Source organism: Apium graveolens, chromosome 6 (genome assembly GCF_009905375.1).
Source record: "Apium graveolens cultivar Ventura chromosome 6, ASM990537v1, whole genome shotgun sequence".
Classification (NCBI taxonomy): domain Eukaryota; kingdom Viridiplantae; phylum Streptophyta; class Magnoliopsida; order Apiales; family Apiaceae; genus Apium; species Apium graveolens.
Window position 1 is genome coordinate 74,837,950 of NC_133652.1, and position 144,179 is coordinate 74,982,128.

Here is a 144,179-nt window from a genome sequence, read left to right on the forward strand (position 1 = left end):
TTTAGTTAAAACGATTTCCAAAGATCGTATTCCTTCAACGATATTTTATTGTTCGAATAATGAATATTATTTTAATTATTCATTTATTATAGGAGAAGTATTCTCCAACGATTATTTATTTCAAACCCAATTTATCATTTAAGATTACTTTAAATTACTTAAACATAAATTTTTTGAGGAATATTATTTCAAATATTCTTTTAAAGTATAATTATTCAAGGTTTAATTATTTAACGATTAATATTTAATTATTAATTATTTTTAAATAATTTATTATGATTTAAAGATCATAAAACCTGATTTAAAATACTTTCTGATTTTTGGAAAATCATTTCAATAATTTCAGATGGTCGGAGAATATTATCTTGACTTATTATAAATATTTTGAATATAGTTTCAAAAGAAACTCCCCCTTATTTACTTATCTGTTGACAACGGTCAACTCACATCCTTAGTACTTCTTCCGAAAACTCTTGGGAAGTACATATATATATATATGAGGTAAAGTTGTGCCTATCAACAAGCAAAACGCTTGGGGAACTTTGATATAGTTCGATGATTCCAAGTATATGACAGGATTCTTAAAAGGACAAGGAGGGGTAGAGATCCAGTACTTCGTGGACTGGGGGGAATGCCATATTTATTTTCCATATGAAAAGGTACCATGTGTACTGAAGGACATACGAAGTATGCAAAATATACCCGGGTGGAATGGGGAAGCATATAAAGCCCGAATGCGGCTTGGATGACAACCAGGATGTTAGGAAGGCGTCCCTCTACATGTATAAAAGGTTACTGTTACAGTTATACGACTGATCATCGTATCTCGGGGGCTCCAGTGAATGTCCTATTCTTTCAATTGGAATTGTGATGCAATACTGTAACCCAAGCCTAGGTGCTGGGGTTTACCATTAAGGTATTCGCAGGATAATAAGTCCACAAAAGAATTATTTTCGAAAGAAGGTGTGTATCACCGAGAAAAACTATTTTTGAATAAAAATATTTATCGTATATGGAATTATACTTGAATTTCTCATACAGTCTTTTCATACTGTACATTATTATGGCTGAGCATTATTGCTCACTCTTGCTTTCTTTTAAATGTCACAACTCAACAGATAACCAGTATGCCAGTGTGGGACATAGTCGCTTACAGTCATGGGGAGAATCCCTGGAAGCTTTGTCTCAGGTGGGCCAGAGTATCAGATAGGTATAAGATATCAGTCGTAATTATTGTAACTTCATGTAGAGGTAATGAATAATTATTTGAGATCATGTAAAGTACATTTGAGTTTTAATAACAAATGAAACTTGTTGTACATCATTTCTAAGGCTATAACTTGTGAGTGTGTGAGATTGGGGGTCTGTGATATGGAATTATTGGATTATTAAGCTAATGCAGGTTACACATGATTGAAGGATTGCGTGACGACCCAGATTCCTGACCCCGGATTTGGGGGCATTACAAGATATAACTACAAACCAGTAAGTATTATTACAACCCAAAATATAATATTAAATTACATAATCAATTCCGACTTGGAACCGATAGATAACCTATTGTATCCTGATAAACTTTCCACTACAGCGCTTGCTCACACATCCTGTACTACCTGCTCTGGCATCTGGAAGCCTACGACACGGTAGGGGACACCAGGTACGCTCTTACGAGCAGCGTGCCTAAGTTTGGCCATCCTCTTGCTTAACTGCTATGGTTAGAATAAAGCAAAATATATGAGCACAAAAAGCTCATCAAGTAACTATATGATAGTTCTATGATGAAATAATATCAAATATCCAAAATAACTTTTAAGGATTTCTACTTGAAATCTCTAGGTAGCAGATTTCCATCTTTGGGTGAACAAAGGTATCGAGAAAGGGGTTTTGGGCTTTCAAGGTTCAAGGGTTATGATAGAGTGAAATCCGACATTCATCACAAATCAATAGCAGCATCTCAATGGATCTTTATTGTGCAAGACATGCCTATACTTTAACAAGTCTAAGTCAAATTGACAACCCTAAGTAAGTTGTATTGTAATCTTAATTTGTATTTTGTACTTGTAATATTTAAAGTCTGTAAAAATGTCAAAGAAGCAGACTAGAGTCTTTTTCTGTAAACAGTGTCAAGCCTAAGAATTCTATCTGGAAGAAGATCAAGAAGATCATGCCTCAGAAGAATTATGAAGAAGCTTGGAGTTGAATAAATATGTTTTGAGAAAAATATTCTAAGTCAAGATCTCTACAAGTCACAGATTTAGTGTTATAGAGAAGTCATTCGAGGACTCCAGAATGACTTATAGAGAACTCAGGAAAGCTACTAGAGAACTCAGAGATAGCGACAAGCCAAATTGAAGACATGAAGATTGGAGATATCGACAAGTCATTTCTTCACTAGGGAACTCAGTTATCAACAAGTCAACATTCATTAGAGAAATCTGAGTTATCGATAAGTCAAATTCCACTAGAGAACTCAGAGATATCGATAAACCAAAATTCACTAGAGAACTCTGAGTTATCGACAAGTCAAATTTGACTAGAGAACTCTGAGTTATCGACAAGTCAATAAGCCACTAGAGAACTCAGAGATATCAATAAGTCAAGTGAAGATATGAAGACTAGAGATCTCGACAAGCCAAATTCTCTTATAGAGAACTCAGAGACCTCTACAAGTCAAATTAACTATGGAGTACTAGAGATCTCGATAAGCCAATATACTTATCGAGATATCAAGTTCTCTATAAACCAAACTGGAGATCTCGAGGTAAAATCTCAAAGTATAAAATTGCAGACCAGTTCAATATCAAAGATTAACAATCAACAAACAATCCAACTAGCTAGATTGACAAGTCTACAAAAAGCAGCTTGAAGAGTGTGCAAGGTTAATGGTGAAGAATAACTGACAAAGGAAGATCAAAGTTAACACAGTATGCAAAGATATGCTAAGCAAGAAATGGAAGATATACTTTTTCTAAAATGGAATGATTAGTGACAGTTTACTAAAGTTAATAGCATGTCTTATTATAGACTGTGTAAACCAGTAGTTAACTGAGATATAAAGTTAACACTGGTCCTTTGTTAGTAGTAACAATTTTAGATCAGAAACTCTTTTATTCTCTCAAGAACGAAGCTAAGCTCTTTATCAACAAAGAGCCTTGTAGCAAAACATTCTTAATTTTAATATAAAATTAAGCGAGTTTTGAAAGATCTGTGTTCTTTATTATTGCATGTTTAATTTGTGCATTAACACATTTCACTACAAGATTTGATTTACTTTGTTCACAATCAAAATAGTTCAAGAAAAGCTTAAAAACACCCCTCCCCCTTGTGTGTAATTCATTACCTAACAAGTGGTATGAGAGCAAAATCTAAAAGTAAACAGATTCAAGATCTTGGAGGAATGAATACATAGAAAATCAGTAGCATCAAAATCCCTACATTTGATAAAGCCAACTACACTCTATGGAAGAAGAAAATGTTGATGTTTATCAGGATGGCTAATCCACTCTACATTAAGATTTTCAAAAATGGGCCCTTCACTCCTTTGGTTAGAGTTGAGGAATCTACAGATGGCGACATGGTTATCCCAGCTCATTATCCTCCAAAAGATCCTTCTGAGTACACTGAGCCTGAGAAAGAAAAGGTTTCACTGGATACTGGCTTGCAGCTGATATTGATAGAATCACTTGACAATGTAATGTACAACAACATTGTCAATTATGACATTGCCAAACAGATATGGGAAAATATTGAAATACTCTATGAAGGAACTGAGGAAGTTAGGTCAAATTAAAGAAGGATACTGATTTCACAGTATGAGGGTTTCATGGCTAAGCCAAAAGAAAGCATCACTGATGTGTTTGAAAGGTTTAACAAGCTGATAAATGACTTGTAGCTGGATGACAAATACTATGAAGCTGAAGAAGTGAACTTAAAATTTTTGCTTACACTCCCTGACCATTTGGAACAGAAAATTTCAGCAATCAGAGAAGGGAGACACATGAGCAGAATAACACTGGAAGTTCTATATGGAATTTTAAAAACATATGAACTAGAAATGATTCAAAAAAAATCATTGAGAACTGGTCAAGGGCATATTGTGGATGGCTCAAGTGCTCTAATTGTCAATGAAGTCCAGACCTCTAATGATGAGTTAAAATTCCAAACTCCAGTTGCTTCAAGAAGTGAGCAAAGAAATAATGATTCACATGAACAAGTCATTCTGGAATTGGGAGAAGATGAGTTCTACACCCTAGATGAACTTGATGAACTTGATCAGTCAATGGATTATCTGGAAAGAAAGTTCTATAATATTAGAGTGAAGAATCCAAGATTCTTCAAGGGTAAAGGACAATCATTCAACAAAGACAGCAGTTGGAAAGGAAAAGGGAAGTACACATCTGATAGCAAAAATTGCTACAAAACTGGATATGTTGACAGATCAAAGATAAGGTGCTTCAACTGTGATGAATTAGACCATTTTTCTACAGAATGTAGGAAACTCAAGAAAGCAAAGAAAGATAAAGCTTATCTTGAACTGGAAGTAAAGTATGAAGCTCTTCTGAAGAAACAACAAAGCAAAGCTTATATTGCAGAGGGAAAGAGTTTGGATGATTCTGAAAATGATGAAGATGAAGAATTTGGAAATTATGCACTTATGGCCTTAGAGCAAGGAGAATCATCATCATCTAAAACACTGGTACCAACTCTTACCATAATTGATTTAAATGTGAGTCAATATAAGGAAATTTTAGAGAAGATGAGCACAAAAATGTTTCACATTCACACGAGTATGGTTGTTGCTAATGAAGAAGTTAGCAGACTAACAAAGATAAATGAAAAACTTGAGAGTGAGAAACAAGAATTTGAACTGTTGTTGGTGGAGCTTGATGTTGTAAGACAAGAGAATGCATATCTAAAGAACAAGCTCAAGTGTGCACGTGAAATTGAAGCAGTGCTAAGGGAGAAGCTGGAAAAGAATGAGGTGAAGTTGAAGTCCTTCAGAAATGCATCTGAGTTGGTTGGATAATACCATAAAAAAACCAAGCCATGTTCAAATATTTCTATTGGTCTTGATTATGATGCCTTGAATAGCAAGAAGAAAGAGATAGGTGACAAAGGAAAAGCAACAAAAAATGCAAATGTACCTGCTATGCTGAAAAAGGTTGTATCACCTATGTTCAATGTATGTGAAGTTAACTTCAGTGAAGAACAGTTGATTATCAAGCAAGAAATTGCTGATGAGGATAAATAAAAGAAAAAATGCAGAAGCAACTCAATCTTCCAAAACTGAAGTGAAGCTCATAGGTAAACAAAGTCCCAAGACACCTGTCAAAGAAACCAAGACTGAAGATGCAAGAAAGAAGAAGAAAAATAGAAATGGGAAAATTGGGATAAACAAAAGCAACAATTTTGCTTATGTTGCAGATGCTCCAAGAAAGAAATGTGAAAAATATGGCTCTGTGGATCACCTAACTCACCTTTGTAAAAAGGCAGTTAACAAGCCAACTGAAGGAGCCTGAAAATATAATGAAGCAGATGCAAATGATCCCTACTCATTCTGTGACAAGTTTGATTTCATCCCTTGCAACTTGAAAGTGATGAAGAGTTGCCAAAACTGAGAGTAGACCTCAAAGAAACAAAAATTGGGTCTACAACAGAAAGGGAAAATGCAAAGCAGTCAATGAATTCTATTTTATCTGAAACTAATCATTCTACTTCTGCAAAATCAATTAACAAGAAGAAAGTACCCGACACTGCTTGGGTTGCTAAACACACTGAAAACTCATTGTGTGCAGGGAAAAATGAAGAAAGTCATATGGATCATAGACAGTGGATGTTCCAGGCATATGACTGGAGATAAGGCCCTAATATCACAGCTTGAGGAGAAGGCTGGCATTTTGGTGACCTTTGGAGACAACAACAAAGGATTCACAATGGGATATGGCAAGATTGTTTCTGGAAATATTGTCATTGATGATGTAGCACTTGTAGCTGTTCTTGAAGTGAATCTTCTCAGTGTTAGCCAGTTTGTAGACAAAGGCTTTAAAGTTTTATTCAACAAAAAAGAATGCACTTTTATCAGCAAGAAAACTGGTGAAGTAGCTCTGAAAGAAGCAAGGAAAGGAAGCTTATTTGTTGCAGACTTGCACTCAACAAATAAGGATGGAATTTGTTGCTTCTACACCAAGGCATCAGAAGAACAAAGCAAGTTTTGGCATAAAAAGTTGTCTCACCTAAATTTCAAGGCAATCAACACCTTGGTCAAAAAGGAGTTGGTAAGAGACATGCCTAAACTGGAGTTTGCTCATGTTGAAGTCTGTGAAGCTTGTCAGAAAGGAAAAATGAAAAGATCAAGTCACAAGTCAAAAACTGTGAATTCTATAAGTGCACCATTGTAGTTTATTCACATGGACCTATTTGGGCCAGTAAAATTTTATTTATTTCAAGAAAAAAATATGCACTTGTGATGTGGAGGATTTCTCAAGATACACTTGGGTAGAGTTCATGCACTCTAAAGATGAAACTCCACACATCATAATTGAGCACATCAAGAAGATAGAAAAATAGGCTGAAAATCACAATTATGTAAAGAGATTGAGAAGTGATAATGGAACAGAATTCAGAAATGCAACATTGAGTGAATTCTGCAAAAGAAAAGGCATTGTTCAAGAATTCCCAGCTACTAGAACACCTCAACAAAATGGAGTAATTGAAAGAAAGAGTAGAACATTAGTTGAAGCTGCTAAGAAAATGCTGCAAGATGCCAAGCTGCCAACAAGTTTTTGGGAAGAGGCTGTTAACACTACATGCTATACTCAAAACTGATATCTCATTAACAAGGCTCATGGCAAGTCACCTTACTCAATCATGTCTAAGAGAAAGCCTACTTTAAAGCATCTTCATGTGTTTAGAAGCAAGTGTTACATTTTGAAAGACAACTCTGAATATGTGGGAAAATTTGACTCAAAGGTTTTTGAAATAATTTTTCTGGGATATTCATTGGAGAGAATAGCCTACAAGATTTATGTAATTGATCAAAAGAAGATTATGGAAAGCACATATGTGACTTTTGATGATGACAAGTGTCCAGGCTTGGAATGTCTTGATGATAATGAAGCTAAAGCCCTTGCATTTGAAAACCTCAAAATTGATAGTGATTATGATGGAGAAGATGAAGTTGATGCACAACAGATGATAAATGAAGAGACTATTGAACAAGAAAATCATGGGAATGGAAGCTCATTTCACACACCTGAATTTGATAGCACAAACTCAGGGGGAGTAAGAGAAGAATGATCTACCAGTCATACCAATTATGAAGAAAATGATGAAGGCACAAGTCAACAAACTCATACTAAGAAGTGGGATAGGAGTCACATTAGAGAAGCAATTATTGGTGATCCTACTGCTGGTGTGAGAACTAGAAGCCCAACTACTAATGAGTGCCTACATGCATGCTTTCTGTCTCAAGTAGAGCCTAAGAAAACTGAAGAAGCTTTAATGGATCTTGATTGGATATCTGCAATACAAGAGGAGCTTAATCAGTTTGAAAGGAACAAAGTTTGGGAGTTGGTTCCTGCACCAAAGAACAGAAGCATTATTGGAACAAAATGGGTGTTCAGAAACAAGATGGATGAAAATGGTATATTTACCAGAAATAAAGCAAGGTTGGTTGCAAAAGGATACTCACAAGAAGAAGGAATTGATTAGGATGAAACTTTTGCTCCAGTTGCAAGACTTGAATCAATAAGGATTTTTCTAGCATTTGCTGCACATTCAAATTTTAAAGTGTATCAAATGGATGTCAAGAGTGCCTTCTTAAATGGTGAGCTAGAAGAAGAGGTTTATGTGCAACAGCCACATAGCTTTGAAGATCCATAATTTCCAGATTTTGTGTACAAGCTACTCAGGGCTCTTTATGGACTAAAACAGGCACCTAGAGCTTGGTGTGATACACTGTCAGATTTCTTACTTAAACATGGTTTTACTAGAGGTACTATAGACAAGACTCTCTTCTACAAGAAACATGATGAAGATATGATCCTAGTTCAGATCTATATGGATGATATCATCTTTGGTTCTATAAATGAGAAGCTTTTCCAAAGATTCTCCAAGCTTGTGTAAAGTGAATATGAAATGAGTATGATGAGGGAACTGAGTTACTTTCTTGGACTCCAAGTTAGTCAAAGAAGTGATGGGATCTTCATCAGCCAAACTAAATATGTCAAGGATTTATTGAAAAAGTTTGGCATGGTTGATTGTTCACTTGCATCTACACCTATGTCTACTACAACAAAGTTGGATGAAGACAGAAAGGGCAAAAGTGTAGATATTTCAAGCTATAGAGGGATGATCGGATCATTGATTTACTTAACTGCAAGTAGACCAGATATCATGTTTGTAACATATAAATGTGCAAGATTTCAAGCCAATTCAAAAGAATCACATTTGATGGCTGTCAAGAAGATTTTCAGATACTTGAAGGAACTCCAAACTTGGGATTATAGTATCCTAAGGGAACTGGTTTTGAAGTTGTTGGTTACACAGATGTAGATTTTGCTGTATGCAGGGTTGACAGAAAGTGTACTAGTGGAAGCTGACAATTTCTTGGTCAAAGACTTGTGTCCTGGTATAGCAAGAAACAACAATATATATCAACTTCTACATCAGAGGCTGAATACATAGTTGCAGGAAGTTGTTGTGCTCAAGTGCTTTGGATTAGAAATCAGCTAATAGATTATGGCATAGTGTTACACAAAATACCTATCATGTGTGACAATACTAGTGCTATATTTATAGTGGCTAATTCAGTTAATCATTCTAGAACAAAGCACATTGATGTAAGGTACCATTTTATTAGAGAACATGCTACAAATGGTACCATTGAGCTCATTTGTGTTCCAACAGAAAATAATTACCTGACATTTTTACTAAACCTTTGGATGAAGCAACTTTCACTAGACTTGTGGGTGATATTGGAAATCTTAATTCTTCATCCTAAGGCAATAACTCAGCTAATGTTATGTAGCAGATTAATTTCTAATAAATCAACTTTTATTTGATTTAATTGGAAATTAACTGAAATATGAATTATAAATATTCCAGAAATCTGTGCATACTTATTTTTCAAAACAAAATCTAATATGGAATTTTTTCAAAATTCTAAGTGAACTGCTAAACTGTTAATTTACATCCTTAATATGTAAAATTAACACAAGGCAGACTCAAACTGATCAAAAGTATATAGAGAATTGAGTTCTCGATAAGTCTAACTGACTTAACGACAAGTCATTTTAAGACTTCTCGGGTGAGTTCTCGATAAGTCAATTCACTGACTTCTCGAGTGACTTCTCGATAAGCTTAATTATGACTTATCGATAAGTCCCTGTAGAGTTCTCTAATAGTGTTAATTCACAGAGTTCTCTATTAGTATAATTTCTAGACTTATCAATAACTCAAAACTGGAATAATTTAATTTAATAAATTATTTTGGTAAAATACTTTTGGTAAATTTATTTTGATTTATTCAAATAAAGTTGGAATTAATTCAGTCCATTTCTGGACAAACTGGGTATTTATTTGACATCTCGATAAGTCAATTTTTAGTTCTCTATAAGAGTAATTTTAAATGACTTCTCGATATGTAATTTCATTTCTTAAACTGACTTCTCAATAGACTAATTACAAACGTCTACTTTTGAGTTCTCGACAAGTCATTTGCTTTTACTATAAATACTCGGACATCTCGATACATATACATACTTACAACTTTCGAGATCTCAAGTGACCTAGCTTTTCAATCCAAAATCGATTTCTCTCTCGTTTTCACTCCTTTCTCACCAATTTCTTCTACCCACTAAACTTCATACTCATATCAATGGCAGCCAACAATATTGTACCCTTCATCCCCAAGGAGACTAACTTTCTTGCATTTCTGGATGCAAACCAAGCACTTGAGATTTTCCAATGCTTTGTTAAGTTTCTTTCTGAGACCTACTTTGTAGGTGCTCTTACTGCTAATCTTGTGTTGTATTTGGATGTGTTAGGGGATTTATGGAACAAAATAATAATAACGACAGTTGTGCATGAGAATCAAGCTGCAACCATTGTGATAAACTGCACAATCAAGGGACAACAGGTGAAAATTCTTGAGGATGATGTCAATAAGGCTTTGGGCATTCCTACTGACAAACTGGTGGAGGCTCCAACTCAGGATGAGCTGTATGAATTCTTGGACTTCATCAATTGTTCTGAGAAGATCAATCTTGCCAGCATGAACAAGAAACATCTAAGGAGGCAATGGTCAATTCTGTTTGACTCTGTGATAAGGGCATTCACCTGCAGGAAGTCATTGTTTGACAACATATCCAGTGTTGTCCAGAAGCTGGTTTACTCAATGTCCACCAACAAATAAATTAATGTAGGATACTATATACTGGAGGAATTGAGCATCAGGCTAACAATGCAATTGGAATCAAGAGGTAAGGAAATTTTTCTACCTAGATTTATTATGTCAGCTTTAAACTATAAAGTTAATGACATACATATGTTAGAAGGAGTAAACAGGTCATTAATTGGCAACTGTAAGCAAGTATCTAAAATTCTATTTGGATCACTTCTTACTAAGAATAAGGTTCCACTAAGTCTTAAGTTAACATATTTCATTATTGAAAGATTTAAGACTTACCCTTATTCTATGCCAGACATGAGAACTAATGCAAGTCAACTTAGTGCAACAATGGTTCCTGAGCCTGTGGTAGCACAAACACAGGCACACCCACAGAACCTACCCATGTTGAGCCTGTTCCTTCAAAACCATTAGTAGTTAGGAAACCAACCACCTCTTCTTCTCAAAAGGATAAGGTGAGTAAAAGGAAGAGAAAGGAGGTAACCTTAATAGTTATAACTGAGAGTGGTGAGGATCAAACAGAAACTGAGTCACCCTTGGTCAAGAGATTAAAGAAGAATAAAGAATCCGAGCTGACCACTCAAACCACCTATGTATCCTCCCAAAAGGATACAGTTGTAATAATGAGGACTAAACAGACTCTAGATATATCCTCTCAACAGGGTGTGTCTATTGAAAAGAGCCTTCACCCCAATGCACCTTGTACAAAGTCTGCACAGCCTGCACCTGAAGAAATTCAAGTGTATGGTAGGAAAAATAAGATGGCACACATAGTGAGGGCACATCTTTTGAAGCTCCCTCATTCATTCAGGGGGAGCTGCCAACACACTCACATCCGAGCCACAATCTCTAATCTCTCAAATTTATTCCCTACCTACAGCAATTGAATCCAATTCTCAAGTGCAAGCTAAATCAAGTGACTTGGTTCAAGAAACCTTGTTCACCACCCAGACACTACATTCAGATGGTGAGAGGCTACTAGCTGGGGTAAACCTTGATGACACCATCAAAAACATGGGGGATTCATCAGGTTTTTATTGAAGATCCCATGGATATTACAAATGCACCTTCATGTGCAAATCAGTCTTCACAGACTGTAAGGTTTGAGGGTAGTACTCCTGAGGGGGAGCTATTCAAATCCTCTCTAATTAAATTGGAGGTTCCTCATGTAGGGACAACTCCCCCCAAAACCCTAGCAGAAATTGCATTAGCAGTTGATGCTAGGAGTACAATTTCCAATGATCCTGCTATGGGGGAGGCAAGTTTATCACATTCAAGTGACAGTGCTCTATAAGAAGCACAAGGGTTTGAGACTGGTGCACATGACAGTAACCCAGTCAAATACCCTCCAATTTAATTGTAAGTTCCTACTTCATGTAAAGAACAACAACTTGTCGAAACCACAGAGCAATCTGTGAGTAAAACTGTGACTTCAGTCACAGGTGGTTCTGATCTTTCACAACAACCATCAACCTCACAATCTCCACAACCACATCTTATCTCTAACTGGCTCCAACAAGATGCATCTCAATCAAATCTTGAAGAGTTCAAGGTGGATCAGCTTGAAGGCCTAGCACAAATCTCTCAACAATTGCTGACTTCTGACATGTCTAACCAGGACTATTAAACAATTATGATCTCCTATCAATCAGATGTCCAAGCACAACAAAATAAAATTGTTAATGAAGCTGAACAGGATGGAAACTGTGATGCTTGGCTGATTAAGGACTATAATCTGGAGATGGAGGATGTTTTAGCTAGGTTCAGGGAAGATTATTAGACAATTCTGGGCAGCAATTCTAAGGCACTGACACCTGGTGACGTCTATGATGCAGTCAATGAAGTTTCAAAGGCTCAATTCAAATCTTTCCATCTCTTTGGAAAGGCACTAGAACTGAGATTGACTGGTTATGAAGACATGATCAGAAAGCTGGTGAAGGATAAAATGGATGAGATTATACCATCTCAAGTACATATCACCTCCAAGTTCAAGCATTTTGCTGATCAAATGTCAAGGATGGATCTTACTACCATTGAAAAGGAAGTCAAAAATCTCAAACAATCCTTCATCTCTCTTCATACAGTACTCCAACAGCAAATCACTCATTCAAATGACACAAAAGTCAAGCTGAAACAACTTCATCAAAGTAGATATGAGCCTTCAGCCTTGTTCATGGATGTCATCAAACAGGTTGTGGAAGCAACCTTTGGCTCCCCAAGTTCTCATCCACCTGCATCTACTTCAACAAATATTCAAATTTAAGCACTTCAACAACAAGTCTCCACTCTGTAAACCTCTAATGACAATCTCACAGCTCAGGTGCAAATTCTCACCACTCTAGCGCAGAGTCAACAGGCTAACATTAAACTTTGGTGGACTCTCACAAGCACCTTCAATTGCAAAACTTTGTTGCCTTGGGCGCCATTATGGGATAGCTAAACATTCCATTACCTGCACTGCCTGAATCTGTGAGGCCAGAACTGCCAACTCCCCTAATCATGCCTGTCACTAAGACTAAGGGGGAGATAGAAGCTAGGATTCAACAATCCAAGGATGCTGGCAAGTCAAAAGAAGTCATCTCTATAACTCAGCATGGTCAAAGCTTTCCAACAGTTTAAATCACTCATGATGTTGGAAAAGAAAGACTCTTGAAAGCTGTAGTAGGATCTTGTCAAGATAGTGAATTTAATGAACTTCTGACAGTTTTGAGAGTGTCTCTTCACAACAATTATGTTACATACAAGAGAGCTTTGGCCAACAATATAAACTTTCTCAGAGTGGTGCTAGTCAAGGTTGACAACTTTCTAGAAAAGAGAATAGTGGCAAATGTAAATGATTATGGACTGGACAGATGTCTTCAGGTGTCTCTCACCAATCTTCAAAAACTGAGAGCATCTGAAATGGATGTAATGATTGACAAAGTACACAGAGTTATTCCAGAGGATACCCGGTTGCTAAAGGAACTCATAAATGCTCAGATAGCTGCTTTCCCTGAAGCCTATCTTCATCCAAGCAGGGAGATTGCCTATATATGCCCACAAACTAGAAAGTGTAGACATTTCACAGTTCCTAAACACTGTGTGAGGAATAACTTGAGATTGATCATGACCCTTGAAACTGATCTAAAGACCAAAATCAACAAAAAGCCTAAAGATGAGGAAATGATCAGGATCTTGGGTCGATATCTATAAAATGTTGAAACTATGTTGCCCAACACAGACTACAATTTGAAGGAAGACAAGGATGATGATGAGCAGAAGGATGACAATCAAAAACCTATTGGCTCAAATCCAAGTCAATCCAGTAGGGCAACTGAAAGCAAGGGTGATGAGAAGAAGAATGATGAGAAGAAGAGAGGAAGTGAGAGGAGAAGTAAAAAGAATTATGATGGCTCAGAACCACAGCAAACCCTAAAAATCCAAACACAACTAGCTCAACCTTCAAGATCAACTATCTCAAACATCAAACCACCTCAAACCTCAAAGCCCAAATTTCTATACAGACAAAATGCTAATTCTTTTCTAAAAATTCTAATCACCACAAGCCAAACATCTCTTAAGAAAATCTCAACCTTACCTTATGTCAAACCATCACAAAAAACTCATTTCAAATCTGTTGGGAGAAAACCTAAGAAATCTAAGCCTGCTGAAAAAGTTGAGATTACTGAAAAGGCCATCTGGAATTGCTTCAAGCAAAATAATTTTCTACCCTTAAATTGGTGTTGCTCAGATGAAGACTATTTTCAATAACTGGATGAGGAAATAGTTAGAGTCGGGGTTGTCACTCTAAAGGAAGTAAGAATCTACTTTCAAGATGGATCCTTCACTTTTCTAGGAAGCAATTTGATGGACACTCTCTCCCCAATGGAAATCAAGAGAGTGATAAGTTTGTTGAAGGACATTGATACTGCTACAAGAGCATAGAGATCAGTTCTAGCTGAATGGTTGATTGCAAGGGAAGATAGAAGAACAGAGAGTTAAGCAGAATATGAGGAGAAAAGGAGGAAATATGATGAGGAAATTGAAATGTATATCAAAAGATCTAAAGAACTCAAAGCTAACGGGATGAGCAGAATCTCCAAAGATGGAAGATTTCTAAATATAAAAGCTGGCTCATTTTCAAGATTCAGTATTGAAATGTTATATGGTTATCCAAAGCATGACAGACTTGAACTAATAGAAGCTCTAACTGGGACTCCAATCATAGAGGAACTAGAAATTATTGTGCATCTAAAGGACCTCTTAAGAGAAGAATCAAAAGTTCCAGTCTTTGTCTGATGCTTGTAAATTCTCAAATTCAATATTTTCCAATGGACAATTGTTGTAATTGTGTCAATTTTTATATTAGTCTTATTTTCCTTTTTTAAACTTGGGGTTAATCTTGTTAACATGAATGAATTTATGTTAAGCAATCTTCTCACAAATTGGGGGAGATTGTTGTGCAAGACATGCCTGTATTTTAACAAGACTAAGTCAAATTGACAACCCAAAGTAAGTTGTATTATAATATTAATTTGTATTTTGCACTTGTAATATTTAAAGTCTGTAAAAATATCAAAGGAGTAGACTGGAGTCTTTTTCTGTAAATAGTGTCAAGCCTAAGAATTCTATCTGGAAGAAGATCAAGAAGATCATGCCTCGGAAGAATTATGAAGAAGCTTGGAGTTGAATAAATTTATTTTGAGAAAAATATTCTAAGTCAAGATCTCTACAAGTCACAGATTTAGCGTTATAGAGAAGTCATTTGAGAACTCCAAAATGACTTATAGAGAACTCAGGAAAGCTACTATAGAACTCAGAGATATCGACAAGCCAAATTGAAGACATGAAGATTGGAGATATCGACAAGTCATTTCTTCACTAGAGAACTCAGAGTTATCGACAAGTCAATATTCATTAGAGAACTCTGAGTTATCGATGAGTCAAATTCCACTAGAGAACTCAGAGATATCGATAATCCAAAATTCATTAGTGAACTTTGAGTTATCGATAAGTTAAATTTGACTAGAGAACTCTGAGTTATCGACAAGTCAATAAGCCACTAGAGAACTCAAAGATATCAATAAGTCAAGTGAAAATATGAAGACTAGAGATCTCGACAAGCCAAATTCTCTTATAGAGAACTCATAGACCTCTACAAGTCAAATTAACTATGGAGTACTAGAGATCTTGATAAGCCAATATACTTATCGAGATGTCAAGTTCTCTATAAACCAAACTGGAGATCTCGAGATATAATCTCAAAGTACAAAATTGCAGACCAGTTTAATATCCAAGATTAAAAATCAACAAACAATCCAACCAGCTGGATTAACAAGTCTGTTGGGAATATGTTGTGAACTTGATGATTACATTAACAAAACACCTTAGTAGATTCAACTTAGTGAAAAATGTAGCACTCGATGGATAACCAAATATAGTCCCGACGGATGACTCAATATAGTCCCGACAGATGATGATTTGACATCCATCGAGTGAGTAGCTTATGTAATAATAAGTCATGTAGCATATTTCTGCAAACACCTTTGTATAGATTCTGTAGTAGCATAAAAGTCATGTTGACTTTAATTAGTATGCAGAATAGGTTGATTAATTGTAAATATAAGATTTCTTGTAATTCTGTATAAATGAAATAAAGTCAAGTGTCAAATAGCTACCCGACGGATGATCAACAAAGTTACCCGATGGATTATCAACAAGGCTACCCGACGGATGATAATCATGTACCCGACGGATGATCATTTCAAACATCTGTTGACAATGACAACACAGTCACATGTGTCGAGTGTTTGCAAAAGGAATGTGGCATCCTACTCAACTGGGTTTTTGAGAACAAAGAAGCATTACCATTTTCATGCTATTATGAAGATATTCAAAGATATTGGAATAGAGTAGTGAAGCAGCATGGTACTAGACTTGATAGGTTTTGTTTTATTATCTTGTTTTCTTACTATGTAATCTTGGTGATATATAAACCAAGAGTGGCAAGTAGAACAATAAGAAGACTAAGCAAATACATTCTCAGAGAAATAATTGTAAGCTGAATCCTGTAGCATTTCTCTGTAAGTTTAGTTATTCATATTTGTAAGCAGATGTGAGCTATTCAAGCTTCACAGGGTTCTCTTGATATATATATATATATGGTGGATACATTCAAATCCACCAGAAAGTTTTTAAAGACTTGTGTTTTTAATTACTTGTGTTTTGATTTATCTAACTCTTTATTCCGCACTTTGTAATTCGAACACTTATATATTATTAAGTTAGAACCATTTTTCTGTGATCTCAAAAAGTATCCAAAATTACATTCAACCCCCCCCCTTCTATAATTCTTGCTGTATTAGTAGGGACTAACAATTGGTATCAGAGCAAGCTCTTGAAGCACAAAGAGTTTAAAGATCACAACAAACAGCAAGATGAACAAGAAGGATGTTGGAGTCAAGATTCTTTTTCTGGACAAAGATAATTACCATCATTGGAAGGTAAAGATACATATTCACTTACTTTCTCAAGATGAGGCCTATGTGGATTGTATAGAGAGAGGTCCTCACGTACCAATGAGAGGTACACCTGGAAATGAGCCAGCAGTTCCCAAGCCAAGGCATGAATGGTCAGATCCTGATATTGAACAAGTCAGGAAAGACAAGAAGGCCATGAATATTTTATTCAATGGAGTTGATGGTGACATGTTTGACAACATCATCAATTGGAAGGCAGCCAAGGAGGTTTGGGACACCATTCAAATAATCTGTGATGGCACTGAACAAGTTAGAGAAAACAAGACGCAGTTACTGATTCAGAAATATGAGCATTTCCACTATGAAGAAGGTGGAACTCTCACTGATATCTTTAGTAGATTTTAAAAGCTACTAAATGCTCTGAAGCTACATGTAAGAGTCTACCAAACCAAAGACTCGAACCTCAAATTCCTTAGATAAAAGAATGGAAACCAATGACAGTCTCCTTGAGAAATTCACAAGAATACAAGAAGTTTACACTAGAGAGACTGTATGGCATTCTAAAGACTTATGAGCTTGAAATAGAGCAATATGAAAGAATGGAGAAAGGGAGAAAGAAAGGAGGGTCCATTGCACTGGTTTCTAAGTTAGAGAAAGAGAAGAAGATGAAGATAGAAGTTGTTGAGTCTACTTCAAAGGTCTGTGAAAACAAGGGCAAGGGGCTGGTAGCAGAAAATGAATATTCTTTGAGCCAAGATGATATGGATGATATTGATGAACATCTTGCATTTCTTTCCAGAAGATTTGACAAGCTCAAGTTCAAGAAGAACTTTGGAGCAGCTAAGCCAAATAGAAACATGGTGGATAAATCAAAATTCAAATGTTTCAAATGTGGCTTGGCAGGGCACTTTGCCAGTGAGTGTAGAAAGTCAGATTCCAGCAAGAAAAAGTTTGATCATGTGGATTATAAATAGAAGTATTTTGAGTTGCTCAAACAAAAGGAAAGGGATTTTATTACACAAGAAAGTGATTGGGCAGAAGATGGTCTGGATGAGGATGAAGATATCAGCTATGTCAATCTAGCCCTAATGGCCAAGTCTGATGAAACAGAGACAAGTTCTTCAAGTAATCAGGTAATCACCACTAACCTTGCACATTTATCTAAAGCTGACTGTAATGATACAATAAATGACATGTCTACAGAATTATATCATTTGCGTGTTACACTTAAGTCCCTCACTAAGGAAAATGCTAAAACAAAGAAAACAATATGTTTTTAAGTGAGAGAAATAATGTGCTAGAGTCTTAGTTTATTGAATTTGAAAAATTGAGAATAGAATGCAAGATTGCCAAGGAGGAATTAACCGAGTCCTTGAAGAAAGAAAATTTTTTGAAGAAGCAGCTTGATCGTGAACAGGAGGTGATTAAGGCATGGAAATCATCTAGAGATGTCCATGCTCAAATCATCAAAGTTCAAGGTATTGGGTCTTTCTGTGATGCAGCCTGGAAAAAGAGTAAAGAGAAGCTAGAATCCAATTTAGTTAAAGGATTGCTAATAGATGTAGACTCGACGGATGATGAGAGTCATCCGTCGGATAATCAAAAAGGTTATCCGTCGAGTGACATAAATCCTCATCCGTCGGCTGTGAGCAAACCTGTGAGTAAAGCCAAACTTGCCAAGTTAAATGAAAAATATGGATCAGTTTCTAAAAACTTTATTTTAGGAGAATCTAGTCAAGTGAAGAAGGAGAAGAAAGTGAATATTTGTCATCTGTCCATCAAGCAATTGAATGACAGACTAGAAAAGATTGAGGTTAAAACAGAGGCTAAAAAGAAAAACAATAGAAATGGGAAAGTAGGGATTAACAAACATAACAACTACAAACCTGATAAGTATGCTCCTATAAAAAATATGTGTTAAATATGGTAGTGTCAATCACCTGTCTGTTAATTGCAAACTTGCCATGCCCACTTCCATGAATGTACCACCTTCTTTTCCCAATATGAGTGCTATGCCTTTTATGCCTTTGAATGCTATGACTACACAGAATATGAATGCACAATTTGCTAATATGCTATTTGCACCTAATCCTTTTTATGTTGCATTTAATATGCCTCAAATGCCAGTTAGCATGCCCTACTGGAATAACATGTTTTCAAATAGCATGCCATTCCCTGTTAATCAAAATGTGCATGATAATTCTGTTTTAATGAATGGTTTCAAAGGTCCAACTCAGATGACTAAGGATGAATCTGATATCCCCAAGTCAAATGAGATCAAACCTAAGAAACAAAAGAAAAAAGCTAACAAGGCAGGACCCAAGGAAACTTGGGTACCAAAATCAACTTGATTTGATTTTAATGTGTGCAGGGAAATAGAAAGAATATGTGGTACTTGGATAGTGGTTGTTCAAGACACATGACTGGAGATTCTACCCTGTTCACAGAGTTCAAAGAAAGAGGTGGCCCAAGTATTACTTTTGGAGATGAAAATAAGGGTTATACTGTGGGATATGGCTTGATTTCAAAATACAATGTCATCATTGAGGAGGTTGCCTTAGTGGATGGTCTCAAGCATAATTTGTTGATTATCAGCCAGCTTTGTGATAAAGGCAATTCAGTAACCTTCACTACAGAAGCATGTGTTGTGACAAACAAGAGGAGCAACAAAGTGGTTCTCACTGGAGTGAGAAAAGGAAATGTGTACCTAGCTGACTTCAACTCATTAAATGCAGAATCTGTTACTTATCTTCTCAGTAAAGCAAGTCAAGATGAAAGTTGGTTATGGCACAAGAAGCTATCCCATCTAAACTTCAAGACCATGAATGAGCTTGTAAAGAAAGAATTGGTTAGAGGTATTCCTCAAGCGGAGTTTTCTAAGGATGGACTGTGTGATGCTTGCCAAAAGGGAAAACAAATCAAAGCATCATTCAGAAAGAAGCTTGATTCAACAATTGAAGAACCTTTGCAACTGCTACACATGGATTTATTTGGACCAATCAATGTGTTGTCCATCTCAAGGAAAAGATTTTGCCTAGTAATTGTAGATGATTTCTCAAAGTTCTCTTGGACATATTTCCTAAAGTCTAAAGATGAGGCTAGTAAACTCATCATCAATCACATAAGGCAAGTCAACAATCATCTTGATTTCAAAATAAGAAGAATCAGGAGTGACAATGGAACTGAGTTCAAGAATTCTGTTATGAGAGTATTTAATGAAGAGAATGGGATTTTGCATGAGTTTTCAGCAGCAAGAACTCCACAACAAAATGGAGTAGTAGAAAGAAAGAACATATCACTTATTGAAGCTGCAAGGACAATGCTTGAAGAATCAAAGTTACCAACATATTTCTGGGCTGAAGCTATAAATATTGCATGCTACACTCAGAATATTTCTTTGGTTAATCAGGCAAAATGTATGACTCCCTACCAATTGTTCAAGAACAAAAAGCCAACTCTAAATTTTTTTCATGTCTTTGGCTGCAAATGTTATATCTTGAGAAATCAAACTGATCAAAATAGGAAGTTTGATGCTAAAGCAGATGAAGGAATCTTTGTTGGATCTGATGTTGGTAAAGCATACAGAGTCTACAATTTGAGAACCAACATTGTTATGGAATCAATACATGTTGTGTTTGATGATAAAAAGATTGAAGGACTACAAGATGGAGATTACCATGAGAGCCTCAAGTTTAACAATGTAGAGATGGTTAGTGATGACAGTGATGATGTAAGTGATCAAGAAACTCCAACTAAGGAAAGTGCAAACAAATCTACTACCAATGAAGCTAATAACTCAACATCCATCGAGTTACAAAATGCTTCATCTGTCGATAGACAATCTACATCATCCATCGAGAGACAATCAGCTTCATCCATCGGAACTCAAAATTCACTATCTGTCGGGTCATCAAAAGAAGCTGAAAGTCAAAATAGATCACTTGCAGAAAGTTCCCCTCTCTCAAATCATAGATTCACAAACTCAGGGGGAGTTGTTAATAATCAAAACCCAATCTCACATCAAGACAACAATGAGGCATCTTCATCTAGAGCTAATCTACCTCAACAAAGAAAATGGACAAAGGATCACCCATTTGAGCTCATCATTGGTGATGTATCTTCTAGAGTTCAAATAAGGAGAGCAACTCAAGTAGAATGTCTATATAGCAGTTTCCTATCTAGGGAAGAACCTAAGAAGGTAGAAGAAGCTTTGTTGGATCCTGATTGGATTTTAGCTATGCAGGAGGAGCTAAACCAATTTGAAAGGAACAATGTATGGAAGCTGGTACCCAAGCCTAAAGGAAAGAATCTAATAGACACCAAATGGGTATTCAGAAACAAGATGGATGAAAATGGCGTAGTAGTTAGGAACAAAGCTAGATTGGTTGCTAAGGGATATTGCCAACAAGAAGGAATAGATTTTGATGAAACCTTTGCTCCTGTTGCAAGACTTGAAGCCATCAGAATCTTCTTAGCCTATGCAGCCCATGCCAATTTTAAGGTCTATCAAATGGATGTCAAGAGTTCCTTTCTAAATGGAGATTTGTAGGAGGAAGTCTATGCTAGTCAGCCTCCTGGTTTTGAAGATCCAAATCTACCTGATCATGTATACTATCTTTTGAAAGCACTCTATGGATTGAAGCAAGCACCTAGAGCCTGGTATGACACTTTGTCAAAGTTTCTTTTAGAGAATCACTTCACTAGAGGTACTGCAGAGAAAACTTTATTCTTTAGAAATGTTAATGGTTCTAGCATACTTGTTCAAATATATGTAGATGACATTATTTTTGGCTCTACAGATGAAAAACTTTGCAAAAAGTTTGCCAAATTGATGCAAAGTAAGTATGAAATGAGCATGATGGGAGAATTAACTTACTTTCTTGGTTTGCAAGTTAAACAAGTCAGTGATGGAATATTCATTAGTCAAACTAAATACATTTATGATCTTTTAAAGAAGTTTAAACTAAAGGATTGCACATCTGCAAAAACTCTCATGGCCACTGCAACTAAACTTGAATTAAACACTACTGAAAAATCGGTGGATATTTCAAGCTATAGAGGCATGGTTGGCTCACTTCTATACTTAATAACTGGTAGGCCAGATATAATGTTTGCTACATGTCTTTGTGCTAGATTTTAGGCTGATCCTAGAGAATCTCACTTATTTTCTATTAAGAGAATTTTCATATATCTCAAAGGTACACCAAAACTTGGCATTTGGTACCCTAGAGATTCTGGTTTTGATCTAACTGGTTATTCAGATGCAGATTATGCAGGTTACAGAATTGATAGAAAAATTACAACAGGATCCTGTCAATTTCTAGGAAACAAGCTTGTGTCATGGTTCAGTAAAAAGCAAAATTCAGTTTCTACTTCTACAGCAGAAGCTGAATATATTGTCGTTGGCAGTTGCTGTGTACAGATTTTATGGATGAAAAACCAATTGCTAGACTATGGTCTGCAAGTGGAAAGAATTCCCATTTTTTGTGATAACACAAGTGCAATTGCCATCACTAAGAATCCAGTACAGCATTCAAAAACAAAGCACATAGACATCAAGTACCACTTCATAAGGGAACATGTAATGAATGGTACTGTGGAACTACATTTTGTTCCAAATGAAAAACAACTTGCAGATATATTCACCAAGCCACTGGATGAATCCACCTTTTCAAGGTTGGTAAGTGAGTTAGATATGCTTAATTACTCTTGAATCTTTTCAGATATTTTGCAAGTTGTAATGCAGCCAGAAATTTAATTGATTTTTTAATCTTGGATGTAATTTTGGCTAAGTCAAAATTTACATCCCGATGGATGATCATTATCCATCGAGTTCGATCATCCGTTGATATACAATATGTCAATAAAATCAATTATTTTTCTGGAATATTTTATATCTCGATGGATAACTGATTTATCCTCATCCGTCAAATTGTCTCATTCTTAGCCGTTGATTTTCTAGAACATTATCCATCGAGTATACGTACAGTTTGTAAGCATAATACGATGGATAGTGACATTGTTAAAGCATGCTTTAAAATTCCTGATAATATTGTCACTACTCCACACACAGAAACTGATATTGTTAACATGTTAAACTCCATGGGTTATGCACTCACCATCTCTAAATTAAGTGAAATTAGGAGATTGGGTCTTAGGAAAGAATGGAGTTATCTGTATGATGTAGTTATTAAAGTATTTTCTGGTAAAATTAGCAACTTTGATTCTGTTAATATCTCCATGCTCAACATGCTTTATATGCTAGTAATTGATAAATACTTCAATTTTAGTGATCTTGTCTTGTTTGAGTTGGGGTTTAAGTTAGGGGAGCTTAACAAGAGGGGTAAGAATGTTTATTATGCTAGATTTCTAATGATGCTTGCTAACCACCTCTCTGAGGATATTGTGCTTGAGAACCCAACCAACAAGTTAGATTGTTGGGTTCAAGAAAGGAGAATTATTGCAGATCTCAATAGAGCAGATCACCACAAAGAGGTGCCACTCTTCTACTTTCCTATAATGAAGGCACCTCAGGTAAGTGAGGTAATTTCAACTGTCTGTACTCTTCCAACCTCAACCATTTATTTTCCTTCCAGTGTAGCAGTAGCATCTCTGTCAATGACCAGATAGATGCCTACCCAAGCTACCAAAACCAAAGTTTCAAAACCAAAGACAAAGAAAGCCCCCTCTGGTGTCTCTCAAAAGATGCCAGTTGTAAAATCCACTAAACACAAAGAGGGGAGTGTGAAGGTGGGAAAGACAGGTGAGGGAAAGGGTGAAAATCAAATAAGCCTTAAGGACAAGGATGGTAAACATAGTGTAAGTAAACCAAGCCACACCACAGTTTCCCAACAAACTGTGGTTGTTAATAAGGATAAAAGCTCAATTCTAGTTTCATCCTCCCAAAATGATGTAACTATTGAAACAAGCTCTCAACCAGGAGCACAGAACAAAAGGGGTATGGACACAAGTTCACCACAAACCTACACAAGAAAGAAGAAATCTAAAACCCTTGGGGATGTACAGGGTACACATACAGTGCAAACTGGAGTAAAAGACCCAGTCACTGCACCATCTCAAAGTCAAATTGATGTGGCTCCAACAAATGTGGAGTCACAGCCAAAATCTGTACAAATTGAAACACCTCAAACACCAAATTCTCCCATACAATCTTTGGATGTTGACATGATTCAAATATCACAACCATATTCTCCATCTTTAACTCTGTTGGAGAAGCCAAAAATCCATGCAAGTGAGCATCATCTTCTAGATGATTTATTGGCTCACTTGCCATTTTTTTCTGAGACTGTTGAGACATCTATGCCAAAATTTTCATCAATCTGCACAGAGTCCACAATAGTTTCCACTCCAAACTCATTCATTTCTACTCACTCGATGGATATTATTCATCCGTCGAGTAGTGATTGTATCCCGACAGATGTGCCGAACAGCAGTCATCCGTCGGATAGTCAAATTACTATCCCGATGGATATCTCTCATCCGTCGGGTGTCTCTGCACAACTCCAAAGTTCAACTATAGTCACAAGTGCATATGACTTAGTAATTGTGCAATCACTATTAGGATTGAGGGAAGGTAGTGGCATGAGTGAGAGTCCGGGTTGCTCCCAGAAAAAAGGAGAGAAAAAGAGTGATCAAATGCAGTCCATTTCTTCAGGATTGGCAAAAGTGAGTGTGAGGAGTCCCACCTTAGATGGTGAAGGTGAGGGTGTGAGGGTGGAAAGCCAAGGTGAGACCTTGATGCAAGAAAAGAGAGATAATGAGAGAAATGCAGGTACTGGAGATATAAGGGTGGATGTCATTGTAAGTGAGTTAATGAATGTCCAGGATATAGACAGGGAGGGACTATCTCAGCAAATTCAAGTTGTTTTAGATTCCACCTCCTTAGATGCTGAGATATTTACTCACCCTGTTCTAGCCTATTAACTTCTAGCTGGACAGGGCAATGACAATGCGGAAAGGATGCTAAATTTGGTGCATACCACAAGTCCATGCAAAGAGCTAAGGATGCCATCACAGCTTTGCCTTCAACAGCTGGTGATGTTGATTATGAGACTGGTGGTTCAGAAGAATTCTTTGGAGGTGAGGGTGGAGATAGTGAAGAAGAGCCATTGGACATAGGGGGAGAAGTAGGCCCTAGTTCAAGATCAGGCATGTCATCTTGGGCATTTTCAAAGCAATGTGATGAACACCACTTCAAGATAACCCTGATTCAACTTATAAATCAGACAAATTCTGCTCTTCAAACCACCACAAATGCCAGCACCAAAAAGCTCCTTCAAGCACATCTTGCTTCTCTGTAACTACAACAAATCCAAGGTCTTCAACATGCTCAAGATGTCAACACTATCAAAGGTGATATTGATCAGATGAAAAAGGACATTTCTGAAAGGATGGACTCTAAACTTCCAGAAGCTACAATGCTTGACATTAAGAGACAACTCAGGAAAAATTCTGATCTTGCCACAAAGATAGATGCCTTGGATACAAGAATGACAGCAATGGAAGCATCTCTTACAGCAATCCATCTACACCAAGCTCAACAAACAGACTTGCTTCAGAAACTGGTGGCTGCACAGACCTCCTCCTCTACTCAGCTTGATGATAACAAAAAGGGGGGAGACAGAGAGCTTTAGGAGTGAGGGGGAGCAAAAAGTACTCAATATTCAAGTGAGTAAAGCAATTGTGCCAACAATTGCTTTCACAAAGCCATCAGCCAAAGATAACATTGATCTAATTAATGAATCAACAGCCACTTTGAGAGCAGCTGAGAAGAAGCAGTTTAGTACAATAAACTGGGAGAAAATTGATGAGGATATTCAAAAGAAATTTGGTCTAGCTAAGAAGCCAGAAAAATCAGCCATTCATCACTCTCAAGTCAGGCAAATTTCTGTGAATGAAATGAGCATGAACTATCTGGAAAGAGGCCAGACATCCTGCATCAAGTCTCTAAAGGCAGATCTAATCATGAAGCCAAAGGTGAACTACCCAAAATCTTCATTAAAGAACCCTTTGGACACAGTGTATGAGACACCAAAGCCTGATGAGAAGAAACTGTTGTCAAGATCTATTGCATTCTACAAGGATCCAATTGATTCAACATTGAAAAGGAGAATTGCGAAGATTTTCAGAAATGGTAAAGATATTTGTGTGGTGGCTGGACACCCCCAATTTATTGAAGCAAAAAGGGAAGAAAAGGCAAGATTGAAGCAAGAAAAGAAGCAAGCTACTCTAGATGCTAAAAAGCTCAAACAAAAGAAGGAGCAAGCTGCTATCTTTGCCAAGTTACAAGCTGTGAAACCCATACAACAAATTTCTGCACAACCATCTATAATTGTTGAATCTCAAGATCAAGTAGTGCAAAATGAACCCCCACAGACAAAGAAGCCAAGGTACAAGCAAAGAATCAAGAGAAAATTGGATTTCAGCGATGAGGAGATGGAAGGATACTTTCCCAAAGAGCCTACCTCTACAACAACTCAAACATCCATGCACTATGTGGCATATGGAGAATTCAAGATAGATCCATCCAAGAATTTCCATGGTGAACCTATCATTCCAAAGGATGAGCCAATAGACTGGGATGGTCTACCAATTCTTGAACTCAATCTACCTCATTTCATGAAGCCAAAGAAGACAAAGACCAGAGCACTCAAGAAAGTGAAGCCCTCAACTCTCAGATCCAAGTCCCTAACCAAAGCTCAAACAAAAGTTAATAAGGGAGAAATCATGTACATTTGTTACATCAAGGAATTATCTGATCTAAACCTCTATCTGGATGAACTGGAAGAAGTTAGAGGGATTCATGCTTACAGGAATCTACCTGAAAGGTTAGTATTCAAGTACAAGGGAGGAAAAGAGATACCATGGCCACTTCACAGGATTCTTCAAGAGAGTCAATATGTACTGATAAAATTTTATTCATCCTTCAAAAAGAACTTTGGATTCAATGTGACAGCTAGAAGATTAGTTCTAAAGAAGATTGAAGAACTAAGGAGTATTAGAGCCAAAGATGCACTCCCAGAGACTTTAACCATTCCTTACACAGGGAGTAGAGTGCATCTAAGGCCCTACTGGCTAATGGAATTCATGGATGATAAGGGAGTTGGAAGATTCTTCAGATTAGAAGACTAGTTGAGCATCTCTAGCATTGAGACTCTTCTGAAAATGCAAGGAATGCTAGATCTTTCAGAATCTGATGAACTTGAATTCCACAGACAGCTCCAAAATCAGATAGAAGAAAACAACAGGAGGCTTGGGAAGAAATCCAGACAATCAAGGAAATAGATCAATTTGCTCAGACTAGAGAAGCATCTTGAAAATGATTGTGAGCAAATCTTTGTACACTTTATCTTGTAATTTTTTCAGTAACTGATGCGGCACTTTTTAGTTTTATCTACTACTGTTAAATCTGTATTTTTTTGTGTGTTTTGTTATCATCAAGTTTCTCTTAATTTATGGCTACAATTCTAGTAGACATAAATTGGGGGAGATTGTTGGGAATATGTCGTGAACTTGATGATTACATTAACAAAATACCTTAGTAGATTCAACTTAGTGAAAAATGTAGCACTCGACGGATAACCAAATATAGTCCCAACGGATGACTCAATATAGTCCTGACGGATGATGATTTGACATCCATCGAGTGAGTAGCTTATGTAACAATAAGTCATGTAGCATATTTCTGCAAACATCTTTGTATAGATTCTGTAGTAGCATAAAAGTCATGTTGACTTTAATTAGATATGTAGAATAGGTTGATTAATTATAAATATAAGATGTCTTGTAATTCTGCATAAATGAAATGAAGTTAAGTGTCAAATAGCTACCCGACGGATGATCAACAAAGCTACCCGACGTGTAAGAACCCTGATTTTTGTAATATTTTAAAACTTCTGTGAATAGTAACTTGAGATGATTAAGTAATACGTATGCGGATCATCATAAAATGAATAGTGGAATTTTGAGAATCCGAGATCATATTCTTGTTTATCAAGGAAAATAAGTGAATGTAAAAGCCGACGGAATTCGAAGATTCACGATTATACTACGTGTTTTCGTATCTGTAAAGAATGGCGTAGAACCGAGAATACTACGTGAAATAAATAATATATCAAGGTGTTTCTATGATCAAGAGAAGGAATGGAATTGGTTATAGGATTATAAGCGATAAAAGAAATCGCTACGAAATAAGTCGTTATAAGTGGAAACTATCGGAATGGAACGACGATTGCGTTTACGATAAATAAATGAATGAGAAATTAAATCCCATGCAAGTTGGCCATGCATAACCAAGTCCTAACTAGTAGTTAGGAGTGTAACTAGATGATTAGAAGTTAACTAGAATAGTTAGTGGAATAGTGTTGAATAGTGATGGGAGACAAACAAGTACACAAGCCATGCTTCTCCCTTTTCTCACTTCACCACACAATCAAACCAACCCATAACTTTGCCAAATTATTGTCAAATCTGCTGTATATATCCCATAGATTCATTATACACTCCCACACTTTAGCCACAAAAGAAAACAACCCCTTTTCCCTCACTTAAAACTCTCCCATTTTTCATTCCAGCAGTTCGAGTTTTCTGAGCAAGGGAGAAAGAAAAATTTATAACTCCAAATATACTCATTCAAATATCATTAAATTTTTACCATAGCTTCTCTATATCATGGGTAAGCTTCGTACCAAATTTCAGCCTCAAATTATTGTTTTTCCATTTTATAAAAATGTTTGAATGAGGTGCTGAAAGGTAACTCCGAAATTCTAACTTGTTTCTTGGTTTTGTTTCTTAAGGATCTAGCCCTTATAAGTGTTTTCTAAGAAAAAAAAGCCTCAATAATACTAGAACTAACATTCCTAGTATCCAAGAAGGTATAACTTTCAACCCTTTAAGATTTTATGGTTGGATTTAAGAGTTATGTTTGTTGTAGTGTTAAGATCCAAAGGATTGTGTTTGTTTGAGTTTGTATTGATTATGTTCTTGCTAAAGGCTTGAGATGTTGAGTTGTAATCCATGTATGTGGTACTAGATAGAGCATATAAGGTGTATGTGGGTGGATCTTGAGAAGTACTTGTGTTTATGATGGTTATAGGTAGTGATTGTGTTAAGATCAAGTAGTAGAAATTGAGTTTGGACATTCTTGCACTTGATCTGTTTTCTGCAGGCAATTCGGCCATGAAAATGGTTAAATTTTGAAAACCACTGGCCATTAATAGATAGATATTGTTTTGTAGTTTCTATACATGTGTAGATCATCATGAGGAGATTTACGGTTTAGGAGTTATGGTCGTTTTAGTGTAAAACATTTTTGCGATTAGCCAACTGCACTTAAGTCCACTTGCATGGTGATTTTGAAGGACTTAAATTAATTTCGAGATTCTGCAAAAATTATGAAAAATGGATAGTACAGTATAGAAGACTGTCCAAATAGAATTTTGAGAAAATATTAATTTTTTGATTTTCTAAAAATGTTTTGATAAAGTGAGCGCAAGCGAGAAACGCATAAAAACCTAGTTTTGATGCGCGTTTTCTCACGTTCGAGCTTAAAACTCGAAATGGACTTTCTAAAGCGAACGATCGATTTCAAAACTTGACCATGTTATAAAGTGAGAATATAAGTGTTGAGAATGTGACGATCGGAGATTCGTTATACTTGAGTAGTTGCGAAAGTTGCTTAATAAAAGCGAGACGTTAATCGCGTACTAACTTAGACCGGTGGTTCTTGTTTATAGATCGCCAACCAAACACCAGAGACCATACCACTTCGATTACTCGAGGCAAGTTTTTGAAACCCTATCTCATACTATCCATGCTATATATATACTGTTGTGATATTGATGCCATGATTTACAGTTCAAATATATATGTTTGTCTATGATATCAATGCATACGAATTATGCGATTATTTACGAAAACAAATTTCGTTTTACACGAGTATGAGAAAGTGAAACGTATTTCAAATATAATATATGATAATGGGAGTCGGAGATATTTTAATAATGATTTAATTCCGGAGAGAGCCGGACGCGAAAGATTTCTATTTCGATAAACAAAGTACGTTCGCGTAATATATATATCAAGCGAACGATTGAGATTTTGACTTAAACTTCAAGAAATATTGGTTTATTCATTTAAGAGACACCCTTACTTGATTGATTATTTTATAAAGCGATACTTAAGGGATTATTAAATATCCAGAAAGTATTTAAAAATATACCGAATAGTTTATAAATCATTTCACGTTATTTAATAAAGATTTAACTATTCAAAGAGCAATTATAGGATACCAAATCCTGTTTTGATTATTTGATTAAGGTGTCTCCATTCGTTTGATCTTATTCAGAAATATTTTGTATTTAAGGTTTTTTATTAATTCATTGAACCTTAATTAGAAATACTTTGTACTTAAGATTTTATCAATTCATTGAACCTTATACAGAGATGTTTTATTTATAAGATTTTATCAATTCATTGAATCCCTCTTAAATTATTATGAGACCTTAGATATTTAATATCTCCGGACTTCTAAAAAAAACTTATTTAAAAATAGACATAGTTCCTAAGGATACTTTCTAAATTATTCAAAATTTCTCGGAAGAGATCAATCATCTGAAACTTATCAAAACCTTAGGGAACTTAGTCTAGAAGCATGAAGGTTTTGTTTCCTCGCTCAATGAAAAACAAGTGAACAATATATGTAAAACTCTACTACGGTTAAGGGTCGAAAACGATTTTAAATTCAAAACTCCGACAACTCCCAAGGATCAATTGTAATAAAAGTGACGTATAAATTACCTTGTTTGAAGGTCAACTAAGAACGATCTATTCCTTCGATAAAGGATTTTATGTAAATGATATAATTGTTTTGGGGCTGGAATGTGGCCTACCCGGCACGGAGAGGTATCGGGTAGTGACCAAGCGCGGAGTGGCGCAGTATACAGTTATATGGTCTCTGTGACCATTGACTTTCAGACTTGCACGGAAATGGGCAATCATCGTGTAATGTCTTGATAAGCCCAAAGGCGGCTAGGTTTGTATTCCTTCTACTAGTAGAGAAAATTTCGTATTCGGCTGATCACCGATACGTGGTTTATTCCAGTATAGTCCCTTTCTTCCATTTTGGAAAAACTGTTGTGAAATATACAACAGAGAGCCGATAAGGCTGAGTTTTAAATAAGGATGTTGATGATTATATATCAAATCCATTTGAGAAATCTGCCAATAAGGCTGACTTTTAAATTAGGATGTTGATGAATATATATCACACCCATTTGAGAATCTTTGTTCGAGTAACATCTTGAGATTTTGAAATAAAATGAGTACGAGTATAAAATGATTTTGAGAAAGAGATGAATACAAGTATCCATTGGATATTGTGGCGCCCTCCAAACCCGGGTCAGAAGTTTGGGGTCCACAACACATATACAATATATAAACCTAAATAAGAAATATTGTTGCAATGACCCTGCTTTGCATAACCACGGATCGCAACAGGTTAAAGTATGAAAACAAGCCACAACCTTAACTTTTATTACAACGTACCAAAATCTCAACTAATTTAACTTACAATTGATAATAAAATCATTCTTACGATCTGACTATCTCTATACCGCATGAAGCTCCTGCTAGCTCGATTCAACTCAACTGGAACCTTAGCCCGCACTTTGGACTGAGGAACTTCACTATCATCCATATTCTTTTCAACTGTAAAATATATAAAAGAATCGCAAGGGTGGGCTAACTAACTCAGCAAGTCATAATAGGGATACTGAGGTTAAGCAATAATCAAATGAGTTGATTCAGAGGAATCAAGTTTCTTTTTAACTAATCATTAGAATTGGATATTCATTTTAAGTTTTAAAACCAAGGTTAGGCTGCTGATCAGTCATGCACTAACCCCGAGCAAAGCACACAGCACTGCTCTAATTACTGGATCCAAGGCACATATTGGCCTAACTTGACCATTAGTATGGTCTGACCATGAATCTGGTCCACATATATAAAAACTATCCAATCCTAAAGCAGTTCAATATGATAAACAATATAATTCGATAACACAAGATCATAATCAATGATGATCAAACATTTGAATAAAATGTAAGGAAACTCATGGATATCACAAGGGTATATCAGGGTATGTAAAAGAAACTGCTTTCAATCTGTAAAAGAATCAGGTATTAGACAAATAATGATTTTTCGAGGTATAGTTCTTTGATGTTATAAAGAATGGCTGGAGTATAAAAGTTTCTGTGTTTTTGAAAAATTTTCTTCCAGTGTTTGGTGTTTGGTAATTATATCTTGGAAGAGTAGTATTATATTTGTGTGATTTGGTATCTTGAGGATCAACAAAGGGTGGTTCACAAAGAATAAGGCTTACGGCTCAAGATCAAGAAAAATCAGGGTTCCAAGGGTAAATAGTCTAATGCACTTGCAATATAAACAGGAGTTATTTTGTATAATAATGACATGTTATGAAACAGTTCGAAAATATTTGCAATGTATTTTGGAGAAAAGTTCAGAAATACTTGCCTTACAAGGCTTTACAACTATTACTGATCAACTCTGAGCCGACTTTGCCGCTCAGGCTTTAACGTCCAACCACTAAACCACATTAAATTCAACTTCGACACTCAGGTTTTCTGTTGTAACTCTATTGAGCTCGTCGACTGATCACTACATTGTCTTTAGTCCATCGTCCACTTCCAGGTTCCCGACTATAACCTACAGGGTCGAAATATCCTACATTAGACGTCTTGGTATGCTTGACATATCCTCGATACCAATTTTACCTAACAATATTCAAACCCGACTCGTAATTATGAATATTATAATAACACACACCACAAGTAGGGTTCACCATCTCGAAAATCGGTTCGGTGTTCGTTTTTGGAAAATACATATATTTTCTTTATTATACGAAATTAGGGTTATCGATTTGGCAAAATATTTCATCACATCGTACAACCAAGTTCGCATAAAACATAAACATATATATGTATATATATTGTCTCTCGACGTCCCGATATTCATCGGATACGTTCCCATATTTACGTAATTAAGTTTTCCTGAAAATCGGGCAGCGTCTCCTTTGTTTAGCGGACTACCCGTCGATACATCAATCGACGTCAAACCAACAACAATCAAATCCAAACAAACTACAATCCAATTTTTCACACTTCTACCACCATTCCCATATGAAACTAATTACACGACTCATTTTATTTATTTTATAAAAGTTAGGACTCAGAATAAATTCATCACCGTCCACCGTCGACTCGTCAGGGCTCATCGTCAACGGCGGTAAAATTCGCGGGTACCCGGTTAATTCGGGTTTCCGACACAAATTTTACCGATTAATTAACTGAATTAATTGCACTACATAACAATCGATTTCCTCAAAATTTTCAGAAATAATAATAAAATACAGTCGGTCGAATTAAACACACGCAAGCGCGTGTGCTTCACCAAATGGAACAGGTAGCAAGAAAAACCCAACGGAGATAAGCACGCAACAGATATGCATACAAGCAGAGCCAAGTAGCAGATTATACGCACAGAACACGCCTCCGGTCACCTAGTCGGAAAATAAACCGGCGGCAACCGGAAACTAACACGGACAGGCAACAAAACACTATTGGAAACACATATATACTCCACATATATGAGTATATATATACGTTACACAGTAAAACACAGTCGAACCCGGAAGCTGTGGCCGGAAACTTCGACGGCGGCCGGAACTTACCCGCCACCAAGCCGAACACGAAAGAGAAACAATAGAGCATAGAGATAATCCCCTTTTTGACTAGATTAGAACCCCCATATACACAAACAGCCCGATCGAAACAAGCATAAGCCAAAGTAAAAGAAATCGGGAAGAAAGCAGTCGAGGGGAAGAAGACAGGTGGGGGGGGGGGTTTTGTTAATTAATATTTTTTTTTCTCCCTTTTCAGCTTGAAACATGTAGCTAAAACCGTGCTGAAAAACTGACACGTATGTGTTCAGGATAATTACGAAGACTTAAAGGCATGTTTTACTCCGAAATTCGAAATTATCGAATCGAGGTGCTCATAAAACAATCTCCAAAATTTACGAAAATAGTCTTGAAATATCATAAATATCCCGAAATTTATAAAAACATAATTTTCAAAATTTTAAAACAATTATTGAAATGTGATTTATACCCGCTTTAATCCATAAAAGGAAACAGCGCGCGGGTAAAACTAATCTCGAAAATTTCCAAAATAATTTTAAAATTCTCGAAATATTCCAAACTTAAATAAATATGAGTTTCATAATTTTTGAAGAATTCTAGAATTAAATATAGATTTTACAAATAAAAGCAATTAGAAAATCATTTAAGGATAAATAATTAATAAAATATTGATTTCTCAATTTTATAAAATCCTAAAAATAATTATTATAATTATAAAACCATAAAAACAATTTTAGAGACACTTCAAATATTTATACAAATGAATTTGCATTAAATTCACTTTTAAAAGTGAAACAATTCAATATGATCCCATAATTAATCGCGCGGACAACCTGGTACACTATAAATAACATATGAATAATAATCAAACAGCACATAGCGGTCAAAACCAACACGTATATTTTATTTATTAATTTCCATAATAATCACATATTTAAATAATTTGAAAATACACGGGTCGTTATATCCTTCCCCCCTTAAAAAGATTTTGTCCTCAGAATCTGGTCTAGTTACACAAGTGAGGATATTTGTCAAGCATATCTGACTCTAGTTTCCAAGTAGACTCTTCTACTCAAGGATTTCAAACGTACTTACTATAGATATACACTCATTTTCAATGACTTGCCTTTAACGATCAAGAATTTAGATCGATCACTATATACAAAACAAACTTGGACAAGAGCCCATTGGCTCCTAATCACTCACTTAATTCAAATCAGATACTTAACGCTTTAACATTAACAGGCTAAACACACTATATGTGCACACTGTTGTGATGGTAACGTCAACTCATGAATAACTTTATCTATATTTATCAATACTTTGAATGGTTCACTAATTTTAGGACTTGACATGTCCCTTCTACTTAGACTTATGCAGTCTCTTTCAAGATGAAACTGGTATTAACACTACTGGTCCTATTTCTATACTCATATTCTCTCTCGATACAATTTCGCCTTCTTTCTTTGTCTACTCCAAGCTGCTTCAATCAATATCACTACGCTCTTGGTGTGCCGATTTAACTTAGAATTTGATAGCTTTCTTTCTCCCACTTTATTTTAATAGAAATGGGGACCTACACTTGCGTTTATATGAAGTTTGGTAAAGTGGCATTCAAAAGCTGACATCACTGATAAATGGTCATTCCAATGTTTCCTTAAAACTAAACCTCTCAACATATCTTACAGTTCCTGAACCACTTCCGTACTTTGACTCTTCATTTAAGGATGATAGGCGGTGCTCGTTTTCAACTTGGTTTCCAAACATTTAAACATTTCTTACTCCTTTTCATTAGTTAAGGCTGAAAAGTAATCTCATATATTCACGTATTATCATCTTTAAGTATTTAAACTTCAGATTCCACTTTTTCCAATTCGTCTATTAACTCCTCGATGGTCTTAATTACATCCAATCCTTTCTGTCAGCATAATGCATCTGCTACCATATGACTTTGCTTAGGTAGTTGTTAATGGATTAATTCAGAATCTTTTGTTAACCTTGGTCAAAATTTTATTCTTGAAAACTCAACGTATAGTTGCCTTCCTTCTGATCTTTGGAGAAAAATCCTTGGGCATCCCACGCAGACTTTTTTTTATTCCTTGAGTAGTTAAGGATGTTATCAATAAATACAGTTTGCTCATCTAAGTACTCCTTATACACTATGATCCTTAATTTCTTATAATTACCTGATACACTTGTTATTTCACATAATATCATCCGAGCTTGCAATACCCTTAACTCACTTTAATCATAATCTCTTATATGTTCTCAGGTCGGATCTTAAGTTAATCCTCGAGAACTAACACACTTCTTAGATTAGGTCTCATAGGTAATCAATCTTTATAGGGGTAACTTATTCTTATTTGTTGTTTTATTGAACTCCTGCTAACCAGTACATAATCTCATAATTTCATTCCTTTTATCTAACAACACCACTGATACATTTCACGATTCGCTTCTTGTAAAACTACTCCTTGATCTGCCTTGTTCACTAGGCCTCCGATACTTCACCTTAATTCTTTGACATGTTCAACACTTCCCAATCTATTTTGAAATTCCCTTCTTATATCTGGTTATCACTATTTTTCTTTAAATTTCTATATATCTTGGCATTTCTTCAATAGATTAAATACTCGATATTGTGAATTCCCTATGGGATCTCATTTCTTAATTCTTCTGCTTGTAGCATCCAAGTGCTGGAAGAAAACCGGGGAATATCGTGATCGTTTTCTGGGCGCATAAATTTCCTCTTACTAACTGTTAACACCGTGATCCATTATCTTCTCTTGACATCTTATCTTTCCCTTCACAACTTCAACTGAAAGGTCATACTATCCATCCTTGTTCCTTTTCGATTATGAACTTTAGCTTTCCATTCCAACCTCCAGAATTCTATAGTTAATTCTTCTGGTGCAGTCTCTATGTTTGTTCTCTCCTTTTTGCTTATCGTTTGCCACTATATTCGCTTTTCACCGTGAATACTTCAAACTCTTATGGTCTGTATAGATCTTACACATTTTTCCATACATATCATATTTTCCAATCTTTCAAAACAAATATTATTACTGTTAGTCCCAATTACGAATAGGATACTTCTGCTCATAAGGTTTCGGTTGTCTAGGTGTGTATACAATAACTTTATTATGCTGCATCAATACACATCCTACTCCCTTATGAGAAGCATCACTATAACTACCAAATCTCCTTGATACTTTCAAAATGATAAAGCATATGCTGAAACCATTCTTTCACTTAACTCCGTAAAACTTTCTTTACCCTTCTCTACTTCATATAAACTTCTTGCTTCTCCTGGTTAGCTTCATCCAAGATATGGCAACTTCCAAGAAATCTTGCACAAATTTTCGATAGTAACCGGCTTATGATAACACTTCTTACTTTTGTTGGTGTTTGTGGTTTCTTTTCATTCATAGTAACTTTAATTTCTACTAAATCCCTTTTGATTTTTTTTTCCACATTGACTATTTATGCTAAAAACTATACTTCATACAACTTCTTTCTTCTCTAACTTTCCAATCATCATTAAATGCTTTGCATGATCCTTCGTTGACTTTGAGTATCACAACTATAGCTTACTCGGATATTCCTTAAAGGTGTCGTCCATCCCGTTCAAATATTACTAGTATATTGGTTAATCCAATTGACGATACGAGAACATTACTTAGTTCTGAAAATTATCTTTGATATATCCATAGGTTTATTCTATAGTTGGTAAAATACCAAGTCTTAAATCAATCTCATAAAAGTACTTTGCTTCTTTTGTTTGATCAAACAAATCATTGGGTCGAGGTAACAGATACTTGCTTTTGATAGTAAACTTGTTGAGCTCTCGCTGGTTGACGCATAATCACATACTTCCATTTTTCTTATTAACATTTAATATCGGTGCACCTTATGGGGTACACCAGGTCTAATCGCTTCTTGTTCTAGCATTTCTTGCATTTACTTTGCTAACTCCTTCACTTTAACTGGCGCCATTTTGTGCGGGGCCTTGGACACTGGCTTCATTTCAGGTGCTAAGTCAGTCACGAACTCAATCTCTATATCCGAAGGAAATTTTGATAACTCATCCAAAAATATATCTTGAAACTCCTTAATTACTATAAAATCTTCAAACTTTGTTTGCTTCCGACTTTTATGTATTCCATAATCACCATAATGCTCATATCTTGATCACCGTAATCATTATTAACACATTCGTTACCTTCTTTCATCTTCTGAACCTCCTCACCTTCTCATTTGGTGTCCTCAGAATTATCTTTTCATCACGACGGTCTATCTGAACATCACGCTTTAATAGTTAATCCATTCCTTAGGATAATGTCAAATCCTCTTATCTTCCATGATATCAATTCTTCACAACTGATTTCCAAGAAATCTTAATTCCACTATTTATACTCACTTATTTAACAATTACACGTTCTTAACTTGTTAGTCCTTTAATCACAATCTTATCAATTCAACAAGGTAATTTATCTTATCAACAAAACCTTGGGAGCTAAACAATCAAGTTGCTCTCACATCTTTCAGTATTTTAACGTATAAAGTATCCACAATAATCATTTACATCACCACATCTGTATTCTGAATAACATATTTCACAGGAGAATCGCAATTTCTCATTCTCGAAGACGTATTCCTTATTGGAGTAGATACCTTTGACTCTTAGTTCATCCCTGACTGGGCTAGTGGTTTGCAATTTTCGTCATATGCCTTTGTTTGCTTTCCATGCGTAAAATGTAGATAGAACTGCGTTTGCTTATTTCAGGATATGTTGATTTCTGTTTGAAAACTTCTTGCAAAGAACGACAATACCGCAAAATGACTAAAAGGGTTCAAAGTCCAACAAAATTTAGGATTGAAAAGAAAGAAGAAACAAGGATTTGAATATGAATGAGACAACCACATTAGTACTTAAGATGGCCAGTCTTTCATACCATATGGCATACAGCACATGATTAGGTGGCGTCCCACCCGACCCTTCGTCATTCTGACAAAGTGTCTCACCATAACACTGTTTGTCCCAATCAGAAAGCAAAACTTGAGGGAAGCAAATAAATTTGAAAGGAATGGAATATCCTCTTTTTCGATATCATAGAAAAGAGCTCATTGGAGAAAAGAAGTTCATACATTTTTAGGAATTGAGAAGGAATATACGCTGTAATATTGAAAACTAGAACGATACCATTGGTCACCATCCACATTTCACTTATATTCACCTTTCGAGCTTGTTCAATCACATTCCCATTGCATCATATAACAACTTTAGAGGGTACACTGAAATGCTTTTGCAAATTAAGCATTATGGTAGATTCCTACTTGTCATGTCTTGCGTCTTTAATATCGCACCCACACGGATAATACTTTAACAATTCGATCATAATGGCATTCCTTACCAGGTAACTTCGAGATTCCTCTTTTAATTTAGAATAACCACGTACCATTTGACATAACGATCCTTTTGTTAATAATATTCTACTTTTAGAGAGGTCTGGAAATCTTCCCAATCTTCTTCGATCATGCTCCGGCTTCTGTTAAATAGATGAATTCTTTGAACTCTGATAGTCCTAGTAATTGAGTGTATAGTTACTCCATACACTGATTCTGATGTAAATTTTATCAAACAATACTTGCACTTTACTGTTAGGAACAATCAACTCCTTCATAATCATAGGTTACTTCGTTCTCGAAATTAGCAATACTAAGTCGGAAATAAGTATCCTTCCAGGCAATCCAGGTCTTCTAACAAACAAGAAACTCAAGTAGTAACTTTACAACCAAGGTTTAAAACTTATTTTATTTAGAAAAAAAAAACTTTTAGAAGTTTTGTAAGGAAAATCTTTTTCGAAAACTTGTTAAAAATTTTGAAAATCACAAATCCGGTTGTCCTTACTACATGAGGTAGTTGTTGTCCTTCCGACCTATAACAAGGTACCAATTTAATGGACTGATCATATAAAGGTCCATTCGCTTCAATCTACTTTTTTTTTTATCAATGAAACTTCAATTGTTGTCGCACATTATCTTATTCGTAGTTTCACATCAAGGCTCCCATACTGGTGATACTCCCGACATTATCATTGCAGTAGTTAAGTAGAACAGACTATCCAATAGTCCACAAGTCTATTTCATAGAATAAAGTTTACCCGTATCACATCACATCACTACTTTACATATCGCATTTATCATAGCACCATCATTTAATTCCACCAAAATTCCAGATTTATACCTTTCTCTCTAACTCTTTCGAAATTCATCTAATTCATCCCATAATTATTCACGGGTGACTTAGTCACTAATGACTTCTTTTAACCCGATAACAGCTATCCTCTAAAACACTTAAATCTCCTCTCTAAACTTCGTCTAACCTTTATTTATATCTCAAGTGCTCACCATTTACTGTAACTCTCGAATCCATCCTCGTAGTTACAATCGCTTCATAGGACAATTTCTAAACTGGGGGTATAGAACAGGATGTAGGGTAAACTGAAGAGATATACTCACAACCAAATGTCCAGTAAAACAAAATTAAACAGATGGAGGTTCTTGAGTAGGTAGTCTCGTATCAAAAGGTAGTAGAATAGCATAGAATAGCTTAAAGAGGTGCAACTGTCACAACCGAAGGTAGTACAATTAATGCTGGCAGAGGAACAAGGTGCAATCCAATATGAGAGAAGATGACGATCCTCGAACGAAAAGCTCCAAACGATCAAATGACACTGGGAAATCAAGATCCGTCATTGCCGTTGTCTGGAAATCACGTCGCAGGCTGAGAATCCCGAATTGCAACAGGAACCGTGCCGGAGACCTACTATGTAATCGTACTCATCCTTACGACGTCTTAGCTTTCTATATCCTAATCCTAATCATAACCCTCTACCCAATCCCGACAATCTAGGCTTGTTTCAGTGACTTTTAACCTGTAGCTCTGATACCAACCTGTGGCGCCCTCCAAACACAGGTCAGAAGTTTGGGGTCCACAACACATATACAATATATAAACCTGAATAAAAAATATTGTTGCAATGACCCTGCTTTGCATAACCACGGATCGCAACAGGTTAAAGTATGAAAATAAGCCACAACCTTAACTTTTATTACAACGTACCAAAATCCCAACTAATTTAACTTACAATTGATAATAAAATCATTCTTACGATCTAACTATCTCTATACCGCATGAAGCTTCTGCTAGCTCGATTCAACTCAACTGGAACTTTAGCCCGCACTTTGGACTGAGGAACTTCACTATCATCCATATTCTTTTCAACTGTAAAATATATAAAAGAATTGCAAGGGTGAGCTAACTAGCTCAGCAAGTCATAATAGGGATACTGAGGTTAAGCAATAATCAAATGAGATGATTCAGAGGAATCAAGTTTCTTTTTAACTAATCATTAGAATTGGATATTCATTTTAAGTTTTAAAACCAAGGTTAGGCTGCTGATCAGTCACGCACAAACCCCGAGCAAAGCACACAACACTGCTCTAATTACTGGATCCAAGGCACACATTGGCTTAACTTGACCATTAGTATGGTCTGACCACGAATCTGGTCCACATATATAAAAACTATCCAATCCTAAAGCAGTTCAATATGATAAACAATATAATTCGATAACACAAGATCATAATCAATGATGATTAAACATTTGAATAAAATATAAGGAAACTCATGGATATCACAAGGGTATATCAGGGTATGTAAAAGAAACTGCTTTCAATCTGTAAAAGAATTAGGTATTAGACAAATAATGATTTTTCGAGGTATAGTTCTTTGATGCTATAAAGAATGGCTGGAGTATAAAAGTTTCTGTGTTTTTGAACAATTTTCTTCCAGTGTTTGGTGTTTGGTAATTATATCTTGGAAGAGTAGTATTATATTTGTGTGATTTGGTATCTTGAGGATCAACAAAGGGTGGTTCACAAAGAATAAGGCTTACGGCTCAAGATCAAGAAAAATCAGGGTTCCAAGGGTAAATAGTCTAATGCACTTGCAATATAAACATGAGTTATTTTGTATAATAACGATATATTATGAAACAGTTCGAAAATATTTTCAATGTATTTTGGAGAAAATTTCAGAAATACTTGCCTTACAAGGCTTTACAACTATTACTGATCAACTCTGAGCCGACTTTGCCGCTCAGGCTTTAACGCCAACCACTAGACCGCATTAAATTTGACTTTGACACTCAGGTTTTCTGTTAAAACTCTATTGAGCTCGTCGACTGATCACTACATTGTCTTTAGTCCATCGTCCACTTCCAAGTTCCCGACTATAACCTACAGGGTCGAAATATCCTATATTGGACGTCTAGGTATGCTTGACATATCCTCGATACCAATTTTACCTAACAATATTCAAACCCGACTCGTAATTATGAATATTATAACAACACACACCACAAGTAGGGTTCACCATCTCAAAAATCGGTTTGGTGTTCATTTTTGGAAAATACATATACTCTTTATTATACGAAATTAGGGTTATCGATTTGGCAAAATATTTCATCACCGTCCACCGTCGACTCGCCAGGGCTCATCGTCAACGGCGGTAAAATTCGTGGGTACCCAGTTAATTTGGGTTTCCGACACAAATTCTACCGATTAATTAACTGAATTAATTGCACTACATAACAATCGATTTCCTCAAAATTTTCAGAAATAATAATAAAATACAGTCGGTCGAATTAAACACACGCAAGCACGTGTGCTTCACCAAATGGAACAGGCAGCAAGAAAAACCCAACGGAGATAAGCACGCAACAGATATGCATACAAGCACAGCCAAGTACCAGATTATACGCACAGAACACGCCTCCGGTCACCTAGCCGGAAAATAAACCGGCGGCAACCGGAAACTAACACGGACAAGCAATAAAACACTATTGGAAACACATATATACTCCACATATATGAGTATATATATACGTTACACAGTAAAACACAGTCGAACCCGGAAGCTGTGGCCGAAAACTTCGACGGCGGCCGGAACTTACCCGCCACCAAGCCGAACATGAAAGAGAAACAATAGAGCATAGAGATAATCCCCTTTTTGACTAGATTAGAACCCCCATATACACAAAAGAGCCCGATCGAAACAAGCATGAGCCAAAGTAAAAGAAATCGGGAAGAAAGCAGTCGAGGGGAAGAAGACAGGTGGGGGGGTTTGTTAATTAATATATATTTTTTTCTCCCTTTTCAGCTTGAAACACGTAGCTACAACCGTGCTGAAAAACTGACACGTATGTGTTCAGGATAATTACGAAGACTTAAACGCATGTTTTACTCCAAAATTCGAAATTATCGAATCAAGGTGCTCATAAAACAATCTCCAAAATTTACGAAAATAGCCTTGAAATATCATAAATATCCGGAAGTTTATAAAAACATAATTTTCAAAATTTTAAAACAATTATTGAAATGCGATTTATACCCGCTTTAATCCATAAAACAAAACAGCGCGCGGGTAAAACTAATCTCGAAAATTTCCAAAATAATTTTAAAATTCTCGAAATATTCCAAACTAAAATAAATATGAGTTTCATAATTTTTGAAGAATTCTAGAATTAAATATGGATTTTACAAATAAAAGTAATTAGAAAATTATTTAAGGATAAATAATTAATAAAATATTGATTTCTCAATTTTATAAAATCCTAAGAATAATTATTATAATTATAAAACCATAAAAATAATTTTAGAGACACTTCAAATATTTATACAAATGAATTTGCATTAAATCCACTTTTAAAAGTGAAACAATTCAATATGATCCCATAATTTATCGCGCAGACAACCTCGTACACTATAAATCACATATGGATAATAATCAAACAACACATAGCGGTCAAAACCAACACGCATATTTTATTTATTAATTTCCATAATAATCACATATTTAAATAATTTGAAAATACACGGGTCGTTATAGATATACTATTGTAGTTGTTTTTGAGAATATTATAAATTTGATAAGCATATAAACTTTCAAAACCCTTTGGAGATACAAAGTATAATTATTGGTTTTATTTATCCTTACATACTTAATTATGGGGATATATACCTTGCTGAGCTATAATCCTCACTCTTGCTTTTATATATCATATCACAATAGACTACCAGCATGGATCAGACCAGGACTGCTGTCCGTAGGCGGGTAAGGAACGCTCGTGAGTTTTATAGCCTTTTGTGCGCCAGCCCCGTCAGGTAGATAAGTGGAGATGATTTATTTGATACTGTTTCCAAGTATATAACCTGTGTGTGTGTGAGTTTGAATAAAAGGTTGAGTAATATTGTGAAAAGAGAATTATTTAATTAATAAGTGATCATAACGACCCGAATTCACGACCTTGGATTTGGGGGTGTTACACGACGGATGATCAACAAGGCTACCCGACGGATGATAATCATGTACCCGACGGATGATCAATTCAAACATCTGTTGACAGTGACAAAACAGTCACATGCGTCGAGTGTTTGCAAAAGGAATGCGGTAGCCTACTCAGCTAGGTTTTTGAGAACAAAGAAGCATTACCATTTACATGCTATTATGAAGATATTCAAAGATATTGGAATAGAGTAGTGAAGCAGCATGGTATTAGACTTGATAGGTTTTATTATATTATCTTGTCTTATTACTATGTAATCTTGGTGATATATAAACCAAGAGTAGCAAGTAGAACAACAAGAAGACTAAGCAAATACATTCTCAGAGAAACAATTGTAAGCTGAATCCTGTTGCATTTCTCTGTAAGTTTAGTTGTTCATATTTGTAAGCAGTTGTGAGCTATTTAAGCTTCACAGGGTTCTCTTGATATATATATATATATATATATATATATATCTGGTGGATACATTCAAATCCACGAGAAAGTTTTTAAAGACTTGTGTTTTTAATTACTTGTGTTTTGATTTATCTAACTCTTTATTCCGCACTTTGCAAATCAAACACTTATATATTATTAAGTTAGAACCATTTTTCTGTAATCTCAAAAAGTAGCCAGAATTATATTCAACCCCCCTTCTGTAATTCTTGTTGTATTATTAGGGACTAACAAAGTCTACAAAAAGCAGCTTGAAGAGTGTGCAAGATCAATGGTGAAGATTAACTGACAAAAGAAGATCAAAGTTTACACAGTATGCAAAGATATGCTAAGCCAGAAATGGAAGATATACTTTTCCTAAAATGGAATGATTAGTGACAGTTTACTAAAGTTAATAGCATGTCTTATTATACACTGTGTAAACCAGTAGTTAACTGAAATATAAAGTTAACATTGGTCCTTTGTTAGTAGTAACAATTTTAGATCAGGAACTCTTGTATTCTCTCAAGAAAGAAGCTACGTTCTTTATCAACAAAGAGCCTAGAAATTTTGTAGCAAAATATTCTTAATTTTAATATAAAATTTATTAAGTTTTGAAAGATCTGTGTTCTTTATTATTGCATATTTAATTTGTTCATTAACACATTTCACTACAAGATTTGATTTACTTTGTTCACAATCAAAATAGTTCAAGAAAACCTTAAAAACACTAAAACACATTCACCCCCCCCCCTCTGTGTGTATCATTACCTAAAAATGTTTCAAGTGGAAAGCAAGAATCTATTTAACTCCGGGAATCAATTTAATGATTAATAACAATATCAGAGATAAGAATCAGGGTTCTCAAAGCTATATGCTAACCAATAACACAATTAACTCATTTCGATTTATTTTTAATCATTTCATCTTCAAGGAAGCATTTGCTAAGGAAATGTATTCAATTACTCTTTATAAAGTGATAGGGTACCCTTGATTGGACTACTTTAACTTTCATAAATAATATGTACCTAGGCATAATTTCAGCCTTAAATTGGACTAGCCCCGCTAGCCTCTTATATGACTGGACTAGTCCCAGTAGTCTCTTATGTCTCAATCCAATCCATCAGGAATTCATTTGGAAAACCTTGTGTTGGAAAATAAAGGTTTGACTAAGTTAATTTTATCATTACCAAGGATATGAAATCATTTGGACTCTTTCAAGTCGAAAATCATTCTTAAGTTCAACTCAAGAATTCAAAGACAGTGGATGAATCAGAGGTAGGCAAAGATCAATACTAAGGATCTTGATTAAATGATAAACAAGGTATACAAATTAGGGAATTAAAACAGTTCTAAGGATCATTACATAATAAGGTATACAAAGGAATGAAGGATTTGGGTTAATTGAAATATTATGCAAGGGAGTTCATAAAGGTTCTTATAGGATTTAGAGAATTCAAGGTATCAATAGGAGACAACAAGTAATCAGGATATGAATCAACAGGGTTACTATAAAGTTTTGAACAATAACCATATCAAATCATTACAAGAACAATATCTGAGTGGTTCAAGGAATCAATGACAGGTTATCAAAGGTGTTAATAAAAGATCATTACTCTATCATGGCATCATCAATATCCTCTATATAATCAATTTATACAAGTAGGTAGAGTTACTTGCTTGAAATTGCTTTCCTTCTTTACGGGGTTTGAGCTACTACCACCTAGAATACCTTTCCCTTTCCTAGCCTGAATGCTTTCACGATCCGGATCTACAATCCAAAAATTAAAACCTAATTAGATTCCCACTAGACGTTCCCGAAATGTTTAATAATTACCCCAATTCACTCTAACTCTTAACTTATCTTTACGAGTATAATCACAAAATACACTCACATAACACATAAAACAATATACTTTATGTTAGATATATTTGAGATGTCATGTCTAATATGATTCATGTTTAGTTTTCAGATCTTAACAAACAGGTCATATCAGGACTTACTGAAATCAGGACTTACTGGAAGTCAGAACTTAATATCAGAACTTAAGGTCATATCAGAACTTAAGTGCGGGAGGACTTACAGTTAAGGAAGGAAGTTGATTTACAATAGAAGATCGTGACTTAAACGAAAGAAGATATGCATGGAAAGAGTTAGAAGATTGGAAGACTTGTAGAAGATATCTGATTGATATATTTTAGGAGACAGAATTATATTCCATATCAATTAGAAGTTATCTTGTAACTGTGTACTATATAAACACAGACTTTGGGTTTACACTATATGTATTATCATTATCGAGAAGATTATACATTGTAACCTAGCAGCTCTTAGTGATATTTGTTCATCACTGAGAGAGAACAGTTTCATTGTAATAGAGTTTATCTTATTGAATATATCTGTTTACTGTTACTTATGTTCGAAATCGATTTCATTGTAGTAACACTGTATTTAACCCCCTTCTACAGTGTTGTGTGACCTAACAAGTGGTATCAGAGCTTTTATATTAACACACATACAGTATAGATCCAAACAATCATGTCTGAAGAAGCACAAATTCTAACCAAGCCCACCAAAACTGAAGAAACTCAAAAGACTCAAACCCACAGTCGATATGAGACTATTAGGGTTCCCATACTAAGACCTTCTGAGTATCCCATATGGAAAGTGAAGATGGCTATGTTTCTGGAAGCTACAGATCCAGAATACCTTGATAGAATTAATGAAGGACCACATAAGCCTACCAAGCTCTCTGTTGTAGTTGCTGATCAACCAGCAAAGACCATACCAAAGGAGAAAGGTGAGTACACAGCTGAAGACATCTCATCTATTGCCAAGGATACAAAGGTAAGGCATTTGCTGCATAGTGCCATTGATAATGTCATGTCAAATAGGGTAATACATTGCAAGACTACAAAGAAGATATGGGAAGCTCTGGAGACAAGATGTCAGGGAACTGATGCAATCAAGAAGAATATGAGGACTATACTCACTCAAGAGTATGAGGACTTTGACTCAAAAGCTGATGAGTCTTTAACTGACTTATATGACAGGTTTGTAGAACTCCTGAATGATCTGTCACTGGTGGACAAGGAATATGATCTTGAAGCTTCAAATCTAAAATTCCTTTTAATTCTTCCTAAAAATTGGGATTTGAAGTCTACTACCATAATAGACAACTATGACCTTACTGAAACTACTCTTGATGAAATTTATGGTATGCTCAAGACTTATGAACTTGAGATGGATCAAAGGAGCAAGAGGCATGGAAGAAAGTCAAGGAAAGTTACTCTTAAGGCTGAGGAGGAATCTCCAAAAGTTGTTGCCTCAAAGAGGGGCAAAGGAAAGGCTCTCATCATAAAGTCTGATTCAGAGTCATCATATTCTGATGATGATGATTCAGAAACTGAAAACTTATCTGAAATGGATGTTGATGAAGAGATGAAGAGATGATGAAATTGTGTGCTCTTATGGTAAAGGGTATCACAAAGATAGCCTACAGGAAATTCAGAAAGGGAAAGAAGTTTTCCAGGAAAGGTATAAGTTCTGATAAGAAAGGGTTCAGAAAGTCTGAAGGCAAGGGAGGAAAGTCTGACAGAGGAGACAACTCAATTGTCAAATGCTACAACTTTGGTGAAAGAGGCCACATATCTCCTGACTGCAAGAAAATAAAAAGTGACAAAGGCAAGGCACTTGTCACAAAGAAGAAAAGCTGGACAGACACTTCAGATTCTGAATATGAGGTGAACTATGCCTTGATGACAAATGCTGATAACAGCCCCGAAACTGCTGAATTGAAGGTACCTCAAACAACTTATGCTTTTCATACTGATGATATTAATGAGTTGAGATTATATCTTAAAACCATTTGTATTAGTTATAGAGATCAGACTTTAACATGTGAAAGATTAACATCTGAAAATTCTGCTTATAAAAAGAGAAATAATTATTTAGAAAAGGAGTTAGTTGTTCTTCATCAAACTAAGAAAGAAAAAGATGATGCTTTATATGTTAGAGATGAAGTGTTAAAACTGAATGAATCTCTAAAAGCTGACTTAGAAAAAGAAAGAGAAATTATCAGAACTTGGACTAACTCTGGCAGATCAACTCAAAATTTATTAAGTAGTGGAAACTGGAAAGAGGGCTTAGGTTATGGAGATGATAAAAGTGAAAAAGGAACTGAACAAATTAAGTCAATTGTTGTTAAACAGACTGCTAAGCCTAAGATAAATCATGTTAAGTTTGTAGCTAAAACTGTAAAGTCTGATTCTGAAAAGATGAAAGAGTCTGTAACAGAAGTTAAGGATAAGTCAACTTCTGACAAATTAGGACAAGGCAAACCAGCTGAAGTCAACATAGGCTTAATGATAAAGAAGCAGTTTAAGCATAAGCTGAAAGAGATTAGGAATGTCAACAAGGTAAAGGAAGCTAGGAAAAATAGGAATAGAAAGGAAGGTATGAATAAAAGCAATAATTATATGCATGTTTCTAATGCTCCTAGAAAGAAATGATATAACTGTGGTAACACTAACCATCTTTCTTCTTTTTGCAGGAAGAATAAGAATATAAACTCCTTACCTCCTAGATCAGGAGTTAAGAGTCAGTATGTTAGGTTTAAGCCACAAAATCCTTGTTTTCATTGTGGTAGTTTATGGCATTCCATTTATACTGGTAAGGAATATCGTAGTCTGTACTATGATTATTATCAAATAAAACCTTCATTGAAGAAAGTTACTTTAATTCCTTCTAGTGTAAAGTCTGATACAAAGTCTGATATAAGTTCTGATAAACAGCAATTTAGCATAAACTCTGAAATTAAATCCGCTGCAAATGCTAACAAACTTAAAAAGGCCAAAGGATCCAAGCAAGTTTGGGTTCTTAAAACTAACCATTAGTGGTCTTTGTGATTGCAGGGCAACAGGAAAAACATCCTAGTTTTGGACAGTGGATGTTCAGGACATATGACCTACTGCATGTTGATCTATTTGGTCCAGTCAATATCATGTCTATTGCAAAGAAGAAATATGTTATGGTTACAGTGGATGAGTTCACAAGGTACACTTGGGTGTATTTCTTGCACAAGAAGAATGAAAATGCATCTACTCTAACTGATCATGTCAAACAGTTGGATAAGTTGGTCAAAGATTCTGTTAAAATTTTAAGAGGTGATAATGGCACTGAGTTCAAGAATTCAATCACGGAAGAGTTCTACAAAGAGCATGGAATCAAACAGGAAAATTCCTGTTTGATATCCACTTTCCTCAAAAGAAAGAAAGAACAGAACTCTCATTGAAGCTGCACGAACTATGCTTGATGAAGCAAAGCTACCAACCTACTTTTGGGCTGAAGCTATGCAGACAGCTTGTTTTACACAGAATGCAACACTCATAAACAAGCATGGAAAAACACCATATGAGATGGTGAAGAAAAAAAGCCAAATCTGAAATACTTTCATGTATTTGGTTGTAAGTGTTTTGTACTTAAGACTCATCCAGAATAGCTGTCCAAATTTGTTCTAAAAGCTGATGAAGGAATTTTTGTTGGATATCCACTTTCCTCAAAAGCCTTCAGAGTCTACAATTTAAGAACAAGGGTGTTATTCCCAGTGGACTAACAATGAGATTTACAGAAGGGGGGTTGAATGTAAATCTCAAAACTATTTCAAGTTTTGAGCAGTTTCTAAGGCTAAGTGTTTTAGTGAGCAAATGTGTGTGAATTGCTTGAAGCTAATACAGACAGATATATATTCAAACATAAATGTAAAGAACACAAAGAACTTAAAAACTTTTCTGGTGGATTTGTTGTTCCACCAGAGATGTGTTATTTCAGAAAATCTGTGATTCAAAAATTAAATCACAGCTGCGTCCTAGTACAAACTAGATGATTTTCTCTCTGGATTTTTCTAAACAGCTCTGGAAAATTCACTATCTAATTACTAGCTTCTACTTGGTTTATATATCACCAAGTTTACAAGTGAAGACAAAACTGTAAAATACAATTAAAAGATTTTTCACTTATTTCTTCTTCATTTCTATATCCAATGCAATTTAGGTTTAGCTGTGAATCTTTGAATACTTCCTTGTTTGCACCAGAATGGAAATGCTGCATTTTCTTGATTCCTCCTAGAGGCTGCCACATTCCAGTTTGTCTCTGTCAACCCATGTGCCTCTGTCAGCTTATGAATTGTCACTATCAACTGCTATTGAACTAAGCATCCGTTGAAGCTTTCATCCGTTGATGACTTTATCCGTTGAAGCTTTATCCATTGATGCATTAGCAGTTGAAGCTTTATCTGTTGAGGCACTCATCCGTTGATGGATGTTATCCGTTGAAGCTTTAGAGACATCTGTTGAAGCTTTGTTTCTCATCCGTTGAAGGCCTTTAATATCAGTTGATACTACTTCACTTATACAAAATTACAAGGCATGAAATATTTACAATTAGCCTTCCTATTTGCATATCCACTAGTAGTCAACATGACTGATAATTTCCCACAACATCTAAGAATTACAACTTAAATACAGAGAATGAAATGTGCTACTATACTAAACTTATTTCTAAGTAAAGCTACTCCCTCAACGGATAGCCAAAATGGTCTTATCTGTTGAGGCTACTAACACTAGATTTCTACTTAAGTGTTTTGTTTAACTTATCATCAAACTAATACACATATTCCTAAAAATATCCCCCTATTTATGTCTACCAGAACTGTAGGCATAAATTTGGGTGTAACTTGATGATAACAAAACACTTATCAAACATATGAACTGAAATAAAGTAGAAATTCAAAAGTGCTGCAAAAGTGTGCATACTGAGATAAAATTGAAGAATTACATTATTTCCAAGGGTGCTCCTTTAGCCTGAGTAGATTAATTTCTTTTCCTTTGATCCCTTGATTTCTTCCCTAGCCTCATGTCATTCTCCTCTATTTGGAGTTGGAGTTGTCTGTAGAATTCAGCTTCATCTTCTTCATTGATGTCCAACTTAGATTGCATATCCTTGAGAGTTTCATTACTGGCAATCTTGAGTTGATCTTCAAGTCTGAAAAATCTTCTGACTCCTTTATTGTCTCTGAACTCCACCAACCAATGAGGTGATTTATGAACTGTAATTCCTCTCTCTGGGATGAGTAATGTTCTAGGCAAGGCATTGGGCTCCCACCAAGTTTTCCTTATGCTGGCAATCTTCTTGAGAATCTCATTTTTGGCAGTCCTGGTAAAGCCAGAATCCCTTTTTATAGCTGAGTAGACTCTAACCAAGGTAGAATAGCCTTCATTCAGAATTCTGTAAAGAGGCCAAGTCCTTTCCCCTTTTCCTTTATATTTGAACACTAGTCTTTCTGGAAGCTGTCTGTAGGCATCTATTCCCCTTACTTCCTCCAGCTCATCCAGATAGAGTTCAATGTCTGTAAATTCCTTTATGTCACAAATGTGAACATAATATCCTTTGAGGCTTGTGGCTTAGGCTTAGGCTTCTGAGTGAATTTGATTGAGGTTAGAGGAGGTGTTGATTTGATTTTTCTTTTCTGTTTCTTTGATGGTGGAGAAGTGGTTAAGAAAGTAGGCAATTTGAGGTGTCCCAATCAATTGGTTCCTCCTTAGGAGTGATTGTTTCACCATGGATGTTTATGAAGGGATCAGGCACAATGGGTTCAGGAATAGAAGGTAGTGGTTTGGATTTTGATTGGGTTTCTTCAATTTCATCTACAGTCTTCCTTTTTGCATTGGCCTTCTTTCTGTTCCCTTTCTGCCATTCCTTTCTTTCCTTACTTCTTTCTTCCACATCATCACTAAGCATTTTCCCATACCTACATCTTCATCCTTGTCTTCAATTTCTTCCTTTTCTTCAGCTTGACTTGACTTTAGCTGTTTTTCAAGCTTTACTTGTGCTCTTTTGTCAGCCTTTAGCTTTTTAGCTTCTTCCTTCAACCTTCTGGCTTCTTCCCTCTTGGCTATTGAGAATTTGGGATGTCCTTGTATCACACATATACTCTTTCCCTCTCTAAAGATAATAGTCATGTTCATTCTTTCAACCACATCATTGGTCTCCTTGTGCTTCATGATATTACCACCCAAAACCTTGTCTTCATCAGGCTTTGGAAGAGGAAAATCCACTCCTTTCAACTGAGCAAGGCTTAGAGGGTTCTTTGTAGAGTCCTTATTGGATCTGTTGTTGGGCTTGAGAACCATAGGTTTCAGATTCTTGGAAGAAGTCTCTCCAACCTTATTCCTCCTTTCTGGCTTGAGCTCCATAATGATTGGCTCCACCTTTGTGCTATGCTTCACAGATTGTGATTTTGAAGTTGTAGAACCAAAAATTTGTTGCATCCTTTCATCAATTTTTCTCCTTTGCTCTTTGACTTTCATCTCAGCTGCTGCTATCTGGATTAGATCAATTCCATCAAGCTTTCCTTTGATTTGAAGTGTTGGAGAAGTGGTGATGGCGGGAACTAGCACTTTAGATATTTGAACTTTTATTGATGGCTCTCCTTCCCCTTCCCCTTTATTCTCCCCCTCTTTGTTATCATCAAGGATAGGGGTCAAGCCTTGTGCTTTTGCCAGCTGCAATAGTAGATTTGTCTGAGATTATTGATTTTGAAGAATGGTGACCACAGACTCTTCAATGACTTGAACTCTGTTTTCCAACTTGGCCAGCCTCTTGTTAGCATCAGATTCTCTCCTCAATCTCAGCAACAAATCTTGCATTGTACCATAAGGCATGACTGAATCCAACTTCTCAGAATTGTAGGATTTCAGATCAGCAATATCCTTTTTGAGTTCATCCACACTCAAATTCTGTCTGATGTGCTCCAACTACAAGAGATACAGAGAGTCTAGATGAGCTTGAAGAATAGCCTTGGTACCAGCATCTGTAGTCTCCTGAAGGGCCTTTTGAATAGTCATAACTTGCTTGACCAAAGCTACACCAAACTGTCCTGGTGTAGATTTCTTTGTCCATGACCATTCAGGTAAATCTGGAACAGAACTTGGGCCTGCATCTCCCCCTAAGTTCATGCTCCCATCCAAAGAAATAGAGTCATCATCATTAGAATTTACTTCAAATTCTTCAGATGGCTCACCAGCTTGAGAAGGCATCCTATTGACAGCAGCTTTATCTCTTTGAAGAGATTCTGAAGTGTGCACTATGTTCAAAGTCTGCTCTGCCTCCACATTGCCCTGAGCAGCCAACAGTTGATAGGCTGAAACAGGATGAGTAAAAGTGTCAGCATCCAAGGAAATGTTATCAATTTCAGCTTTGTAATGTTGCTGAAATTGTCTTTCCTTTTCAGCATCATCCACAATCATTGACTCACTAGCAATGGCTGGATCCACCCTTATAGCTTCTGTACCTGCTTTTCTCTCATTTTCTCTATATTCTTGTATTAGGGGCTCCCCCTTGGCTCACACACACCCTCACACCCTCACCCTCACCTACTAAGGTGGCACTCCCCTCACTCACTCAAATTATCACTCCCTTCCCTCAATCCTAGAAGTGATTGTACAGTAACCATGTCTTCTACACTTGGAATTGATTCAGTTATATGTGTAGAGACCATCAACGGATAGGGAGTATCCGTTGAAGTGGAAACTGATGATATCAACGGATAACTGCTGTTAAACTTATCCGTCGAAGAACAACCACTTGTCAACGGATGAGAGATATCCGTTGAAGAAGGAAAAGATGTAGATTTTGAAAGTGACATAATTGTTGAATCTGTGTGAATTGATTTTAAGTGAGGTGACACAGATTCTTCAACTAAGTCTGAAAGAATTGGTTGATGATCCAACAAATCATCTAAAAGATGATGATCACCAGGATTTGAGTGGGGCTCCTCCCTCAGTTTTAAAGAGGGAGAATCAGGAATTGATGTGAATATCATATCCACATCCAAAGATGGTGATGGAGAATTTGGTGATTGATATGTGTCTATTATGAGAGAATGGGGCTGTGACTCCACATTTGCTGGAGCTACATCAAGCTGAATTTGAGAAGGCAAAGATACAGGTGGATGTATATGTGCAGTGTGTGCCCCCTGTGTTGGAACTAGGGTTTTAGCCTTCTTTCTTCTTGAAAAGGCTTTTGATAGGTGAATGTGTGGCTTCAGTGTCCCTCCCTCTTTTGTTCTGTGTCCCTGGTTGGGGACTATTTTCAATAGCTGCATCCTTTTGGGAGGATGCAACTAGGGATGTGTTTAACTCCTTTTGAACCACCACAGTCTTTTGAGAAACTGTGGCTTGGCTGGCTAGGGTACCACTCACCTCTCCCACCTTATCCTGGGGGTTTCTTGATGTTCACCCCTCCCCTAACCATTCACACCCTGTTCACTCCCTTCAGGGTTTATGGTAGTTGTTACAACTGTTTTTTTTTGAGAAACAACAGAGGTGGTTTTCTTTGACTTGTGTTTTGGAATTTTAGGTTTGGTGGCTTTGGTAGGAATCTGTTGGGACAAAGACACAAATTCCATTGCCACACTAGAAGGCAAAGAAACAATGGGGTTGGAAGAGATAGGAGTTACAGAAGTATTTACCTCACTTACCTGAGGTGCATTCATTATTGGTAAATATACCAATGGCACCTGGCTGTTGAGGTTAATTCTCAAAAGGTCTGCAAGGACCCTTTTCTCTTGTGCCCAACATTTGAGTTTATTGCTCTCATTAGTTATGACCAAACCTTCAGCAACATGGTTAGCCAATAACATAAAGAATCTAGCATAGTAGATGTTATGAGGTCTATTAGCTTTGTTACCTAAACTGGAACCTAATTCTAGCATGACATAGTTGCTAAAATTAAAGTACCTATCAGAAACTAGCATATAGAGCATATTAACAAGAGATGAAGTTATGGCATCAAAATTGCTAATCTTCCCAGAGAAAACCTTGATAAAGGCATCTCCAAGAAAACTCCATTCTTTCCTAAGGCCCTTCCTTCTAATGCTCCCTAAACTAGCAGAATCAAAAGAATAGCCTATGGAATCTAACATAGCAGATACATCATTATCAGTGTGTGGTGTCATGGCATTATTCTCATGTAGCTTAAAGAAAGACTGTATATCATCACAGTTAATACAGTAATCCTTACCTTTGAGAGAGAAAGCAATGGTCATATCTATGGAATTGAACTCTGCAGTTGTCCAAATCTCCTCAATTACCTCACAATAGATAGTTGGGGCTTCCAGCATTGCATAGCTTAGTTTGCAGTTCTTGATGAAGTCCATCATCTTGTGATAATCTGAGTGGGCTTCATTCTTTTCCACCAAAGCTACGAAATTATTCTTTTCATAAACAAAGCTAGACTGAGACATAATCTTGACTACTGGTGCCATTGTTTTGAGTAGAGGTTGCAGAGAAAAGATTGAGAGCTTTGGGAGAGAAAGAGAGTAAAAATTACAAGAAAGCGTAAAGTGAAAATAAGAATTCAATGGGCTTTTATACTTTCTTGAATTAAAACATAAATAAAATGATTAAATGATACTTTTAAGTAAATTACAGCTATTTGAGAACAAAGAAAACTGTAAAAATTCTGAAAACTGCCTTTAATACAAATACATACAACTGTGTATATATGTATCAACGGTTAAGTAAACGAATCAACGGCTGTGACTCACTTAAAGTAACTGATGTGACACTTCAACGGATGAGGTAAATAGTTATCCGTTGAAGATTAACACTGTTTTTATCCGTTGAAGAATAAAATTACTAGAAATGTATTTGTCTTTCAACGAATAATGAACATCCGTTGATAGAACAATTTTGGCTTTCAACAGATAGGGAATATCCATTGATAGAATAAACTTTACTTAAAGCCAAATTTGTTCTTGCCACAAATTCATTTCAGGATTCAAAGCAGATTATAATGAGGACATGAATTTATAAATAATTAAGCATACCTAGCTCACTTACTAATCTTGTAAATGTTGATTCATCAAGTGGCTTGGTAAATATGTCTGCAATCTGCTTTTCACTTGGAACAAAATGAAGTTCCACTGTACCTTTCATCACATGTTCCCTTATAAAGTGGTACTTGATGTCAATGTGCTTGGTTCTTGAGTGCTGCACTGGATTTTCAGTAATGGTAATGGCACTTGTGTTGTCACAGAATATAGGAATTTTGTCAACAGTTAGTCCATAGTCAAATAGTTGATTCCTCATCCACAGTATCTGTGCACAGCAACTACCAGCAGCAATGTACTCAGCTTCAGCTGTTGATGTTGAAACAGAATTTTGCTTCTTGTTGAACCATGACACAAGCTTATTCCCTAGAAATTGACAGGTGCCAGTTGTGCTTTTCCTGTCTATTTTGCAACCTGCATAATCTGCATCTGAGTAGCCAATTAGATCAAAACCAGACTCTCTAGGGTACCAAATTCCTAGATTTGGAGTCCCTTTGAGATATCTGAAAATCCTTTTAATAGCCACTAAGTGAGACTCTTTAGGGTCAGCTTAAAATCTAGCACAGAGACATGTAGAAAACATTATATCAGGTCTACTAGCAGTTAAATATAAAAGTGAGCCAACCATGCCTCTATAACTTGAAATGTCTACAGACTTTTCATCCTTGTTTAATTGAAGCATAGTGGCAGTGGCCATGGGAGTTTTTGCAGATGAACAATCCATTAAGTCAAACTTCTTTAAAAGATCATAAATATATTTAGTTTTACTAATGAAAATTCCACCACTAACTTGTTTAACTTATAAACCAAGAAAATAAGTTAGCTCTCCCATCATGCTCATTTCATATTTACTTTGCATTAACTTAGCAAACTTTTTACAAAGCTTATCATCTGTAGAACCAAATATAATATCATCTACATAAATTTGAACAAGTATTGTAGAGCCATTAACATTTCTAAAGAAAAGAGTTTTGTCAACAGTACCTCTGGTGAAGTGATTATCTAGAAGAAATTTTGACAAAGTCTCATACCAGGCTCTAGGTGCTTGCTTTAGTCCATAGAGTGCTTTCAACAGATAATACACATAGTCTGGAAAATTTGGATCTTCAAATCCTGGAGGTCTTACATAAACTTCTTCCTCCAATTCCTCATTCAAAAATGCACTCTTGACATCCATTTGATAGACCTTGAAATTGGCATGGGCTGCATAGGCTAGAAAGATTCTGATGGCTTCAAGTGTGGCAACTGGAGCAAATGTCTCATCAAAATTTATTCCCTCTTGTTGAGAATAGCCTTTAGCAACCAATCTGGCTTTATTCCTTAAGACAATGCCATTTTCATCCATCTTATTTCTGAATACCCATTTTGTGTCAATAGAACTCTTGTTCTTTGGCTTGGGTACCAGCTTCCATACTTTGTTCTTTTCAAATTGGTTTAGCTCCACTTGCATTGCTAAAATCTAATCTGGATCCAATAGAGCTTCTTTCACTCTCTTACGTTCCTCATGTGATAGAAAGCTACTATACAGACATTTATCTTGAGTAGCCCTTCTAGTTTGCACTTTAGATGTAGCATCACCAATGATCAGTTCAAAAGGGTGATTCTTGGTCCATTTCCTTTGAGGTGGTAGATTAGCTCTAGATGAGGTTGCCTCAGTATTGTCATGATGTGAGATAGAATGTTGATTGGTTGAAACTCCTCTTGAGTTGCTGATCCTTTGAAAGGAATTGGGAGTTCTATCAACTGATGAAGTGAAATGATTATCCGTTGACAGACTGTGATCAACGGATGCTTCATTATGAACTTCAATGGATGATGCACTTTGTCTTTCAACGGATGATGCATTGTTTCTATCAACGGAAGCTGAATTATGACTTTCAACGGATGCAGCATTCGGTGCATTATCCAAAGGCAGATTTTGAATTCTTTTTGAGGTGCCTTCTCCATCATTCTCATCTTCACTATCATCATAATATATTTCAATGTTGTCAAATTTGAGTCCTTCATGATGTCCCTCATCTGTTAGTCCATCAATCTTTTTATCATCAAACACAACATGCACATATTCCATGACAATGTTGGTTCTTAGATTTAGACTCTATATGATTTTCCAGCAGAATAACCAACAAATATTCCTTCATCAGCCTTTGCATCAAACTTCCCTTTGTGATCAGGTTGATTCCTTAGAATGTAGCATTTGCAACCAAATACATGCAGAAAGTTTAAAGTTGGTTTTCTTCTCTTGAACAATTGATAGGGAGTCATGCCTTTTGCATGATTAATTAGAGAAATATTCTGAGTGTAAAATGCACAGTTAACAGCCTCAGCCCAAAAGTATGTTGGGAGTTTTGACTCTTCAAGCATTGTTCTTGTAGCTTCAATTAGTGATATGTTCTTCCTTTCCACCACACCATTTTGTTGTGGAGTCCTTGGAGCTGAGAACTCTTACATGATCCCATTTTCTTCACAGAACAACTTCATGGTTGTATTCTTGAACTCAGTTCTATTGTCACTCCTGATATTCCTTACTTTGAAATCTGGATGATTGTTGACTTGCTTGATATGATTGATAATGATTTCACTAGCTTCATCCTTTGATCCAAGGAAATAAGCCCACGAAAACTTTGAGAAATCATCTACAATCACTAGGCAATATCTTTTCCTTGAAGTTGACAATACATTGACTGGTCCAAAAAGATCCATGTGTAGCAGTTGTAATGGTTCATCAATTGCTGATTCAAGCTTCTTACTGAATGATGCTTTCTTTTGCTTTCCTTTCTGACAAGCATCACACAGTCCATCCCTTGTGAATTCCACTAGAGGGATTCCTCTAACTAAGTCCTTTTTGACTAGATCATTCATTGTCTTGAAATTCAAATGGGACAGCTTCTTGTGCCATAGCCAACTTTCATCTGGACTTGCTTTGCTGAGAAGACAAGTAATTGATTCTGAATCTGTAGAGTTGAAGTCAGCTAAGTACACATTCCCTTTTCTAACTCCAGTTAGAACCACTTTGTTGTCCTTCTTACTTGTGACAACACAGGCTTCAGAATTGAAGGAAACAGTATTCCCTCTGTCACATAGTTGACTGATGCTCAATAGATTGTGTTTGAGACCATCAACTAATGCAACTTCATCAATGATGACATTTTCTTTTGAAATCAAGCCATATCCCATAGTGAACCCTTTGTTGTCATCTCCAAAGGTTATGCTAGGGCCAGCTCTCTCCTTGAACTCTGTGAGCAGGGAGAAATCTCCTCTCATGTGTCTTGAACAGCTACTGCCAAGTACCATAGATTCCTTCTTTTTCCCTGCACACAACAAAATCAATCAAGTTGATTTTGGTACCCAAGTTTCCTTGGGTCCAGCCTTGTTAGTCTTTTTCCTAGACTTCATTCCTCCTGTATCTTTTGACTTAGGTAACTTTGGGTCAACCTTGATCTCAGATGTAGTTGGTTGAAGTGTAGGGTTAGTCACAGAATCATTTAGCACATTTGGTTGAATTTGATAAGGCATGGATTGTGCAAACATATTATTCCACATAGGCATGTTGTATGGCATCTGAGGCATACTAAATGCAGTAAAATAAGGATTATTAACATATGGCATGTTTGCAAAATGTGCATGAGGATTCTGATGAGACATAACAGGCATAGCATGCAGAGGTGACATAGACATGTTAGGCATGGAGGGAGTTAAAGGCATGGGAGCATTCTTAACAGATTTGCAGTTATCAGATAGATGATTAACACTTTTACAATGCACACAGCTTTTTCTAGGAGCATACTTATCAGGTGTGTAATTGTTGTGTTTGTTAATCCCTACCTTCCCATTTCTATTAGATTTTCTTTTAGTTTCCTTTTTATCCTCAACCAACTTAAGCCTATTTTTCAACTGATCTAAAGTCATGTGTCCTATATTCACCTTACTGGCATCTTTGGATGTGCTAGCTCCTTCTTTGACAAAGTTCTTGAAAGTTGAACCAACCTTCTTATTGAGATTTTTCTTTTTAGAATCACTTGCCTGTTTTAATTGATGAGCCTTCAACGGATGCTCTTTTTCTTCCTTCAGCGGATAACTTTCATCATCCGTTGATTCCACATCCGTTGACAATCCATCAATTACTTCTAACTCCTTTTTATTTTTCTTCCAGGCATTCTCACAGAATGATTCAATTCCCTGAACCTTGACAATCTGAGCACTAACATCCCTAGATGTTTTCCAGGCCTTGATTACCTCTTGCTCACTTTCTAACTGTTTAGAAAGAATTCTACTTTCTTAACAGCTTCTTCTAGTTCACTCTCAACAATCAAGCATTTAATTTTAATCTTTTCAAGCTCAATTACCTGATCCTCTAACACAGCATTCCTATCACTTAAAAACACATTATTCTCTTTGATTCTTGTATTTTCTTTAGCTAGTGATTTAAGGGAAACACGCAAATGATATAATTCATTGGACATATCATTTATGGCTTCATTGCATTCAATCTTAGAAAGCTGAGAGAGATCAGTAGTAATTACCTGGTTGCTTGATGAACTAGTTTCATTTTCATCAGAATTAGCCATCAGGGCTAGGTTAACATATTTCAAATCATCATCTTCATTGACTCCATCTGCTGCCCAATCATCTTGAGTCTGAAAAGCTCTTTCCTTTTGTTTGAGCAAATCAAAATACTTTTTTTTGTAATCAACTTGCTCAAATTTCTTCTTATCAGAGGTTGGCTTCCTGCACTCATTTGCAAAGTATCCACTAATGCCACAGTTATAACATTTGAACTTAGATTTGTCCACCATATTTTTGTTTGACTTAGTGAATTTTGTATTTTTCCTGAATTTCATCTTTGCAAACCTCCTGGACAGAAAAGCCAGATGTTCATCAACATCATCAGAGTCATCTTGACTGGAATTATCTTCATCCTCAGCTATTTGCTCCTTTCCCTTGCTTGATTCTGATTTGTTTGTGCCAATTTTGAGACTTGGCATTGTCTTTTCCTCATTCCTGGCTTCAATCTTCTCATTGTCAGCTACAAGTGCAACTGATCCTCCTTTTTTCTTTCCCTTTTCCAACAGCTCATCTTGCTCCATCTCAAGTTCATAGGTCTTCAAAATTCCATATAATCTTTCAAGTGTGAAGTCCTTATAATCTTGAGAATTTCTTAGAGAAACAGTCATAGGCTTCCATTCCTTTGGTAGAGACCTCAGAAATTTTAAATTGGAGTCCTTGACTTGGTACACTCTGCCATACAGCTTCAATCCATTTAATAGTTTCTGAAATCTGTTGAAGGTATCATTCAATGATTCTCCTTCTTCAAAATGAAAATATTCATACTGTTGAATGAGAAGCTGCATTTTGTTTTCTCTAACTTGCTCAGTACCTTCACAGATAAGTTGCACAGTATCCCAAATTTCCTTAGCAGTTTGGCTGTTAATGACATTGTCAAACATATCTTGATCTAGGCCATTAAACAGAATGTTCATGGCTTTCTTGTCCTTGTGAACCTCTTCAATATCTTCAACAGTCCATTCTGCTTTTGGCTTGGGAACAGACTGTCCAATAGCAACTGTTGCAGTAGCAGCTGTGGCCACCTTGTGAGGGATGTGAGGACCATTTTCAATGCAGTTGATGTAGCTTTCATCTTGAGAGAGAAGATGTAAATGCATCTTCACTTTCCAGTGATGATAGTTATCTCTTTCCGGGGTTGGAATCTTTACACCAATATCCTTCTTACTCATGATGTTAGCAGAATAGATCTTTAAACTCTTTGTATGTTAAGAGCTAGCTCTGATACCAATTGTTATTCCCAGTGGACTAACAATGAGATTTACAGAAAGGGGGTTGAATGTAAATCTCAAAACTTTTTCAAGTTTTGAGCAGTTTCTAAGGTTAAGTGTTTTAGTGAGCAAATGTGTGTGAATTGCTTGAAGCTAATACAGACAGATATATATATTCAAACATAAATGTAAAGAACACAAAGAACTTAAAAACTTTTCTGGTGGATTTGTTGTTCCACCAGAGATGTGTTATTTCAAAAAATCTGTGATTCAAAAATTAAATCACAGCTGCGTTCTAGTACAAACTAGATGATTTTCTCTCTGGATTTTTCTAAACAGCTCTGGAAAATTCACTATCTAATTACTAGCTGCTACTTGGTTTATATATCACCAAGTTTACAAGTGAAGACAAAACTGTAAAATACAATTAAAAGATTCTTCACATGTTTCTTCTTCATTTCTATATCCAATGCAATTTAGGTTTAGCTGTGAATCTTTGAATACTTCCTTGTTTGCACCAGAATGGAAATGCTGCATTTTCTTGATTCCTCCTAGAGGCTGCCACATTCCAGTTTGTCTCTGTCAACCCATGTGCCTCTGTCAGCTTATGAATTGTCACTATCAACTGCTATTGAACTAAGCATCCATTGAAACTTTCATCCGTTGATGACTTTATCCGTTGAAGCTTTATCCGTTGATGCACTAGCAGTTGAAGCTTTATCCGTTGAGGCACTCATCCGTTGATGGATGTTATCCGTTGAAGCTTTAGAGACATCCGTTGAAGCTTTGTTTCTCATCCGTTGAAGGTCTTTAATATCAGTTGATACTACTTCACTTATACAAAATTACAAGGCATGAAATATTTACAATTAGCCCTCCTATTTGCATATCCACTAGTAGTCAACATGACTGATAATTTCCCACAACATCTAAGAATTACAACTTAAATACAGAGAATGAAATGTGCTACTATACTAAACTTATTTCTAAGTAAAGCTACTCCTTCAACGGATAGCCAAAATGGTCTTATCCGTTGAGGCTACTAACACTAGATTTCTACTTAAGTGTTTTGTTTAACTTATCATCAAACTAATACACATATTCCTAACAAAGGGTTGTTATGAAATCTATCAATGTATCTTTTGATGATAAGAAGATTACTGGACTTGAAGATTTCAATGATCATGATCAGCTGAGATTTGAAAATGAAGATTTAAATTCTGATTATATAAATTCTGATGACTTAAAATCTGATCATGTAAGTTCTGACGGGTTAAGTTCTGATGTCACTGAAATTGTGGTAACAACTCCAAAGGTAAATGCACCTGTCCAAGGGGAGCAAGCTGAAGATCCTACCACAACTCAAAACTCTCAAGAAGCATCAGAACCTGTTACTGGCTCTTCAAGTTCTGATTCATCAAGTTCTGATGAGCCAAATACTGATAATTCTAAAAACTCTATTTCTTCAAATCCTGAAGGAACCAACTCTAATTCTGAAGTTTCGGAGAGCATAACTACAGGGGGAGCATCAGAAAATGCTGATGGAGATAGCATGGATCATGGGGGAGGATCCAGTTCTAAAAATCAACTTCCATCTGCAAGGAAGTGGACCAAATCACATATACCTGACTTAATAATTAGAGATCCTGAAGCAGGTGTCAGATTTAGAACTGCAACATCAAATGAATGTCTCTATCATTTATCTCAGACTGAACCAAAGAAAGTGGAAGAAGCTCTTCAAGATGTTGATTGGGTGCAAGAAATGCAGGAAGAGTTAAATGAATTTGAAAGAAATAAAGTCTGGACCCTAGTGCCAAGACCAAAGAACTGATCAGTTGTTGGCACAAAATGGGTGTTCAGAAACAAAACTGATAGTGATGGCATAATTACAAGGAACAAAGCAAGGCTGGTTGCTAAAGGCTACTCACAACATGAGGGTATTGATTATGATAAAACATTTGTACCAGTTGCTAGATTGGAAGCCACAAGAATCTTTTTAGCTTATGCTGCTCATAAAAAGTTTAAAGTCTTTCAAATGGATGTGAAAAGTGATTTTCTCAATGGAGAATTGGAAGAAGAGGTTTATGTGGAACAACCTCCAGGCTTTGTAGATTCAAAATTTCCAAATCATGTCTACAGGCTTGACAAAGCACTTAATGGCCTTAAGCAAGCTCCTAGAGCATAGTATGAGACTTTAGCTCAATTTCTTCTAGAAAGTGGATTTCACAGAGGTACAATTGATAAAACATTGTTCTACCTCAACCATGGAAAGGACTTACTTTTGGTACAGATATATGTTGATGATATCATATTTGGTTCTACAAATGCCAAGCTCTGTGAAAGGTTTGCAAAGCTAATATAGTCAAGATATCAAATGAGTATGATGGGAGAACTTAGTTATTTTCTGGGACTTCAAGTCAAGCAAAATGAAGAAGGTACTTTTATCTGTCAATCCAAGTATACCATAAATTTACTCAAGAAATTTGGAATGCAAGATTGTTCAACTGCATCCACTCCCATGACCACTGCAACCAAGTTAGATAAAGATACTAGTTCATCAGTAGATATTACTAACTACAGAGGTATGATTGGCTCTTTACTTTATTTAACTGCTAGTAGACCTGATATCATGTATGTTAACTGTCTTTGTGCAAGATTTCAGGTTTATCCAAGAGAACCTCATATAATAGTTGTGAAAAGAATTTTCAAGTACCTCAAGGGTACAGCTGATCTAGGATTGTGGTATCCTAGAGAATCATATTTTAAGCTAATAGGTTACTCAGATGCAGATTTTGCAGGATGCAAAATAGACAGGAAAAGCACAAGTGGAAGCTGTCAATTTCTTGGAGGCAGATTAGTTTCTTGGTTTAGCAAGAAATAGAAATCAATTTCCACATCAACTGCAGAAGCAGAATATACTGCTGCAGGAAGCTGTTGTGCACAGATTCTTTGGATGAAGAATCAGTTACCGGATTATGGGTTAGAATTTTCTAAAATACCTATTTACTGTGATAATCAAAGTGCTATTGCTATGACAGGTAATCCAGTTCAACACTCAATGACAAAGCACATCAACATAAGGTACCATTTCATAAGGGAACATGTGATGGAAGGTACAGTGGAATTGCATTTTGTTCCAACAGATCAACAACTAGTAGATATCTTCACAAAACCACTATGTGAAGCTACTTTTACAAGACTGGTAAATGAACTTGGAATGGTTTTAGGTTCTTTCTCTAAATCTGCTTAGTTTTTGTTCTCATGCATCATAATTTATGATCAGTGTTTAGAGATTGTCTTATCTTCATATAATCTGTGCATAAATTGAAATACATTAAATGCTGATTGATATCTGATATGGATCTATATACTCTGATAGTGATTTGAATGTTCTGTGACTATTCAATCCAATGAGGATACATGTGTTAGATGTTGACCTAGTAGTCTTTAACATACTAGAAATCCCATGTCTGAATTAGTTGTTTATGTGGAAACTCATTAACACAAGCAAATTCTGATTTTGAGCTTAGTTAAATTTACTTTGTGTATCTTATTACTAAGTCACAAACTAGATTCTTGCTTCTTATTTGCAAAATTCTGATGTCAGTAAATCTTAAGAATGAACTAAATGCTGATAAGCCTCACTAATTTGAAGAAAAGAAAATTTAAAGTCAGGTACTCCTTTGAGATCTAGAGTAAATATGTGGAAGGAAAGACCCAAGTGCATTGCTGGTATTAAGTAATATGCATTAGAAAAGCATATAAATTTTTCTTGATGACTTTTCACATTCTCTGATTACTGGAGAAATACTCTGATAATAGCATAAATTCTGGCAAGCAGTTGTGACTCACTTACACTGAGAATCCACTGTAAAAAGGAAATTCAAAAGATGCATAAAATGAGCACAAACAGTTGAGGTGGACTTTTGCATAAATTCATTCTATAGTAGACTTCTTTATTAATGACAGATTTTAAGCACTTTTCTTAGTTATGCCTTATTTTTAAGATGTACTGAAGTTTATCAGACTTTAATCTTTATCTGATATTCTACTAATGCACACACTCTCACTCCATATGAATGATGAAAATTACAGTGGTAATCATGTTGTTTCAGATAAATAGTTAAGTGTCATATGCATAAATTCTGAGGACAAGTTCTAATGGAAGTTCTGATGATTAAACTCTGAAGAAACAAGTCAGTATTTGTATGAAGAATCACAGATACAAACATTCACTTTTTGAGTACATAAGCCATGTTCTGATGACTGTTAAATATGATAATAGTCAAGTCTTGATATTAAATTCTGATGGACACTCTGATGCTTACGTGGCATTATTCTTTACCTGACTTATTTGTGGTAAATACTGTAACGGTCATATTTAATCAGAATATGATTAGGTGAGATAAAAATAGTCATAATCATTTGGGTTAGTGGTAAACGTGTTTGTCCTGAAAAACTGCATGTGCACGTTAATTATTGCTTTTTTCTCGTGCCCACTAACTCTGCTTTCACTAGTTACTGGCTGACAGGTGTACAAGTGACGGTTTTACTTCTAAAAAGGACTGTTGAGTGGAGAGAGTGTATATATGGGAGTTAAAAGATTTTCTAATCTTTTACCTGCTATTTAATTCTTAATCTCTCTTATTCTCTCTCTCTCTAATATTCTCTGAAGCTTTTTAATACACGACTTTTATCAAACACCTTGTGCATAATATATTTTCTCACTTATTTCTTACAGAAATGGCACCAAAAGATATTATTTTCAATGGAGCGAAGTTTGTCCCCAACAATTACTTGGCTATTCTCAGCAAGAGTGAAGCCCCATCAGATCTTCACTTCGTTCAGGACTTTCTCACTAACTCTGAAATAGGTTATGCACTAACCCAACTAGACATGTTCTCAGGAACTCAACTGCTGGAGTTCTGGAGGTCAGGAGTGTATGATGATGGTGGTGCCAATGGGTCCCCAAGTATTGTCTTTACTACAGGGGAGGATGCCCATGTGGTGACTTTGGCCACAGTTCGACAAGCACTCCATCTGCCAGAAAACTGCACATATTCAACAGTTGAAGAACCAGTTCTTCAACACCTAATGGCCAATCTGGGCTATGAGAAAACTATGGCGACGCTGGTATAGTTGAAGAGACCCCACATAAGGAGGGAATGGAGTTTCTTCTTCGACTGCATTACAAGGACTTTTGCAAATAAGTGTTCCAATTTTAATGCAATCCCAATTCTCAGTCAACAAATCGGGTATGCTCTCATAAATCAAACTCATTTTGATTATGCAAATGTTGTTTTAGGCTTTATTGGGGATAGGATGACATAAGATAGAAACACTGTATATTTTGCTAGATTCTGTCAGCTTATTTATAGTTCTTGTTGTTCTCATGCACCCCAATTAGCTAGTGAGTTAATTGAACCATTTAAGCTAGCTAAGAGAGTTTTTACTAACTTATTATCTGCTGATAATAAGAAAACTATTTTGAGACCCCTCCAAATTCCCATATCAGTCAAACAGTTGTTGGTAAATTCTGTTCCAAACACATACATTGTCTTATATCCTGATGTCCAACCATCCCAACCTCAATCAGAACCTCCAACCACTTCTCAACCACAACCACAACCTACCATCAGGACATATTTCAAACCAACACAATCATCCCAACCTCAATCATCAGCACAGACCATCAGACCTTCACCTTCCAGACCAAAGAGGACAAAGTCTGTTCCTCAACCTTCACAAAAGAGAAGGAAAATGATTCTCAGGGATGAATCTAATAGTGAAGAGGAAGCACGGGTTCATGCATCAGAACCTGTGACAGTTGAAGCTGAGACTGTGGATTCTCAGAAAGCAACTGCAGCTGAAGGTTCTGATACCTTGAAAGGGAAAAGAACTGCTAGTTCTGATGATAAAGCAACTCCTTCATTGGCAAGGAGATTGAAGAAAATGAGGGCAAAGAGGTATAATGCTAAGTCTTCATCAGAAGATATTGAAGAAGCTAAGGAAGGAGATTAGGAATCTCTGATCTCAAAAGAGCCAATTATCATTGAATCTCTGCCACCTCCAGCAAAAGCCCAAGACACTATTCCAGAAACAGTGGTTACACCTCCAGTCTCTCCTCTTCATGAAGATATTACAGTTGAAGGTTCAGGCTTAAGTCCTGAATTTGACATCAATAGGCTGCACATTCCAACTATTCTTTATCTGGAAGCTCCTACAGCAGCTCAGACATCTCCAACTTATTCTCCAATCTCAAATGCTGCTACTGAGATACCATCTACACCTATTCTGGATCAAGAACCTGAAGATCATAATTTAGATGAAATTGTTCCAGAATCTCCAGTTGCTTCACACACTCTGGTACTGTCAAAAGATAATGAGTCTTCCTCAAGTTCAGAAGACAGTGTTTCTATTGATACTCCTACTCCCATTCTAGGAAAGGAGGCACTAATTGAGAAGTTTGTTGAGCAAGCTGCTCCTATTCCTTGGGAAGATACTCACAGAGATGTGGAGTGGATCAAAAAGTGGAATGAAACTGACTTCATTCCAAGCTCCAAAGTACTGACATCCCATCTTGGAAAAGCTGATGAGTTGCTCAAAAATTCTGATTTCAAGACACAACTCAAAGTCACAGCTCTATCTACCAAAAATCTTCAAGGTCTACACTATGCTACTCAAGAATAAGCTTCTAGAAAAGGCTGAAAAACTAGATATGGAGACCAAGCTTGACAAAAAGAGGTTTATCATACCTATTTCTGAAAAGGTAGAAGCAATTGAGAAAACTCAAGAGAAGCAACAGGCCCAAATCACTGAGGTTCTGACTAATCAAACTTCTCAATAGGCTCAATTGGATGAGATCCAATCTTCAGTTGAACTTCTTCTCTCACTCCTACAATCAGATGATGCCAAAAAGGGGGAGAAGATAGTTAAGTCCAAATGCTCAAATGATCAGTTACTGAAGAAGAAAGATGATGAAACTGATGACCAGGGAAACCCTAGCAAGGGTAAAGGTCAAGTTCAGGGAAAAGAGCATAGCATCAAGGTTTCTTCAAGGAAACTAATTACTGAAACAAACAAATCTTCTACTCAAAAGAAGACAAGTTCTGAAGCTGCTCAAACTCAAAATCTGATAGCAAGTACTGAAACTCAAAATCTGATATCAAGTTCGGATGAGCAAAGTTTGACAAAGCCTGATGTTCTGATACAAGGTGGAAGTCAAGATTCTCAAAAGTTCATGCAAACTCTGAAGCTCAAGGGGAAGCAGACAACAGTCTACTACAAGGATCCCAAGATTTAGACACTTGATGAGGAAATTGCTATAAGATTATTTCCGAAGCATAATCCAGGAATGGAATTAGAAAATATCAAGGAGGAAGAATCTAAATTTAAAGCTGAAAATAAAAATATAAAGCCAAAATCTTCTATTGCAAAGAAACCTCCAAGGCCTAAGGAAAAAGGCATTGTGATCAAGAAGAAGTCACATACTGAGGCATCAAAGTCTAAGACAAGATCACAATCTGAGATTGATCCCAAAGATAAAGGGAAAGAAAAGTTGATGAACTAACCAAGCCACTGAAGATGAAAATTCCTCAAATTCTGATAAAGTCAGTGTGTAAAATGGTTCAAGTTACTGATGATGATCTTGCTGAAGATAAAGATGTTCAAACTCTGAAAAGAAAGAAGATTTTTGAAGAATCAAAGACAACCTCTGACAAGGTTCAAGTTGTTCAGAGTGAAGAACAGCAAGCTATAACAGAAACAGCAAGTTCTGATAAAGTCACCAAGTCAACCTCTGACAGTGCTGAAGTTGATTTAGATAAAATGGAAGTAGCTGATAAAAAGAAACTTCTGTGGAAAAATGTCAAACCATCAGATCCAAAGAAAAGCCAATTGCTGTCTATATTCATGACTATTGGGTTAAATGCTAGAGAACCAAGAGACAGGGCTGGATTATGTTCTGATGAAGCTAAGATCAAAACAGGATTTGAAGTTGCTACTAGAGATCCATTTCTATTGACTGATAGACCTCTTGAAGATGTTACACAGAAACATCTTGATAAGGTTATCTTTGTTCAAGTGGTACTGGATGCTCATGACAAGCACAATGTTAAGGAAAATATGATTCTATTTCTTGAAGATGGAAGGACATATCAAATGTCAGAATCAGATGTGCTGAATAAATCACTGAAAGAACTTCAATTCTTTCATTACCTTTTACAGGTAAAGTCTGATATTACCAGGAGATGGTCAAACTTCATATTGAAGACCATCAGAGATAAAGCAAGAATTTCTGGATCAAGAGTTACAGAATTCATTTTAAACATTGTTGAAAATGATGGAAATGAAATTCCAATGAAGAAGAATTATGCTAAGCTTGAAGTAATACTGAAAGAGAAATGTATGTGCTACAATGAAGATTCTTCTCATCCTGGGGTAATAAGACTGAATGATGGTTTAGAAAGAAACCATATCTCTGCTTTAAGGACTGCAATCTACCAGATTGGAAGTCAAAATGAAGAGATGAAGCAAGTCAAGACTACATTCTCTCAAGTCCTGAGGATTAAAGAAGAAAAGTTGATATCAAGCTTTGTCAAGAATCATCATGGATTCAGATTGACTCGGTCAGATTGGTAAAAGCTACAAGGACTGTAAGTTGTAGTTAGTTATCTAGTTAAACTCTTATTGCATTTGTACTTAAATGTTTTTGACATCATCAAATCTATTAACTTGTATATTTTGCATAATTTACAAGTTGGGGGAGATTGTTATATATATTTAAGATGTCATGTCTAATATGATTCATTTTTAGTTTTCAGATCTTAATAAACAGGTCATATCAGGACTTACTGAAATCAGGACTTACTGGAAGTCAGAACTTAATATCTGAACATAAGGTCATATCAGAACTTAAGTGTGGGAGGACTTACAGTTAAGGAAGGAAGCTGATTTACAGTAGAAGATCGTGACTTAAACAAAAGAAGATATGCATGGAAAGAGTTAAAAGACTGGATGACTTGTAGAAGATATCTGATTGATATATTTTAGGAGACATAATTATATTCCATATCAATTAAAAGTTATCTTATAACTGTGTACTATATAAACACAGACTTTGGGTTTACACTATATGTGTTATCATTATCGAGAAGATTATACATTGTAACCTAGCAGCTCTTAGTGATATTTGTTCATCACTGAGAGAGAACAGTTCCATTGTAACAGAGTTTATCTTATTGAATATATCTGTTTACTGTTACTTGTGTTTGAAATTGATTTGATTGTAGTAACACTGTATTCAACCCTCTTCTACAGTGTTGTGTGACCTAACACTTTACTTATAAACTTTATTCTTTAGCCATAACGACCTCTTGTACAATCTTAGAATCAAAATGACTCAATCCTTTCTTTTTAATCCCATAATTCGAACCAAAACCAAATAATATACCAAATAATTCCTAATAACTCAACATGCATTCACTTAACGGAAGGGTTTTTAGCACATAAATGCAGCGAAAACGTAAATTTAAATCTTAAAAAAAACCGAAACCCTCCGCAGGATCCATGCGAAAAATAATACTTAATTCGTAGTTCAGTATGTTTATCTTAAGAAACTTTACGTTCATGGAAAGATGGAGGTCTTTAATGGCGATCCAAAAACGATGAACGGAGATCCTTAGCAGCTGCTCCTCAAGTGTGAAGCACTCCACCGGTATCCACAAAGAAAACAATATGATGGAGGAGGAAGAGGTTGAGGGAATTAGTTGCCTCCCTCTTGTTCTACTTTAGAATTAGGGTTAATTATTTTAGTTGAGGCAAATAGGGTTTATAATAGTATATTTATAGGAAAAAATTTCAGCTGAATTTTTTTCATAAAATATTATTATTATTAACCCTTTATTATTCTCACTAATAATTAAAACACCTTTTAATTATTAATCCTTTTTCTAAACTCTTTAGAAATAATTCTCTCACTTGATTTAATTTCCAAAAATTAAATTCTTAATTAATAATATTAAGAACCTTTTCTTAATTAATTTATAATCAATTAAATCTCATTTAATCAATTATTAAATTTGCCAATTAATTATTTATTTCATAAATAAATAATTATCAGCCATTATTAATTAATTCCTCCACCATTAAATCATTCTATTTTATGGTGTGACCCTGTAGGTTCAATATTAAGCCGGTAGTAGAAATAGATAATAATAAAACTATTTTATCATTATTTATATAAATTCTCTAATTCATTAAATATGATTAATTAAATAATTATATTTATTCTACATCGTGAGGGATACTTCTCAGCATATCGCGACTATCCGGATAATACGAATTCACTGCTTAGAATACTAAGAACCTATTCACTAAGTAGTTACCGTACAATTAATTCCTTCTACCCTGTAATGTCACGATTAAATACAAGGCATGGAACTTGTGTCAAGCCTATCTTATTTAATCACTTACTTTCCCATTCACTATGCTTAGTTCTATTTAATGTAAATTAGAAACTCCTTTCTAATTTCATTCACTCTCGCCAGAGATTCCTGAACTAACATAAGTGGATCAGCATTGAACATTCTCTTCCTATACTGGAAGGGGTAGATACTTTATTGATCATACACTATCTTCGTGTACAAATTCCTATACCAGTAGAGCCCTTATAATTGTCCCTTGAGACTAAGAACTAAACCAAAGTATAGTTCAGTGTACACAAGATGACTATGATGACCTCAAGTCTAAGGATACTTGTACAACTATCACTATGTGAACAACTGCTGACACGTGAGTGAACTCCATCAGTTGTTCAGCTGTGTGAGTCATGTTCAGTGAACTTATTCTATAATAAGCACCTACATACTAGCTATAGTGTCACCACACAAATGTCTATGAGAACAGACATCCTTCATAATGAAGCAAGCATAGTATGTACCGATCTTTGTGGATTACTAATTACCAGTTAGTAATCATACGACCAGGAAATATTTAAGTTTAGAGTTATCATCTTTTAGGTCTCATTATTATGATCTCATCATAATCCACAAAATTACATTTTACAGATCGAGATTCCAGCTTATCTGGGTCAAATTTCTTGACATAAGCTGGACATCCCCAAATCTTAACGTGTTTAAAACTCGGTTTCCTTTCTTTCCATATCTCATATGGTGTTTGAGGAACAGATTTGGAAGGAACCTTATTCAGTAAATATGCTGAGGTTTCCAATGCATAACCTCATAGGAATACTGGAAGATTCGCATAGCTCATCATGGACCGAACCTTGTCTAACAAAGTTCGATTTTTCCTTTCAGATACCCAATTCAACTGTGGAGTATATGGAGGAGTCCACTGGGAGACTATACCATTTTCTTTGAGATAAGCTAGAAACTCTCCATTCAAGTATTCACCACCTCGATCTGATCGAAGAGTTATAATACTATGTTTGGTTTGTTTCTCCACTTCATACTTATATTCTTTGAACTTTTCAAAGGCTTCAGACTAGTGTTTCATCAAATACACATATCTGAATCTAGATCGATCATCTATGAAAGTAATGAAGTACGAAAATCCACCCATGTCTTGCGTAGACATTGGTCCACATACATCTGTGTGTACCAATCCTAGCAAATTTGCAGCCCTCTCTCCATGTCCACTAAATGGAGATTTGGTCATTTTACCCAATAGACAAGACTCGCATGTAGGATATGATTCAAAATCAAAGGGGTCAAGTAACCCTTCCTTATGCAATGTCCGCAGTCTATTTTCACTAATATGACCTAGCCTACAGTGCCATAAATAGGTCAGATTTTCATCATCTCGTTTTCTTTTATTAGTTTGTTCAATCTGAAGTAAATCATGCTCTATGTCACATACATACAGACCATTATTTATAATACCACGTCAATAAAGAACATTATCTCTAAGGATAGAACATTCATTATTCTTAATAATAAATGAAAAACCATCCAAATCCAACATAGGGATAGAAACAATATTCCTCACAATAGAGGGAATGTAATAACAATTATTCAGAATAATAGTCTTGCCCGTAGGCATATGTAAACTAAATGATCTTACAGATATGGCCACAACCCTTGCGTCATTGCCCATACGTAGAATCACCTCATCTTTTTCAAGAGTCTTACTTCCCTTTAGTCCTTGCAACGAATTGCAAATATGAGAACCACAGGCGGTATCTAATACCCAAGTAAAATTTTGACCTAGTGACATATTAACTTCGATCATGAACATGCCTGAATCAGAAGCGGTAGTCTTACTACCCTTCTTCTTCTTCAATTCTGCAAGGTAAACCTTGCAGTTCCTCTTCTAGTGCCCCAACTTGTTACAGTGAAAACAAACAGCTAAATTAGGACCAGTCAACTTGTGAGCATCTAGTATGCTTCAGAGTGATAGTTCAGAAGACATGACGAATATAGTAAATCTGTAAATGATAAACACATAACAACACTTAGCAAATATTCAATTTCATTTCAAAACACTATATGAATCGGGTCTTTATTCATAAGTGGCTCCCACTAGTTTATCTAATTTATACAACCCCTAAGTAAAAATTAAGCATTCATAATGCTAGTGGGAATAGGGATCCTACATTTCATCACACAACCTCGGCTGTAGCACGAAACGTCATGTGATGTTCAATAGGCAGACAACTCTTGTCAATTACATCTTATGTTATTCCCTAATATAACTTTAGCCTCTTGAATAATTGAGTCACGGCTGTAGCACGACAAACTCAATATTCTAAGTCAAGTCTAACCCAACATTTCGTACAATTGAATCAGTCTCCAACGGCCCACGGCTGTAGCACGTAACGACCTTTAGATTCTAATTCAATGTACACATCTTTATGTAATAGACAAGTATTTCTTATTTTGAAATCAAAGCCCTCGGCTGTAGCACGAAACGACAATGATTTAAAAATAAGAACTACTTTCTACCATGTTGGAAGGCTTTGACCGACACAAGCCCGTTGTGTCATTGGCCAATTACTACTTGATATTATTTAATTTTAGAGGGATTATATTATGTTACAATCATAATCATATTATAAAGAGATTCTTCCTTTGAAACTAAATATTTCAAATCAATAATCGATAATCAGATGATTCCCAGATCGGGGGGAGCATTGTCAAGAGGCGTCACTTAATACCCCTTTCTTATAGATAGAAATCTGCTTTTGACAGAATCATCCTTTCTCTCAATATTGAAAATTCATATTTAATTACGTGTTTCGTAAACACAAGAATCTCATGATTGTATTCATAATATTATTGTTAAGGCAAGAAACGATTCCTATTCTAGATTTTCTAGAGCACGCCTTATATGATTTAAGTTCATCTAAATCTATCATCGCATGGTAAACATAGGCATATATCTCATATATAAAATTAAATAACAAGTAAATGTAAAGCGCAATAAAGTAAATGTGTTTGGTTATGGCCCCATCCTATGTGATCATGATCAAGTTCATGATAAAGATCAAGGTCAATCTAATATGGTGATGGAAATAAATACAACTACTTATTACATAAGTCTTCTTCTTTGTTTAGACTTCTTGTATGCCTCGTCTTCTTCTTTGTATCACCTCCATTGGATAGCCTTCTTGAGTCTTCAATTACATTACATAGATTGAGAGTAAAACTAATCTAATGAACTTACAAGAATAACTCGAGTTACATTCGAGATTTATGATTACAAAGATTTACGACATGCAAGCTGTATCTAAAACCAAAACCAAAACCATTACACTAAGGTCGAAAGGCCATAACCATCCACCATGCTCATACAACACATAAAAGCATGTTAAAACACATAATCTGATCTTAACATATCATTTTATCCATGATCTAATCATAAAAAAAAATATGACAAAAATCAGAAAAATCAGAATCAAATCAGAAAAACAAGAATCACTGTTTACGGGCAGTAAACGACATAAAACGCCTTATAGACGAGTCGTTGATAGCTTTAGCTACCGGTTTTGTTCAGATGCTCGTTTACCTATGGAATAAGATATTCGTTTGCGTAAATCGGACACCAGACCCAAATTTCATTAAATCTGCTGCAGCCAATTCAGAATCCATATCTAATATGATTCTCATAATTAGAACAAACATAAATCATGCATATATCAGTATATATACAGATTACATAATCATCTTATGATTATACAACTCACATGAATATCATATATTCAAAACCATACATATATAAGCATATTATACCAACATCAAATCATGGCGAATCACGTACATGCTCATATATCGAAAACTGTTAAACACATAAACGAATTAAAAACTTTTCGCAAGTAGCTCTGATGCCATTGAAGGGTTTTTAGCACATAAACGCAGCGAAAACGTAAATTTAAATCTTAAAAAAACCGAAACCCTCCGCAGGATCCATGCGAAAAATAATATTTAATTCGTAGTTTAGTATGTTTACCTTAAGAAGCTTTATGTTAATGGAAAGATGGAGGTCCTTAATGGTGATCCAAAAATGATGAACGGAGATCCTTAGCAGCTGCTCCTCAAGTGTGAAGCACTCCACCGGTATCCACCAAAAAAACAATGTGATGGAGGAGGAAGAGGTTGAGAGAATTAGTTGCCTCCCTCTTGTTCTACTTTAGAATTAGGGTTAATTATTTTAGTTGAGGCAAATAGGGTTTATAATAGTATATTTATAGGCAAAATTTTTAGTTGAAAATTTTCCATAAAATATTATTATTATTAACCCTTTATTATTCTCACTAATAATTAAAACACCTTTTAATTATTAATCCTTTTTCTAAACTCTTTAGAAATAATTCTCCCACTTGATTTAATTTCCAAAAATTAAATTCTTAATTAATAATATTAAGAACATTTTCTTAAATAATTTATAATTAATTAAATCTTATTTAATCAATTATTAAATAATTCATCAACCATTATTTCATAAATAAATAATTATCAGTCATTATTAATTAATTCCTCCACCATTAAATCATTCTCTTTTATGGTGTGACCCTGTAGGTTCAATATTAAGCCGGTAGTAGAAATAAATAATAATAAAACTATTTTATCATTATTTATATAAATTTTCTAATTCATTAAATATGATTAATGAATTAATCATATTTATTCTACATCGTGAGGGATACTTCTCAGCATATCATGACTATCCGGATAATACGAATTCACTGCTTAGAATACCAAGAACCTATTCAGTGAGTAGTTACCGTACAATCAATTCCTTCTACCCTGCAATGTCACGATTAAATAGAAGGCATGGAACTTGTGTCAAGCCTATCTTATTTAATCATTTGCTTTCCCATTCACTATGCTTAGTTCTATTTAATGTAAATTAGAAGCTCCTTTCTAATTTCATTCACTCTGGTCAGAGATTCCTGAACTAGCATAAGTGGATCAGCATTAAACATTCTCTTCCTTCACTGGAAGGGGTAGATCCTTTATTGATCATACACTATCTTCGTGTACAAATTCCTATACCCAGTAGAGCCCTTATAATTGTCCCTGGAGATTAAGAACTAAACCAAAGCATAGTTCAGTGTACACAAGATGACTATGATGACCTCAAGTCTAAGGATACTTGTACAACTATCACTATGTGAACAACTGCTGACACGTGAGTGAACTCCATCAGTTGTTCAGTTGTGTGAGTCATGTTCAGTGAACTTATTCTATAAAAAGCACCTACATACTAGCTATAGTGTCACCACACAAATGTCTATGAGAACAAATATCCTTCATAATGAAGCAAGCATAGTATGTACCGATCTTTGCGGATTACTAATTACCAATTAGTAATCCTACGACCAGGAAATATTTAAGGTTAGAGTTATCATCTTTTAGGTCTCATTATTATGATCTCATCATAATCCATAAAAAGATTTACTCTAAACTATGGTATATCTTATTTAAACACTTAAATAGATAAAGCCCGCAATAAAACCAAAACAAGTCTTTTATTAATATCAATGAAATCAAAACAGATTACATAGAAGTTATTCCTAAATTATCATACATGATTGGACTTAGGACACATCTCTTTCATTAACTAGACCCTAGAATTAAATCAACCAAATAACTTGAATCAATCCATTTTAAAACCATGATCCTCTCGGCTTTTTCACAAAACACAAACAATAAATCAAATATCGACAAGAAACCCTTTTAAACCCTTGTTCTTTTAACTAAATCTGACTCAATACCTATCTTTTACATACTAATTCACGACAACTTATCGTTTAACCATTTTAAGCCTAATTTGCTACATGCAACATCATAACTTGACATGCATTCAATATTTTATCCAAAACTAACTCCAATTCATCTCCATAATCCATTTAAACACATAATTAGGACCCAAGCATGATTGATTATCTATCTTAGCACATAGTTCAACTTAATTTCTTAAAAATTCAACTCATTATATTTGGATTTACCAAGAAACATCACATGCAAGCATCAATTCGATTCTTCAAACCATCAATTAATCTAATTACTTAATACTTTCTAAAAACAATTCCCCACAATCATTTTAATCAACAAAAATAAACTTAATTTTTTTTAAAATCAAAAACCCATTCGGTTTTAAACAAAACGTCACATACAACCACAGAAAATCAAGTTTATGCATTCTAGAGTTTAGTTTACACATCATAACTCATCATCGGTTCACCAGAGTTCATCACCGATGGCGGTGGCTTCACGGTGGTGCCCCCATTCAGGGGTTTCCAGCCTTAAAACCTCCGATTTCAATCCAAAAACACAGCAGCATATACATGCAAAACATAATCATCAAAGAATTTACACAATCTCAAGTTGAACATTCAAAAAGAAACAAGAACTCGGCTCTCGGCTCATAACCAAGCCCAAACATACACACACACTCGCATGCAAGCATACACATATATATCATTTGGAGCTTATATAAAGAATAAGAGTGAGGTTTTATGGAGGAATTCAAAAAAACCAAAGGAGAGAGAGAGGTGGTACCGAGAGAGAGGGGGGGAGAGAGAGAGAGAGAAAAAAAAAAGAAAAAGAGATGAGAGAGTTCGGGAGTGAAGAAGGAGAAAGGGGAGAGAGGGAAGAAATGAAATGAATGAAGTGATGATGGAAATGACAGGCACTTGTCTCATATTTTGTTCTCACAAGTTAGTGGAAATGGGAATTTACCAATATATCCTTCTCTCACAACTAGCACAAAATGCATGCAAGGATGATATGGTAATTTGGTTAAGTCGAAATGAGATAGTGGGGTAGGAAATGACACAACTATCCTTCTCTTACATTGTGAGTGGAAATGCATGCAAGGGCAATTATGTAATCTAATAATTATTAATCTAACTAAGTACAAATAATACATTATTTAAATAAAACCGTAAATCTATAAATTACAAGAGTGACATCATAAAATAGCTTAGAATTTTAGGAATTTAATAAAACCAAATTCAAAATTTACCAAATAAAAATAATTTTGAAAAAACATTTTCTTAAAGAATAGAAAATGCATTTTTAACCTATATAAATAGCAAATAATGCATTTCTTATTTCCTAAATTTCCAAATTATATCATACAAGCATATAATCACATAATCATGCACCTTAACAATCAATAAAATAAATTCACATATCACGTCTCGTCATGAAATATTCTTAATCATAAAATTTTCCTTTTTACTAATATTCAATCTTCGCGTAATGGGTCGCGTCCTGACTAACGGCCCAACGCTGAGCGTTTTCGAACACGCTTCAAAATCAAACCTTTTATACCAACTGACACCATAACTGGATTATAACATTTACTTAAACATTCTTATTTCACACAATAACCCATAGTTCATATTTAAATACCATAATCTCTTTTTAAGACGGGTTCCGTTCAACCTGACGGCTCGACAACACAGCTTATCCCCTAAGCTGACTCATCAAACTGGAACGGGTCATCTTACGTTCCCAGTTACTAATATACAATAAAAACAATTAACCAACAAAATCATTTAACCCTTTATTCATTCACATAATTTATAATTACAACACAGAATTATACTTTATTCACTTAATCATGTTACGAAATTTTCAGTCGCTACAATCTACCCTCCTAAAAGGATTATGTCCCCAGAATCTAGTCTAAGCAAATAGATGGGGATACTTCTCTTGCATTTCAATCTCTAATTCTCAAGTTGACTCTTCTACTTTAGGATTTCTCCACAATACTCTAACTAAAGGTACAACTTTATTTCTAAGCACTTTTTCTTTATGATCAAAGATTCGCACTGTTGTTACACATAAGACAAAACTTGCTGAATTTCCACTGGTTCTAATTCGATCACATGGCTTGCATCAGTATTCTATTTCTTTAGAAGAGAAACGTGAAACACGCTATGAAGATGCTGTATCTTTGGAGGTAACGCTAACTCATAAGCCATTTTCCTGACTTGTTTAAGTACTTTGAATGGTCCAATATTTCAGGGACTCATCTTTCCTTTCTTCCCGAATCTGGATAATCCTTTCCACAAAGATATCTTTAACAACACTTTGTCTCCGGGCTCAAATTGCATATCTTTCCGATCTTGATCTGCGTATTTCTTTTGTCGATCTTGAGTAGCAATTAACCTTTTACGAATCACTTCCACTTTCTCTTTCGTTTGTTAAACTAGCTCTGGGCCAATTAGTTTGCTCTCACCAACCTCGTCCCAATATGTAGGGGATCTGCATTTTCTTCCATACAATGCTTCATAAGGCAGCATGCCAATACTCGCATGATAACTGTTATTGTAGGAAAACTTAATTAATGGCAAATAATCGTCCCAATTTCCTTGGAAATCCAATGCACAGGTTCTCAACATATCCTCGATTATTTGAATTGTTCTTTCATTTTGTCCGTCAGTTTGCGGATGATACGCCATGCTCATTTTCAGCATAGTTCCCAAATTATCATGAAAGTGTCGCCAAAACCTCGAGTTAAATCTCGGATCTCTATCGGACACGATAGTCACTGGAACTCCTTGACGCATCACGATATCATCCAAATACATTTTGACCAACTTTTTAAATGAAAATCTTTCATTAATAGGCAAGAAACTTACAGAAGCTCTGATAGATCTGGATTGATTGGGTGATTGCAAAGCAAGATGAACTCAATCAGTCAGCAAGAAGATTGAAGGGAAGCTGGTATCCAAACCAAATCACAATTTTGTAATTGGTACAAGGAAAACCAGAAGTCAAAAACTGGATGACAATGGCATTGTTACGAGGGACAAGGCCATCAGTATCTAACAAAAAGCACCAGTGACGAGACTTGAGGATATTACGACATATTAGGCACCTGATGCACATTCACACTTGGAATTGGACTATAGTAGATGTGTACAAGTGTACTCCTGGTTGGTGAGTCAAAGGAGGAAGTCAATGCACAACAGTTCATGGACTTTGCAGTTGTAGATCTATTGAACCATGTCTATCTCTTCTTCACAAGCTAACTTCAGGATGGTATGAAATGGTATCTTACTCAATAAATTGTCAAGGACATGGTATGGAACTCTAACAGAAGTTATAGTTTAATATGAACTAGTAGAGTCATCATATTAATAACTCTCTTATCATTAGGCACAAACATATTCTTTTATATGTGTAGTGATATAATAATAATGTTATATGTTGGTCTATTACCAAAGACTTGTGCAAGATTATTTGCTAAGTAATTGTAGAGTATGTATGGAGGAGCATGTTGGAAAGTTGCAATTCTATTTGAAATTACTACTGATAAGTGGCATTTTATACCACTTAGAACGTCTTAAAATAGCTTAAATTGGTGCCTTGAAATCAAGTATTTTGTGTATTTGATGCGTTTTTCTAGTGTTTATGCATTTTAGGGTATTAGTTGTATTTCGGAGGAGTAATCATCAAGAATAAGCCTTGGCATGTGTTCACCATTGCGAGAGGAAAGAAAGGGGCAGATTACATCGAAGAAACGGAGCAAACTCAGGAATTTTCTATTAGGGTCCTGAGCGCCCGCTCAGCTATGCTGAGCGGCCGCGCAGAAAGCTGAGCGCCCGCTCAGCTATGCTGAGCGGCCGCGCAGGGTCGGGAAATTAAATAATTATTTTAAGACTTCTACTTCTATTTGGCTTCCAACTTCTATGTAATCTGAGTTTTATGGGACTATTATATAAGTAGATTTGGAGACGTTTTCACAAGGTTGGATGGTGGTATTAAGCAAGGAGTGAAGGAGATAAGGAAGAAGATCGTTTTAGCACACAGCAACGAAGAGGAAGCATATTTTCTTGTGATTCTTTGTTTCGTTGTAACATTGGATGCTAGTTTTCTTACTTTGAACCTAATTACTCTTGTGACGTACTCTGGTTTAATATAATTAGTTTAGTTATTATTCTTTTATTTTTGTTTATCATGTTTTCATATGAACCCATGATGACGATAAGTGCTATTATGGGCTAATCGTGATCATGGGGTCGTAACGGATTTACTATGGAATTTTTTAGTTAATTGTTTAATACCTTAGTGTGTGATGATTGTATGATATCTAATATTGGTTGTGCGTATTCGTCTTATGTGCGTCGCGAACATATAAGATAGGGTGTTAATCTCTTGTGAAGCGACGGTGGATCTTGAGATTTAGAACTTGCCATGCTAGCATAGGTTCATGTATGATGTGCATGATTAGTGGGTAACTCTAACAGTTTTATTCGCCCTGTATAATCAAAAGGAATAACTTGTGCTTAAATCGTTATGTTGTAAATTTCTGTAGACATATAGGAACTCAACATAATTGATATTTATTCAACTTCTATCTTAATTGTGGATGCTTGGTAGAATGGTATTAGTACAATGAAAGTTGGCTTTTATCAGTTTCGTGTTATTCGATTAATATCATCACTGTTGCATGCTAAGGGTAATAACAATAACTATTGGAGTAAGTAGTAATGAAGTTGTGATCTCATGAGTATTTTGATATTGTTAATTTGAAGTGTTAATTAAGTGATTAATTAAGTAGTTAATTGTAGTTAATATTTAGTCAACAATTCTAAGTGTTAGTGTCTTAACATTGAGAAGTAATCATATATTGGTGAGTGAGTTTAATTAAACAATAATTAGTCTGAGTCTCTGTGGGAACGAACTAGAAAGTATTCTATATTACTTGCGAACGCGTATACTTGCGTGTATTATTAGCGCGTGTTTTCGCCCTAACAAGTTTTTGGCGCCGCTGTCGGGGACTCGGCGTATTTGTTTAGTTTATGTACTTACCATCATTGGTCGTTAGGACTCAGTGATTAGGACGTATTTGTTACTTATTATTTCTGGTTGTGTTTCAGGTACTTTAGCGAGCGTTTATGCAAACTCGTTCTCATACTCACAAGAGGACTTTAGATACAGCTGAGGAGACAGACGAAGTTCTTGATATTCCGGATAAGATAGATTTTGAAGATTCGGATTCAGGAACTGAGCAGAAAGAACCAATAATCATGGGTGATCGTATTGTTCAGGCTGATCCAGCTCTTATGGACTTTTCTCGACCTAAAATTGATGATATTCAGTCAAGCATTCTTCATCTGGCTATTCAAGCTAACATCTTTGAAATCAAGCCGGGCACTATTCAGATGGTGCAGAATTCTGTTTTTTTTGAAGGAGCTGCGACTGAAGATCCCAACATGCACATAAGGAATTTTGTCGAGATCTGCAGCACTTTCAAGTATAATGGCGTGACTGATGAGGCTATCAAGCTGAGGCTTTTCCCATTCTCACTGAGGGACAAAGCTAAGGACTGGTTACATTCCGAACCAGCTGGGTCCATCACTACTTGGCAAGATCTTGCACAAACGTTTCTGGTGAAGTTTTATCCGATGGTAAAGACTGCTGCTATAAGGAGTGCTCTTACTCAGTTTGCGCAGCAACCTACAGAATCTATGTGCGAAGCTTGGGAACGCTACAAGGAAATGTTGAGAAAGTGTCCACATCATGGAATGCCCAATTGGATGGTGATCACTGGTTTCTATAATGGTTTGGGGGCCCAATCTCGGCCCATGCTCGATGCAGCAGCTGGAGGCGCCTTATGGGCCAAAAGCTATACTGAGGCTTATAATCTTATCGAGACTATGGCTGCAAATGAGCATCAAAACCCAACTCAGAGGATGATGCCTGGGAAGGTAGCAGGTATTCTGGAAGTCGATACAGCCACCGCTATTGCAGCGCAGCTCCAAGCGCTGTCGATGAAGGTTGATTCTCTAGCTACATATGGAGTTAATCAAATAGCTATGGTCTGTGAGCTTTGTGCAGGTTCTCATGCTAAGTATCAGTGTTCTCTTGTCAACGAATTTGTTCAGTATGTGAATAATTATCAGCGACAACAGCAGCCTGTGCCAGCTACTTATCATCCTAACAACAGAAAGCATCCAAATTTCAGCTGGGGTAATAATCAGAATGATATTCAGCCACCATATCAGCAAGGTGTGAGTAAATAGTTTAATCCACCTGGATTCCAGCAACCACAGCAGTATGCTCAAAGGCAATCATATCCTCAACAGGGAAGTGCAGCTGCACCTACTAGTGCTGATTTTGAGGAACTTAAGCTGTTATGCAAGAGTCAGGCAGTGTCTATCAAGACCTTGGAAAATCAAATCGGTCAAATAGCCAATGCAGTGCTCAATCGTCAACCTGGCACACTTCCTAGTGACAAGGAAGTACCAGGCAGGAAGGAAGCTAAAGAACAAGTCAAGGCTATTACCTTAAGGTCTGGGAAAATTGTTGATGCTGAAATGGCAAAAGAAGAAGAAACTGAAGTTAGAGATGAAGAAACTAAGCAAAAGGAGAAAGCGGAGGAACCAAGGAAGACTACTGTTGAACACACTCTGCCTGAGGGTAATACAGGGGAGAAACAGCTCTATCATCCACCACCTTTCCCTAAGAGATTGTAGTAACAAAAGCTGGATAAACAGTTCGGTAAGTTTCTGGAGGTGTTCAAGAAACTTCACATCAATATACCTTTCGCCGAGGCTCTGGAGCAAATGCCTAGCTATGCGAAGTTTATGAAAAGTATTCTTTCAAGGAAGGTAAAACTGGATGACCTTGAGACCGTTGCTCTAACGGAAGAATGCAGCGCTGTTCTGTAGCAAAAGTTACCTCCAATGCTTAAAGATCCAGTTAGCTTCACCATTCCTTGCACCATTGGCAAGTTGTCGTTTGACAAGTGCCTTGGTGATGGGAGCAAGCATCAATCTGATGTCATTGTCGATCTTCAAAAATTTGGATTTGCCTGATCCAAAACCCACCTACATGTCTCTACAATTGGCTGATCGTTCTATTACTTACCCAAGGGGCATAGTGGAGGATGTGCTAGTCAAGGTGGATAAGCTCTTCTTTCCTGCAGATTTTGTTATTCTGGATTTTAAGGAAGATAAGAAGATTCCCATAATCTTGGGAAGACCTTTCTTGGCTACAGGCCGTACCTTGATAGATGTGCAGAAAGGTGAACTTACTATGCGGGTGCAGGATCAGGATGTGACCTTCAATGTGTTCAAGGTAATGAAATTCCCTACAAAAGATGAGGAGTGCTTAAAAGTGGATGTGATTGATTTTGCGGTTACTTCAGAACTCGATCATATGCTAATGTCTGATGCATTGGAAAAGGCCTTAGTGGGGGATTTTGACAGTGATGATGAAGATGGTAACGAGCAATTACAATATCTTAATGCTTCTCCATGGAAGCGAAAGTTGGACATGCCGTTTGAATCTCTTGGTACTTCTGACCTCAAGAATGCTGAAGGAAAGCTCAAACCATCAATTGAGGAAGCACCTACCTTGGAGCTCAAGCCATTACCTGAACACTTGAGGTATGCTTTTTTAGGTGATGCATCTACTTTACCTGTTATTATTGCATCTGACCTTTCAGGTAGTGAGGAAGACAAGCTCTAAAGGATTTTGAGAGAATTCAAATCAGCTATTGGATGGACCATAGCAGATATCAATGGGATCAGCCCTTCATATTGTATGCATAAGATTCTGCTAGAAGAGGGTAGTAAGCCAACTGTTGAGCAGCAGCGCAGACTTAATCCTATCATGAAAGTGGTGGTGAAGAAAGAAATTCTGAAATGGCTAGATGCAGGCATCATTTATCCTATTTCTGATAGTTTTTGGGTGAGCTCCGTGCAATGTGTGCCTAAGAAAGGAGTTATTACTGTGGTAGCAAATGAGAAGAACGAGCTCATCCCCACTCGTACAGTTATGGGATGGAGAGTATGCATGGATTACCGAAAGTTGAACAAAGCCACGAGGAAGGATCACTTCCCTCTTCCATTCATTGATCAGATGCATGACAGGTTGGCTAGTCATGAGTATTATTGTCTTCTGGATGGATATTCTGGGTATAATCAGATTTGTATTGCGCCAGAGGATCAGGAAAAAACTACATTCACTTGTCCATTTGGCACGTTTGCTTTTCGCAGAGTTTCGTTTGGGTTATGTGGCGCACCGGCCACTTTTCAGAGATGTATGATGGCTATATTCTCTGACATGATTGGGAATAATGTCGAGGTGTTCATGGACGACTTCTCCGTCTTTGGACATTCGTATGATGAATGTTTGAATAATCTTTGTGCCATGCTCAAAAGGTGTGTGGAAACGAATTTGGTGCTCAATTGGGAGAAATGTCACTTTATGATGCGTGAAGGCATTATTCTCAGGCATAATGTCTCTAGCAAGGGTCTTGAGGTGGATAAGGCCAAGGTGGGAGTCATTGAAAATCTTCCACCACCTATTTCTGTGAAAGGAATCTATAGTTTTCTTGGTCATGCGGGTTTTTATCGGCGATTCATCAAGAACTTTTTAAAGATATCTAAGCCATTGTGCAACTTGCTTGAGAAAGATGTGCCTTTCAAATTTGATGATGAATGTTTGACAGCATTCGAGACTCTCAAAAAGAGTTTAATCACGGCACCAGTAATTACAGCACCGGATTGGACAGAGCCGTTTGAGATGATGTGTGATGCGAGTGATTATGCGGTAGGTGCAGTTCTTGGGCAGCGTAAGAATAATTTCTTTCATGTGGTCTACTATGCTAGTAAGACCTTAAATGGGGCCCAAATGAACTACACCACCACTGAGAAGGAGTTCTTGGCTATAGTCTTTGGTTTCGAGAAATTTCAATCTTATCTCCTTGGGACAAAAGTGACAGTATTTACTGATCATGCGGCCATTCGCTATTTGGTTTCCAAGAAGGATTCGAAGCCGAGACTTATTCGTTGGGTGCTCTTACTTCAGGAATTTGAGTTAGAGATCAAGGATCGAAAAGGTACTGAGAATCAAGTAGCTGACCATCTCTCTAGGTTGGAGAATCCCGAGTCTACTTCACAAGATAAAACATTAATCAACGAATCTTTTCCGGATGAGCAGTTGTTCGCAGTTCAGGAGGAAGAGCCATGGTTTGCAGATATTGTAAACTATCTTGTCATCAATATAATGCCTCCTAATTTGACCTCAGCTCAAAAGAAGAAGTTTCTGCATGAGTTGAAGTGGTATATATGGGATTGAATTATATTTGTTTAGACAGGGAGCTGACCAGATCATCAGGAGATGTATCCCATTCTGTGAGACGGAGGGGATATTATGAGACTGTCACTCCACAGTTTATGGTGGACACTATGGCGGTGAGAAGACGGCAGCTCGTATTCTCCAAGCAGGTTTTTTCTGGCATACTTTGTTTAAGGATGCTCATCAGTTTGTTTTAAGGTGTGATCGTTGCCAAAGAGTGGGAAATTTGACGAGAAAGGATGAGATGCCGTTAAATGTGATGCTTGAAGTCGAGGTCTTTGATGTTTGGGGAATCGATTTCATGGGGCCTTTTGTCTCGTCCTGCAATAATCAGTACATCTTGCTGGCAGTCGATTATGTCTCAAAATGGGTAGAAGTCAAAGCTCTACCGACAAATGATACAAAGGCAGTATTGAATTTTCTTCATAAGCAGATTTTCACAAGGTTTGGAACACCTCGGGTAATCATAAGTGATGAAGGGACGCATTTCTGCAACCGTAAGTTCACTTCTATGATTCAGCGTTATAATGTGAATCATTGAGTTGCTACTGCTTATCATCCGCAAACAAATGGTCAAGCGGAAGTGTCTAACAGAGAGATCAAGCGCATTCTAGAGAAGGTTGTTTGTCCGTCAAGGAAGGATTGGTCTTTAAAGCTCGATGAAGTTGTTTGGGCTTATAGAACAGCATACAAAACTCCACTTGGTATGTCCCCGTTTCAACTGGTGTATGGTAAGGGATGTCATTTACCTGCGGAGCTTGAGCATAAGGCCTACTGGGCATTGAAAAAGTTGAACCTGGATTTAGATGCAGCTGGTAAGAAGAGAATGCTTCAGCTTAATGAACTTGATGAATTCCGACTTCAAGCGTATGAGAATAACAAAATGTACAAGGAAAAGGTGAAGAGGTGGCACGATAGGAAGCTGCATCCTAAGTTATTTGTGTCGGGGCAACAAGTTCTCTTATTCAACTATCATCTCCGACTTTTCTCTGGGAAGTTGAAATCAAGGTGGTCTGGACCTTTTATTGTCAAAACTGTGTTTTCACATGGAGCGGTGGAAATTTTTGAGAATGATCCGGACCAAGCATTCAAGGTTAATGGTCAGCGTTTGAAGCACTACTATGGAGACATGGCAAACCGAGAAGTGGTTAGTGCCATTTTATTGTCAACTTAAAGAAGGTACGCAACATCAAGCTAATGACGAAAAAGAAGCGTTGCGTGGGAGGCAACCCATGATTTGTTGTTACAGGAACCCTTAGAAGTTAATAACCTATCCAAAACCACAAAAAAATCAGAAAAACTGGACTGAAAAAAAAAATCCAGTAACCCCCTCAGCGCCCGCTCAGCTCTGCTGAGCGACCACTCAGGGGTCGGCTGCCAGAATTTTTTTTTACAGTTCATAAAAATACAAAAAAAATCAGAAAATCAAAAAAATAAAACACAGCCCATAAACCCACGATTTCTTTTCCCATTACCCCATGATTTTATCCCTCAACCCCACTCCTAATCTAATTTTAACCTAATCCACACCCTATATATACATACACCTATCCTACATATCTCCCACAAACCTTCTACACTCAAACTCTCTCCCAAACACAAAAACACAGTTCTTAACACTTTTATTCAGATTCAATGGCACCTAAGAGAGCAAGAACTATTGATAGCAGCAGCACAGTCCCTACTGCTGATTCATCGAGGGGTACTGCTGCGAGGCCTCGGTTGAATGACAGAGCTGCGGAGGAGGAGTACACTAGGCTTTTGGGGAAGCCGATTCTGAAGGAGAGAGGATTTTTACCATCGGGGAGGGATGGTGAGTTGCTACCTATGATTGTAGAGAAGGGGTGGTAGCTTTTTGTAAGTCACCCGAAGCAGTGCCGATGAGCGTGGTTCGCGAGTTCTATGCGAATATGAAGGCCGAGAAGAATGGGTTTTCTGTGGTTCGAGGGCTGACGGTTGATTATCACCCGACGGCGATTCGCCGTGTAATTGGGCAGCAAGAGAGGAAGCCCGAGGAGGAGAACTGGAATGAGAAGACTGCTGAGGATTTCGATTTAGATTTGATTTGTGCTACTCTCTGTAGGCCGGGCACAGTTTGGACCTTCAAGACCGGCACTAATGAGTATCGTCACTTCCCGGCGATCGCTATGAACAGGTATGCCCATGCATGGAATGCATTTTTTTGTGCTAATATTCTGCCTTCTTCACATGCACATAAGGTCACAGTTGAGAGAGCACAGTTGTTGTGGGGAATTCTTAATGAGGAGTACTATGTGGACCTTGGTGAGTTTATCTACCAAGGAATTCCGAAGTTTTTGAGGGGAGCTAAGCACATGAACATCCCTTATGCATCCACGGTCACGAAGCTTTGCCAAGCAGTGGGAGTGAACTGGCCGTCTCATAAGCAGTTACAGATGTCGGCTGCTCCTATTGATTCTGGGACTCTGAATGGGATGCAGGAATGGACCGATGGTAAGCCCGAGGAGCATGGGTTGGGTTATCGTCTTCCAGGAGGGCGTCCAGCACGAGGTGCTACTATGGCTAGGCCCAGGCGTGATGAGGCTGGTTCTTCGAGAGCTCAGGAGGGTGCTGGGATGGCTAATGCCCAGTATAGGAGGCTTTCACGGCGGATGGATACCATGTACGAGACACAGAGCAGGTTTGCTCAGGAGCTCACCCTTGCGTTAGGGACTGCTTTTCGGGGCCTTGGAGCTGACATTCAGTGGCCAGTTTTTGGTGAGGACTCTGCATACCCGCCGCCTGATACTCCACCCACTGAGGGTGATGATGATGATGACTCTGAGTAGGTATACCCTGTGTTCCTTTCTACTACCTTCACTGGGGACAGTGAAGATTTTAAGTTTGGGGGTGATAGTTAAGGAATATTTTGTGTGTGTCATATAGCTGCATTTTCATGATAGTTAGTTCATATAGTTGCATAATTTTTGCCATATAGTTTTTTTTTCTTTATAGCTTTATTTGTTTGTCATATCATATAGCTCATGCATATGCCATGATCCCTTTTGCGATGATTGATCGACTAATTTGTGATGTTGATGCGAGTGTAGTGATAGCATTAAAGTGATGTTGAGTCGTGTAGGTTGATATGCATGCTAGAAGCACTTGTATTTTCACTAAGTCTTAGAGAATGCTTAAGGGCTAGATTGTTGTTATAACCTAATTTTTTTCAAGGTTAATCTATTTATTATGCTTAGAATTTGATAATAGATTCTTAGTGATAAAGGCATGAAAAAGAAAAAATAGAGTAAAAAATGGAATTTGTTGCTAGTTGTGGCTAGGCGTCAAATGGCTAGTAGCCGGCTCACATGTTATGCGAGTAGTCTAGGGTTAAGCAAGATGGAGCGAAATGCACTTGCTCATAAATTTTGAAAAAAAAAAGAGAAGAAAAAAAAAGTATGTGTTTATGCATAATTGATCACGAGTGGGCTCTTTGGTGTTCGAGTTATTAAGTTCTTAGGGGACTTTGTGCCTGGTGACCTAAGGCTTTTAGAGTCTGGGATCCGCTAACCTAACGCTCGCTACATGGATACCATTGTATAAGTCTTTTGTGGACCTCACTCATTGCACGGTCAAATAAGCATTGTTGTTGTAAATAAAAAGCATGATTCCGTAATAAGCTCCAGAATTCTTGTAGTGTTATATATCACTTTGTGCCTAGAATTTTTATTCTTTGTATAATCATGTGATTTCCTTGATGATAGTTGAGTCATAATAATTGGTCTAGTTCCGAAGCATATCTGTTAAGCATCCGCACACACCACGTTTATGGCTGTATGTTCGTTTGCATGATTTGATTGATCTTTGATTGCCTAACTACATTTGTTGATATGTTGTAAATTGGTTGGTTAGTTCGTAGTAAGGGGGATCGCTGCATTTCATATAGATTGCATTCATGCATGTTTTTATTTGTTTTTGAGTCTGTGACGCTTGAGGACAAGCATCGATTTAAGTTTGGGGGTGTGATAAGTGGCATTTTATACCACTTAGAACGTCTTAAAATAGCTTAAATTGGTGCCTTGAAATCAAGTATTTTGTGTATTTGATGCGTTTTTCTAGTGTTTATGCATTTCAGGGTATTAGTTGCATTTCGGAGGAGTAACCATCAAGAATAAGCCTTGGCATGTGTTTACCATTGCGAGAGGAAAGAAAGGGGCAGATTACAGCGAAGAAATGGAGCAAACTCAGGAATTTTCCAGTAGGGTCCTGAGCGCCCGCTCAGCTATGCTGAGCGGCCGCGCAGGGTCGGGAAATTAAATAATTATTTTAAGACTTCTACTTCTGTTTGGCTTCCAACTTCTATGTAATCTGAGTTTTATGGGACTATTATATAAGTAGATTTGGAGACGTTTTCACAAGGTAGGATGGTGGTATTAAGCAAGGAGCGAAGGAGATAAGGAAGAAGACCGTTTTAGCACACAGCAACGAAGAGGAAGCATATTTTCTTGTGATTCTTTGTTTCGTTGTAACATTGGATGCTAGTTTTCTTACTTTGAACCTAATTACTCTTGTGACGTACTCTGATTTAATATAATTAGTTTAGTTATTATTCTTTTGTGTTTGTTTATCATGTTTTCATATGAACCCATGATGACGATAAGTGCTATTATGGGCTAATCGTGATCATGGGGTCGTAACGGATTTACTATGGAATTCTTTAGTTAATTGTTTAATACCTTAGTGTGTGATGATTGTATGATATCTAGTATTGGTTGTGCGTATTCATCTTATGTGCGTCGCGAACATATAAGATAGGGTGTTAATCTCTTGTGAAGCGACGGTGGATCTTGAGATTTAGAACTTGCCATGCTAGCATAGGTTCATGTATGATGTGCATGATTAGTGGGTAACTCTAACAGTTTTATTCGCCCTGTGTAATCAAAAGGAATAACTTGTGCTTAAATCGTTATGTTGTCAATTTCTGTAGACATATAGGAACTCAACATAATTGATGCATATTCAACTTCTATCTTAATTGTGGATGCTTGGTAGAATGGTATTAGTACAATGAAAGTTGGCTTTTATCAGTTTCGTGTTATTCGATTAATATCATCATTGTTGCATGCTAAGGGTAATAACAATAACTATTGAAGGAAGTAGTAATGAAGTTGTGATCTCATGAGTGTTTTAATATTGTTAATTTGAAGTGTTAATTAAGTGATTAATTAAGTAGTTAATTATAGTTAATATTTAATCAACAATTCTAAGTGTTAGTGTCTTAATATTGAGAAGTAATCATACATTGGTGAATGAGTTTAATTAAATAATAATTAGTCTGAGTCTCTGTGGGAACGAACTAGAAAGTATTCTATATTACTTGTGAACGCGTATACTTGCGTGTATTATTAGCGCGTGTTTTCGCCCTAACAACTACAAGCATGCCAAAAGAATTTTTCTTTTAGAAGCTCAAGTAATCCAAAAGAATGTTGGCAATACAAGTAAGTTAAGGATATTCTGAAGATGTAAAATTTGGAAGATTTTGAACATGCCAAGACTACTTACCAATGGAAACCACTAAATCTTGATCAATGCAATTCAGGTATAATGACAAGCTCACTCTTTTACTCAAATGCTAATAGGCAACATGTAATGTTCTCAAGATGACAATGTGCAAGGTTCCAAGTGGATCCTAGAGAATCCAATCTTATAGCTATTAACAAGATTATTAGATATCTTAAGGTACTATCAACACTTGGAGTAAAGTACCCTAAAGATATCGTGCTTAACATGTTTGGCTATATAGATTGCGCAGGTTGTAAGAAAGACAGGAGAAGCATCTCTGAAGCTGTCAACTAAGGTGATAGGAGAAGCATCTCAGGAAGCTGTCAACTTCATGGAGGAAGATGGATTTCTTGTTATGATAAGAAAGAACCTCAAATCTAACAACTCTGTGAACATTCTATGACAAGGCACCTTCACACCAGGTATCATTATTTTAGAGAGCATGTCTTTTAGTCAAAGAGTCACTTGCAGAAATACTTATTAAATCACTTATTAAAGTTAATCTTTCAAGACTGGTTTGTAAGTGTGGGATATCATTCATTGCACATTAATTAGAAATCCCATTTATAAGGAATTGTTTATATAAGTTCACAAGTATTAAATCTTCAATATTTAAAAGACTTATGAATTTATCAGTAGTCCAGTACCTCGTACTTAGTGCTACTATCTTGATTATCATGATTACAATGTCATATATATTTATGGTACTTAAGTATTATAGCATTAAGTTTGAATATTATTTTAATTGATTTAAATTATGATGGTAGACAATTCCATTCCATATCAGTCTTATAATTTAAATTATGTTAAAATAGTATGCAGCATAGTTATTTGTATAATGTACAAATAATTGTGATACTTTTAGTATTAGTGATATTATTTAAAAAAATTGTTCTAAGTAATTAATGCTTATTTCTAAAAATACTAATATTGGAAGTTGAAGTATTTTCTAAGTTATGTGTATAAAACTCTCAATATTTTATATGCTTAGAAATTATTTCTAAAATTATTAATTATCCAAAGAGTGATTGCCATGTATATAAGTCATATATCCTGTTGGTGATTATTCAAGGATAATTATAAATATTTAGGTGCTAGTATCTAACTCAAAGATATTTGGTATTTATTTATTTAATATTTATGTTGAGTAGTTTGGATTATGGAAATTGAAGCAATTCAATTATTTTATTTGCTCCATAATTCAAACTAACTTAAAATAAATAAGCAATATGATTGATTATAACTAAATTTGTCAACGACTGATATCCAGTATATTGATTGTAACTTATATGTTATAAGTTAATTGTGAGATTTTGGTTTTAGTGAATTTAGTAATGTTTACATCTCAAGAATTGACTAAAATCATAATCATAATTGTTGCATGATTAGTTGTATGCTAATTTTTGACTTATATCAGTTAATGATATTTAGTTAAGATTTAAGTACGAACTAATTGTGAAGTATTAGTATTTGTGACATTACTTAAAACTCCTTTAAGTAATCAATACTTATCCTCGGTCACTTATACTAATATAAAAAGTGTAAAAATCTTTCTTAAGTACAATTATGGTCAATGTGGATAATGTTTTATTAGAAGTAACCATACGTTTTCCACTTAGAGTAATTTTTATACTTATTTGTAAATACCTAAACACTTTGATAATATATGTCATACTCAATGGATCAAAGTATATGGAACTTAGAATAACCTTCTAATATTGCAAACAAGACAATGTTGATTAAAGTTGCTTTATTTATCAAACCAATATTGTCTGAGATATTACAGTTGTTAGGATTCAACAATTGTATAGAGTATGAAATTGAATGATAATGTCTATTTGATAGATAGTTGGTATTTAATTCATTCATATCTTATTTTAATATAGTTGAATTATGATATTAGACAATTCCATGTCAAATAAGTCTGTTAGGTCACACACACTGTAGAAGGGGGTTGAATACAGTGTTTAGCATAATCAAATCGAATATAAGAACTCAAGTAACAGAAAACAGATTGTATTCAACACAATAAACTCTGTTACAATATGGAACTGTCCTCTCTCATTGATGAACAAATTTTCACGAGAGCTATTAGGGTTACAAAGAATAATAACTTCGATAATGATAACACTTATAGTATAAACCCTATGTCTGTGTTTATATACTACACAGTTACAAGATAAATTCTAATTGATATGGAATATAATTATGCTTCCTAAAATATATCAACTAGTTATCTTTTCTTCCAAGTATTCTATTCTTCATAGAATTCTTTCTTCATGCATAATTCTTTATGTCTTAGTCTCGATCTTCTTTCCTTTCAATCAGCCGCCTGCCTTATCTGAAAGTCATCTTAAGTCCTGATATTATCTCCTGATAAATATCTTCTGATCACTTAAGTTCTGATAACTTAAGTTCTGATATCTTAAGTTATGTCTTCAGTATAAGTGTTGATTTCCAGTTAAGAACTGATTTGTCCTGTTAAGTAAGATGTGAAAACTAAACACAAATCATATTACACATGACATTATCAAATATATCTAAAAATCTCCCCCAACTTGTAAATTAGCATAATATACAAGTTCAACAGATATTTAATGATGTCAAAAACATTAAGTACAAATGCATGAGAATTTGACTAGATAACTACAACTTACAGTCCTTTTAGCTTTACCATCTTAAACTTCTGATAACAGCTTCAGTCTATATATAGTTCAGAATTTAAGCAGTTGTAGATCTTTGACTTGGCTTCAATTTCTGATCTCTTTGATATCAGGAGTTGTTCTGAGATAGTTTTTCAACAAACATCTCTCAGCATATTCAAGTTCATTAACCATCCTCCTTTTAGCATTTATCAATTCAGTTGTATCTTCACCAGTTTGAAAAATAGTTGCTCTAAGATCATTTATCTTAGCTTTTCTTATCTACTAATCTAGTATAATCAGATATGCCTTGTCAGACTCTAGATTGAATTCCATAGCTTTATAACCCAGAAAAGTAGTTATAATCTTAGCAGAGTTAGGCTTCATTTCGACAATATCACCTTTGTGATCTCTGTACTTGGGACAGTATGTGCTGTCAGACTTTACAGAATAAAGCTTCTTCTGTCTTTGAATTTGAGACTTTAAATACCCTGCAACACTATCTGTTAATCTGTCTTTCACTTGAAGTAGGAATAGAACATGTTCCAGTTCCTCAAAATACTTCAGTGGTATAGCATTCTGCTTAATCTGGTATACCCTTCCATCTGTCATAAAATATACCAAGATATGTTCTTTCAAAAAGGTATGGTAAATCATTTGTATAGATTCAAGTCGATTCAATCTTTCAGGAGTTGCTCCAACACCTGGTTCACTTAAGGAAGTCGGATCATTGGTAGTGTTATGTACTCTTCTTTCATCAGAACTACCCAATCCAGATTTATCTCTTGCTTCCTTTCCTGTAAAAACTCTTGCTTCAAAACCACTTGTTGCAGTCTTCAAAGGTTGAGTCTGTTTAGCTTTGGTGAATCCTGGTAGGAGTATCTTTGAAGGTTTAACATGAGCAATGTCAGAGGTTTCCTTTTCCTTATCTTCTGATATCAAGCCAACTTGAGCTATGACAGAGGTTGCTTGCTTCACTGTCATATCAGAACTTACTATATCTTGACTCTGAACAACATGAGCCATGTCAGAGGTTGTTTGAAAAATCTTCTTTTGCATCAGAGTAAGATTAGCATCTTCTTCTTCATTAATTATTTCTTCATCCATGACTGGCATATAAACCTTCACAGGTTCATCAACTATTTCTTTTCCCTTGGACCTTGGATCAATTTCCACTTGTGATTTGGCTTTGGTTGCCTCAGAACTTGTTCTTTCTTTTATCACAATACCCTTAGGCTTTGGAAATTTCTTTTCAACAACAGAAGCTTTAGATTTTATCTTGACACCTTCTGCTTTGAGTCTAGCTTCTTCTTCCTTTAGACTCTCAAAGTCCATTCCTGGATTTTCTTTAAGAAATAACTGTTTTGAAATTTCTTCATCAAGTTCCAGATGTTCACCAGAACTTATCCTTTTACCAGTATCAGAACTTATTCTTCTCCCAGTATCAGAACTTGTTCCTTGACTTTTAATTCTAGCTTTACTTGATGAAAATCCTTTGCCTTGACCTTGACCTCTACCCTTGTTAGAGTTTCCCTGTTCATCATTTTCATCATCCTTTCCTTTCAGTGTCTGAATAGATTTGTATTTGGACTTAATCACTTTCTCCCCCTTTTTGGCATCAGCAGGTAAAAGAAGAGAGACAAACAATTCCACTGAGGATTGGATCTCATTGAGTTGATTTTGGTGAGAAGCTTGATTCTTCAGAATTTCTTCAATTTGAGTTTGTTGCTTCTCCTGAGTTTTCTCAATGTACGCAATTTTGTCAAAGGCTGGCTTGAAAAATCTGTTCTTTTCAAGTTTCACATTCATATCTTGCTGGATCAAAGTTTCTTGAATTTTATTCACCTTGGCATGAGTTCTTGAGTGTTGACCTTGAAGGTTCCTAGTACTCAATACAGTAACTCTGAGCTGTGCCTTGAAATCATCATTTATCAGCATTTCATCAGCTTTTGCCAGATGCTCAGCAAGAATCTTTTCAGAATAAACAAAACTAACAGTGTTCCATTCCTTAGTCCACTCCTTTCCTCTAGGAGTTTCACTCCAAAGTACTAGTGCTTCCCCTATAACAAACTTCTTAACTAAATCAGCTTTAGTAATTGTTTGTTAAGGTGCATGTCCTGATGGACCAGCTGCATCAGCATCTAAATTAGCAGCAGCTTTACCGGTAGTTTCTTCATTAGCAGCATCAGAACTTGTAGATCCTACAGTATCAGCATCCTCGGATAAAACAGCAGTATGAGAGGCTATAGAGGCTTCAATATCATCCTCTAAATTCTGATCTGCAGCCAGGTTCTGATCAACATCCAAAATTGATGTTGTTGGTGGAGTGAGTTGAATTGGTGGAGCTTCCAAGTACAAAACCTCAGGCACAATCAAGTTATGAATATCAATTTCAGCACTTGTACCAGGTTCTTCAGTATGTACTGGATCAACTATATGTGACATATGAGGTGTAGGAATTTTGTCTTGAGCAGTTTCATGTTGTGCAGAAGGGGATCGGGAATCTCTGATCTCAACAATTGGTTCTGTTGAGATCAGAGATTCCTGATCCCCTTCCTTAGTTGCTTCCACTACATCTGAATCTGACTCAACTATGTCCCTATGAGCTCTCTATTTCTTTAATTTCTTCAAAGGTGGAGACACTGTAGGAGCTTATCATCAGAATTTAACTTTCTAAGCCTTTTGAGGGGCCTAGAACTCCTAGTTACAGTATCTTTCTGAGAAGAAACCTTCTCAGCTTCTACAACAACAGGTTCTTATATGGGAACATGTTCCTCAGTTATTTCCTCAAATCAACAGAATTTAATCAAAACATTCATCACAAAATAAGATTAAAAGTCGATGAAGTAAAGATTAATCAAAACATTTATCTCACATTAACCAATATTCTGTAAAAATATTATCGTTCAACTAATGACCAAAAATAAACCAAGTAAATAAATACTGCAATGTCAGTATCAGAACTTGATTATTATCAGGATTTAAAAGTCATCAGAATATGGCTCCTTAACTCGAAAAGTGCATGTGCATTCCTGTAATTCTTCGCACAAATACTGATATGGTTTCATCAGAACATAATCATCAGAATTTCCATCAGAACTTGTCCTCAGAATTTATGCAATCTGACACATAAACTGTTCATCTAAAACAACATTTATCACCATAGTAATTTTCATCATTCATATGGAGTGTATATGTGTGCATTAAGCTAAATATCAGACAAAGAGTAAAGTCTGATTCACTTCAGTACATCTTAGAAATAAGGCATAACTAAGAACTTTACTCAAAATCTGTCATTATTCTGAAGTCTACTATAGAATGAGTTCATGCATGAGTCCACCTTAATTGTTTTGTGCTCATTTTATGCATCTTTTGAAATTCTATTTCACAGTGGCTTCTCAGTATAAGTGAGTCACGACTGCTTATCAGAATTTATGCTGCTATCAGAGTATTTATCCAGTAATCATAGAGTGTGAAAAGTCACCAAGAAAATTTTTATTTTGCTTTTCTAATGCATATTACTTAATACCAGCAATGCAATTGGGTCTTCCCTTCCACATTTTTACTCTAGATCTCAAAGAAGTACCTGATTTTTATTTCTTTTCTTTTTCTTTTGATAAGTGAGGCTTATCAGCACTTAGTACATCCATCAGATTTACTAACATCGAAACTTAACAGATAAGAAGCATTATTCTAGTTTTTGACTTAGTAATAAGATACACAAAGTAAACTTAACTAAGCTCAATATCAGAATTTGCTTGTGTTAAAAGATTTCCACATAATTACTCCAAACATGGGATCTTTAGTATATTAAAGACTACTAGTTCAGCATCTAGCACAGTTATCCTCATTGGATTGAATAGTCACAGAAACATTCATATCACTGTCAGAGTTTAGAAATTCACATCAGAGAACAATCAGCATTTAAGTAATTTTAAATGTAAGCACAGAATACACAAAGACAGTAATATATGTAAACACTGATCATAAAGTCTGATGTATCAGAACATAAACTAAGCAGATTTAGAGAAAGAACCGGAAACCATTCCAAGTTCATTTACCAATCTTGTAAAAGTAGCTTCACACAGTGGTTTGTGAAGATATCTGCTAGTTGTTGATCTGTGGGAACAAAATGCAATTCCACTGTACCTTCATCCACATGTTCCCTTATGAAGTGGTACCTAATGCTGATGTGCTTTATCATTGAGTGTTGAACTGGATTACCTGTCATAGCAATAGCACTTTGATTATCACAGTAAATAGGGATTTTAGAAAATTCTAACCCATAATCCAGTAACTGATTCTTCATCCAAAGAATCTGTACATAACAGCTTCCTGCAGCAATGTATTCTGCTTCTGCAGTTGATGTGGAAATTTACTTCTGTTTCTTGCTAAACCAAGAAACCAATCTGCCTCCAAGAAATTGGCAGCTTCCACTTGTACTTTTCCTGTCAATTTTTCATCCTGCAAAATCTGCATCTGAGTAACCTATTAGCTTAAAGTCTGATTCTCTAGGATACCACAATCCCAGATCAGCTGTACCCTTAAGGTACTTGAAAAATTCTTTTCACAGCTGTGAAGTGAGGTTCTCTTGGATCTGCTTGAAATCTTGCACAAAGACAGGTAGCATACATGATATCAGGTCTACTTGCATTTAGATAGAGTAGAGAGCCAGTCATACCTTTGTAATCATTAATATCTACTGATTTACCAGTATCCTTATCCAACTTAGTTACAGTGGCCATAGGAGTGGATGCACTTGAACAATCTTGCATTCCAAACTTTTTCAATAAATTTTTGGTGTACTTAGATTGACAAATAAATGTTCCTTCTTCATTCTGCTTGACTTGAAGGCCCGGAAAATAGTTAAGTTCTCCCATCATAATCATTTGATATCTTGACTGCATCAGCTTGGCAAACTTCTTACAAAGTCTGACATTTGTAGAACCAAAAATGATATCATCAACATATATTTGCACCAAAAGTAAGTCCTTTCCATGGTTGAGGTAGAACACTGTTTTGTCTATAGTCCCTCTGTTAAATCCACTTTCCAGAAGAAACTGAGCTAATGTCTCATACCATGCTCTTGGAGCTTGCTTAAGGCCATAAAGTGCTTTATCAAGCCTGTAGACATGATTGAAAAATTTGGAATCTACAAAGCCTGGAGGTTGTTCAACATATACCTCTTCTTCCAATTCTCCATTGAGAAAAGAACTTTTCACATCCATTTGAAAGACTTTAAACTTCTTGTGAGCAGCATAAGCCAAAAATATCCTTATGGCTTCCAATCTAGCAACTGGTGTAAATATTTCATCATAATCAATTCCCTCATGTTGAGAGTATCCTTTTGCAACCAGCCTTGATTTGTTCCTTATAATTATGCCATCACTGTCAGTTTTGTTTCTGAACACCCACTTTGTACCAACAACAAACCTATTCTTTGGTCTTGGCACTAGGGTCCAGACTTTATTTCTTTCAAATTCATTTAACTTTTCTTGCATTGCATGCACCTAATCAGCATCTTGAAGAGCTTCTTCCACTTTCTTTGGTTCAGTCTGAGAAAAAAAAGAATGATAGAGACATTCATTTGATGTAGCTGTTCTAGTTCTGACACCTGCATCAGGATTTTCAATAATTAAGTCAGGATTATGTGCTTTAGTCCACTTCCTTAAAGATGGAAGGTTTTCTCTAGAACTGGATGCTCCCCCATGATCTATGTTGTCTCCATCAACATTTTCTGATGCTCCCCCTGAAATTATACTCTCTGAGTTGGATCCTTCAGAATTTGAGTTTCCAGAAATATCAGAACATGAGTTTCCAGAATTATCAGAACTTGGCCCGTCAGAACTTGACGAACCAGAACTTGAAGAGCCTGTTGTAGATTCTGATGCTTCTTGAGATGTGGTTGTATCTTCAGTATGCTCCCCCTGCACTGGTGCATCTTATTTTGGCATGTGCATCTTCTTTTGGCATAGTCACCACAGTTTCAATGACATCAGAGTTTAATCCATTAGAGTTTGCAGTATCAGGATTTAGACTGTCAGGAGTTACAGAATCAGAATTTAAAGCTTCATTTTCAAATCTCAGCTGATCATGATCATTGAAATCTTTAAGTCTGGTAATCTTCTTATCATCAAAAGAGACATTGATAGATTCCATGACAACCCTTATTCTTAAATTGTAGACTCTGAAGGCTTTTGTAGAAAGTGGATATCTAACAAAAATTCCTTTATCAGCTTTTAGATCAAATTTAGATAGCTGTTCGGGATGAGTCTTAAGAACAAAACACTTGCATCCAAATACATGAAAATACTTCAGATTTCGCTTCTTTTTCTTCATCATCTCATATGGTGTTTTTCCATGCTTGTTGATAAGTGTTGAATTCTGAGTAAAACTAGCAGTCTGCACAGCTTCAGCCCAAAAATAGGTTGGCAACTTTGCTTCATCAAGCATAGTTCGTGCAGCTTCAATAAGAGTTCTATTCTTTCTTTCAACAACTCCATTTTGTTTTGGAGTTCCAGGAGCAGAAAATTCCTGCTTTATTCCATGGTTTTTGCAGAACACTTCCATGATCAAGATCTTGAACTCAGTGCCATTATCACTTCTTATGATCTTCACAGAATCTTTGACCAATTTATCCAGTTGCTTGACATGATCAATCAAGATAGATGCAGTTTCACTTTTTGTGTGCAAGAAATACACCCATGTGTATCTGGTGAACTCATCCACTATGACCATAGCATATTTCTTCTTTACAATAGACATGACATTCACTGAACCAAATAGATCAACATGTAGTAGGTGATAAGGCTCAAGAATTGATGATTCAGTCTTGCTCTTGAATGAAGATTTTCTTTGTTTTGCCTTCTGACATGAATCACAAAGGCCATCAGGAGCAAATACTGATTTTGGCAGTCCTCTCACAAGATCTTTCTTGACTAGTTCATTTATATTGTTAAAATTTAAATGAGAGAGTTTATTGTGCCAATCCCAGCTTTCTTCAATTGATGCTCTACTCAACAGACAGATTGCAGAACCATCAGTACTTGTTGAAAGCTTGGCTTCATAAATGTTACCATGCATGTATCCTTTCAGAACAACTTTGCATGTAGATTTGCTTACAACTTCACATTGTTCTTCAAAGAAATCCACATGATAACCTCTCAAAATCTGTCATTATTCTGAAGCCTACTATTGAATGAGTTCATGCATGAGTCCACCTCTACTGTTTCGTGCTCATTTTATGCATCTTTTGAAATTCCTTTTTATAGTGGCTTCTCAGTGTAAGTGAGTCACGACTGCTTATCAGAATTTATGCTGCTATCAGAGTATTTCTCTAGTAATCATAGAGTGTGAAAAGTCACCAAGAAATTTTTTTGCTTTTCTAACGCATACTACTTAATACCAACAATGCACTTAGGTCTTCCCTTTCACATTTTTACTCTAGATCTCAAAGGAGTACCTGATTTTTATTTCTTTTTTATTTTTTTATTTTTTTTATAAGTGAGGCTTATCAGCACTTAGTACATCCATCAGATTTACAAACATCAGAATTAACAGATAAGAAGCACTATTCTAGTTTTTGACTTAGTAATAAGATACACAAAGTAAACTTTAACTAAGCTCAATATCAGAATTTGCTTGTGTTAAAAGATTGCCACATAAACAATTACTTCATACATGGGATCTTTAGTATATTAAAGACTACTAGGTCAGCATCTAGCACAGTTATGCTCATTGGATTGAATAGTCACAAAAACATTCATATCACTATCAGAGTTTAGAAAATCACATCAGACAACAATCAGCACTTAAGCAAATTTCAATTTAAGCACAGAATACAGAAAGATAGTAATATCTGTAAATACTGATCATAAAATCTGATGTATCAGAACATAAACTAAGCAGATTTAGAGAAAGAACCTGAAACCATTCCAAGTTCATTTACCAGTCTTGTAAAAGTAACTTCACATAGTGGTTTTGTGAAGATATCTGCTAGTTGTTGATCTGTTGGAAAAAAATGCAATTCCACTGTACCTTCATCCACATGTTCCCTTATGAAGTGGTACCTAATGTTGATGTACTTTGTTATTGAGTGTTGAACTGAATTATCAGTCATAGCAATAGCACTTTGATTATTACAGTAAATAGGGATTCTAGAAAATTCTAACCCATAATCCAGTAACTGATTCTTCATCCAAAGAATTTGTGCACAGTAGCTTCCTGCAGCAATGTATTATACTTCTGCATTTGATGTGAAAATTGACTTCTGTTTCTTGCTAAACCAAGAAACCAAACTGCCTCCAAGAAATTGGCAGCTTCCACTTGTGCTTTTCCTGTCAATTTTGCATCCTGCAAAAATCTGCATCTGAGTAACCTATTAGCTTAAAGTCTGATTCTCTAGGATACCACAATCCCAGATCAGTTGTACCATTAAGGCACTTGAAAATTCTTTTCACAGCTGTTAAGTGAGGTTCTCTTGGATCTGCTTGAAATCTTGCACAAAGACAGGTAGCATACATGATATCAGGTCTACTTGCAGTTAGATAGAGTAATGAGCCAATCATACCTCTGTAATCAGTAATATCTACTGATTTATCAGTATCCTTATCCAACTTTGTTGCAGTGGCCATAGGAGTGGATGCATTTAAACAATCTTGCATTCCAAACTTCTTCAACAAATTTCTGGTGTACTTAGATTGACAAATAAAAGTTCCTTCTTCATTCTGCTTGACTTGAAGGCCCAGAAAATAGTTAAGTTCTCCCATCATACTCATTTGATATCTTGACTGTATCAGCTTGGCAAACTTCTTACAAAGTCTGTCATTTGTAGAACCAAAAATGATATCATCAACATATATTTGCACCAAATATAAGTCCTTTCCATGGTTGAGGTAGAACAGTGTTATGTCAATAGTCCCTCTATTAAATCTACTTTCCAGAAGAAACTGAGCTAAAGTCTCATACCATGCTCTTGGAGCTTGCTTAAGGCCATAAAGTGCTTTATCAAGCATGTAGACATGATTGAGAAATTTGGGATCAACAAAGCCTGGAGGTTGTTCAACATATACCTCGTCTTCCAATTTTCCATTAAGAAAAGCACTTTTCACATCCATTTGAAAGACTTTAAACTTCTTGTGAGCAGCATAAGCCAAAAATATCCTTATGGCCTCCAATCTAGCAACTGGTGCAAATGTTTCATCATAATCAATTCCCTCTTGTTGAGAGTATCCTTTTGCAACCAACCTTGCTTTATTCCTTGTAATTATACCATCACTGTCAGTTTTGTTTCTGAACACCCACTTTGTACCAACAACAGACCTGTTCTTTGGTCTTGACACTAGGGTCCAGACTTTATTTCTTTCAAATTCATTTAACTCTTCCTGCATTGCTTGCACCCAATCAGCATCTTGAAGAGTTTCTTTCACTTTTTTTGGTTCAGTATGAGATAGAAAAGAATGATAGAGACATTCATTTGATGTAGCTGTTCTAGTTCTGACACCTGCATCAAGATTTCCAATAATTAAGTCAGGTGTATGTGCTTCAGTCCACTTCCTTGCAGATGGAAGGTTATCTCTAGAACTGGATGCTCCCCCATGTTCCATGCTATCTCCATAAACATTTTCTGATGCTCCCCCTAAAATTATGCTCTCTGAGTTGGATCCTTCAGAATTTGAGTTTCCGGAAATATCAGAACATGAGTTTCGAGAATTATCAGAACTTGGCCCATCAGAACTTGAAGAGCCTGTTGTAGGTTCTGATGCTTCTTGAGATGTGGTTGGATCTTCAATATGCTCCCCCTGCACAGGTGCATTTTCCTTAGGCGTAGTCACCACAGTTTCAATAACATCAGAGTTTAATCCATCAGAGTTTGCAGTATCAGGATTTAGACTGTCAGGATTTACATAATCAGAATTTAAAATTTCATTTTTGAATCTCAGCTGATCATGATCATTGAAATCTTCACGTCCAGTAATCTTCTTATCATTAAAAGAGACATTGATAGATTCCATGACAACCCTTGTTCTTAAATTGTAGACTCTGAAGGCTTTTGTGGAAAGTGGATATCCAACAAAAATTCCTTCATCAGCTTTTAGATCAAATTTGGATAGATGTTAGGATGAGTCTTAAGAACAAAATACTTGCATCCAAATACATGAAAATACTTCAGATTTGGCTTCTTTTTCTTCACCATCTCATATGGTGTTTTTCCATGCTTGTTGATAAGTGTTGTATTCGGAGTAAAACAAGTAGTCTGCACAGCTTCAGCCCAAAAATAGGTTGGTAACTTTGCTTCATCAAGCATAGTTCGTGCAGCTTCAATAAGAGTTCTATTCTTTCTTTCAACAACTCCATTTTGCTGTAGAGTTCCAGGAGCAGAGAATTCCTGCTTTATTCCATGGTTTTTGCAGAACTCTTCCATAATCAAATTCTTGAACTCAGTGCCATTATCACCCCTTATGATTTTCACAGAGTCTTTGATCAATTTATCCAGTTTTTTGACATGATCAATCAAGATAGATGCATTTTCACTTTTGTGTGCAAGAAATACACCCATATGTGTCTGGTGAACTCATCCACTATGACCATAGCATATTTCTTCTTTGCAATAGACATGACATTCACTGGACCAAATAGATCAACATGTAGTAGGTGATAAGGCTCAAGAATTGATGATTCAGTCTTGCTCTTGAATGAAGATTTTCTTTGTTTTGCCTTCTGACATGAATCACAAAGGCCATCAGGAGCAAATACTGATTTTGGCAGTCCTCTCACAAGATCTTTCTTGACTAGTTCATTTATATTGTTGAAATTTAAATGAGAGAGTTTCTTGTGCCAATTCCAGCTTTCTTCAACTGATGCTCTACTTAACAGACAGATTGCAGAACCATCAATACTTGTTGAAAGCTTGGCTTCATAAATGTTACCATGCCTGTATCCTTTCAGAACAACTTTGCCTGTAGATTTATTTACAACTTCACAGTGTTCTTCAAAGAAATCCACATGATAACCTTTGTCATATATTTGACTCACACTCAGCAGATTGTGTTTAAGTCCTGAGACCAAAGCTACTTTTTGAATGATGACATTCCCAAGATTGATATTGCCATATCCCAGAGTTTTTCCAATGTTACCATCTCCATAAGAAACACCTGGGCCAGCTTTCTCCACAAAGTCTGATAGCAGGGCTTTATTTTCAGTCATATGTCCTGAACATCCACTGTCCAGAACTACGATGTTTTTCCTGTTGCCCTGCAATCACAAAGACCACTAATGATTAATTTTAAGGACCCAGACTTGCTTGGATCCTTTGGCCTTTTTAAGTTTGTTAACATTTGCAGCGGATTTAGCATCAGAGTTTATGTTAACAGTTTTCTTATCAGAATTTGCAATATCAGACTTTGCATCAAAACTTATACTAGAAGGAATAATGCTAACTTTCTTTACAAAAGGTTTTATTTGATAATAATCATAGTACAACTATGATATTCCTTACAAGTATATATGGAATGCCGTAAACTACCACAATAAAAACAAGGATTTTGTGGCTTATATCTAACAGACTGACTCTTAACTCCTGACTTTGAAGGTAAGGAGTTTATATTCTTATTCTTTCTGCAAAAAGAAGCCAGATGGTTAGAGTTTCCACAGTTATGACATATTTTTCTAGGAGCATTAGGAACAGGCTTATAATTGTTGCTTTTGTTCACACCTTCCTTTCCATTCCTATTTTTCCTAGATGGTTTTACCTTGTTTACATTCTTAACATCTTTCAACTTATGTTTAAGCTGCTTCTTAGTCATTAAGCCTATGTTAACTTCAGTTGGCTTATCATGTTTAGGTTTGTCAGAAGTTACTTCCTCCTTAACTTCTGATTTCTCAATATCAGACTTTGCAGTTACAAACTTAACAAGATTTACCTTTGGTTTTTGTTTAACAACTATAGGCTCAGTTTCTACAGTTCTCTTACTGTTCTTATCATCTCCATAACCTAAGCCCTCTTTCCAGTTTCCACTACTAAGAATATCCTGAGTTGCTTTACCAGAGTTAGTCCAAGTCCTGATAATCTCTCTTTCCTTTTCTAACTCAGTTTTTAGAGATTCATTCATTTTTAGCACTTCATCCCTAACATAAAAGGCATGATCTCTATCTTTCTGAGTTTGATGGAACATGACTAACTCTTTTTCTAAATAATCATTCCTCTTTTTATAAGCAAGATTTTTAGAAGTTAATCTTTCATATGTTAAAGTTTGATCTTTATAACTAATGAACATGGTTTTAAGATATCTTCTCAACTCAGTAATATCATCAGTATGAAAGGCATAAGTAGTTTGAGGTACCTTTAAGTCAGCAGTATCAGAACTGCTATCAGCATTTGCCATTAAGGCATAGTTTTCCTCATCCTCAGAATCTGAAGCATCTGACCAGCTTTTCTTCTTTGTGACAAGAGCCTTGCCTTTGTCACTCTTCCCTTTTCTGTAATCAGGAGATATGTGGCCTTTCTCACCACAGTTGTAGCATTTAACATTTGAGTAATCTCCTCTGTCAGACTTTCCTCCTTTGCCTTCAGATTTTCTGAAACCTTTCTTTTCAGAACTTGCACCTTTCCTGGAAAACTTCTTTCCTCTTCTGAATTTCCTGTATGTAATCTTTGTGATTCCTTTCAACATAAAAGCACATAGCTTTATCATCTCTTCATCAGGGTCTATCTCAGATATACTTTCAGTTTCTGAGTCATCATCACTATCAGAACTTGATGACTCAGTATCAGAATTTGTGATGAGAGCTTCTCCTTTGCCTTTCTTTGAGGCAGCAACTTTGGGATTTTCCTCCTCAGCCATAAAAGCAACTGTCCTTGACTTTCTTCCATTCCTCTTGCTTCTTTGTTCCATCTCAAGTTCATGAGTCTTGAGCATCCCATAAATTTCATTAAAAGTTGTTTCATCAAGATTATAGTTGTCTCTTATTATTATGGCCTTCAAATCCCATCTTTCAGGAAGTGCTAACAGGAATTTAAGATTTGAATCTTCAATATCATACTCTTTGTCAACTAGTGACAAATCATTCAAAAGTTTGACAAATCTGTCATATAAATCAGTTAATGACTCATCAGGCTTTGAGTCAAAGTGCACATATTCTTGAGTGAGTATAGTCTTCTTGTTCTTCTTGATTGAATCAATTTCCTGACACCTTGTTTCTAAAGCATCCCATATCTCTTTTGCAGTCTTGCATTGAATTACCCTGTTTGACATGACATTATCAATGGCACTATGCAGCAAGTGTCTTACCTTTGTATTCTTTGCAATCGATGAGATATCTTCAGCAGTGTAATCACTTTTAACCTTTGGTACAGACTTTGCTGGCTGACCAGCAACTTCCACAGAGAGTTTGGTTGGCATATGTGGTCCTTCATTAATCCTGTCGAGATATTCTGGATCTGTAGCTTCCAGAAACATAGCCATCTTCACTATCCATATGGAATACTCAGAAGGGTTCAACATGGGAACTCTTATAGTCTCATATCGACTACGGGTTATGGTTTTTGGAGGATATTCAGTTTTGGTGGGCTTCGTTGGAGTTTCTTCTTCAGACATGATTGTTTTTGGATCTTAAACTGTTTGTGTGTTAACAGATTGCTCTGATACCACTTGTTAGGTCACACACACTGTAGAAGGGGGTTGAATACAGTGTTTAGCATAATCAAATCGAATATAAGAACTCAAGTAACAGAAAATAGATTTTATTCCACACAATGAACTCTGTTATAATATGGAACTATCCTCTCTCAGTGATGTACAAATTATCACGAGAACTGCTAGGGTTACAAAAAATAATAACTTCGATAATGATAACACTTATAGTGTAAATCCTATGCCTGTGTTTATATACTACACAGTTACAAGATAAATTCTAATTGATATTGAATATAATTTTGCTTCCTAAAATATATCAACTAGTTATCTTTTCTTCCAAGTATTCTATTCTTCATAGAATTCTTTCTTCATGCATAATTCTTGTTGTCTTAATCTCGATCTTCTATCCTTTCAATCAGCCTCCTGCCTTATCTGAAAGTCATCTTAAGTCCTGATATTATCTCCTGATAAATATCTTCTGATCACTTAAGTTCTGATAACTTAAGTTCTGATATCTTAAGTTCTGTCTTCAGTATAAGTGCTGATTTCCAATTAAGAACTGATTTGTCCTGTTAAGTAAGATCTAAAAACTAAACACAAATCATATTACACATGACATTATCAAATATATCTAACAAAGTGTCATGATTTAAATTATATTAAAGTAGGATACAACATAATTTTTGGTATTTAAAATACTTGACAAGTATCAGTCAATGATATATTGTTAATATTTTGTTGCAGATAATTGTGAGATTTTAAGTTCTAGTGAATTTATAATGAGTTGATATATCTGAAAGATTCACTATAATTTGAAATCATTAGCATAGTCAGTCTTATTAAGGTTATTTATCAATAAACAATTTTTTGATTATAATCTTATAAAGATAGATTATGGAGCTTTTGACATGAATGATAATTGCTTAGACTTTACCCTAAGTGATCAATGCTTTTATAAAAACTCATTCATATTGAAAGACAAAATCTTTCTTTCTCTTCTTAATACTACTAGGTCATGAGTCTGTGTCTTTTTCATATTAAAATACATGATTATTTATCTTTTTATGCCTAAAAACCGACTCGTGCACTCGAACAGTTTTTAGGAGAAAAATCAAACTTCTTTTTACAGTGGTAATTGCTTATTTCATTAAAATCTTTTTAAAATCATTATTGTACATCATTTCCCTCAAAAGATTAATTGCTCGATTTTCATTCATTATAGATTTTAAGTGCATTTTATCTCTATATTGCCATATGTTCTGTGATGCAGGTTTAGCCTCCAATGGCCTTCTTTCATTTGATAGTCATGAGGTTGAAAACCCACAACTTCTATCTCAGAATGTAAAGACAAACACGAAAACAGATACAACCAACACTCTCTTACCACTAAAATGAAGTATGAATGAGGGTGAGGGAGAAAGTGCCTTAGTGCACCACATAAGGAAGATCTGAAGTCAACCCAACAGCTCTGTCTCCTACAAAGATGAGTAGTATTTAAACCGAGACAACAGCTAGTTCCCATACATTTTCTCAAAAAGATGTAATGGCTGAAAAGGCACATAAACAGTTACTAGATTCATCCTCTCAACAGGGTACATCTATCGAAATTTGCCTGTCGGCCAGGGTATCTGATGTAGTATCACCACCTCAAACATAAACAATTCCTAATGCACAAGGATATGTTACTCACACAAAGGAAGAGTTAACGGAAAAAAGAGTTTCGACCATTTTACGGTCAGATTTGATTGTTCAAGGTTCTTTAATAGACCAGTTGCCTTTACAGGTGTTAGGAGAGGATACTGATCCAATAACCATATGTTAGTGGTCGGTGTCTACCTCCCCAGGCTTAAATCCCCTGGATGTATCTGCGGATAGTGGATCTGACATAGGTGCAGATCGGAAACTTGTTGACATTGATTCAGATTTACCTGATGAGTCTCAAGGAAATGTCTTCACAGACATTAGAAGGGAACTTTGATCTTTATGCTAAATTATTTGGATCATTGTTTACCTTCCCAGAGTTCAAATCTGTAACCCTAAAAGGGAAACTAGCAACTTGTAGATTATGACTCAGATTCATCTGACGAGTCTAATGAGGATGGGGATTTGCGAACTCCCATTGCACCACCCGTGACATCATTAAGGATGGCTAAGGTGATTTTCCTTGCAGGTACAGCTGGATTTTGGAGCTATGAGTGGAGTAATACACTTGGGAGAATGAGTGTAAATATGAATGGAGAGAAGAGTGAAACACATGTGAGGTACACGAAATAGAATCACACACTCACAGTGAGGAAGAAAGAGAAACACCATATCCCATTCCCTATCCCTAAACATTTACATATCAGATTAGAATACTTTGGGACCTAACAAGTTGGGAGCTAACAATTGGTGATATCACAGTTGGGAGGTATAAGGATTTGGGAATATTGGTTAACCAGATGATCAACAGTGAAGTCATTTCTGCAGCATTTAAAAGGGATATGGTTGATCAGACTATGAATTGTTATTTCTTTTCCAATCAAGTAAAATATGAGAACTCCTTCCGATGATAGCATACATTCCTTCTCTAAGGGGGAGATAAAAGCTTAAGTAATAGTTTGGAGGATTTCTCAATTAAGGGGGAGAAATAGAAGGAAGGAGGAAAAAGGTAAAGCATATAATCAAAACATCATTGTTGTTTGTAACTACGGATCCTATTGTACAGGAGAGGTGGTAAACACGAAGGTGATTTCCTAGTGATTAGAAGAAGTGGTTTGGTTCATCACTATTCTTCATAAGGGGAGAAGTTATTTTCCAAAAGGGGAGTACCATTGGTTTTTATCGACGGATCATATTGTACGGGTGAGATGGAAAACGAAGGTGATATCCTTTAAGAAGTTGATTCTCATAGGGGGAGAAGCAAGAGAGATATGTGCTTCAACAGGAAATGTAGTTGTACAAAAGAAGCTGCTGATGATTACTTCAAGACTGAGAAGTGTTATCTGGAAGAGATTTGAAGAACCAAGGAAATGAAGATGAAACTACTTGAAGGTTAGTTCAGTGCTAGAGGAACAATCATCTTTCATTTCAGTTACTCAAGAAATCTGGAAATGCTGAATTTGATCCAGAAAACCAGTAGCATTATTTACAAGTCCTGGTACTTTACTTTTTCAAGTTGTTAGTTGAGGTATCCTCTCTATTTAATTTGTTTGTTACATTTAACAATCAAATAAGGGAAGATTGTTGGTGAGACTGCGTAGCTGTATGAACAGTTACATGATAACTCAACATGAGAACAACACTAGAACATGACAGATTAATAATACTACGACTACACAAGAAATCAGATGAAATGAAGACAATATAAATACAAAAAATTAGATTATTAGAAGAAGGCTTAAAGTCTGTTTACAGGTCACTGAAAGAAGCTCATTAATATGTCCATACCTTAGTGAAGAATAAAGGTTAAAGACTTTCAGGGTTTCAGAAATAATGAAGATTCAGTGTATAAGTGCTACTAAAAGATTTCAGTGTATTAGCATTGATTGAAGATAGACAGTGTACGAAGCATAGGAATCTGAAAAATTGAAGACAGGGTATAGACAGAGGTTAAAGAAGATAACTGCAGTCTTAAAGTTATACTCACTGACAGGAGTTCATTTATATATTCAAGCATCAGTGAAGAACAGTGAATGAAGTATTCCGGATTGTAGTAGAAATGAAGACGTTGTCTAAAGTACCAGATTGGATTCCAGTGAAAGTACAGTTATTTATTGACCGTCAGTGTTTGAAGTGATTAAGTTGTTACAAGCTTAACAATGTAATCAAGGCTATAATACAAAGACCTGAATCGGGGTTAGTCTATGTCAACAGCTCGTGAAAGGAATCTGGGTATTATTTTTAGAAGAATTGTTAAGTTGAGGAACGTACTTGGATTGAACATTTATCTGTTAAAGTACGAGAAGAGGTGTGCGGGGTATACAGCTAAACTGCTCGAGGGACTGGCGAAGCTCAAAGTTTAATTGTTAAATTAAATAAATTTATTTAATGGACTTTAATATAATTTATTTAGTAAACTTAAAATGATTTATGTTATAAACTTTAAATAAGTTTATTTTATAAATCTAAATTAGTTTATTTATATAAGTTATATTTAAGTTTATTTTATAAATTAATTTAGTTACAATTTAAACTTAAATAAAAAGAAAAAGAAAATACAAAAGGAAAAGAAAAAAAATAGAAAAAGGAAAAAGAAAAAATAATTAACAAAACAAACCTGGCAGCCATATAAGGTCGCAGGTTGTAAAACAAGTAAAACAAAATAAATAATTTTGTTAGTTGCCAGTTACTTGCATCTGTTGGTCGCAGGTTGTGGTGTTAATAAACTAAAAGAAACCTTGGTCACAGGTTGGCTAATACTAGTCGCAGGTTACAAAAGAATATTCCCGGTAAGCACTCTCTCATCAGCCACACATTATTGATATAAAGTCTACAGAAGCAGCAGAAGCATTTTCAACAATTGAATTTGTTATGTTCATCTTCTCTCCCAAAGAGCTGGTGAAAATAGAAACAAAGAAAAACAGGGGAGATACACACTCAGATCTATATCCGTTATTCTTATCACCGGAGTAACGTTATAATGCTCGATTTAACTCTTGTATATTCATAGGGACATTATAATCATTACCCGATAATTAAATCCTTAGACAAAAAAGCTAGAACATTGTATAATATTTAATTTGTTAATCTTTGTAGGAGCTAGAAACTTTGTTGTTCTTAGATTGTAGCCAGTGTTCTAAAAAGCGGGAATCGGAATTGTTTGATGGATGGACCTTTCAGTGATTAATCGGATAATCGGTGAATAATCGGATTGATTAATCGGATCATTAATCGGAAGAAATTATTTAAAAAATAATTATATTTAAATTTCATTAACCTTCCATAAGATTTACAAAAATAAAACCACATATCATTAAATCATTATTGATGTTTTAGTAGTAAGATTTATAAAAAAAACTACTACCACAAGTCCATAATTAATATTTAAGTAATTTATACTAATTAATTACTACTGACTACTCACTAATATTACTTGATAATTAGAAATTACTACGTACAAATTCAAATCTTAAGATTTTAAATTACTACCTACTTGATATTTAAGTGATAATTATTGTATAAATTTAGAATATCTCAAATTTGTGAATCTATCGAGCAAGCAAGTTAAGTATTGAGATTTGAGAATAATTCATTAGAGATTTGTATAGAGGATTTAGGGATATAAGAATATATAATTTTTATGGGTGTAAAATAGTCAATATGTTAATACAGTATTATTAATATTAATTATTAAATGTTAATGATTATTTAAGAAACTATTTTTTTAAAAAAACTATTTTTTTACTAATTTCAAACTTTGACCGATTCGGGCGATTTTTGACCTAGTTCGGCCGATTTTTTCCGAACTTCCCGACTTTTGACCGATTTTTCAAAAAATCGTACTTTGACCCGATTAACGATTAATCGAGACGGGACTCGTCCGAACTCCGATTAATCGGCCGATTAATCGGTTAATCGGCCGATTTTTAGAACACTGATTGTAGCTGGTTAATTTATTTACCGGAGTATAGCGACACCCCTCGCGGATTAATACATGAATATATACTTCCCCGAATATCTTGTGTTCCTCATTTTATATTCCCAAACACTTTTCATATCAAGAACACGGAACCACTAACCGAGCACTAAATTTTATATTTGCAAATGATTCGAAAGAAATTTTAAATTTAGTGATTATCATATTCAACCCCCCCCCTTCTACGATATTCGGGACCTAACAACAGTTGCTTTGTAACACCCTCTATATCCAGGGTCTAGATCTGGGGGATTACTCGCCACTAATTACCTTATTAAACATGTACAATAATAATATAAACATATAATCACCCCTTTATACTACTACTCAGGATCTTTTGAGATTAAGGTATGAAAGTAAGAACAACTCACTAACTTTTTTACAAACAACCCAAATTAATAGTCTTACAAACCTTCTTTATTACAAACCATTTGTCTACACAAGTTTTAAACTAAGTTTATTTTATTCAATCAACATCAACATCTACTCCCACTACACCTGCTTAGGCATCTCAAAACTCTCTTTTTGGATTGGAATTAGCACCCTTGGTGCCTGAGGGTCCCGCCGTCTGACCCGCTTCTTGACTACTCGAGTACGGATGGGATTCCTTCTCGGCCTTAACTGTATACGATCCACTTCGGGTAGTTCACAGTTCTCTATCTCTAGCTTGAACCGCCTTGTTGGTGTAGTATCTTTATTACTGATTTTGATGATAGAATAGAAGAATACAGGTTGAGAGCTTCAAATTGACTATCGAACGTCTGATTTGGACACCAAAATCACCCCGAAATTGGCCTTTGATTCTTGCTTGCTAAGAACCCTAATTGCAGAGAAATTCGGGATTTACTTGATTTTCTGAATTTTTTATAAATATTAAATAATTAATTTATTAGAAAATCAGTTACTTATAATTGTAATAAAAATACCCCTAATAAAAATTTAGGCCCTGATTATATCCCTAAATAAAATTAATTGGCCCTTAATTAACAATTTGGATATTAATTTTTAATTTTTGAATATCCAATAAATACAAAATATATGCCAAAAATTCCCAAAAAATGTGAATAATATAAAAATGCAATGAAAAATAATACTTGATAATTTCATGATCCTATAAAAATAAAAATGTGATCTTTGTGGGGCTTTTGACACCCGAAGGGGCCCGGAAAAGTCGTTTTTCGCGAAATAAGAAAATTTGTAAAATAACTAGATGTTCAGAATATCACTATGGTATAAGCCATACTAGGCAAAATAAGGCCAATGATTTTATATGAATTATCAGCTATTAAAACACTGTTTGGGTCGTACAACTTTTGATATAAAAGCATTTGACTCATAATAAAACACCCGATAATTACCTGGAATACATTCTGACAAAACATAACACACGTAGCATATAATAGCTAGGGTTTTATAACTCAATACACTTAATGACATAATAAAACACATAAATCATCTTTATTAAGATATAATATAAACGTAATTTCTCAGTTGTTACATCATCCCCCCTTATTAGGATTCTGTCCTCAGAATCTCGCTAGGAAAATAACTGGGGATACTTCTCTAATATTTCACTTTCAAGCTCCAAAGTTGACTCTTCAACCATAGGATTTCTCCACAAGACTCTCACTAGTGGTACAGATTTATTTCTCAATACTCTCTCTTGTCGATCTAAAATTCTTATTGGTTCTTCTATATAGGACAAATCAGCTTGAAGCTCTATCGGCTCATATTCTATTACATGCCTCGAATCAGGATTATATTTATTAAGGATTGCCACATGAAACACATTATAGATATGTTGCATATGGGGTGGTAAGGCTAACTCGTACGCGACCTTTCCAACTCTCTTTAAAATTTCAAATGGACCAACATATCGTGGCTTTAGTTTACCTTTATTACGAAATCTAGTCAATCCTTTCCATGGTGATATCTTCAGTAACACATGTTCTTCTTCTTGGTAATCCACATCCTTTCTAGTTTGATCTGCGTATTTGCGTTGTCGATTTTGTGCTGCTTCAAGTCACTTTTGGATAAGATCTACTTTTTCCTTGGTCTGCTGAACCAGTTTTGGACCTAAAATTTTGTGTTCTCCAACTTCATCCCAACATACAGGTGACCTACACTTCCTTCCATATAAGGCTTCATAAGGTGGCATTCCAATGCTAGCATGGTAGCAGTTGTTGTAAGAGAATTCCACTAGTGGTAAAAGTTCATCCCAACTGCCTTCAAAATCTATTGCACACACTCGTAGCATATCTTCCATTGTTTGAATCGTTCTTTCGCTTTGCCCGTCAGTCTGCGGATGGTAAGCAGTTCTCATTTTTAATTTGGTACCAGGGCGTTCTTGAAACTGTCTCCAGAATCTCGAATTAAAATGTGGATCTCGATCAGATACAATGGATACAGGAACTCCATGTCGTATTACAATTTCCTTGAGATATAGGTGCACTAATTTATCAAGAGAAAATCTTTCATTGATTGGGAGAAAATGTGCTGACTTTGTTAACCTATCAATAATGATCCAAATAGCATCATGGTTCGCTCTGGTTCTTGAAAGTCCTACCACAAAATCCATTGCTAACTGTTCCCATTTCCATTCTGAAATATCCAGTGGCTGTAATAATCCACTTGGACATTGATGCTCTGCTTTAACTCGTTGACACGTGTAACATTTACTGACCCATTCAGCTATTTCCTTCTTCAAGTCTGGCCACCAAAAGTTTTCCTTTAAATCTTTGTACATCTTCGTGCTCCGGGGATGAATTGAATATCTTGAATTATGAGCGTCTCGCAAAATTTCTTCTTTCAATTTTGGCACATTGGGTATCCAGATTCTCGAGGAAAATCGTAAACTTTCTTTATCATATTTTTGGCTTGTAATTTCTTCTACTGTCAAGCTATTATCATCCTGATTCATTACTTCCTCTTGGCATCTCCTAATCTTTTCCAATAATTCTAGATGGAATATCATTGCATAGTTCATTTCAGCAGATTTTTCTGGAATACGAACTTCAATTTCCACTTTATCAAGGTTTTTGATCAATTCTTCTGAAGATGTCAGCATATTCAATCTTTCTTTTCGACTTGATGCATCTGCTACAACATTTGCTTTACTTGGATGATAGTTGATTGACACGTCGTAGTCTTTGATTAGCTCTAGCCAACGTCGCTGTCTCATGTTGAGTTCTTTCTGCATAAAAATATAGTTCTGACTCTTATGATCCGTATAAATTTCACATTTCTCGCCATAAAGATAATGTCTCCAAAGCTTCATTACGAACACAATGGCGGCTAATTCTAGGTCATGCGTCGGATATTTTTGCTCATGAGGTTTTAGTTGTCTGGAAGCATACGTAATTACGTTGCCATACTGCATTAACACACATCCAAGTCCTCGATAGGAAGCGTCACTATAAATGACGAAATCTCCTTGATCATCTGGTAGCACGAGTACAGGGGCGGTTACTATTCGATTCTTCAATCCTTAAAAACTTTCTTCACATTTTTCATTCCATAAGAACTTTTCGTTCTTGCGGTTTAGTTTGGTTAATGGCGTAGCTATCTTCGCAAAGTCTTTAACAAATTTTCTGTAATAACCATTCAATCCCAAGAAACTTCTAACCTCGGTCGGGGTCTTCGGTCTTTCCTAATTTAAAATAGCTTCAATCTTTGCTGGATCAACATGAATTCCCTCAGTACTGATTATATGACCTAGAAATTGTACTTCCTTTAACCAGAATTCGTATTTTGAAAACTTTGTATAAAGTTGTTCTCTCCTTAAAATTTCCAAAGTGATTTTTAGGTGCCTTGCATGTTCTTCTTTAGTCTTTGAGTAGATCAAGATGTCGTCAATAAATACAATGATAAATTTATTCAAGTACTTTTTAAACACTCTGTTCATTAAATCCATGAATGCCGCTGGTGCATTGGTCAATCCAAATGCCATTACGAGAAATTCATAGTGTCTGTACCTCGTTCGAAAAGCAGTCTTAGAATTATCTTCCGCTTTGATCTTCAACTGGTGGTAACCCGACCTTAAGTCAATCTTCGAAAAACATGCCGCTCCTTTCAATTGATCAAATAAATCATCAATCCGTGGTAAAGGATACTTATTCTTGATAGTTAACTTATTCATCTCACGATAGTCGATACATAACCGCATAATTCCGTCTTTCTTCTTTACAAACAATATCGATGCACCCCATGGGGATACACTAGGCCTTATAATTTCTCTATCTAAAAGATCTTGCAATTGTGTTGCTAGCTCTTTCATTTCAACGGGTCCCATTCGATACGGAGCTTTCGAAACTGGTTTAGTACTTGGTGCTAATCAATAGTAAACTCGATTTCTCGATCCGGAGGTAGTCCTGAAGTTCATCTGGAAAGACATCAAAAAATTCACACACCACGGGAATGTCTTCGATTTTCGGAATTTCTTTTTCCATATCCAATACATAGGCTAAATAAGCTTTACATCCTAGGCGTAGCAATATTTTAGTCTGCATCATTGTTAGGAATCTTTGCTTCTGTTTCTCGCCTTTAATGTTTACTGTTGCATTTTCTTCAGTTCTCAGATTCACCTTCTTATTCGCATAATCGATCTGGGCATTATTACCGGCTAACCAATCCATTCCTAAAATAACATCTAATTCTCTCAACTTTAAAGGTATCAAGTCAACATAGAAGTGATGTCCAGCTATCTCGATATAGCACCCTGAACATACTCGGGTCTACGGCAATTTGATCGTCATTTGCTAGCTTTATAATTAATGTTTCACCCAATCGTTGGATTTCATAATATAACTTATGAATAAATTCTTCATAAATAAAAGATCTTATGGCTCCAGAATCAATCAATACTTTCGCATTTATAGAATTCACAGGAAGCGTACCTGCAACCACGTTTGGATTCTGCACAGCTTCTTTCATTAACATATTAAAGGTCCTTGTGTTATTCCCAAGGAACTAACAATGAGATTTACAGAAGGGGGTTGAATGTAAATCTCAAAACTTTTTCAAGTTTTGAGCAGTTTATAAAGCAAAGTGTTATGATGAACAGATGTGTGTGAATTGCTTTGAGCAGGTACAGACAGATGTATATTCAAGACACAAATGTAAAGAACACAAAGGCTTTAAAAACTTTTCTGGTGGATTTGTTGTTCCACCAGAGATGTGTATTTCATAAAATCTGTGATACAAAGAATTGATCACAACTGCTTCCTAGTATAAACTAGATGATTTTCTCTCTAAGTTTTTCTAAACAGCTCTGGAAAATTCACATCTAATTACTAGTTGCTACTTGGTTTATATATCGCCAAGTTTACAAGTGAAGACAAAGATAAAATGCAATTATAAAATAGTTCTTCACATATTTCTTCTTCATTTCTCTATCCAATGCAATCTAAGATAATTTGTGAATCTTTGAATACTTCCTTGTTTGCACCAGAATGGAAATGCTGCTTTTTCTTGATTCCTCCAAGAGGCTACCACATTCCAATTATCTCTGTCAACCCATGGCTTTATTCGTTGATGCTTTAGTGACATCCGTTGATGCTTTAACAGTTGAAGCTTTATCCGTTGATGCACTCATCCGTTGATGGATGTTATCCGTTGAAGCTTTAGAGACATCCGTTGAAGCTTTGTTTCTCATCCGTTGAAGGCCTTTAATCTATCAGTTGATACTACTTCATTTATACAAGATTACAAGGCATGAAATATTTACAATTACCTCCTATTTGCATATCCACTAGTAGTCAACATGACTTATAATTTCCCACAACTTCTAAGAATTATAACTTAAATGCAGAGACTGAAATGTGCTACAATACTAAACTTATTTCTAAGTAAAGCTACTCCATCAACGGATAGCCAAGATGGTCTTATCCGTTGAGGCTACAAACAGTAGATTTCTACTTAAGTATTTTGTTTAACTTATCATCAAATTAATACACATATTCCTAATAATCTCCCCCTATTTATGTCTACTAGAATTGTAGGCATAAATTCAGGGTTAACTTGATGATAACAAAACACTTAACAGATATATAAGTTGAAATTAAGTAGAAATTCAAAAGTTCTGCAAAAGTGTATGTACTGAGATAGAATTGAAGATTTACTGTGTTTTCAAGGGTGCTCCTTTAGTCTGAGCAAATCATTTTCTTTTCCTCTTTTCCTTTGTTCCCTTATTTTTTTCCCCAGCCTCCTGTCATTTTCCTCTACTTGGAGTTGGATTTGTCTGTAGAATTCAGCTTCATCTTCTTCACTGATGTCCAACTTAGATTGCATGTCCTTGAGAGTTTCATTACTGGCAATTTTAAGCTGGTCTTCAAGTCTGAAAAATCTTCTGACTCCTTTATTGTCTCTGAACTCCATCAACCAATGAGGTGATTTATGAATTGTGATTTCATGCTCAGGGATGAGTAATGTTCTAGGCAAGGAATTTGACTCCAACCAATTTTTCCTTATGCTGGAAATCTTGTTGAGAATCTCAGTTTTGGAAGTCCTGGTAAAGCCAGTATCCCTTTTGATAGCTGAGTAGACTCTAACCAAGGTAGAGTAGCCCTCATTTATAATTCTTTGTAGAGGCCAAGTCCTTTCGACATTTCCTTTATATTTGAACACTAGCCTTTCTGGTAGATGTTTGTAGGCACTTATTCCCCTTACTTCCTCCAGCTCATCCAGGAAGAGTTCAATATCTGTATGTTCTTTTATGTCACAAATGTGAACATAATCATCCTTTGAGGCTTGTGGCTTAGGATTAGGTTTATGTTTTTGAGTGAATTTACTTGAGGTTAGGGGAGGTGTTGATTTGGATTTTCTTTTCAGTTTCTTTGGTGGTGGAGAGGTAGTTAGGAAGGTAGGCAATTTGATGGTATCCCAATCAATAGGTTCCTCTTTAGGAATGATTGTTTCACCATAAATGTTTATACTGGGATCAGCCACAACAGGTTCAGGAATAGAAGGTAGTGGTTTAGATTTTGATTGGATTTCCTAAGTGTCATCTTCACTCTTCATTTTTGCCTTGACCTTCTTTCTGTTCCCTTTCTGCCATTCCTTTCTTTCCTCACTCTTTTCCTCCACACTCTCACCAACCATATTCCCCATATCCACATTTATGCTTTCAGTCTTGTCTCCTTCACTCTTGTCTTCAATTTTCTTCTTTTCTTCAATTTGACTTGACTTAAGCTATTTTTCAAGCTTTGATTGTGCTCTTTTGTCAGCCTTTAACTTTTTAGCTTCTTTCTTTAGCCTCTTGGTCTCTTCCCTCTTGGCTATTGAGAATTTGGGATGTCCTTGCATCACACAGATGATTTTTCCCTCTCTATAGATGATAGCCATATTCATTCTTTCCACTACATCCTTGGTCTCTTTGTGCTTTATGATGTTACCACCCAAAACTTTGTCTTCATCAAGCTTTAGAAGAGGAAAATCCACCTCTTTTAGTTGAGCAAAGCTTAGAGGGTTCTTTGTAGAGTCCTTGTTGAATCTAGTGGTTGGCTTGAGTACCATAGGCTTCAGGTTCCTGAAAGAAGTTTCTCCAACCTTATTCCTCCTTACTGGCTTGTGCTCCATTGTGATTGGCTCAACTTTTGTGCTATATTTCACAGATAAGGATTTTGTAGTTGAAAAGCCAAACACTTGTTGCATCCTTTCATCAATTTTTCTCCTTTGCTCTTTTACCTTCATCTCAGCTGCTGCTAGCTGGATTAGATCAATTCCATCCAGCTTTCCTTTGATTTGAAGTGTTGGAGAAGTAGTGATGGCTGGAACTAGCACTTTTGATATTTGTATATGTGTAGATGGCTCCCCTTCCCCTTCCCCTTTATTCTCCCCCTTTTTGTTATCATCAAGGAGAGGGGTCAAGCCCTGTGCTTTAGCCAGTTGCATTAGAAGACTAGTCTGAGACTGTTGATTTTGAAGAATGGTGACCACAGAGTTTTCAATGGCTTGAACTCTTTCCTCCAATTTGGCCATCTTCTTTTCAGCATCTGATTCTCTTCTCAGTCTCAGTAATAGTTCCTGCATGGTACCAAAGGGCATGATTGAATCCAGCTTCTCAGAATTGTAGGACTTCAAGTCAGCTATATCCTTCTTTAGTTCATCCACACTTAGATTCTGTCTTACTTGTAGCTTCATGAGATGTAGAAAATCTAGGTGGGCTTGAAGAATAGCCTTGGTACCAGCATTTGAAGTTTCCTGAATGGCCTTTTGGATAGACATGACTTGTTTGACTAAGGATACATTGAAATGCCCCGGTGTAGACTCTTTTGTCAATGCCCATTCAGGTAATTCTGGAATAGAACTTGGGCCTTCAGCTCCCCCTAAGTTCATGCTTCTATCAAAAGAATCAGAGTCACCATCATTAGAATTGACCCCAAATTCTTTAGATGGCTCACCAGCTGTAGAAGGCATCCTATTGACAGCATCTTTATCCCTTTGTAGAGATTCTGAAGTATGTACTAGATTTAAAGTCTTTTCTGCCTCCTCATTGCCCTGAATAGCCAACAGTTAATAGGCTGACACAGGATGAGTAAAAGTGTCAGCATCCAAGGAAATGTTATCAATTACAGCTGTGTAATATTGCTGAAATTGTCTTTCCTTTTCAGCATCATCCACAATCATTGACTCACTAGCAATGGCTGGATCCACCCTTATACCTCCTGTACCTGCTTTTCTCTCAATTTCTCTTTTTTCTTGCATCAGGGGCTCCCCCTGGCTCACACTCCTCACACCCTCACCTTCACCTACTAAGGTGGTACTCCTCTCACTTTCTTTTGCCATGCTGGAAGAAATAGCATGCATATTTAGACTCTCAAGCTCTCCTTTTGCCTGGGAGCAACCCAGCCTCTCACTCAAGTTTTCACTCCCTTTCCTCATTCCTACAAGTGATTGTACAGTAACCATGTCTTCTACACTTGGAATTAATTCAGTTGTTTGTGTAGAGACCATCAATGGATAAGGAGTATACGTTGAAGTTGAAACTGATGGTATCAACGGATAATTGATGTGAAGCTTATCCGTTGAAGAATAACCACTTGTCAACGGATGAGGAATATACGTTGAAGAAGGAAAAGAAGTAGAAATTGAAAGTGACATAATTGTTGAATCTGTGTGGATTGATTTTAATTTAGGTGACACCGATTCTTCAACTAAGTCTGAAAGAATTGGTTGATGATCCAACAAATTATCTAAAAGATGATGATCATCAGTATTTGAGTGGGGCTCCTCCCTGAGTTGTAAAGAGGGAGAATCAGGAATTGATGTGAATATCATGTCCATATCCAGAGATGGTGATGGAGAATTTGGTGATTGATGTGTGTCAATTTTGAGAGAATGGGGTTGTGACTCCACATTTGTTGGAGTCACATCAAGCTGAATTTGAGAAGGCATAGATACAGGTGGTTGTATCTGTGCAGTGTGTGCACCCTGTGTGGAAACTAGGGTTTTGACCCTCTTTCTTCTTGTGAAGGCTTTTACAGGTGAGTGTGTGGCTTCAGGGTCCCTCCCTCTTTTGTTCTGTGTCCCTGGTTGGGGACTATTTTCAATAGTTGCACCCTTTTGGGAGGATGCAACTAGGGATGAGTTTTAATCCTTTTCAACCACCATAATCTTTTGAGAAACTGTGGCTTGGCTAGCTTGGGTACCACTCACCTCTCCTACCTTATTCTGAGGGTTTTCTTGATGTTCACCCCTCCCCTCACCACTAACACCCTGTACACTCCCCTCAAGGTTCATGGTAGGTATTACAACTGTTGTCTTTTGAGAGACAACAGAGGTGGCTTTCTTTGACTTGGTTTTTGAAGCTTTAGGTTTAGTAGCCTTGGTAGGAATCTGTTGGGGCATTGACACAGATTTCATGGCCACACTTGAAGGCAAAGAAGTGAAGGGGTTGGAAGAAGTAAGAGTTGAAGAAGTATTTACCTCACTTACCTGAGGTGCATTCATGATTGGTAAGTATACCAGTGGCACTTGACTGTTGAGGTTAATTCTCAAAAGGTCTGCAAGGACCCTCTTCTCTTGTGCCCAGCATTTGAGTTTATTACTCTCATTAGTTATGACTAAACCTTCGGCAACATGGTTAGCCAATAACATAAAGAATCTACCATAGTAGATGTTATGAGGTCTATTAGCCTTGTTACCTAACCTAGTACCCAATTCTAGCATAACATAATTGCTAAAATTAAAATACCTATCAGAAACCAACATATAGAGCATATTAACAAGAGATGAAGTTATTGCATCAAAATTATTAATTTTCCCAGAGAAAACCTTGATAAAGGCATCACCAAGAAAACTCCATTCTTTCCTAAGGCCTTTTCTCTTAATACTGCCTAAACTAGCTGAATCAAAGGAATAGCCTATGGAATCTAACATGCTAGATACATCATTATCAGTGTGTGGTGTCATGGCATTATTTTCAGGTAATTTAAAACAGGACTGTATATCATCACAGTTAATACAGTAATCCTTACCTTTGAGAGAGAAAGTAATGGTCATATCGGTGGGGTTGGACTCTGCAGTTGTCCACATTTCCTCAACTACCTCACAGTATATCACTGGGGATTCCAGCATTGCATAGCTTAGTTTGCAGTTTTTGATGAAGTCCATCATCTTGTGATAATCTGAGTGGGCTTCATTCTTTTCCACCAAAGCTACGAAATTGTTTTTCTCATAGACAAACCCAAATTGGGTCATAATCTTTACTATTGGTGCCATTGTTGTGAGTAGAAGTTGCAGAGAAAGGTTGAGAGTTTTGGGAGAGAAAGAGAGTAAAAGCTTTTGAAAATTTCAAGAAAGCGTAAAGTGAAAATAAGAATTCAAAGGGGCTTTTATACTTTCTCAAATTAAAACATAAAGAGAGTGATTAAACAATATTTTTAAGTGAATTACAGCCGTTTCAGAATAAAAAAACTGTAAGTATTCTAAAACTGCCTTTAATACAAATACATACAAGTGTGTATATATGTATGTATCAACGGTTAAGTAAATAGAATCAACGGTTGTGACTCACTCAAAACGACTGATGTGACACTTCAACGGATGAGGTAAACAGTTATCCGTTGAAGATTAGCACAATTTTATTCGTTGAAGGATAAAATTACCAGAAATGAATTTGTCTTTTAACGGATAATGGACATCCGTTGATAGAACAATTTTGGCTTTCAACGGATAGGCAATATCCATTGATAGAATAAACTTTACTAAAAGCCAACTTTGTTCTTGCAACAAATTCATTTCAGGCTACAAAACAAATTACAATTAGAACATGAATTTAGGAATAATTAAGCATACCTAGTTCACTAACTAATCTTGTGAATGTTGATTCATCAAGTGGCTTGGTGAATATGTCTGCAATTTGTTTTTCACTGGGAACAAAATGAAGTTCCACTGTACCATTCGTCACATGTTCCCTTATGAAGTGGTACTTGATGTCAATGTGCTTGGTTCTTGAATGTTGCACTGGATTTTCAGTAATGGCAATGGCACTTGTGTTGTCACAGAATATTGGTATTTTGTCAACATTTAGCCCATAGTCAAATAGTTGATTCCTCATCCATAATATCTGTGCACAGCAACTACCAGCAGCAATGTACTCAGCCTCAGCTGTTGATGTAGAAACATAATTTTGCTTCTTACTGAACCATGACACAAGCTTATTCCCTAGAAATTGACAGGTGCCAGTTGTACTTTTCCTGTCTATTTTGCAACCTGCATAATCTGCATCTGAGTAGCCAATTAGATCAAAATCAGACTCTCTAGGGTACCAAATTCCTAGATTTGGAGTCCCTTTGAGATATCTGAAAATTCTTTTAATAGCAACTAAGTGAGATTCTCTAGGATCAGCTCGAAATATAGCACAAAGAAATGTAGAAAACATTATATCAGGTCTACTAGCAGTTAAATATAGAAATGAACCAACCATGCCTCTAGAGCATGTAATGTCCACAGACTTTTCAGCCTTGTTTAATTCAAGCTTGGTGGCAGTGGCCATGGGAGTTTTTGCAGATGAACATTCCATTAAGTCAAACTTGTAATATCCGGGATATATCGTGTAATTATTTTTGCTAATAAATAATTAATATATGTGTTCAGTATTTATTCTGTGAATTATTTGTTAAGTGTTAAATATGTTTGGATGTTTAAAAATATTATTAATTGAGTATTTTAATTTTTATATGTCCAAAATAAAATATAGATAATTATCATATCTTCCTAATTATTTTTATGTTGATTTATAAATTTATAGGAATCATATGAACTTCATAAAATCTTTTTTCGGGTATTTAAAATCTATTTTATAAAAACGGGAACCAACCGATGTCATCTGTGGTTATGTTTTTGGAACCCGAAACTCTTCCGAGAACCCCTTCCTAACCTAATTGTAATATTCCGAGCATATTCCATGTTTCGACTTTTTCGATCTGGCGTACGGTTTGTCCTGCGCGGGTCCCGGCGCAACATTTTCGATACAATATTTGTCTCGGTAAATTAATAAAACTCGTATTTTCGATAAATGGGAGCTTTTTATTAAACTATCCCAATTATCACCTCGTAGTACGTGTAACCAGGCGCTGAGACCAAGACCGCAGTACAAATTGTACTGATTTGGATAATTATCCCGAAAATCGATACCGTTTGGATCAGTTTTTACAAATAAACGTACCGTTTTATATCCGGAATGATCCAACGGGATACTAATTTTCCGTAATTATAAATAGCCTTTACCGTATTTTATTTCGTATCAAAAATCATTTGCAGTCAGTAATTATATAAATTTCCAGAGAAAATTCATATATTCATAAACCTTTCTGAGAATCAAACCAACAATCGGAGGTGTTACCGGAGTCCGTTTGAAAAGCTCGAGTACTCAAAACGAAGGTCTTGGGGTGTTCAATCAGATTATGTGTTCCAAATCACTGCAGAAATCAAGGTTTATTTTCTGAAAAATTATTTATTTTCGAATTAATTTTATTAAAAGTATGAATTTTTGCTCGGATGATTGTTTGTATGATTTGATGCTTGCATGTTGTAGAGCTTGTTTTCCTGATGATTTTCATATGTCATACGTCTGATTTGGAGTTCAATAACATGCTCAAAAGTGGGTTTAATTCTCGAATTTGAAAATTAGGGTTTATAACCCGTATGAATGTTTTCAATTGAAATTTGGGGCTTTTTGATTTAGGGGTTATTAGATGTTAATTTATAGTGGATTATGTTCCTTATAAAATTTGTAATCGATTGGTATATAGCTCATTAACAGAGGATTAGTGAATCGAAGGGAGTTGTGTTTTGAAGATTTTCGATGTTCGCCAGAAACCGGCAATGTCCTTGGTCATTTTCCGGCCAGAACAGGGATGATTGATGTGTTTTGATTGCATGAATAAGTTCCTGGTGATGTGTAGATCGTATCTGGAGGTATTGGTGGGGTGAGGACGCCGGGATCGTCTTCTCCGGCGAGACAGAACTTTTCCGGCGACCCCCTGTAAAATTACAGTTTAGTACCTTATCTTTTGGGGAAGAAACAGTTAGGTCCCTGAGGTTTCCAGAACTTGCAAATTTTGGATTCCTGTTTTAAAAATATTCAAAAATCATATTTCCTGTTTATTTTTATTATAAAAATTCGATTTTAATTTCTGAAAATTCCAAAAAAATATTATTTTAATTCCAAAAATTATATTAATTCAAAAATAAATCTGAATTAATTAGTTAATTAATTTCAGTTAATTTTTAATTGATTAATTAGTCAATTAATTCGAAAATTAATTGATTAATTGATTTAATTAATTATTAATTGATTTTAATTAATTATTTAATTAGATTTAATTATTTAAAAATGATTTAAAAATTCCGAAAAATAGTTTTGAGCTTTAAAATATTATTTTAAATTATTTTCAAGGCTCGATAATTATTATAAAATTATTTTGAAGCCAGAATTGGCCAACCGAACCCTGTTTACTACTTCAAAATTGATTCAACGATCTGTTTTAATTATGAAAAATGTTTTAAAAATCATTTTAAATATCCAAAAGCTTGTTTATGACCCGAGACTTCTTTATAATCATTATATCATTGATTATGTGATGTGTTATGTGCTATATGTGACATGATTGGTTAACTGTCGGTCTATGTATTCGATGTTACTTGTTTATTGCGTAACTTTCAATCCGTTAATCGGATTTGGGTGAAATGAAGGGTAGATAGAAGTATATGTCGAATAGAATTGTGCGAGTTGAATATTGATAGATGCTTATGATATGTGAGCAGAAGAGGCAAGGCGTAGGAAAGGGAAACAGGTAGTCGAGAAGTAAAACAGTGGTGATTGACAGCGAGTGCAGTATAGTAAGCTAGTACCAGGCAAGTGTTCTGAACTTTCTCGATATATTGTAGTGATTGATAGTCCTGTTTTATATTGCAAGTGCTTTGAAGCACTGAACCCTAAACCCTGGTTCCAGTTATTGACCTTGAGCCTTAAACCTTATTCTTTCTAAACCATTGATTGTTGTGCACCCAGATACGATACTGCTCCACAAATACATACAAACTAAATATCAAACACTGAACCAGATTGCTTACACACTCAAACCATTGTATCCTATACTTTGAAAGGCCAAATCCTTGAAACATTATTTCCTTTGCTATCCAATTCTTTCATTACCTAGCATCCATGCTTTGAAACTGCCATATTGATTCCTATGCAGATTGAAACCATTTTCATTATTGAACGTCCAATGTTGTTAATGATGTTGTTTATTGTTTATTACTGCTTATTCTGTTATTATGTTATAATTGGATTGTTTTTATAAAATTGTGGACCAGATTCGTGGTCAGACCATATAATGGTCAAGTTAGGCCAATGTGTGCCTTGGATCCAGTAGTTAGAGCAGTATTGTGTGCTTTGCTCGGGGTTAGTGCGTGACTGATCAGCAGCCTAACCTTGGTTTTTAAAATGAAAGTATAATATCCAATTCTAAATCATAATTCATTGTTCACTTGATATCGTAACCATTTTCACTTGATGATCATTATTCTCAGTTTTATCATTGTGACTTGCTGAGCTAGTTAGCTCATTTGTGCGATGTTGTTTATGTTATTTTCCAGTTAAGAAGGAACAGGTTGGTAACGAGGATCCCCGGTCCAGCGCGAGAGCTAGGGGTTCAGGTTGATCGAGCTAAGCTAGTAGGCTTCTTTTGGGATAATTTGAGTTTGTAAAAGTTTGTAATAATGTTTAATACTCAGTGTTGAGTTGGAATAGTTGGGATTTGAACGGTTTATAATATAAGTGTGTGTTTGGCTTGTGTGCATACTTTAACCTGTTGGGGTCCGTGGTAGTTGGTAAGTAGGGTCACTGCATATTGTTATTATCTTTATCATTGTTATAAGCAGGTTGTTAATAAGGTGTGTGTGTGTGGACCCCAAACTTCTGACCCGGGTTTGGAGGGCACCACAGGTTTGGTATCAGAGCTACAGGTTATAAGTCACTGACACAAGCCTAGATTGACGGGAATGGGTAGAGGGTTAGGATTAGAAGTAAGGAATAGAAAGATAGAACGTCGAGAGGTTGAGTGCTACGGTATAACAGGTATTAGTATGATTCGCGTCGTGGTTCGAGATTCTTATATTGCGATATGATTTCAGATAGCAGCGATGGCCGACTCTTTTATCCCCGTATATGCTGATCACTTAGAGCCTTCAATTGGAGTACCATCTTCAGATCCACGTCCTATTATTCCACCAGTGTTGGCTATACTACCTCCACCTGTGTTGCAGCCCGTACCACTGCAGGCTATTCCACCCCCAGGCATGAGGCAACCTATCAGAGGACCTCCACCAGCAGATTCAGATTCCACTGGGCATTAAGTTACGAGTGCCCCATTCCAGTCTACATTGCCCCCAGTTCCTTACTACTGTTATGATGCTCTTCTACTGGAGCGTGATTCCTTATTGGCCCATATCCGAGAGCTACAGCATATCATTAGGACTACTGATGTTGATAGTGGTGTGAGGGAGTTTCGAGAGGAGATTCATGTGACACGGAGGGTTCTTGAGGCTAGGCTATATGGAGCTACACTACCTGGCAGAGGCCCTGATGCACTGATGGGCTGGGCTACTGAGGTGATGGAGGATTTTGAAAGGCTGGCAGGACCAGAGTTTCCTTGGAGTTGAGTCAGAGATCCAGAGATAGAGATGTTGAGCAGTGTTGTTATGGTAATGTATTATGTACAGTAGTGTGTAGTGTGTATCAGTAGACTTTTGGGTTGTATTTATAGACTAGCTATGCTAACTAGTGAGTAGGTTGTTGTACCCTTTTGCTTTTACTTCCGAAGCGTCTTTATGCTTGTACTACCCAAAACTTTTGATCTATATATATCAGTACCTTTTTCCTTTCCAGCACTGTCATTTATTTTATTGCACCTGTTTTATTTTACCTTATTTATTGTACCAGTTATACCCCTGTGATACCATGTACCCTGTTTTCCATAACTGTTTATATTCTGTAAAGAAGTATGTAATTTACTTAGTTCAACTGTTACAACCGTTTTCAAAAAGAGATATTTTTGTTTTACAAAACTTTTCTTTTATGCAAAGAATTTGATTTAAAAGCTAAATAAGTTGTTTGATTCTTTACAGAAAATGCCTCCCACAAGAAATACCCGCACCAACACCCAGAATGAAGAAACCAACAACAACAATAATAACAACCAAGATTATACAAACCAGAATGTAAACTCAGGACCTATAGACCTAGCAATAGCCCAGATTCTTCAAATCTTGGCCCAACAAACAGTTCACCTAGCTCAACAACAACAAAGACAGACCAATCCCCAGGAAACTTTCAAAACTTTTCATGCAGTAAACCCACCAGAATTCAAGGGTTCCTTAGAACCGATCAAAGCAAATGTTTGGTTAAAGGAGATAGAGAAGGCATTTGCCTTAGTAAAAGTAAAGGACGAACAGAAGGTTGAGTTTGCAAGTTACTATTTGAAGAATGAGGCCACCTATTGGTGGGATATGGTGAAGACATTGGAAGGTACAGATGTTATTACTTGGGAGAGGTTTAAGGAATTGTTTTTAGAAAAGTATTTTCCTCAGTTTGTCCAGGATCAGATGGAGTTGAAGTTTTTAGAACTAAAGCAAGGAAACATGTCGGTGACAGATTATGAGAGTAAGTTTGAGGAATTGTCAAGGTATGTGCTGTCGTATGTGGATACTGACAGGAAGAAGGCTAAAAGATTCCAGCAAGGTTTGAAACCATGGATCAGAGGGAAGGTAGCCATTTTTGAATTGGATACCTATGCAGGAGTTGTACAGAAGGCTATGATCGCAGAGACAGAGAGTGAGATGTCACAAAAGGAGAAAGAAAGCAAGAAAAGAAAATTTGACGGGAATGAAGGCCAGTCACAACCAGGGAAGTTTCCAAATTTTAAGAAGGGAGAGTTTCAGCCAGGAAGAAATTTTAATTTCAAGAGACAAAATGCAGGCGACGGAAGCCAGGGCAACCGTCCAGTTAATGCAAATCAACCGAATCAGTTGAGGTTAACTTTTCCAGATTGTCAGGTATGTGGAAAGAAATATGGAGGAGTTTGTAATAAGTTGAATGTAGTTTGTTTCAAGTGCAATCAGAAAGGGCACTATTCAAGGGAGTGCCGAAATCAGCTAGCAAGAGAGCCAGCAAATAAGGATCAGCCTATCCGGAATCCAGCAGTGAAGGTTCCAGCCATTGGATTTACGTGCTTTAAATGTGGAAAGCCAGGACATATAGCCAGGGATTGCAAGACACCAGCCCCAATCAGTAATGAATTAAGGATCATGGGATCTACTCCAGCAGTGAATGAGACTCCAAGGGATAGAGTTTTTGGCATGTCTGTGAAGGATGCTATCCAAGATACGGATGTCGTGGCAGGTACGCTTAATGTGAATTCTTTATGTGCCAAAGTGTTAATAGATTCGGGAGCAACTCGATCGTTTGTTTCACAAGACCTTGTTAGTAAGTTAAATTGTCCAGTTGAGTATTTAAATGAAATAATGACTTTAGAATTAGAAAATTAGGAATGTGTATCTGTTAATCAAGTTTGTGGGAATTGTGAGATTGAGATTTCTGGTAGTAAGTTTTGTGTATATTTGATACCATTTAAGTTAGGAGAATTTGACGTTATCTTAGAAATGGATTGGTTATCTAAGCACGATGCCCAGGTAAATTATCGAAATAAGAAGGTAATGGTGAAGATGCCAGACGAAAGAATAGTAACGTTCAAGGGCCAGAAATAAGTAAAGAAGTTCTTAACGATAATTCAAGCCAAGAAGTTACTACTGCAAGGATGTGAGTATTTCGTGGCATATGTGATTGACAGAAGTCAGGAGCCAGTAAGACTTGAAGATATTCCAGTAGTGAATGAATTTCCAGACGTATTTCCCGATGAGTTACCAGGACTTCCTCCAGATAGAGAAATTGAGTTTGCAATCGACTTGGCACCTGGAACAGAACCGGTATCCAAGGCCCCGTATAGAATGGCGCCCGTTGAGATGAAAGAGCTAGCGAAGCAATTGCAAGAGCTGTTAGAAAAAGGAGTAATCAGACCCAGTGTATCCCCGTGGGGAGCCCCGGTATTATTTGTCAAGAAGAATGATAGAAGCATGAGACTGTGCATCGACTATAGGGAGCTCAACAAGCTTATAATCAAGAATAAGTATCCGTTACCCAGAATTGACGATCTATTTGACCAATTGAAGGGAGCCAAGTTTTTCTCCAAGATTGACTTAAGATCGGGATATCATCAACTGAAGATTAAGCTAGAAGATATACCGAAGACAGCTTTTAGAACAAGGTCTGGACATTACGAAATTTTAGTGATGTCTTTTGGATTGACCAATGCCCCGGCAGCGTTTATGGACCTGATGAATAGAATCTTTAAGGAATACTTGGACAAGTTCGTCATTGTGTTTATAGACGATATTTTGATTTATTCAAAGGCAGAAGGGGATCATGCGGAACATTTGAGAACAGCTTTGGAGATTTTTAGGAAAAAGAAGTTATATGCTAAATTCTCAAAGTGTGAGTTTTGGTTACCGGAGGTTCAGTTCTTAGGACACACAGTCAGTAATGAAGATATCAAAGTAGACCCAGCAAAGATTGAGGCAATTACAAAGTGGGAAAGACCGAGAACACCCACCGAAGTAAGAAGTTTCTTGGGATTAGCGGGATATTATCGTCGATTCATTCAAAAGTTTTCAAGGATTGCAACACCATTGACAAAGCTTACACGGAAGAATGAAAAGTTTATATGGAACGACAAGTGCGAAGGAAGTTTTCAGGAATTAAAGCAACGATTAATCACGGCACCTGTTTTGTCACTTCCAGACGATCAAGAGAATTTCGTAATTTATAGCGATGCTTCTCATAAGGGACTAGGATGTGTTCTGATGCAGCACGATAAAGTGATTGCGTATGCATCAAGGCAATTGAAACCACACGAACAGAAATATCCTACTCATGATTTGGAGCTAGCAGCCATAGTTTTCGCTTTGAAGATTTGGAGACATTATCTGTATGGAGAAAAGTGTGAGATTTACACGGATCACAAAAGTTTGAAGTACATATTTACACAGAAGGAGCTTAATATAAGGCAAAGGAGATGGTTAGAATTGATCAAGGATTACGACTGCTCAATTAATTATCATTCCGGTAAAGCAAACATTGTAGCAGACGCGTTGAGTCGGAATGAAAAGTTAAATGTATTATCAGTACCCGAAGAGATATATAAGGAATTTCAGAAATTGGAATTGGAGATTAGAGTTTACAAGCCTGATGAAGCAAAAGTGTACAGTATGACTTTTCAGCCGGAGTTGCTAGGGAAAATAAAGAAGTGTTAGGAAGATGTAATGGATCAAGATATAAATCGTTTGGTAGGTGAGGAATTGTGCACACAGAAGGATGATCAAGGTGTTCTTAGGTTTTCTTCAAGAATTTGGATTCCCCCGGTGACGGAGTTGAAGAATGAAATTTTACAGGAAGCACATAATTCAAGGTATTCAATCCATCCAGGGAGTACCAAAATGTACAGAGATTTAAAGGAGAATTATTGGTGGCCAGACATGAAGAGGGAAATTACGGAATGGGTTAGCAGATGTTATACATGTCAGAGAGTTAAAGCAGAGCATCAGAGACCAGGTGGATTGCTACAGCCATTGGAGATTCCAGAGTGGAAGTGGGAACATATTTCCATGGATTTCATCGTTGGATTACCAAGGACAAGGGCTAATCATGATGCCATTTGGGTTATAGTGGATAGACTTACCAAGTCAGCTCATTTTCTGCCTATAAATGAAAGATTTTCGCTCGACAAGTTGGTCCATATGTACCTGAAGGAAATTATAGTTCGTCACGGAGTCCCGGTGTCTATCGTATCTGATCGAGATCCAAAATTTAATTCAAGATTTTGGAAAGGTTTTCAAGAATGTTTGGGAACAAGACTGAATATGAGTATAGCTTACCACCCACCGACGGACGGCCAAAGTGAAAGAACGATCCAGACAATCAAGGACATGTTACGTGTTTGTGCTATTGATTTCAAAGGAAGTTGGGACGAGCATTTACCTCTGGTAGAGTTTGCTTATAATAACAGTTATCACGCCAGTATTGGGATGCCACCCTATGAAGCCCTTTATGGACGTAAATGTAGATCTCCAGTGTATTGGGACGAAGTAGGAGAACACAAGATACTTGGACCTGAATTAGTGCAGCAGACAAAAGAAGTTGTTGAAGTTATCCAGAAAAGATTGATAGCAACACAGGACCGTCAAAGGAAATATGCAGACCAATCAAGGAAAGACATGGAATTCGAAGAAGGAAGCTTGGTATTACTGAAAGTATCACCGTGGAAGGGACTAACGAGGTTTGGAAAGAAAGGAAAGCTGAGCCCAAGATATGTCGGACCTTTTGAGATTATAAAGCGTGTTGGCAAAGTAGCTTACGAATTGGCGTTACCTCCGCACATGGAGCACATTCACAATGTTTTTCACGTATTGATGCTTAAGAAATATAATCCAGACTCCAGGCATGTAATAGAATATGAGCCAATAGAGCTTCAGGAAGATTTGTCATATGTAGAGAGTCCGATAGAGATTCTAGAGGAAAGAGAGAAGGTATTGAGGAATAAAGTGGTAAAGCTAGTAAGAGTGTTATGGAGAAACCCAAAGGTTGAAGAGTCAACTTGGGAGTTAGAAAGTGATATGAGAGAAAAGTACCCTCGCTTATTTTCTTAGGAGATTCTGAGGACAGAATCCTTTTAAGGGGGGAAGGATGTAATATCCGGGATATATCGTGTAATTATTTTGCTAATAAATAACTATATATGTGTTCAGTATTTATTCTGTGAATTATTTGTTAAGTGTTAAATGTGTTTGGATGTTTAAAAATATTATTAATTGAGTATTTTAATTTTTATATGTCCAAAATAAAATATAGATAATTGTCATATCTTCCTAATTATTTTTATGTTGATTTATAAATTTATAGGATTCATATGAACTTCATAAAATCTTTTTCCGGGTATTTAAAATCTATTTTATAAAAACGGGAACCAACCAACGTCATCTGTGGTTACGTTTTTGGAACCGGAAACTCTTCCGAGAACTCCTTTCCAACCTAATTGTAATATTCCGAGCATATTCCATGTTTCGACTTTTTCGATCCGGCGTACGGTTTGTCCTGCGCGGGTCCCGGCGCAAATTTTCGATACAATATTCGTCTCGGTAAATCAATAAAACTCGTATTTTCGATAAATGGTAGCTTTTTATTAAACTATCCCAATTATCACCTCGTAGTACGTGTAACCAGGCGCTGAGACCAAGACCGCAGTATAAATTGTACTGATTTGGATAATTATCCCGAAAACCGATACCGTTTGGATCAGTTTTTACAAAAAATTTACCGTTTTATATCCGGAATGATCCAACGGGATACTAATTTTCCGTAATTATAAATAGCCTTTACCGTATTTTATTTCGTATCAAAAATCATTTGCAGTCAGTAATTATATAAATTTCCAGAGAAAATTCATATATTCATAAACCTTTCTGAGAATCAAACCAACAATCGTAGGTGTTACCGGAGTCCGTTTGAAAAGCTCAAGTACTCAAAACGAAGGTCTTGAGGTGTTCTATCAGATTCTGTTTCCAAATCACTGCAGAAATCAAGGTTTATTTTCCAGAAAATTATTTATTTTCGAATTAATTTTATTAAAGTATGATTTTTTGCTCGGATGATTGTTTGTATGATTTGATGCTTGCATGTTGTAGAGCTTATTTTGCTGATGATTTTCATATGTCATACGTCTGATTTGGAGTTCAATAACATGCTCAAAAGTGGGTTTAATTCTCGAATTTTAAAATTAGGGTTTATAACTCGTATGAATGTTTTCAATTGAAATTTGGGGCTTTTTGATTTAGGGGTTATTAGCTGTTAATTTATAGTGGATTATGTTCCTTATAAAATTTGTAATCGATTGGTATATAGCTCGTTAACAGAGGATTAGTGAATCGAAGGGAGTTGTGTTTTGAAGATTTTCGATGTTCGCCGGAAACCGGCAATGTTCTTGGTCATTTTCCGGCCAGAACAGGGATGATTGATGTGTTTTGATTGCATGAATAAGTTCCTGGTGATGTGTAGATCGTATCTGGAGGTGTTGGTGGGGTGAGGACGCCGGGATCGTCTTCTCCGGCGAGACAGAACTTTTTCGACGACCCCCCTGTAAAATTACAGTTTAGTACCTTATCTTTTGGGGAAGAAACAGTTAGGTCCCTAAGGTTTCCAGAACTTGCAAATTTTGGATTCCTATTTTAAAAATATTCAAAAATCATAATTCCTATTTATTTTTATTATAAAATTCAATTTTAATTTCTGAAAAATTCCAAAAAATTATTATTTTAATTTCAAAAATTATATTTAATTCAAAAATAAATCTGAATTAATTAGTTAATTAATTTTAGTTAATTTTTAATTGATTAATTAGTCAATTAATTCGAAAATTAATTGATTAATTGATTTTTAATTAATTATTTAATTAGATTTAATTATTTAAAAATGATTTAAAATTCTGAAAAAATAGTTTCGAGCTTTAAAATATTATTTTAAATTGTTTTCAAGGCTCGATAATTATTATAAAATTGTTTTGAAGCCAGAATTGGCCAATCGAACCCTGTTTACTACTTCGAAATTGATTCAACGATCTGTTTTAATTCCGAAAAATGTTTTAAAAATCATTTTAAATATCCAAAAGCTTGTTATGACCCGAGACTTCTTTATAAACATTATATCATTGATTATGTGATGTGTTATGTGCTATATGTGACATGATTGGTTAACTGTCGGTCTATGTATTCGATGTTACTTGTTTATTGCGTAACTTTCAATCCGTTAATCGGATTTGGGTGAAACGAAGGGTAGATAGAAGTATGTGTCGAATAGAATTGTGCGAGTTGAATATTGATAGATGTTTATGATATGTGAGCAGAAGAGGCAAGGCGTAGGAAAGGGAAACAGGTAGTCGAGGAGTAAGATAGTGGTGATTGAAAGCGAGTGCAGTATAGTAAGCTAGTACCAGGCAAGTGTTCTGAACTTTCTCGATATATCATAGTGATTGATAGTCCTGTTTTATATTGCAAGTGCTTTGAAGCACTGAACCCTAAACCCTGGTTCCAGTTATTGATCTTGAGCCGTAAACCTTATTCTTTCTAAACCATTGATTATTGTGCACCCAGATACGATACTGCTCCACAAATACATACAAACTAAATATCAAACACTGAACGAGATTGCTTACACACTCAAACCATTGTATCCTATACTTTGAAAGGCCAAATGAAAGTATAATATCCAATTCTAAATCATAATTCATTGTTCACTTGATATCGTAACCATTTTCACTTGATGATCATTATTCTCAGTTTTGTCATTGTGACTTGTTGAGCTAGTTAGCTCATTTATGTGATGTTGTTTATGTTCTTTTCCAGTTAAGAAGGAACAGGTTGGTAACGAGGATCCCCAGTCCAGCGCGAGAGCTAGGGGTTCAGGTTGATCGAGCTAAGCTAGTAGGCTTCTTTTGGGATAATTTGAGTTTGTAAAAGTTTGTAATAATGTTTAATACTCAGTGTTGAGTTGGAATAGTTGGGATTTGAACGGTTTGTAATATAAGTGTGTGTTTGGCTTGTGTGCGTACTTTAACCTATTGGAGTCTGTGGTAGTTGGTAAGTAGGGTCACTGCATATTATTATTATCTTTATCATTGTTATAAGCAGGTTGTTAATAAGGTGTGTGTGTGTGGACCCCAAACTTCTGACCCGGGTTTGGAGGGCGCCACAAAACTTCTTTAAAAGATCATAAATATATTTAGTTTGACTAATGAAAATTCCACCACTAACTTGTTTAACTTGTAAACCAAGAAAATAAGTTAGCTCTCCAATCATGCTCATTTCATATTTACTTTGCATTAACTTAGCAAACTTTTTACAAAGTTTATCATCTGTAGAGCCAAATATAATATCATCTACATAAATTTGAACAAGTATTGTAGAGCCATTAACATTTCTAAAGAAAAGAGTTTTGTCAACAGTACCTCTTGTGAAGTAATTATCTAGGAGAAATTTTGGCAAAGTCTCATACCAGGCTATAGGTGCTTGCTTTAGTCCATAGAGTGCTTTCAACAGATAGTACACATGGTCTGGAAAATTTGGATCATCAAACATAGGAGGTTGACTCACATAAACTTCTTCCTCCAATTCTCCATTCAGAAATGCACTCTTGACGTCCATTTGATAGACTTTGAAATTGGCATGGGCTTCATAGGCTAGAAAAATTCTGATGGCTTCAAGTCTTGCAACATGACCAAATGTCTCATCAAAATCTATTCCCTCTTGTTGAGAGTAGCCCTTGGCAACCAATCTAGTTTTATTCCTTATGACAATGCCATTTTCATCCATCTTGTTTCTGAATACCCATTTTGTGTCAATAGAACTTTTGTTCTTTGGCTTGGGTACCAGCTTCCATACTTTGTTCCTCTCAAATTGGTTTAGCTCCTCTTGCATTGCTAAAATCCAATCTGGATCCAATAGAACTTCTTCCACTCTCTTAGGTTCCTCCTGTGATAGAAAACTACTGTATAGACATTCATCTTGAGTTGCCCTTCTAGTTTGCACCTTAGATGTTGCATCACCAATTATTAGTTCAAACGGATGATTCTTGGTCCATTTCCTTTGAGGTGGTAGATTAGCTCTAGATGAGGTTGCCTCAGTATTGTCATGATGTGAGATAGAGTGTTGATTGGTTGAAACTCCCCCTGAGTTATTGGTCCTTTGTATGGAACTGGGAGTTCTATCAACTGATGATGTAAATTGATTATCCGTTGATGAACTATGATCAACGGATGCTCCATTATGTACTTCAACGGATGATGCACTTTGTCTTTCAACGGATGCTGCATTACTTCTGTCAACGGATGCTGAATTATGACTTTCAACTGATGCAGCATTTTGTGCATTATCCAAAGGCATATTTTGAATCCTTTTTGAAGTGTCTTCTCCATCATTCTCATCTTCACTATCATCACAATATATCTCAATGTTGTCAAATTTGAGTCCTTCATGATGTCCCTCATCTGTTAGTCCATCAATCTTTTTATCATCAAACACAACATGCACAGATTCCATTACAATGTTGGTTCTTAGATTGTAAACCCTATATGATTTTCCTGCAGAATAACCAACAAAGATTCCTGCATCAGCTTTGCATCAAACTTTCCTTTGTGATCAGGTTGGTTCCTTAGAATGTAGCATTTGCAACCAAAGACATGAAGGAAGTTTAAGGTTGGTTTTCTTCTCTTGAATCTGTGTGGATTGATTTTAATTTAGGTGACACCGATTCTTCAACTAAGTCTGAAAGAATTGGTTGATGATCCAACAAATTATCTAAAAGATGATGATCATCAGTATTTGAGTGGGGCTCCTCCCTGAGTTGTAAAGAGGGAGAATCAGGAATTGATGTGAATATCATGTCCATATCCAGAGATGGTGATGGAGAATTTGGTGATTGATGTGTGTCAATTTTGAGAGAATGGGGTTGTGACTCCACATTTGTTGGAGTCACATCAACCTGAATTTGAGAAGGCATAGATACAGGTGGTTGTATCTGTGCAGTGTGTGCACCCTGTGTGGAAACTAGGGGTTTGACCCTCTTTCTTCTTGTGAAGGCTTTTACAGGTGAGTGTGTGGCTTCAGGGTCCCTCCCTCTTTTGTTCTGTGTCCCTGGTTGGGGACTATTTTCAATAGTTGCACCCTTTTGGGAGGATGCAACTAGGGATGAGTTTTAATCCTTTTCAACCACCATAATCTTTTGAGAAACTGTGGCTTGGCTAGCTTGGGTACCACTCACCTCTCCTACCTTATTCTGAGGGTTTTCTTGATGTTCACCCCCTCCCCTCACCACTAACACCCTGTACACTCCCCTCAAGGTTCATGGTAGGTATTACAACTGTTGTCTTTTGAGAGACAACAGAGGTGGCTTTCTTTGACTTGGTTTTTGAAGCTTTAGGTTTAGTAGCCTTGGTAGGAATCTGTTGGGGCATTGACACAGATTTCATGGCCACACTTGAAGGCAAAGAAGTGAAGGGGTTGGAAGAAGTAAGAGTTGAAGAAGTATTTACCTCACTTACCTGAGGTGCATTCATGATTGGTAAGTATACCAGTGGCACTTGACTGTTGAGGTTAATTCTCAAAAGGTCTGCAAGGACCCTCTTCTCTTGTGCCCAGCATTTGAGTTTATTACTCTCATTAGTTATGACCAAACCTTCGGCAACATGGTTAGCCAATAACATAAAGAATCTACCATAGTAGATGTTATGAGGTCTATTAGCCTTGTTACCTAACCTAGTACCCAATTCTAGCATAACATAATTGCTAAAATTAAAATACCTATCAGAAACCAACATATAGAGCATATTAACAAGAGATGAAGTTATTGCATCAAAATTATTAATTTTCCCAGAGAAAACCTTGATAAAGGCATCACCAAGAAAACTCCATTCTTTCCTAAGGCCTTTTCTCTTAATACTGCCTAAACTAGCTGAATCAAAGGAATAGCCTATGGAATCTAACATGCTAGATACATCATTATCAGTGTGTGGTGTCATGGCATTATTTTCAGGTAATTTAAAACAGGACTGTATATCATCACAGTTAATACAGTAATCCTTACCTTTGAGAGAGAAAGTAATGGTCATATCGGTGGGGTTGGACTCTGCAGTTGTCCACATTTCCTCAACTACCTCACAGTATATCACTGGGGATTCCAGCATTGCATAGCTTAGTTTGCAGTTTTTGATGAAGTCCATCATCTTGTGATAATCTGAGTGGGCTTCATTCTTTTCCACCAAAGCTACGAAATTGTTTTTCTCATAGACAAACCCAAATTGGGTCATAATCTTTACTATTGGTGCCATTGTTGTGAGTAGAAGTTGCAGAGAAAGGTTGAGAGTTTTGGGAGAGAAAGAGAGTAAAAGCTTTTGAAAATTTCAAGAAAGCGTAAAGTGAAAATAAGAATTCAAAGGGGCTTTTATACTTTCTCAAATTAAAACATAAAGAGAGTGATTAAACAATATTTTTAAGTGAATTACAGCCGTTTCAGAATAAAAAAACTGTAAGTATTCTAAAACTGCCTTTAATACAAATACATACAAGTGTGTATATATGTATGTATCAACGGTTAAGTAAATAGAATCAACGGTTGTGACTCACTCAAAACGACTGATGTGACACTTCAACGGATGAGGTAAACAGTTATCCGTTGAAGATTAGCACAATTTTATTCGTTGAAGGATAAAATTACCAGAAATGAATTTGTCTTTTAACGGATAATGGACATCCGTTGATAGAACAATTTTGGCTTTCAACGGATAGGCAATATCCATTGATAGAATAAACTTTACTAAAAGCCAACTTTGTTCTGCAACAAATTCATTTCAGGCTACAAAACAAATTACAATTAGAACATGAATTTAGGAATAATTAAGCATACCTAGTTCACTAACTAATCTTGTGAATGTTGATTCATCAAGTGGCTTGGTGAATATGTCTGCAATTTGTTTTTCACTGGGAACAAAATGAAGTTCCACTGTACCATTCGTCACATGTTCCCTTATGAAGTGGTACTTGATGTCAATGTGCTTGGTTCTTGAATGTTGCACTGGATTTTCAGTAATGGCAATGGCACTTGTGTTGTCACAGAATATTGGTATTTTGTCAACATTTAGCCCATAGTCAAATAGTTGATTCCTCATCCATAATATCTGTGCACAGCAACTACCAGCAGCAATGTACTCAGCCTCAGCTGTTGATGTAGAAACATAATTTTGCTTCTTACTGAACCATGACACAAGCTTATTCCCTAGAAATTGACAGGTTCCAGTTGTACTTTTCCTGTCTATTTTGCAACCTGCATAATCTGCATCTGAGTAGCCAATTAGATCAAAATCAGACTCTCTAGGGTACCAAATTCCTAGATTTGGAGTCCCTTTGAGATATCTGAAAAATTCTTTTAATAGCAAACTAAGTGAGATTCTCTAGGATCAGCTCGAAATATAGCACAAAGAAATGTAGAAAACATTATATCAGGTCTACTAGCAGTTAAATATAGAAATGAACCAACCATGCCTCTAGAGCATGTAATGTCCACAGACTTTTCAGCCTTGTTTAATTCAAGCTTGGTGGCAGTGGCCATGGGAGTTTTTGCAGATGAACATTCCATTAAGTCAAACTTGTAATATCCGGGATATATCGTGTAATTATTTTTGCTAATAAATAATTAATATATGTGTTCAGTATTTATTCTGTGAATTATTTGTTAAGTGTTAAATGTGTTTGGATGTTTAAAAATATTATTAATTGAGTATTTTAATTTTTATATGTCCAAAATAAAATATAGATAATTATCATATCTTCCTAATTATTTTTATGTTGATTTATAAATTTATAGGAATCATATGAACTTCATAAAATCTTTTTTCGGGTATTTAAAATCTATTTTATAAAAACGGGAACCAACCGATGTCATCT

The 144,179-nt window shown here is 36.0% G+C and overlaps 1 non-coding gene across 1 annotated transcript; it reads right to left on the reverse strand.

Moving 5' to 3' along the window:
• Positions 1-83,996: 83,996 nt before the first annotated feature.
• Positions 83,997-84,103, reverse strand: LOC141669524 (small nucleolar RNA R71). Its single transcript, XR_012553801.1, has one exon. It is a non-coding gene; the product is annotated as a small nucleolar RNA R71 (small nucleolar RNA).
• Between the last annotated feature and the right edge of the window lie 60,076 nt (positions 84,104-144,179).